Raw genomic sequence first — 134,827 nt, forward strand, 5'->3', positions numbered from 1 at the left:
GTTAAATGTCCATGATTGTCTAAATAAACTAGTAATCATACATATGTACAGTTCTGTATATACAGTACAATGCAAAAGTCCAAGGCACCATATTATTTTTAGTACTAATTCAGTATGATTATTATGTTTGCATGATTATGTACAAAATAATTCACCATTTTCAAACATAAATGAAAAAACTAAATGTAGACTCCTGGGTTTTGCACGGAAACAGAAAGTGACGAGGTTACCAGAAGAACCCATATTCTCCAGCACACACAGTAAAAACTAACAAATGTTTTTCTTACAGTACTGGGCAACATCTTGGGCACATACGAAAAAGAAATCATCAGAAAATTTTGAATGTTTTTGAAAACATTTCTACATAATAGAAACTGCTATAAAGGTCACAAAGGAGTGATAAAATAAACACAGTCAATATTTGGTGTGACCAAACCCTTAAAACCCTTGTTTTGTGAGTAAAACAGCTGGTAGGTGTTACTAAGCATGCTGGAGATTATGCCAGACTTATTCTGGGAACTTTGTCACAGCTTGTTACAGGTTCTGTTTGTTAATTGGTGATTTCTGAGGTTGGTAACTTTAAATAAACTTCTCCTCTGCAGCAGAGGCAAGTTTTGGTCTTGCCTTCCTGGGATGATCTTCATGAGAGCCAGTTTCATCATGGTGCAGTTGGCAATACTCTTCTTGCAAGAACTGTTCCAGAACCCTGACCTTCTGATCTTAAAATAAGAGCTGACTATTGTTGTTGTTATTAAACCTTCAGCATTGGTCTAAAATGTAGAAAGTAAAAAAAAAAAATAGAAGGTGTGTCCAAACTTTTGACTAGTGTATGTGTAATAATCAGGTCATATGTACAGTATGTGTAACTATCTTAACTTGGGGATTAGTTCACCTGGCTGGCTGTTTTATAGTTTCATTGAATACGACAGTAGGTGAAGAACAAAATGCTCACAATTGATTGAATTACAGCAACCCAACTCGGCGTTTAATTGCAATGTGTAATCTGCCTTCAATGTTAACCTAGATGATGCACCAAACTGATTTGATTATTGTGTTAAAATTTACCTATTTAGGTTAACTACATTAATGTACAAACACATGCCCAATAACCACCTTTCAAAGTAAGATTTGCTCTACTAAAAGAATGAAATACGTCCAATTAAACTGATCTTATAGTTGCAGTAAATTCAAAATCTGCATGCGAAGTGTAGTGTGTTTCGCCGCAGCTTTCTTTGCCCACTGGAACCCTGTGTACCAGCTGCACATGCCATCCACAGTGACCAGAATTAACTGAAAAACTTAAACTGCTTTCATCACCCTCTCAAACTAATTATAATTGTGTTATCATTTTCCATATGTGGCAGCTTACACCTCCAGGGTCTTCGTTTCGATTGTACGCTCGAGTGGCTGCATGGATTTCCTACGGGTTCTCCAGCTTCCTCGCACTCCATAAAAAAACATTAGAGTTGCTTTGATAAATTGCCTCTGCATGAGAGTGCCTCTGTAAATGACTATGCGTGATGTCTCATAGTCGGCTGCCATCTAATTATTCAAGATAAACGAAGGGACAAATTTTGAGGCCATGGAAAGCCAAAGCCTAATTCCAGTTCTGGAGACCTGGACATTCGTAGGAAGTTTAATGTAGCATTCGTTTTTATTTGTATCTTGGGAAACCTTTTAAAAAAGGATTTTCCAGGAGAAAAGTGTCTGTGCAGAATCTCTGAAGAAAGGTAAAACTGTTAATCACCCAAGGAACCTTTGATAAGATGTTTTTTAAAAGTTTATTACAACATGGTTTGGTGAGCTATAGAATTAGTTAATTGGATTTGTGTCCATTTAAAACCTTACCTTAAGAGTATTTTGCATTTCATCTCAGTGGGCATTCAAGCTAACCATCTGTAGAAGGTCTTACAAACTCAAGACTCCTGAAGTAGGTCTTTAGGTCAACTTCAACCCTCTACAGGAATACAAATTCTGGATGTAAACTAGTTTGGGGAGCTAGTCCCCAAGGCATCTGGGATGTCAATATTTTATGGGTTGGGTCCTTACGGTATCCCAAATAGGTCTTTAGTTCTGAAGACATCCTGCACTCCTGGGAAAAGGGTCCATATACAGTAGATAGTAGACTCACGGTTCACTTCATTATATACTTGTTCAACTGCATGTTAACCCAAATATCCAATTAACCAATCACAGGGCAGCAACTCGGTGCATTTAGACACATGTAGATATGGTCAAGACGATCTGCTAAAGTTCAAACGGAGCATCAGATCAGGAAAGAAAGGTGATTTAATGTACTTTGAACATTACTTGATTGCTGGTGCCAGATGGGCTGGTCTGATTTTTTTTTTTTTCTTAAAACTACTGATCTACTGGGATTTTTACACATAGAGAATGGTCTGAAAAGTAGAAAATATTAATTGAGCTGCAGGTCTTTGGGTGAAAATGCCATGTTAATGCCAGAGGTCAGAAGAGAATAGCCAGACTGATTTGAGGCAGATGGTAAGTAAGACAGTAAGACAACAGCAAATCAAATAACATTTCGTTACAACCGAGATATGCCAAAGAGCATCTCTGAATGCATGTACATGTCGAACCTTGAGGCAGATGGGCTACAGCAGCAGAAGACCACACCGGATGCTGCTTCTGTCAGCTAAGAACAGGAAACTGAGGCTACAATTCACAGATAGTCACCAATATTGGACAAGAGAAGATTGGAAAAACATTGCCTGGTCTGATGAGTCTTGATGTCTGCTGCAACATTCAGATCGTAGGGTCAGAATTTGGCATAAACACTATGAAAGCATGCATCCAGACTGCCTTGGATCAACACTTCAGGCTTGTGGTGGTATAATGGTGTAGGCGGGATTTTCTTGGCACACTTTGGACCCCTTAGTACCAATTTAGCATCATTTAAATGCCAAGTACTGTTGCTGACCATCCCTTTAAGACCATCCCTTTATGAGGATAATGCACCATATGACATAACTCAAACTGATTTCTTTCTTCTTGTGTACTGAGTTCACTGTACACAAATGGCTTCCACAGTCACCAGCTCTCAATCGAACAAAGCGCCTTTGGGATGTGGTGGAGTGGGAGATTTTTACATTATGGATGTGCGGCCGACAAATCTGTAACAACTGAGTGATGCATTCATAGCAACATGGACCAAAATCTTTAAGAATTGTTTCCAGCACCTTGTTGAATCTATGCCATGAAGAATTTGGGCAGTTCTGAAGGCAAAAATGGGTCCAAGCCAGTACTAGCAAGCTGTACCTAATGAAGTGGGCAGTGTAGTCTCTTAGACTTTTTTTTTTTATCCAATAGTCTCTTAGATTTTTATTGCAAGTTACCCTAATGTGAAAATGATTTCACGAAATATTACAAGACGTGACAGCACCTCTGATGTCTAACATTAAGACATCATAAGAATGTGGACTTCTTCAACTAGCCCTTCCCTAAGAATTTCAGTGACTAAAAATAATCTGTCTCTGGTTCATGAGGATTCTCAGGTGTTTTAAAGCAAACAGTTATAAAACTAACATCTTGTCTCCAGAACCTGGACATGTTTATCAGTCTGGCTGTTCATGACAGACCAGTGCGGTAGTGAGTAGCTCCTTGTCTCATGTTCCTAATCTACGAGTCATGCTTAGAGCACTTGGATCCTCCGCAGAACAAGCTGTACCACCAGAGATGCCCAGATGGCAGGGGGCTGGGCGTGCGTCACGGTGCGCCATCTGATTGGCAATGCGTCCACACGGTTGCGCAAAACAATCACACTTGACTATGATTGCATCTCATCTGTTTGTATCAGACTTCCCTGGATCAAACGGGTGGCCTGCGGCGGCTGGGCTTTGCGTCTTACGCACACTGTATTTGGTAGTGATGTCTGTTTCGGTTTACTGCTAGCGTGGCCAGTGAAGGGTGATTTTGTTTTCTTGTTTATTTAAACACACTTTCCTGCCATCGTTCCCAGGGGCAGATGTGCATATTGTAGTATTCGCTGTTATCCTAATCTTGCCTGTGGGACATCAAAAATCTGTACGGTGTGAGTCATTGGCATTCATATTTCTCCAGTAGGAGAACAGCGAACGAGAGAGAGAAAGAGAGAGAGAGATCTGCACACCCCTGCTTAATGTGGGTCCATGAGCAGCCGCCTACAGACTGTTGAAACGTCATTTACACAGGAGGAGGAACAGGACCGGTGTTCACACACACACACACACACACACACACAGCCAATTAATCTCCCCTGAATGATAAAACACTAGCAGATCACAGAATTCAGATTTGCTACTATATGTCTTTAAAAAGATGACAATGGTAATGTTCAGGCTGAACTCTGTTTTAGTGCCGCCAGTCCTCTTCCATCCTGTCCTCACTTTCTCACTTTCCGCTCACTGCTAATGCAATAAAAAGGTGATACGCATTAAATTGCCACTTATTGTACTCGTGTTACTAGTAAGGCAGAATTGCTCAAGGGTATTTTCTAACTAGGGATTTGTTGTTTTTTTTAAACTGTCTTGTTGGTGCTGTCTGTTCTAAAGAAGCTGTCTATGAACCAGGCTATCAATAAATACATTTTCCCTTGCATATCTATTTCACACATGATCATACTGTATGTTCTTTTCAGAATTTTCTCTGCTTTTGCTGTTATCCCCTAAGGTTTTCCACTATGCTTTAAAGCGTGGCTGTGAGGCTGTGTAATCATTCATCTACCAGAGCTCGGATAAGTAAGGAGAAGTAAGTAAAGAGACCTGGGGTACAGTCGGTGTTCCAAATCTTACCCAAGGTTGTTTAGTGGGGTTGAGGTCAGATCAGGACTCTCTTGAGATCTTCCACTTCAGCCTTGACAAGCCGTCTGCCCAAGGAGCTTGAAAGCAATGATGCTAGCAACATTTTTTTTTTAAACAAAAAAACAAACAAGGTAGGCCAACAAACAATAATACTGTATTTGTGCTATGATGACATTTGTCAAAGACATGCAGATTAAACTAATTGGCGCTCCCAAATTGGCTATAATGTGTAAATGAGCGTATGTTTGTGGGTGTGCGCTCTGTGATGGATTGACACCCCGCCTCGTACCCTAAGTCTCCTTGTAAATAGGTGGCTTAGAGGTTAGCATTGTTGCCTTGCACCTCCAGGGCCTCAAGGTTCTATTTCCACCTCGTGGAGTTTTCATGTTCTTCCTGTGCTTGATAAGTTTTCGCTGGATAAAGACTGTAGGCACATGCTGAGTTGGAGGATAGCAATGTCTCCTTGCAACTTCAGAGCTAGGGGTTTGAATCTCACTTCAGGTGTGTGTGTGTGTATGGAGGTATGTGCATGTTCTCCTTATGCTTAGGTTACCTCCCACAGTCCAAAAACATCCTTTGTAGGCTGACTTGTGTTTGCAAATTGCACGTAGTGTATGATTGTTTGTGTGTGTGAGAGAGTTCCCTGAGGATGGGCACCTTGTGCCCTGAGTTACCTGAGGATGGGCCCCCAGGTATGGAAAAATGGAAAATAAATGGACATTCCCTGGTGATAACTTAATAAAAAGCGTCAGTGTGTGTAAGGCCATACCCACGTGTTGGTGAGAAAAGACGGTGGGTCTTTAGTGCGCAGCTGCGGCTCGCATCTCACTCGTGCACTTGTTGCCGCGCAAAGATCACGTGACCGCGCTGCGCCGCGAAGAGCCGTCATAAATATGCAGAGGGAGAGAGAGCGAGCGCGATAGCGCACGCGGTACACAGCCCCGAAGCCGCACGAGCAGAGCGCGCGCTCCACAGTGCAGTTCTGATTACAGTCAGGCTTTTACACCTACAATGTAAGCGCGCGCTCCTTCATTTTTTAAGTTTATTTTTTTTGTGTTTGTGTGCAACAGTGTGTTTTTTTTTTCCCCACCTGTATTGTTTATTGTGATTGGATTAATCTTTGGAAAAGACAGAAGAAACCGGAGAGCACCCAACGTCTGCGGGAACTATGTGAAGGTACACACACACACACACACACACACACTACACTTTATTTTATATAACCCTGTGATTTAGGGTTAAAACATACTTTTGTTAATGCACTTTTTCTGGTAAAATGTTTTTTAAAGGTAAATACATTTTGTGCATTATTTCTAAACAAGTGCATTATTATTATTATTATTATTATTATTAATAGTTGGAGGAGTAGAAAAAGAGTAGTAGTTTTTGGTCCCCTTTTTACGTAAAGCTATTTAAAAAAATCATATTTGAAAAATATAGTTTTTTTTTTTACATTAAATGTAACCAGTTATAACATAAATATAAATACATATAAAATGTATTTTTAATAGAAATAAATAGCATGAAGCAAATGGTGCATGTCTGATTTATATATTTTTTTAATTTAATCCTTAAAACTGCGAGAAAAACATCTCTTTTTGATTTAGTCCGACTGAGACCTCTTGTGGCCGACCTTCAAACATGACGTATGGGCTGTAAGTCCCTCTAAACAATGCCTTCAATCAACAGTTAATCCGAAGGAATTAACATGAGGTAATCAGCCAAAATGAATCGCCGTGTTCTGATTTGATACTGCAATTAAAGCGAATGAAGTAGCATGTTCCGATAAATCAGAGCCGGGAGGAAGCGTCAAGAGTCGAGTCGCCTGTCTGTTGCTTGTCAGAGACTCATTATTCCCACAGAATGCATCTCATTTCTTTGAGTAGCAGCTGGTTAACGGTGATTCCCTAATGTGAAGACCCGAGAGGTCCCCTCTGCTGCCTTTAAAAAAAAGATTGAGTACTACCTGACATTTAATCAACTTGAACGTATCCGACTATGGGTTTGCTCATAAAATCTGTTAAGGTACTAAAAGCTTTAGAATACTGTTTACCTTAAATGCATTCAAGGGTTATTAGTTTCCATCATAAAGATAATGGTTCATCAGCTCTTTCATTTGATTCTCCAGAGATTGTGCGGTTATTCTCAGTGTGTGTCCACCGGAGATAAGACTCTTAAGTTCTAATTCACTGTCCGCAATATTTTCTCCACCGCATACAATAGATTTCGTGAGACATCCTTGGCCGCAGTGTTCCCTCCTCAGCGGCAGACATGAAGTCTGTTCTGGATGGCGTGGCGGACACCACCTTCAGGACCATCACCTCAGGGCTTCAGTACCTTGGGTCCAATGACGCCAGCTACGATGACCCCGCGATCAATGCTGATTTTGTCAAGGGCAGCTACTCCTTTCAGAAGCCGCCGTCTGCATTCCGCAGCAGCTCCTTCCCGGGTAAAGTTGGCCCGGACGAGGAACTCATCATTAAAGGGCTTCCCTTTTATCCCACCAATGGCACAGATCTGTTTGGGAACCAGAGCCTTGGGGAGGAAGGGGCCAGTGTGCAGTGTGGGGAAAACTTCATGGAAATGGAGTGCTTCATGATCCTGACTCCGAGTCAGCAGTTGGCCGTTGCGGTCATGTCTCTGACACTGGGTACCTTCACGGTTCTGGAGAACCTGTTGGTTCTGTGTGTCATCTTGCACTCACGCACTCTGCGCTGCAGACCTTCTTATCACTTCATTGGTAGCCTGGCCATGGCAGATTTGATAGGCAGTGTCATTTTTGTCTACAGTTTCTTGGAATTCCACATTTTTCAGCACAAAGATACTCCTAACGTTTTTCTGTTTAAGCTCGGAGGTGTCACGGCATCCTTCACTGCTTCTGTTGGGAGTCTCTTTCTCACAGCCATCGATCGATATATCTCAATCCATCGTCCTCTGGCCTATCGGCGTATCGTGACTCGAACCAAGGCAGTGATCGCTTTCTGCATGATGTGGGCCATTTCCATCTTCATTGCAGTGCTTCCACTTCTCGGATGGAACTGCATAACCTTGACCTCCGTGTGTTCAGACATCTTCCCGCTGATTGATGAACATTACCTGATGTTCTGGATTGGCATGACGAGCATCCTTTTGATTTTCATCATCTACGCGTACATGTACATCCTGTGGAGGGCCCACCACCATGCTGTACGAATGCTTAGTCGGACCTCGCAGAAAAGTCTGGTGGTTTACTCCACAGATGGCACCAAGGTTCAGACCACCCGACCCGAGCAAGCCCGAATGGACATTCGCCTTGCCAAGACGCTCGTGCTCATTCTGGTGGTTCTGGTGATCTGCTGGGGCCCCTTGCTGGCCATCATGGTGTACGACCTTTTCTGGAAGATGAACGACGACATCAAGACAGTCTTTGCGTTCTGCTCCTTGCTCTGCTTGCTTAACTCCACCGTGAACCCCATCATTTATGCAATGAGGAGTAAGGACCTGCGCCGGGCCTTTATGGCCATCTGTCAGAGCTGCAGGAGCAGCAGCAGCATCTCACAGCAGCTGGATAACAGCCTGGAGTCGGACTGCCAGAACCGCAACCTGCAGATCCATGCCAAACGAGCGGCTGAGAGCTGTGTCAAGACCACTGTGAAAATAGCCAAAGTGACCATGTCCGTCTCCACCGACACCTCGGCTGAAGCCGTCTAACGCCCTGGGCAGTTCTTGGGACGTGAAAAAAAAAAAATGGAAAAGGAATGATAAAAGCCATGTGCTCAATATTGGCATGAGAGCATGTCCATTTCAAGTTCAACTGTGGATCAATTTGTGACTCGAACAATCCAATATTTAATCGACAAAAGACAATAATGGGACAAGAGGGGGGGGGGGTTCTAACTCAGCACAAAGGGGGCAGGGTCATTCATTTCCATTTTTTGAATGACGTGCGCCACTGTGGCATCTTAGTATTAAAGTGCCAAAATCGTTCTCTGAAGTGAGGGCATCATTCTCAATCATGGCATCAGTTCTTGCATTGGGACTCTTACTGTGTTTGTTGTGCCATATCAATCATGCGTGGATGTCGTGAATGTTCTCATGAAGGCTTACTATATTTTTATACTTTGAAAAATCAGGTTCTTGAACAATTATTATCTTCTCTCATTTGGGACAAGGGGCTATTGATCTTATCTTTTTCGTATGACGACGTTTAAGATGTAATGTATGAAGATATTGTAAATACCTGGTAATACACTGTACTATATGTATAATCTGTTGAGTAGTGCTTTAAGATCAATCGCAAATCTCGCACTTATCCGTGAGGTATGTCTGTTAGTAATGGTAGTGACACTTACAAACGTTGGGGGACTGTCCTCCAGAACAAATATACGGTAACATGTAAAAAAAAAAAAAAAGTGTGAATATTGACTTGAATATTGTTCATTATCGTGTTAAGTCTTAATTTATGTGCCGTTGTTCTGAGCTCTTTAGGACTCCTATCCTATTGTTGCTTTTGGGTCTTCTGACTGTTCCAGAGACAGAATTTTCCTTTATGGATCGACTGTTTAGTAAAATGTGCCGTTTGCTTTGGTACAGTTTGTCGTGTTTAGTGCATGATGTGCTGGTTTCTTGAACCCAGAAGGAAGATAATGGTGAAATCACCAGAAGAAGGAAACCTTCCTGTCCTGGTTAACCAACCACATGGGCTACACTGACCTACAGGAGCAGGGAAAATACATGGACATCTTCGAGTTTAACCAGAAAGTGTAAATCTTGCTATTCATTAATAACAATATTAAACTGTAACGTGGTGTTATTTTGTGGTTTCTGTTACTGGTGTGGTCAAAAAAAAAACGGGTTAGTCCGTGTTATGTCTTCTTTTTTTATTTTGTATTTTTTTTATTATTATTATGCAGAACAGTCTCTGGAATGACGATTACGTTTCAGATTTGTTGGAAATGTTGATAGGTTTAAATGGCAATACTAATAATGATCTCGAGAAAATGTAAAAACCAGAGACTGAAAATCAATCAATCCAGCTATACCATATTTTATGTATTGTGATATTAAAAGTAATGAGATCAATCCAAAACTGTTATGTATAGCATTTTTTTTGCTATACAAAAAAAAAAAAAAGGCAAAACATTTGCAAGGTTGTGTTAAGATGGTGAAAATATGGTGTGCTGGCTACACCTCGGATAAGATAAACGTGTTGGAAAAAAAATCGATCATGGCCGCAGTCGAGTCCTAAAATAGCAGCATAAATATTATCTCATTGCATCCAATGCATCTGGAAGAGCAACCTATTTTTCCCTAACGCTTCCGCTGTATAGATTTGTAATTATACAGTGTATATTCTAAGAACAAGGTGACTCCGCAGAGCATGGCGAATGGGGTCCCTGTGACAGGGCTGAGGTCTAATAGATTAATATTACATATTAAGTCTTGACACAATCTTTAGTAATGATTCGATATTGAATAGCACTTTCCCATCTCTTCTTCTCATTTTAAATAATTATAGGCTAGATTTGCACAAATGTAACCCTGGCATTCGGCTAAATTACGCCATCAAAAGGGAATCCTGGATTTCAGTGCTGATTAGCTGATGTCAGACATGATCCTTAACTTCCTTACTGACTCTCTGCTTTTTCTGCCAATATTGTATGTGAAGTGGAGATTAAACACTGGAAAACCCTTCAAATGACTTCTGTTCCAAAGTGGCACACGGTCTGTACATGTTGATGCTGTGACGACTTGTAAATAAACGCTTTTCAATGTGGTCTGCTTTAAGATTTTCAATAAAGTCACATCTGACCGGATCTGTTTTGGGTGTATTCTTGCTTTTATCCACATTAGGCTGGGATGGGGATCTGCTGGACAAAGTGGATACTGATGATTGAATAAATAAGTTGACTTTCTTTGACAGGTATTGAAATGTGGTATTTAGAATGATCTCTAGGGTTATTGAAAAATGGCAAATCAAGAAAATGACTGAAATGGAACACAAATCAATCACTTTTTAAAAAGTTAAATAGGCAGGGTTATGGTTCCCTCTAGTGGACAGAAATGAACTGCAACCATAAAGCTTAAACTGTACATACACTATATTCTATATAGACCCTTTCCTATTCCAACATGACTATGCCACTATGTGGAAGACCTTCCTCAAACCCCATCGAGCAACTTTGGGATGAACTGAAATGGAGATTACGAGCCAGGCCTTCTCGTCCAACATCCGTGCCTGACCTCATCAATACTCTATAGATTGGGCACTTGTTTTATTTTTGTGTCCCGGGTCATCATGTAGGGATTAAATAAATATCTGCTTTAAACTGCTCCTTAAGTAAAAGTAGAAGTTCCTTAGGGAAAATAGAACTCGGGTGAAAGTAGAGGTCATGAGGTAAAAGTACAGGTTGAACAGGTTGTAAATTTGAAGGATGAACTTACCTTCAAATTTACTTAAGTATCAAAAGTACAGGGTTTGTATTAGCTTATAGTAGTCCTTTTTATAATAATAAAATTTCTCTCTCTAAACTGTAACCATGCTGTTTTCATGCTCTCTGTCTCTTTTTGACATTTGGAATTCCCATCTGCTTGTCTTTTTAATCCGTGTTTGTTTATTTCATTGCATTTTTGGAATGTCTTATGTTTATATGTGTTACCATTGTATGTTCGATGTGTACAAGAACTCCCTGGAAGAAGAGATAATGTATCTCAATGGGACATTTCTGGTAAAATAAAGGATAGATTATGAATTAAAATTAAAAAAAAAACCTCCGCTTCTAATTTTAAACAGACAGAGGTTATGTAACGCAACACGCATGCATAAATGTAATGAAGTAAAAGTACAGATACTTCCTGTATGATGTAGAGAAGTAAAAGTAAAAAGAATCCTGTAATAAAACTTCTCAGGTAATGTACAGATACATGAAATATGCATTTAAATACAGTAATAAAGTAACTGTTCTTAGTTACTTTTCAACTCTGATATTTGTAAATTATAACATCAGGTCATCATTAGTGGTGGAACGCAGTCTTTTGTACATTTTCCTGCTCTCTTGCGCCTGACCTGGGATATAAAACATTTAAATAACGAATGAGTAAATCAAATATGCAGGATTAAAAAAAAGGGATAAAAATATTATGAAGAGCAAAAGATACAGTACTTAAAACTAAGATTTTACATTATTTTACTCCTAATAAGAAATAGTCGAGGCATTATAACAGTAACAGCTCGGGTGAATCTACAGTAGTTTACAGTGATAAACCCCTCAAGCCTAAACCAGGCAGTCACTGTTGGTGCTTTTGGAGTCCTGACTAACAAAATACATCTAGAATTTAGTTCACAAATGCAAGGTATGAAGAAAAATAAATAAAAGAAGTAGAACATAGTCATTGGTGTTAAAGAGGATGTTGTAGTCTTTCGGCTGCTCCCTTCGAGGGGTCATGACTATTCGATCCTCAAAACAGCTTGGCACAGGTTTTACGGCTGGACGCAACGCTCCCATTTTATCCAGGCTTGGGACCGGTATTGCATCCACTGTCCAGGGTTTGGAAATCGGGAATCGAACCTGGGCCCTTCTGGATGGCAGACAAGAAACGTACCACTGAGCCACCAATACTCATTGGTGTTAAACATGATATAAAGATCAAATAATATGCTAAAAACAAGCACCTGCTGCTTCTTGGTGAAATCGTGCTAAAAAAAAAAACATTTAAATGACAACAATGAATCACCACCATCAATAATGCAGCTAATCTTATCGCTGCTAATCTTTAGCCAATATTAAATCAGCAGAAATACTGTGGGATGCCACATTCATCGCGATTTTGGGGAAAATGTCACATACTTGCAAATTAGTCACAGTCCATAACACTCTCCCGAGAAAAACACCAAGAAGCTCATTTATCACACTAAACACACAATTTTTGCATTTCACAGACTAATATCCTGAAAATGTATTTTCCCATCTTGTTTCTTGCACATTTACTGCATTTAAATTGTTTCATATTTTCATAACATATTTTGAGTAAGACAAAGACAAGAGACAAGATAGAATTTTAAATAATCATTATATATTTATTCCAGGAAAACAAGATGTCATGGTGTGAAAAGTAAATGCCCCCCCCTAGTTAGTCAATCAAACAAATTGAATTAATAATTTGGCTGTGTTTGTAAAGACACACACATACACACGGGCCTGATTACCGCCTGCCTGGTTTAATCTAAGCACTTTAATAGAACCTTTCCAGCATTGCGGTATAGGGTAAAAGTTTAGCACACTGAGACGCTATCAAAGGTAATTCAGGAAGAAATGAGAAAGGAAGCTACATGACTCTGGGAAAGGGATAAAAATCATTCCTACTGTATGGCTTTGAGACTTTAGTGAAACACTGACGGTCACGATCTCTCAACAGTGATGGATCCTCACTGAAGTGTCTGGTCTAATCACATTTCTCCACCAGGTCATACAGGAAGTAACAAAAGGACCCTGTGGAACTCGCTCACTTCACATAAAGTCAGTGATTATGATACCAACATTAGAAATAGACAGAGGACAGTGTCGATGAGAGAGCTGAAAAAAGCTGGTTAAAAGACATAAAACGGTTCACACAATTTTCAGGATTTTTTGAGATGATATTCTGTGGACGGAAGAGTCGGAAGTGAAAATGGATCTATTAGGGAAAATGCCTGAATTAAAGCAGTTCTGCAAATTAATGTGTAATAGACATGTATTTGTTAGGGTAGTTAGGGGGCAATTACTTTTTCACATTGGTGATTTACAGTGCCTTGCAAAAGTATTCATACTGTGTGTCATTTAATCTCAGTATAAATACAGCTGTTCTGTGAAGCCCAATTTTATTAAAAAATTTTAAACTGTAGTTGGAATCAACAAAATAATTGTTTTACATAATAAATTCCTGTTTATTCCTATTTGTATTCCTAATATATTTCTATTTGTACTATTGCGCCTTTTAAAATACAATACACATATAATGAAGTTAATAAAGTAAATTAATGAAATGTAAACAAACAACAAAAACAAATCTATCGCGAAACCTAAAGCCGATAAGACAGCGTTATACCTCCCTCTACTGGTCAACTACTGAAGTGCATCCTTGAAGCTTTTACAGTATCACAGACTTACAGTGTCAAATCAAATGTGTGAGGTTACAGAACAGCTTTATGCTTTATTATTTATTAGTTATGAGTAAATGAATAAACTCATCATGTTCCTCGTCCTTCCTGTCCTTAATGTGTACATCAGAAAACACTTGTTTTATTTCTGTTTTAAATAATGTACTGTTGTAAAAAAAGACAAACAAAAAAGAAAAACAATGCTTAAAAATATCATAAATAAAAATATATAAAAAATAATTAAAAAGTAATAAAAATAAATAACAACAATTATAATGATGATAACAACAAAAACAACAATAAAAAAGCAACAACGAATAATAACAATCCTACTACTACTACTACTTACAACAATAACAACAACAACAACAATAATAATAAAAAAAAACACTACTACTATTAATACCACAAAAACTCTACTACTACTATAACCACTATTACTTCTACTACTACTACTACTACTACTACTAACAACAACAACAACAACAACAATAATAATAATAATAATAATAATAATAATATAAAAACACTACTACTACTACTACAACTACTACTTACAACAACAATAACAACAACAACAACAATAATAATAATAATAATAATAATAATAATAATAATAATAATAATAATAATAATAATAATTTAAAATTACAATGATAATAATAAATGAGTGTTGGTGCTCTTGCCAGGCCAGTCTGATTGTATCAAGGACATAAGCATGCCAAATAAAAAAATTATAAAACTGGAATGTATATATTAATGTCAGACAAAATGACCAGATTATTTATTACAACATAAACGAACTGAATTTTTTTTTAATTGTTGGGGGGCTTTTATTTTGAAATCGTGCTACTTCCGTATTATTGTTCCTCGGTCTCGGTAATGCGTTAATCTGCTTGAAAGGTTTGAAGTTTGTCAGCTGACCGGCAGTTACAGTAAAATGTAGAAATGTCCAGTTTCTAAAGGTTTTCAGTGAGTGAATGCGGTGTCGATCGTCCGGAGCGGCTCTGATTCGCAGGAGGAGACTTTTATCAGGTAACTTTATCACCAGCAGCGCTGTGTGGCTGCGCGAGCTCTAGATTGGAGATTCTGGATCAACTGCCATATTCCTGATTTAGTCACAGTTTACTCATCACACATGACACACACACATTTATCACGGGGTGTGAGTTGTTTTCCCCTCCCAGTCTTGTTGTCCAGTGTTAGTGGGATTAGACAGATCAGACTTCCTCAGTCACTATCAGCTGACTTTCCTCTTCTCGAGTTGTTTTCTTTTCAAATGTTCTTTCTCACTGGTTGAAGGTGCAGTAGTTGATTCTATAAATAAACACACACACCCCTAAAAAAAAAAAAAAAAAAAGTATCTGGCCAAGCCTGGTAATTAATCTTAATGCTCAGCGTACCAAGACATCTTGGACCATGCTGTGCTTTCAGCTTTATTTTTCTGGTTGGAGGAGTTCAGTGTGTGGAAGAACCTCCTGAACCCCATCGAGAACCTTGGAGATGAACTGGGACGGAGATTACGAGCCGCTCCTTCTCGTCCAAGATCAGCGCCTCACCTCGTAAATGCTCCACCAGATGAATGGACACGGATTCCCACAGAAACACTGCAACATCTCGTGGACAGTCAGTCCTCCAGATAGAGTGTTGGAGCTGTTATAGCTGCCAAAGTGGGACGGAAGTAGATGTTTCAAACTTATAATACAAATAAATTGAAAGATATTTAGGAAATGATAGGAATTGTTTAGATTGGTTTAATTAATTGTCTCCGCACAATGTGTGTGTGTTACTAAGTAGCTGAGAAAACACATTTTGAAATCCGCCTTCCTTGTCACACCCCCTTTATTCTATTTATTTTTCATTTGTTCAGTCATTTTTCATTTATTGTTCATCATCAGTATCTGCAAATTGAGTGAGCGGTCAACTCGCTGGCGCTCCTCACGCTGTTTAAACATTATGCAGCCCGTACTTCTGTCTCTCTGTAGACGCTTAGCAGTCTAACGCGGGGAATTCAGTAGCTATCAGCTCAGTCTAACGGACCCCTTTTTTGGCGTAGATGATTCTGCCTGCTGTCACAGTCGGTGAGGAATGATATATAACACAAACTGTATGTATGTTTGCATTTGAGGTGGTATGTGTTGTCATTCCTCTACAATCCTACAGGGGGCGTGCTCTAAACTATTCACACATTGGCAGGCAGCACAGAATTATTAGCTTTTTTAGAATAGTAACAAAATACTGTATATTCTATATATCGATGATGGAGCTGCTCTTTATGAAGTAATGTGAGCCGGAAGGCTTATTAAAAGATACCAAAAGAGGCTGTATCTTATGTCACAGGCCGAGCGATTATTTTGTCACAACCTTATAAGAGCGAATTAGGATCGGGTGTGCTAATGCAACCAATGAAACAAGATTTTAGTTTTAAACCAGAGAAAGAGTGTTTACATGCATTAAGGTGGATCATGTTAGTATGTGCATATCATTATTAAAATAGATTAAGATATGGAAATTTCAAATGAACTATATACATTTTTCTTGCATACCTTTAGCAACTCTGTTATAATATATAAATATGTTAGCAGCTCCGGTTACCAGCATTACCCACACTACCGTTGCAGAGCTTTTTGTTCCCATTAACACTGTAAGCTGATACTGATGCAGAACTTACCGATAGCCGTGATGCTGCTTCATGCAGTTATTATACCCAGACTGTGTAATTAAATTTTACTCCTAAAATAGAAGTCAGTTAAAAAAAAGAAAAGTTTTTTTTTTACGAAGGCCAAAGTGTCAGTTTTATTCTTAACGGGTTATTTCGTTTGGTTGTTATGACAAAATGTGGCTTTTAAACTTCATTTTGTGTTTAAATGAAACTCTAAAACATCTGCTCAGTTACTGAGGTTCAATTCAATTCAATTTTATTTGTGTAGCGCTTTTAACAATTGGCATTGTCCCAAAGCAGCTTTACAAAATCGAGGCGAGGGCGATAGTGGCAAGGAAAAACTTCCTGAGATGGTAGTAGGAAGAAACCTTGAGAGGAACCAGACTCAACAAGGGACCCATCCTCATCTGGGTGAAACAGAGAGCAGGAATTGACCTGCATTCATACTGTGTGTTAGTTGGCAGGCAGTTCAGCATAACAGTTGATGTTAATTGATGTTAAAATGGAGTCCAGTTAGTTATTGAAGACTCAGGTAGACTTGTATAAAGTTCCAGTCCTGAACTATCCATGTGAAGAGATCTCCAACCAGAAGCGGGGCACCAGGATGGGTCAGACAGGTCCGAAGGGCAGAGGGAGTCTGGATCACTGGCAGCTCAGGAACGTCATGTGTAGCTTGACAGAGAGAGGGAAGGAGAGAGAGGGGGAGAGAGGGAAGAGAAAGGGAAGAGAAAGAGCGGGAGAGAGATATCAGAAGAGGAGAGATAACAGTTAGGTCTGGTCACAGTCGTATAATGTAAATGTATATTTACTGTAGAGTGCAAGCAGAGACTCCGGCAGGACTAACTATGACAGCATAACTAAAAGGGAGAGCCAGAAGGAAACACAAACATGAGGGCTCCCTGAGATGTAAAGCAAACAATCACCTCACCGTCAGCAAACCTGAGTGATCAATGAGAGTGGGGAGGACAGCATCTAAACATACCAGTTCACCTAATACTCTACGTCCATGAGTCCCCCAGATCTGCTCCTTTACGTAAGGCTAATCTATTTATAAAAAATGCTTGATTAAATAAATAAGTTTTTAGCCTGGTCTTGACACTGAGACTGTGTCTGAATCCCGAACACTATTTGGAAGACTATTCCATAACTTTGGGGCTTTGTAAGAAAAAGCTCTGCCCCCAGCTGTAGTTTTCATAATACGCGGTACTGATAAGCAGCCTGCATCCTTTGATCGAAGTAGGCGTGGCGGATCGTAAGACACTAGCAGTTCACTCAGATACTGCGGCGCGAGACCATTTAATGCTTTATATGTCAAAAGTGGTATTTTAAAATCAATGCGAAATTTCACAGGGAGCCAATGAAGTGAAGCCAGTGAAGATAAGATAGGTGTGATGTGCTCGTATCTTCTGGTTCTAGTGAGGACTAGCTGCTGCATTCTGGACTAGCTGTAGCTTGTTTATGCACCTAGTTGAACAACCAGACAGTAAGGCATTACAATAGTCCAACCTAGAGGTGATAAAAGCATGAACTAGTTTCTAGTTCAACTAGTAGCGACGATATATTTCTTATCTTGGCAATATTTCTGAGGTGAAAGAATGGTAATATATACCATATATATATCCTGGTATATATCCTGGTAATATTATCTACATGAGCTTCAAATTAAAGGCTGGAATCAATAATCACGCCGAGGTCTTTTATTGCACTTGATGGAACAGAAAGGCCATCTAAAGTTACAGAGTGATCTAGAATCTTACTTCTAGCTGCTTGTGGTCCTATGACTAGAACTTCTGTCTTATCTGGATTAAGCAGAAGAAAGTTAATTAGCATCCAATTTTTTATGTCCTGCACACATTGCTCAACTTTAGTAAGCTGGTTTTTCTCATCAGGTTTTTCTGAGACATATAACTGTGTGTTGTCAGCATAACAGTGAAAACTAATACCATGCGTACGGATTATGTTGCCCAGAGAAAGCATGTAAAGGGAAAAAAGCAGTGGACCTAAAACTGAACCCTGTGGAACACCAAACTCCACTAGAGAACATTCAGAATAATCACCATTTAAGTCTACATACTGATACGGGTCGGTCAAATAGGATCTGAGCCAGGAGAGGGCTGTACCCTTAATTCCTATTACATTTTCTAATCTGTGAAGAAGGATACTATGATCAATGGTGTCAAAACAACCCTGATCAAAGGCCAATAGGAGGTCATTTACTACTTTAACGAGTGCTGTCTCTGTGCTGTGATGAGGCCTAAATGCTGACTGATACAGTTTATGTATGCCATTTCTATGCAGATATGAGCATAGCTGCTCCGCTACTTTCTTTTCCAGAATCTTGGGAATAAAGGGGGAGGTTTGATATTGGCCTGTAATTGCACAGCTGACAGGGGTCGAGGTCAGGCTTCTTAATAATCGGTTTAATAACTGCTAATTTAAAAGATTTTGGAACATACTGTACCCAATGCTGAGTGAGGAATTAATTATTCTCAACAGGGGTTTTAGTTATTGCTGGTACTATCTGTTCAAGAAAATGTATCAGTACAGGATCTAATATACAGGTTGATGAATTTGCAGAAGAGATGAGTGAAATTAGTTTATTCTGATCAAGGGGAGTAAAGTATTCTAGGTTCCGATCTGACATGGCTAGTTTAACATCTGCATAACTTACATTGTTTGGTTTCAAAGCCTCAATTTTATGCCTAATATTTACAGTTCTTTTAAGTATTCATCAGGTTGTGGTTGGAAGAATCCCACACTAAAGAAAACACAAAAGTGTTTATGTGTGTGTGTGTGTGTGTAGTTAAATGATGAGGCTGGAGATTATTGTTGAAATCGTGAACAAGCTATAATTTAATATTCTAAAATGATTTTAAAAAATTTAAGAATTCGTTAATTGGTGATGTTTGTTTTGCATCCTATTTCTCCATAGTTCACATATTTACAGTAATAGTTTGTACAACACAAAAAGGTGTACTTGTAGTTAAAGCAGCTGCAATGTTGTACATTTGTATTATGTTTTTTGCCTTTTTAAATAAATAAATAAGCCAAAGAGATGAGATGATTTTGTATTTATTTTATTTTTATTTTTATTTTTTTTATAAATGAAGCATACGAAAGTCATGCAGCTTTTTCCTGTGGGTTGTTGAAGATAACTTCCCATGCTTGGTGGGTTTCCTCCAGGTACTCTGGTTTTCTCCCACAGTTCAAAGACATGTAGATTAGGCTAATTGGCATTGTGAGAATGAGTGTGTGAGTGTGTGCCCTGCGATGGATTGGCACCCTGTCCAGGGTGTACCCCGCCTCGTGCCCTAAGTCTCCTAGGATAGGCTCCAGGTCCTGTGTGACCCTGAACACAGGATAAAGCGGGATAGATGAGTGAGTGAGTGCTGAAAATAAAGGCAGTTGAGCAGAGGAACAATAACAGATAAATGAATACTTAAATATAAATTTACCTCTGTTCCTTTCATTCTGTCTATCCAGAATTTCATATAAAGTATGAGCACATAATAGAGATATTGATTAAATGTTTTCCAATAACTGCAAATGTTTTATTTCTCCTATACTACAGTCGTTTACCAACACAAACTTTTTTAAAATCATAATACATCATACTTTTTTATGCATTTATAGTTATATTTAAAGCTGTGGTAGGTAGGGATGGGAATCAGCAGGGATCGTCTGATACGGTACTCGGTATCCAAGGTGGCAAATTTATTTTGATTATAATTCTGTTAGTATCGCGTTTTTTTTTAACAAATATCTTAATTACGTGTGGGGTTTTTTCTCATTACAATTTGTTACAATTCTAAACAAACTAAGCAAATAGTTTATAGTGCACCACCTGCAGGATGATAGAGGAATGGCAACATATATTACCAACTCAAATGCAAACATGTAGAATTTAGAAATGAATTTTGTCAGTGTCAGTGAGACGAAACATGGATTGCCACACAAAAAAAAATACGATGGGTGGCTAAATAAATTTTTCCATATCTCTAGTGAAATGTCTGTGAATCAGGTCATAATCTACAGTCTTTTTCACAACATCTTTTTGTCCAATGTAGAAAATCTAAAAACATTAAATACTGAGTAACAGTTATTATCATTAGCTCTAGATTTTCTTGCACTCTTAAATCCTGTGTAAGTTGTTACCATAGAAACGGCAACTAATTAGAATTAGAGCATTTATATAAACCTGTGATTTATCTTGCAGTTGGAAATGCTACTGTCATGTCTATAACTTTTTTTCGATTAATCAGAAGGATAAATAAAAAGAAATAAGTCTAAGATTATACATTGTAATGTTTACTGAAGTCATAGTGTTCTTTCGACAGATCCACATGGCAGGTGTTAAAGTCTTCCTCGAGTCCCTTAGGAAGGGCCTGAAGGTGGACTTGATTAGGGAAGTGTGCCGGCAGTACCCGTTCATCTGCTTCGTGCTCATCTCCATGCTCTCCTCAACCATAATCCTCAACAGGTGAGTAATTGAAAATTTTAAGTATTAAAATAATTTGTTAGTAAAAATGTTTATGGTTGAATGCTTAAATCTGATAAAATGTTAGAAAGCAGTTTCTGTTTTAACATAAACAATATTAATACGCTCTTTATAGTTTTTTACAATTTCTACAGTAACAGCTCGTACACCTGTACGGGGACTTGTATGTTGGACACTGGACGTGATCTAAGACTAATAAGAGACACATTTTATAAACATTAAACACGGATCAACATTGATCGGATAAAGACTTTTTTTTTTTTGTACAGTTTTTATTCAACAGTTATAGTCATCTTACGTGGAAGAGCTCTGGGAAAAAAAAGTTTCCCACAACAGGAAAGTCTTCCAGACAGGGAAAAAAGAGATAAGAGAATAAGAGGACGACTGTTTGTCACAGCTGTGACATGAGATCTTGTCTCCTTGGCGGTCCACAACGTTGCGTCTCAACCATTCAGTGTTTAATTCATTACATATAAACATGCATCAGATTGCTGTCTCGTGAACTGAATAACGCACTGTGCTGTTTTATAAAAATAGTCCAATCTGGGGTGACATCATACACCACTGTGCGTTGTTCAGCTTTGTGTTTATGCCCTTTTTTTGTGTTTTTGCTATGGGGATGTTGTACTTTGTAATTTTTTATTAAAGTGACAAGTCGTACTGTATATTTATTGTCTTATAAAGAGATAAAAGCTAACTATTTTATACTGTATTCTATTATAGCTGATTAAAAAGTTTAACACGGCACTAATACAATAGTAGTGCATTGTTAATAAATTTAAATACCGGGCTTAATTTTTCATATTTAATATGAAATATATAAACTATGAATGTTAATGATTAATGATTAATCAATTAAGAATTAAACTAAATAAGTATTGATTAACTGGTAATGTTTGTTTTGCCCCCTATTACTCCGTAGCACACAGATTTACTGATTTGTCCACCACTAGAGGGCAGACTTGCACTACAACCTGTCATGACACATTATCAGTATTTTTATTGGTGCAGCATTGTCGACAACCTTTTTTTTTTTTTTTACTATTTCTCCTTCATTGGTTTAAAACTGTAAATAAATAAAACAGGAAAACAGGATTTTATTAGCATTTAATGCTTAATGATTAATAAATTATTGATTATGAACTATACAGTAAGTGTACATTTAAAACTTTGATATTAATCATACCTAAGGTTTTTATATTCCCCATTTCTTTGTAGGTATCTCCATGTCTTGATGGTATTTTGGTTTTTCCTTGCTGGAGCGATCACCTTCTATTGCTCGCTCAGTCCCAGCAGCCTCGTGCCGAATGTCCTTATTCCCATAAAGACTAAAGAGAAAGTAAGACCATGTGCTTAGAAGTTGTTGTTATTCCTTAATTATGGTAAAACTTTGGGAAAGTTGACCCGGTCCCTACTTTGTGTGTGTGTGTGGTGTAGGAACAGCAGCAGGAGCTCTTCCCACAGGGCCACAGTTGTGCAGTTTGTGGGAAGACCAAGTGCAGGCGACACAGGTAGAGTATTACAGCATTGTCGTTGGAGCACTGCGAAATGCGTCTACAGTGAACTATGAAAAACGCCACACTTTATAAATCTGCTCATGAACTGCCCCTTCCACACTCGCTTGTGTAAAGAACCGCCCCTAGACTGCTATACATGGTAAACAACTTCCTATTAATGAAGCCCAGTGAAAGCCTCTTTGATAATGATAGAACACAGTGCATGTCAAGGTAAGGGGGAGCACACAGGCCGGGAACCAGCAGGCGAAGACCCCAAGTCCACCGACCCAGTCCCCAACCGCCACAGATCCCAATCCAATCAAGCACTCATGGGATGCGCCAGCTAAATACGTCTAATCCATGGAGGCCCCATTGGAACCCACAGCACACAGAGTATCTGCTTCCGATGGCCAGAGCCACTCCAGGGCACAAGGGAACCCAAAACCTAGGTGGTTTTAAGGTTAATAGTGTTAATCAGATCAGATATCTTTTAAAAGGCAACATTGGACATTCTCACGAGACTTGGGGCCCTTTCTTCTGTTACCTCAAGAGGAATTCTGTTCCTTAATACTAAATATTGTAACTTCAAGTTATTTTGTCACTGTATTGTATATGTACAGGCTGGGGTAGGGGTGTTACTTTTCATGTGGATACAATATTAGCGCAATACATACAGATGTTGAACAATGAAACTGAAACGCCTGGTTTTAGATCACCACAATAATTCATTAGCATGGTGTAGGGCCTCTTTTTGCGGCCAATACAGCATCAATTTGTCAGATACAAGTCCTGCACAGCGGACTCTTTTTGTAGAATAGTGTCCAGGTCACTACATGGTGTAGGTGGAGGAAAACGTTTCCTGACTCGCTCCTCCAAAACACCCCAAAGTGGTTCAATAATATTTAGATCTGGTGACTGTGAGGCCATGGGAGATGTTCAACTTCACTATTATGTTCATTAAACCACTCTGTCACCAGTCTTGCTGTGTGTATTGGTGCATTAACATCCTGATACACGGCACCGCCTTCAGGATACAATGTTTGAACCATTGGGTGCACATGGTCCTCATAGAATGGTTCGGTAGTCCTTGGCAGTGACGCGCCCATCTAGCACAAGTATTGGGCCTATGAAATGCAATGATATTGCAGCCCAAACCATCACTGATCCACCCTCATGCTTCACTCTGGGCATACAATAGTCTGGGTGGTACAGTTCTTTGGGGCTTCTCCACACCATAACTCTCCCAGATGTGGGAAAGACAGTAAAGGTGGACTCATCAGAGAACAATACATGTTTCACATTGTCCACAGCCCAAGATTTTCGCTGCTGGCACCATTAAAACTGACGTTTGGCATTGGCACGAGTGACCAAAGGTTTGGCCAAAGCAGCCCGGCCATGTACATTGAGGCCATGTGAGTTGAGGTGCACATTTAATTCTGCAGTGATTTGGGCAGCTGTGGTTTTATGCTTTTTGGATACAATCTGGGTTAGCATCCGGAAATCCCATTGAGACAGCTTCCTCTTGCGTCCACAGTTATTCCTGTTGGATGTGGTTTATCCTTCTTGGTGGTATGCTGACATTACCCTGGATATTGTGGCTCTTGATACATCACAAAGACTTGCGCCAGAGAGATGCACAACAACAATTTGTCCTCTTTTGAACTCTGATATGTCACCCATAATGTTATGTGCATTGCAATATTTTAAGCAAAACTGTGTGCTATTACTCTGCTTATTAAACCTTCACACTCTGCTCTTACTGGTGGAATGTGCAATCAATGAAGACTGGCCGCCAGGCTCGTCAAAATTAGCCATGAAACCTCCAACACTAAATTGGCCAGTGTTTCAGTTTCATTGAATGCTTAATGGAATGCTTAATTTGTGGCCCAAAGTATTACAACATAGTTTATTATATTAATTATTTTGATATTAAAAGGCACCTTGATTGTTCTTAATCATAGACCAGCTCTTCTTCTGGAAAACTACCAGCCGTGGTTGGGATTGAAGGTCTACTCGAAGGTGGACGCTTCCATCGGAGAGGTGTGCACACTAACCACATGTTCACTCAGCACAGTAACGAATCTCGGTAAAGTTATCTCTACTGTATTATCTATAATTCTCTGTGTCTGACTGGTGTCCAGGTGTTGGAGTTGGTCCTAGAGAACTTTGTGTATCCATGGTACAGGTACGGCACGCACAATCAGATATTATGTATCATTACCCTGGAGAGTCAGTCTTTTTCCCACTGGTGGTTTATTTGTGTATGTAGTTAATCCATGTCAGGATTTTGTGCTGTTTAGGGACATTACAGATGACGAAGCCTGCGTGGACGAACTCAGGCAGACGTTTCGGTTTTTCGCCTCCGTTCTGGTTCGGCGAGCACAGAAGGTGAGAAGCGCGTTAAGCATAAACGATGATAAAGCACAATCATGCCTTTCTCTGATTTGTTGCCGCATGGCTACATTTTTACTTTGTCTAGTACCTTTGGTCAGTTTGCTAGTTATTAATGTAATAATAATACTAATACCTTTTACTAATACTAATACTTTTTAAATGAAAGCAAGCAAAAATCGTGTTTGATATGTTACTACATTAACTATCATTAATTTTTTATTTTTGTTGTTTTATGAATATCCTGATTCGATATTACATTTGGTTACACCGTTCACTTTTAAAACAAAAAGTTTAATGATTAATTAAATGTAGCCAATTATGACATATATAACATTATTGTTTTGAGATTGGTGTAAGCGTGATAAAAAGGCATGTTACGTGCTTTTAATGCACACGACCGTAGTAATGTAATACCACACAAACGTGGTTCTGGTTTTTTTTTTCTTTTTTTTATTTATTGATTTTGGAGTCATCACACAAAAGAATCACAATCCATAATTCACTCACTTATTGTCTACACCTGGGGGGCCTGGGGGGCCTGGAGCTTATCCCAGTAACACCCTGGACAGGTAGCCATACATCCAGGTCACATACGCACAAACTCACACGCTCATTCATGCACTATGGGCAATTTGGTAACACCAATCAGCCTAATCTGTATGTCTTTAGACTGACTGTCGGAGAAAACCAGGGTACCCGGAGGAACCCCACCAAGCACTGGGAGAACATACAATCCAGTGTCTTCTTGTGCCAGTCCTAAGTCTGGATAAATGCAGAGGGTTGTGTCAGGAAGGGCATCCGACGTAAAACATTTGCCAAATCAATGATGCGAATCACGAATATAATTCCCATACCGGTTGGAGAAAAGTGTCAGGTGTGTTGTGCGATAAAAGAGTATCAGCGAGAATGAAAGGAAAGGTATACAGGACAGTGGTGAGACCAGCGATGCTCTACGGCTTAGAGACAGTGGCGCTGAAGAAAAGACAGGAGGCAGAGTTGGAGGTAGCAGAGCTGAAGATGTTGAGGTTCTCCTTGGGAGTGACAAGGATAAATAGGATCAAGAATGAGTTTATCAGAGGGACAACCCATGTTAGATGTTTTGGAGATAAAGTCAGAGAGGCCAGATTGAGGTGGTTTGGACATGTTCAGAGGAGAGATGGTGAATATACTGTATCGGTAGAAGGATGCTGAGGTTGGAACTGCCAGGCAGGAGGTCTAGAGGAAGACCAAAGAGGAGATTTATGGATGCAGTGAGAGAGGACATGAAGTTAGTTGGTGTGAGAGAAGAGGATGCAGAGGATAGGGTTAGATGGAGGCAAATGATTCGCTGTGGCGACCCCTGAAAGGGAACAGCCGAAAGACAAAGAAGAAGAAGATAATGATGAAGAAAGATAGTAAGAAAGGATTTTTTTTTAAAATGATGATTATTTGGATTATTTATTATTATACCATTATAACAATGAAGAACATTTCTTACTGCATAATGGAGACAAGGGAAAAAACTATTAAGTTATGTATCTTGATTCTTTTGTGTGGCAATTTGTGTATCTGACCTCAAAATATATATATTTATTTATTTATTTTTAAGTTATAAATGCTTGCATTTGAGAGGGAAAAAACATTGCCATTACTTTATAATCCTACAGGTGGAGCTCTCTAAACTGTTAAATGTCAATTTATAAAATAGTGATACTTATAGACTCGTAGATACAGTAGGTATCGTGATGAAATTAAATCATGTGGTGATTTCCATCCCTACTACATAATGAAAGTCTTTTTTTTTTGTGATTAAGTTCACCATGTGACTTTTTAAAATGTATGTATTTATTTTTTTGTGCATTGCATTTGCATTGCCACTTCCTTTGTCCAGGCGAACGTTCCTTCTGCCATCACAGGCAAAATGTTGAAAGCAGCCATGAAACACATAGAGATTGCTACTAAAGCACAGCAAAAAGGTCAGTCATGTGACTTAAAGTGCAACTCCGAATATATACGATATGATGAACACAGGAAGCTGAGGTTTTCTAATAATAATATTAATGCTCTGAGTTTGGTTTTGTGTGTGTGTGTGTGTGTGTGTGTGTGTGTGTGTGTGTGTGTGTGTGGGCAGTGGATAAAAACCGGCCCTTGCAGCAGGTGGCGTTGGAGGAGTACGGCGCGGATCTGCACGTGGCCCTGCGCAGTCGCCGGGACGAGCTGCTCTACTTACGCAAGCTCACGGAAATGCTCTTTCCTTACGTCATGCCACCTAAAGCTACAGACTGCAGGTGCCGAACACGCACACAATGTCATTGTAATGTCGTTACCACCACCAAGTTCCGATAAAAAAAAGCTCTTACATGTTTCGTTCCTCTTACACTGCGTTTTTTTCCCCCCAATCCTACAAGTACCTTAACGTCCAAGCACTACGTTTTCTGTGTTGTCCTGCTTTCAGATCTCTATCACTGCTGATTCGAGAGGTCATGACTGGCTCTGTGTTTCTCCCAACCATGGACTTCATGGCCGACCCTGTAAGTCAGAAGCACAGATGTATCTCAAGCACAGGCCGAAGCTCACACACAATGAATCTGTTGCTACTGAAAGCCCATGAAACTGGCTTAGATTTGTAATCTGTTCTATAATTATTTGTGTCACTCAAAGTTGAGCCCAACATAAAACACTGTACCATTGTTATAGACTAGACACAGATCAACACTTTACGTAAAGTAAATGTGCATGCTGGTGCAAGTAACCATAGTGTACATCACATATGATAATAAGTGCAAATAGCAGTAATGTACAGTAGGATGTAAGAAGTTTATAAAGACGCATGTTGGTACTTTTATATGACAGATTGCATATAGTCAAGTGCAAAATTTTTATGAGGGTAATGAAAAAAAAATATGCAAATTTCTTTTTTGCATGTACGCACACTAGAAACCCGTGAGAAATAATTAGAATAAAAAAACTCTTTAAAAATGTATTTATGTGCAAGTACTTGTTGTTGCTATAGAAACAATAACGTGTCCACAACCTGTGACTTTTCCTGACTAGCAAGATTTTATAATACAGTAACACTGTTGTGCAAATGTTACTTATATGGAAAAAGGAATGTACAGAATATGTAATATTTTCTAAAAATTGCACAATTAAATTTAAACAACTTACTAACTATTAAAGCTAATATTGCATTTTTTTTTTTTTTACTAGATGAAAAACATTTTTCAACAGCTTTTTTCCCCATGATAATCTTTTTACGTTGCTGTTTCCAGGACACAGTGAACCACATGGTCCTCCTGTTCATCGATGACACTCCTGTAAGCGACTTTACATTAATCTGCTGTTTTTGTACTGATATCACTCAAACAAATGACTAAAACAAACCATCCGTGGCTTATCGACCTGTCAACGCTGGATTTATTTAAATAACAATAAGGGTAGATTAATTTCTTGACAATTTATTAAATATGTCGAAGAGGATGAGGCTGTTTGTTTTAGCCTGGGTGACTGAATTTCGAGGTTGATTTACAGTACCTCATGAGCGATGTAATGCAAACACTATGTTAATGTGCCATAGAAAACCAGAGAATGTTATTATAAAGAATGGGGTACTGGGGAGTGTACTGTTTTTAAAAAGGGCTCAGCAAAGGTGTGGTGTGACTGGGTGGGTTATGAAGTGGAGTTACTGTTACAAGCATGTTTTCCAGTAACAGCAGACACTTCATGTTTTTGGATTGGATTTGGTCATTGTTAAGTCAGGCATATGGGAATGACCATGAAACACGTTCGGAGGACGTTCAAATCAAACTGAGATTCTTGATTGTGCAGAATAACAGAACGCAGTTATGAGCGTGAAAACTCCCTTCGTTTCTCTATATAATCCCAGGAACTCCTATAATGGCTCAAACATGTGGAAATGGCTTGGAGCAAGGTCAGGACTGTAATAACCTGACTGAGTTCCTGTAATGTGCACATGGTGACGAGTAGTGCAAGACAGAACCTCAGATGTAAATTTGCTCTTCTTCTTCAAGTTATCTTCTTCAAGTTATCCATAGGTCCGCAAATGTTCTGCCTCTTTTGAAAACCATTTGAATATTTTTTCAGATTTTTTCTGAGAGTCTCGTCACTGTTTTTTTTTTAGTTCATCAGAAATTTCATCAAAAGTCCCAGTTTTACTTAAACGCTCCTGGTTGTTCCTGTTATTTATGCTGTAAAAACTGTAAAAAGTTATTTTCTCAACAAGTGTTTTTTTCTCTTTTTTTCTTTTAATTTAAATGAACAAAGCATCCTCGACTTGTCATGGCACGGAGAAACGTGCAAAATAATGTGCCTTATTATTAAATGATGATGTTGAGTGCATTAATACATTTACATTTGGGGATTTAGCAGACGGCGTTATTCAGAGCGACTTTTTTTTTTTTTTTTTTTTGAAGACCTTGTTTAAGACCCACAGTGACAACTTGGTGTTGTTGAGGTTTGAACCTGAGAACTTCAGATCAGTAGTCCAATGGCTTAACCACTAAGCTAGCCCTAAACCCTCTAAATTTTGCAGCTGAGACTGCTTTTAAAGAGCTTCTGTTTTAAAAAAAAAACACCTAGAAAACATAGGCCACCTTCAGTAATTTCATAGGCTTTAGTGATTTTTAATGTTGATGTTTATTAGTTATAGAAATTATCTTCTCAGCTATAACAGATTTTCTTTGTTTCTCTGTTAGCCCGAGTCAGCAACTGAGCCTTCGTCTGCACTGGTGCCCTTCCTGCAGAAATATGCAGACCCACGCAACAGAAATCCCTCCGTGAGTCCTAGAAATAAATATCTGGGGTATTTTGTTGAAGAAATTTTTTAAAGAAAATCAAACACACGGCATAACAACAGAATATACTGTACGAGTGTGTGTTTGTATGTATAATTTAGTGTGTAATGACTTTCATCTGTGTTAGGTGCTGAAGCTGGACCTGAAGGAGATTCGCCAGCAGCAGGACCTGTTGTTCCGCTTTATGAGTTTCCTCAAACAAGAAGGAGCCGTGCATGTGCTGCAGTTCTGCCTCGCTATAGGTGAGTGTAGGAGCAATAACCGCAGAAACCAAACGTGCCTGAGAAAAGACATGACAGCTTTGGGATCAAGTACGAGACATGTTAGGACATATGCAGTATTAGTGTGTTTAAATTGTAGACAGTCTCAGCTTCAGATGCACCAAGACGCCAAGACCAAACATAATTGAGATACTGTACTTACTGTACATTTTTCTGGCCACAAGATTCAGAATCCTAAATTTCAACTCGTTATTTTACACGTTTTTAGATTTTAACATGTTTAATTTGGTTTTTAATGTAGCGATACAGATTCTGCTAGAACGTACTAGAATCTGACCATGCTCATAGTGTGTACATGTTTTAATGAAGCGATACGGCCTCTAACCTGTACTAGAATGTACTAGAATCTTCAAGAACATTTTCATAGTGTGTACATGTTTCTATGTAGAGATACGACCTTTAGCTGTACTAGAATGTAACAGAATCTTTAAGCCTATGCTCATAGTGTGTACATGTTTTTATGTAGAGATATGGGCTCTGGCAGTACTAGAATGTACTAGAATCTTCAAGAACATTCTCATAGTGTGTACATGTTTCTATGTAGAGATATGGGCTCTGGCTGTACTAGAATGTACTAGAATCTTCAAGAACATTCTCATAGTGTGTACATGTTTCTATGTAGAGATACGACCTTTAGCTGTACTAGAATGTAACAGAATCTTTAAGCCTATGCTCATAGTGTGTACATGTTTTTATGTAGAGATATGGGCTCTGGCTGTACTAGAATGTACTAGAATCTTCAAGAACATTCTCATAGTGTGTACATGTTTCTATGTAGAGATATGGGCTCTGGCTGTACTAGAATGTACTAGAATCTTCAAGAACATTCTCATAGTGTGTACATGTTTCTATGTAGAGATACTGTACAGCCTCTAGCTGTACTAGAATGTACTAGAATCTTGTTTCTATGTAGAACATGTTTCTATGTAGACATACAACCTCTAACCTGTACTAGAATGTAGTAGAATATACCAGAATCTTCAAGAACATGCTCATAGTGTGTACATGTTTTCATGTAGAGATACAACCTCTAACCTGTACTAGAATGTACTAGAATCTTTAAGACCATGCTCATAGTGTGTAAATGTTTCGATGTAGAGATAGGGCCTCTAACCTGTACTAAAATATACTAGAATCTTCAAGAACGTCCTCATAGTGTGTACATGTTTCTTTGTAGACATACAACCTCTAACCTGTACTAGAATGTAGTAGAATGTACTAGAATCTTTAAGACCATGCTCATAGTGTGTACATGTTTTCATGTAGAGATACGGCCTCTAGCTGTACTAGAATGTACTAGAATCTTCAAGACCATCCTCATAGTGTGTACATGTTTTATGTAGAGATATGGGCTCTGGCTGTACTAGAATGTACTAGAATCTTTAAGACCATCCTCATAGTGTGTACATGTTTCTATGTAGAGGAACGAGCTCTTTAAGATCATGCTCATGGTGTGCACTGCATTTCTTTAAATTTGTTAGCTATCATATTAAGACTCCCAAAAATCTCCGGATGGTGGAAAAATAAATCCTTAAAAGAACAAGAGGGCCCTCACACAATATGACGACATAGGGCTCATGCCATTGAGCTGGGGCCCTAATTTGGTATATGCGTGTGTGTGTGTGTGTAGAGGAATTCAACGATAAGATCTTGTGCCCGGAGCTGAGTGACTCTGAGATGCAGTGCCTGCACGCCGAGATACAGAAGATCTACGTGACGTATTGCCTAGAGGAGAGCATCGACAAGATCAGCTTCGATCCCTTCATCATCGAGGAAATCCGCACCGGTGAGTACATCTCTACTCCTCTGAGATCCGCACTGGAAAGTTTCTTTGTTGTTTGTTTTCATTCAGTGCTCCGATAATGGTGACGGCATTGTAATCAGATTTTCCATGTAACTTAATCACTCGCTGTCAACCTCTCAGCCATAAGAGATAAACAGTATGAAGACTTTCAGCTGCTGAACGATTTGGTTGAAGAGCCAGGCAGAAGTCCAGAGAGATGATTCATTGTTCTTCACCCACACCCTTGATGCGATTGGTCCATTATGTCCAGTTTGCTCCTGCTTCTATGTGGTTGTTTTTGTTGAATGAGAATATACTTTGCAAAGTCTGGAACGTTGTCATATTATAAACGAGAACAGCTCCTGGGTTACAGGCATTCCTGTCTGTTGACATGCTATACGCCGCTTCAAAGGAGCTCGGTTTTTCATCATTCGATTGGAAAGCAGCAAAGGTATGGACCATGTGCCTGGAGATTTACAAACCTACTGTATCTACGTCTACGTGTACAACACTTACGGTTTCGGGTTTGAAGGAATTCTTTTATAGTTACCGCCAACCTGTGGCCTTTCCCTCTTCCAAACAAACAATTAAAGATGATGAAAACTTTATTAGGTTATAAATCACGATTCTTTTGTTTTGTTACACCACCATGATATCACCACACTGATTCCAAATAGATTTTTTTAGAAACTACTTTTACATTTATAACAGAGATGAACCGGATCAGAATTGTCTGTTTTTCAGTTTGATTGGCCGTGACTGGGGATCAGCTGATCAATCTCAGGTATAAGTGATTCTGTACACAGAGCAGAGGCTTCCGAGTGGCGCAACAGAAACTCATTTTTATGGCGTTACATTATTAAAAATCACACGCGGTAAACAGTTAGTCTGCCTTTTTTTTTTTTCAAACTCTGTAAGCGAATTAGTCTCAAACCCACTCATTACACTCTCTCTCACACCAGTCTCAAAACACATCATGCGCAAATTAGCTGAAAAACGTTTGCCGCTTAACCCGCGCAATCAGTTTCACAACTCAATTTTGTTCAGTTGGGAGGCGATAAAACGTCTGTGTTTCTTTATAATCCTACAGGTGGCCCACTCTGAACTATTTACACATTTCCTGTGTGGTAGGAGTGAATTATTTGCTAAGTTTGTTAGAAATAAGGAACAGGCTACATTTAATTAATCATTAAACTTTTTAAAGGGTTAAAATGGTACTAAAAAAATGGAGGAAAAATGCAATATAGAATTGGGATATTTATAAAATCGTGATAATCATACAGTAGAATCACAATTTCAATCGAATAAGCAACGAGGTATTGTGATAATATTGTATCAGGTTGATTCCAGTACCTACAAACTATAGCTATTAATATAGAAGCCACATACAACAAGAACCAGTCCAGAACGCTGATAGCTTTTCTTTTTTTTTATGTTTTAGGACCACATTGAAAATTTATATGTAACATCTTACCAAGGACAAGATCTTTCCAAAGATTTCAATACCTTCATTCTTTTGGTCTCTTGCTTTTTCTCTTTCTCTCCCCGTAGTTGCAGAGGGCCCGTACCCAGACGTGGTAAAGCTGCAAAAGATGACATGTCTCTTCGAGGCTTACGAGCACGTCCTGTCTTTGCTGGAGAATGTCTTTACGCCGATGTTCTGCCACAGTGATGAGGTAATCAGTACAGAGTACCGGTTGCTTCAATGATATCTCTCTTAAGGTTTTAAAACAGGATTAGAACAGTATTTTACTTGAACATGTTCAAAATGATCTGCATTTTATTTACATTATATTGCATTATGTTATATTAAAATATTGTTTAAAAAGTATCAGAAAACATACTGTAGTGCTCTAAATTTTCCCCCCTTTTTTAGTAAAGTGTACACACCACAAGGCTCTGTTCAGGTCACTATCCCTAGGTTTAGACGTGGTAAATCTGTGATGAAGTTTTGATTAAGCAGATTGTAGCTACATAGTGAAAAAAGAAAAGAGAAACGTGTAAAAATCTGTACATTATGCCATCATGCAATGAAACTAGTTTCAACAACCACCCTTATAAATTGCCGTCCCCTGCCAAACACATCACAAACAGGATGAAGAACAAATAACCAGCAGTTGATGATGTCATCCCTGACACTTTTTTTTTCCACTCAGAGAGCAGAGTTAAAAGTTTACATGCATTATTAATTGTACATCTTTCTCTCTTTGTTTTTTTTGTTGCAGTATTTCAGATACCTGCTGTGGGGTGTTGAATCTCCTCCTAGAAATGCCAAGCTAAACAGGTGCGTGTGTGTGCACGTGTGTGTGTGTATGTGTCTTTTGTGCCTTTTATGTGTGTCCCATTTTACTCGTGAAGCCACTATTTATTATTTATATAACCCTCATTTATTATAAAAAGATCCTCAGTGCGTTGGAGAGTACGCCTCACGGCTGTTTCATTACTCGTAACATAGTCCAGATGTTTATGCTTTCCTGCAGTAATCTCGTTGTGCCTGTTATTCCAGGAATTTGAGTTTGGATGATTTAAGGTAAGTGTCTCAGCATGCTTATGGGCCAGTGTCATGTGCGACCCCTTAATCCCACTGCATGCAGGCTGCACTACACTGTATCTGGCACTTTTATATGTTTTTTTTTATCCCCTGTGTGAAATTTGAGCTCAGCCAGTAAAAATCATGGATTTTTGTTGCCAGCGTGTCCCGAATACTACATCCACACGGAGCCATATGTGTAACCAGAGCCTTGCACAAATATTCAGCCCATGCCTCTTTTTCCAGGAGGTGCCTCTAAGCACATCTGGCGCCACATTCATGAAAATTCTGTCAGAAGAATCCTGTCAGAGAGCGTCTAACATGGATTAGAAACTTAAGAGCGATTTAAGACCAGTCCCAGAGCAAAATCTCTTAACTTAGTGAAGGGGCGGGGCTGACCCTGTTACTAGGTGTGACGCATTCTTCTAAAGACTGAGGATGCATGGGTCGACGCATGAGACCTGCAAACATACCGTTGGGTTGGGAAGGTTTGCATAACCTTGCGAGTGGGCAGGTGAAAATAGATTCCGAGAAGTTCTTTCTGTTTCTAACTCTGCCATTACACACACACACCTAGGCAGATTTATTATTCGAGACTTTTTCTCGAATAAATGGAATTTTTCCCCTAAATGGAATCTTAAGCTTTTATTTACACTGCACTTACACCGCCGCCACGTTTTGTGTTTTTGTTCCGAGTCTGGAACAATTTGTTTATTCTTCTTATTTTTTATTTATTTTATTCATTAGATCCTAACTCTTCTGAGAGAGGGGGACAAAGAGTTCTCCCTCGCTCCATCACTGTCCGCTGGCCGTGCTCTCCTCCATCCCATATCCGCTCCTTCCGCTTGCGTGAGTTCACAGACGCCCCTGATTGGCTGTAGAAATGGCTCTGTTTTTTCCCTGTGATTGTCGGGATGGCCATGTGTCCAATTGGTGGGGTTGGTTTGTTTTAAATGAACTATGGAGCAAAAACTTTGTCTTCGTCTCCATTTTTTCTCTCACGCTTAAATTTTCTGAAGAATTCTTCAGAAACGCCCACAATACTTAATATTTTCCAAGAATTTCATCACTAGGAGCAGTTAGGGAATTTCATGAATACGAAAGTTGCTTAAGCCCTCCAGTCAGATCCAGTAAACCAGTTTGTGTTCTACTGTAACACATCTTTGTCGCTTGATTGAGGAAATTTGTTAGACCATTGTTTCAAGATTGTCTCGCAGATTGGAAGTTGATCGACTCGGCCCAACTTGCTCTAAACCCTGCCCAGCTAACCAGTCCATGCTGATAAACATGAGGCTAAAAACCACCATGCTTCTTTGTGATAAGCAGTGCTGCATCCCTGCCAAGTGCATCGCTTTGTGTCGAAGCCCTGAAGTTGAATTTTGGCCCTGTGTAGCCTGAGAGTTCGCCAATTCTCCCACATGCCATTGCCACTTTTAGATTTTTAAAACGCTCAGTTCTGATTCTTGTGGTTGACCTTTAAACAGCTTTTTCCATCTGACCTGTGGATCCCTTTAAAATGTCTCTCACCAACTTTTATAGCTCCTCCACCCAGAGGAGGATGTCAGGATAATTCTGATGATATTGTTTTGATACTGCTCCAGGAGCAGGTCTATTTAAATAGAGACGCCATATTCATACCATATCCATAAGAAGTGAAGTCCATTTCAGTTTCACATGAAAACAACACAAATGTGGAGGCGGTAAGAATGCTTGTGCAGGGTGGGGTACACATTTGGTAAATATATATATTTTTTATACGTACCATGACCATTATGAAATGTGTTTGCTGCTTCTTTGTGGTGGAGTGTCATTAAATGTGAATTCTCACATCCTCAAATCCAGACATGTTCCAGTTCTGCCCCTCCCTTGAGCAGGGCAATAGCGGTTAGGGGTGGGTATAGCAGGCAGGTTATTGTTTTTGATGGTTAACAAAAGCTGAAAGCTGCATATAGACAAAGTGGGACAAAGAGGACCTCCTTTGGTTTTCAGGTCCTTAGACTTTGTTCTTCACAGTCAAGTAAAGCACTCGTGCATGATGTTGGATTTGATGTAAAACCAAACCAGACGCTATTTTGTCTGGCAAACTGTCTGGGGTTTTACAATTCACAACCGTTATTGAGCGCGGCAAAGAATTTTGCTTTACAAGTTTCCGACTGACAACAAGAAGAGAGACATTTGTTCTTTGCTTAACAGGGGCCAGTCCTGGTCAAAGATGATGCTCCACTGGGGGTTGTGTAGTGACCATTTAATCTCAAAGTTAGCACAATTATGAAATAAAGATCCGGTAAATATAACGCAATTATTTTCAATGTACGTGTATGAACGTGTTGTATAAAGAAAAGCAGCGTGCAATGATTCTTTTTTTTTTGTTTTGTTTTTTTTGGTGGTATGAGGATGTACCTGGTGCCGAAACGACTCACGGAATAAACAGAAACGTGTTGATATCTGCAAATAAAAATTATGTTTAAAATTCTAAGGAAGGTAAAAGTTTCTTAAAGTGATGTGGATTTATCATTGCGAGTCTGAGAATAAACAGCAGAGTACGGAACGGAAACATCTTCAATCGCCGACCAAGAAAAAGTTCAATCATCAGATGGAAAAATTGATGCTTACAGTTTTCTGGGATTCTCAAGGGAACATTATCAGAGAAAAAGGTTGAACAATCAGCAGTGCTCGTTACAGTGAGACGCGTATTGAAGAGCTAAAGTCTAAACTTTAGATTTAACACAAGGGACTGATATCCAAGGCGTCGTTATCTCGCACGATGATGCACGTCTGCACGCTTCTGCCCACACTGTCGACACTCTGCAAAAAAAAAAACTCTGTCTATAGACAAAGTCCCTATAGTCCTGATCTCGCCCTCCATCAGACTTTCATCTGGTTGGTCCACTGAAAGCAGCCCTACGAGGATGAAGATTCACTTCTGATGAAGAAATGAAGACAGCGGTGCACTCTTTCCTTGACAATTAACAGATAATTTTTTATACTTTTTGAAAGTATATTTGAAAGTAACTGGAGACAAATGGCTCTGTTTTTTCTTGTGATTGTTGGGATGGCCATGTGTCCATTTGGTGGGGTTGGTTTGTATTTAATGAACAATAGAGCAAATACTTTGTCTTCGTGTCCTTCTTTTCTCTCACGCTTAAATTTTCAGAAGAATTCTTAAGAAACGCCCACAATACTCTAAATTTTCAAGAATTTCGTTACTAGGAGCAGTTAGGGAATTTTTCATGAACGTTGCTTAAGCCCTCCAGTCAGATACAGTAAACCAGTTTGTGTTCTAACACATGGAAATTTGTTATAACATGTTAAATCGTTTCAAGTGTCTCGCAGATTGGAACAGGATTTCTTCCAAAATTGCGCCAAAATCCACTCGGTCTGTCTTGCTTTAAATCCTGCCCAGCTAACCAGTCCATGCTGATAAACATAAGGCCATAAACCACCATGCTTCTTTGTGATAAGCAGTGCTGCATCCCTGCCAAGCGCATCGCTTTGTGTCAAAGCCCTGAAGTTGAATTTTGGCCCTGTGTGGCTTCTCCCACCTGACCTGTGGATCCCTTTAAAATGTCTCTCACCAACTTTTATAGCTCCTCCATCCAGAGGAGGATATCACAATAGTTCTGATGACATTGTTTTGATACTGCTCCAGGAGCAGGTCTATTTAAATGGACACTTTTGCAGTTTTACAGCAGCACACACACACACAAGACGATATCTAAATCAGTGTTAGGTATGCTGATTTAGATAACATGCCGAGGTTTCCTTAAAACTTAAATGATGTCATTTTATCTAGTCTTGTTTTCTAATACATAATAAATAGCTAAAACTTTGGTGTAAGAGCACAAGCAACACTGGTACACTGACCTCGAACATGGTGTGAAGAACAATTGTAGCCTTTGTTATTTGGTCTCGTCATGTGTTCAGTAAAATCCGTGCGGGGTTAGGGGTAGCTCAGTGGTTTAGGCATTGGACTACGGGTTCGGGAGATTGCAGGTTCAAATTCCACGACCACCAAGTTGTCCCTGTTGGGCCCTTGAGCAAGACCCTTAACCCTCAACTGCTCAAGTGTATAAAGAGATAAAAATGTAAGTCGCTCTGGATAAAGACGTCTGGCAAAGAATGTAAATGTAAATCTAGCCAGAGGTTCGTCATCACGGTTTTATCTGTGACGGGCGTGATGGCCAGACAAAACAATTGGAGAATGTTTTGTTTGTGAACCACATGACTTAAACTTTAATTCTCTTCGACTTAAACTTTAATTCTCTTCGACTTAAACTTTAATTCTCTTCGATCACCCACACACATAGTTCTTGTTAACAGGTAAAGTTACAAAGTGTTAGGACTGACTGGTGTCTCTCATATCACCCAATGCTGCCTGGGGCTAACGGATTGCGTTGTACGCTTCCACAACTGACATAGACCGAGCGTCCCCCCCGCACGGCGGGGTAACATTGTCGCCAGCGCGAAATCTTCACCTACGTCACGTCCTCCATCTATCAAAACCATCCTAACACTGCGGCCCCGACTCCCAAAGTCTCACCCCAAAACGCTGAAGTGAGTCAGGCTGTGTGTGTGTGTGTTGTGTGTTGTGGATGTTTAAGAAATCTGATTTGTTCAGCATGCTTCACTCTGCGTGGATGCTCTGCGTGCTTTGCATTTCGCGTGCCGTCGTGCCTGTGTTTGGATTTATATCTGCGTGACTTTGAAGCTGTGTGAGAATTCGGATGCACCTTATAAGCTCTTTATGAATCTTTGAACAAACATCTAATCGATATGCTTAGATTATAGATTTTTTTTCTTCCAGTTTGCAGTGTTGCCTGTTTCAGCATTTTTCTCGCTTTGGTTTCTCACGCGGCTGTAAAATGTGTGTGTCTGTGCAGGAACCCACCCAAACGCGGCGAGTCGTTCGGGATCAGCCGCATCGGCAGCAAGCTGAAGGGCGTGTTTAGGAGCAGCACGCTGGAAGGAGCGATGCCCCCTTCCTACAGCATGGTCGATGGAGAGGAGGACGTGGTGAGCCAATGTAACACACACACGCACACCTGCGCCATTCAGTGCTTGTTTAGACCTTCCTCCATGTGTGTGTGTGTGTGTCAGGTGGAGGAGGCGACCGTGGTAGTGGAGGACGACTGTCCCGTCCCGGTGGAGGTGGTGGCTACTCCAGGAACGCAGCGCAACCTGACGGCGTGGATCATCTCTATCCCCTTCGTAGACTTCTATGACGACGAAGCCAAGAAAGAGCGCGTTCCTGTCTTCTGCATCGACGTCGAGCGACACGACCGCGAGCAAGGTGTGGGGCAAAAGATTCATCTCTAACACCTCTGAGTGACGATGGTTAACACGCCACAGTGTTCCAGGGCGTTAGACAAACGCCAAGACCGGGAGCGGAAATCTGGGGAGTGATAAGCACCTGTTTTTAATTAGACTTATCACTCCACCACACACACTCGCACATGGCTGACTCACGTCCTGGTCCCGGTCCTGCTGAGGGAGGTTTAAAGAACGCACAAACAGAGACAGATGGATTTTAATCTTCATTAAAAGAATTAGACAACATCAGGCTTGAAATGTTTTAAAAAACGATGTGTCTGTCTATTTTGATTCTAACAGTTGCGTTATCTCTCTCTCCATCTCTTTTCACTTTCTTCCTGTCCATCTACTCTCCCTCTACCTCTGTCTTCCTTCCCCTCTTAATTCCTGTTCTGTCTCTCGTCTTACTTTTACATGCATGTCTTTCCTGTTGGTCTGCCTGTCTGTCTGTCTGTCTGTCTTTTTCTCAAACTCCCTCATTTTCTCTTTGTCTCTCTCTCTCTCACTTTCTCCAACCGTTTTGTCCCCTCTGCATTTATATCCATCTCTGTCTCATCCTCACCATGTCTCACTCGTTTTCCCATGGTTTAACCCTTTCCTTTTGGTCTGTCTCTCTCTCGTTCCAGTGGGTCATGAGACAGAACGCTGGTCAGTCTACAGGAGGTACCTGGAGTTCTACGTCCTCGAGTCCAAACTCACAGAGTTCCACGGTGCACACGATTTTCCTCTCTTTGTTTTCTTTAGCCCCCCGACTCTTTGAGCTCATTTCATCTGAAGTATTTTCCTCGTACACAGGTTCATTCCAGGATGCACAGCTCCCTTCTAAACGAATAATCGGACCAAAAAACTATGAGTTTTTATCCTCCAAGCGTGAAGAATTTGAAGAATACTTGCAGGTAAACTTGCTTCTCTTTGCTTTACTAAGTTTACTGAAAAACGAAACTACACACTAATGTTCTTGATATGTCTGTGTGGGCGTTGGACATGTGGTTTAACTGGAAATCATGAGACATCAAACGACTGATTTTCTAGGCATGGCGTTAAATGGTGTGGTCTGGACATGATGCATAAAAAAAAAAGTTGAACTATTGAATAAAAATTGTAGTTATTAAAATGGTAAAGCTTTATAAAGGAGATTTAACATTATTTATGGAAGGTATGTTTAAAGTCAGACAGTCAGATAATTGGACATAACCAGCAGTGGTCTACCGTCCTCTTCACTGATGAGTGTCGGGTCAGCTTGCACAGAAATGATTGTCGTCAGCGTTGCTGGAGAAGGCGAGGTGAGCGATACGCTGAGGTCAACATGGCCCTCAGGGTTTGCTTTGGTGGAGGAGGTGCAACAGTCTGGGCAGGCATCACCAGTCAGCGCAAAACAGATTTGGTTATTGTACATGGCTCAGTCACTGCACGTTCTTACCTCAGAGACATCATAGAACCCATCATCATCCCCCAATTCCGCCAGCACACCCCCAACTTTCTGTTCATGGATGATAATGCTCCACCACATCGTGGCAGAATTGTCACAGCTTGACTTCAGGAAGTTGGAGTGCCTCATATGGAACGGCCATCAATGTCCCCTGACCTGAACCCCATAGAGCACGTCTGGGACCAGTTGAAGCAGAGACTGGATGATCGTACCCCACCCCCACGTGACCTGGCAGAACCGCGTGTAGCACTTGTGGAAGAGTGGAAGGCATTGCCTCAGAACAACATCATGAGGCTAGTGAGGAGCATGAGACGTCGCTGTCAAGCTGTCATTGCAGCAAATGGTGTAAACACCCGCTGCTGACACTGTCAATTTTTGTTATTTGGGGCTATCCCTGTTATAGTCTAAATTTTTGGGGTAATAAATATTAAACTAATGAAAATGGTGTTTCTTTTCATACATTATTAGTAATATCAAAGGGAACTTGTACTTATTTCAGAGCAAATAGGAACAGCACTCATGTAAATAACAGTATCCCTAACTTATTGTGACTAGTGTATCTATATTTAGAGCTTAGCATTTTTGATTCGGTTATAATTTGTTGTGCGTTTTCAGAACCTGTTGCGACACCCCGAGCTGAGCAACAGCCAACTGTTAGCAGACTTCCTCTCCCCTTACAGCATGGAGACGCAGTTCCTCGACAAGATGCTGCCTGACGTCAACCTGGGTGCGATACCGCTTTCACATTCCTACACGTATCTGCTGCACTTACTTGCACTCATACTCACTGACTCATCAGCAAAAGCTCATAATTCATTCCAGAGATTCACTCTAGGACTTTTAGGAAATTTAAATCTTGAATTGGATTTAAATGTGTCGATTGCAGTTGTACAAAATCTTCGCAATTGGTTTTTCGCGTTCTGTTAAGAAACAGAGTCGAGGAGGCCGGTGCAGGCATAATTTTATAATTTATTAAAATATTTAAAATTATCGAACAAACTTAAACTAGTCACAGAAACAGGAACTATAACAGAAACTCCATTTTGACTTGACATGAACAGGAACAGCCAACAGACGATGAGGTAAACGAGAACAGATGAAAGACAATAAACTTAAATACATCGAATAAAAAAAAAAAATAACCAGGCTCGGGTGGATGTCCAATACTGTACAATCAGGAACTCGTTACTGTGGTTTGGTCATTCAGTTTTTCATCTCCATCTATAGCTCTTCTGTACTGTACTGTAACCTTATCATCAACAAGACCTGGAAAGTAAAAATAAACAAGACAAGTGCAGCTCATGCTGTTAAAATACCAGGCATGTGGAGGATAAAATTCCACTAAGTACTTTGATGAAAACAGGTTGAAAGTGTGCGTACCTTTCCTTCTGTAGTAGTAGACACCAGCCAACATAATGAGCATAACACCCACAATAATGAGAATCACGACGCAGAGGGTGTAGGAGGAAGAGTCTGGAGAGAGAGAGAGAGAGAGAGAGAGAGAGATCATCATTATTTTAAGTCAGATATATATTACCTTAACACTGTTTACTGTGTGAGCATAAAATCTCTCCCTAGTAAAGCACAATCAAAACATAATAAAGACCAATCAATAGAAGCCACAGGTTTGAACCTAGCATAGGGTTTGTAGTAATACACACTGATCAGCTATAACATTATGACCACCTGTCTAATATTGAGTGATACACTGTGGCAAAAAAAGAGACAGCCACTAAAACTAGACTCAAATGCCCAGACTTTTAGTCGACTAAAACTTGACTAAAACAAAAATAGGACAAGACTGACTAAAATATGAGAAAAACTAACAGGGACATTCATCCCGGGACTAAGACTAAAATTGAAAATAGCTGACAAAAATAACACTATATAGATGTATGGACTCATAATCTTTATGAAAAGATTCATGCTGATTGTGATAGTAAAGCTGTCAGAAGTTTTCAATTTTAGTCTTATTCCCGGGATGAATGTCCCTGTTAGTTTTTATCATATTTTAGTAAGTCTAAAAGAAAATAGTAAACTATAAAATATAAAATATAAAAATGAAATATAAAACGAAAATATTAACGCGGAGGCTTGCGGACTCTGCAGAACCTCGGGTAGGCAGTTGCGTTTTTTTAACCCCATTCCCCTCCCCCGATTTTCTTCCTAATTTAGTCGTGTCCAATTCCTTCCTGTCACTAGGGGGCTCCACATTAAGCTACAACTAGTCGGGAGGGACGAAGACTATCACGTGTTATACACCTCCATCTTTTCAAACTGAATGCTCATGCACCGTTGGGGAAAGTGGAGTAACATACTCGGAGGACAGTGCTATTGCATGCTGATTTCGTCATTGTCACTGTTTGTTGATACCCGTGACGTCTCGTCATTCTTCCACAAAAAACTCATTGACTTGCTGCCTAATATATCTCACCTATTTCCAGCCACCATTGAAACGAGACATTGAAAATGTGATGTCTAGACAAACTGTGATGTCTCGACAACCTGCTCAGTGCAACTTTAAAACTATAGCAGCTCTTGTGGGATGTTTATGGTTCCGCAGTGGTCAGGACAAACCAAAAGTGAAGGAAGGAAAACCAGTAAAATGGCGACAGGTTCATGGGTGGTCTAGGTTTACTGATGCACATGTAGAGTGAAGGCTGGCCCGTGTAGTCCCGTGTATTAGAAACGCTATTGTAGACCAAATTGATGAATAGATTAATGCTGGAGTCCATCACTGTTTTGGTTGGTAGTATGAGGTGGGTGGTCCTGTTATGGCTGATCAGTGTATGTTTGAAATTTAGATAAAGGCCTGTGCACTCTGATTCTTTATTAGGAATGGCTGCTTTTTTAGGCAGTTATCCAATTAGCCAATTATGTGGCAGGAACACGGTGCATAAAAGCAGGCAAATACAAATGCATCACATCCAACATCAAAAACACCCAAATAGTTTAAGTCAAAACAGTCACAGTCTTTTGTGGCAATGCCACATGCAAAACTGCTGCCCCAGAGGATGTTCATTGTTTGTTCTTGCACCCTGTCGTGTGAAGATCCCACAAGATTGACAGTTTAAAAAAAAAAAAAAACCCAAACAAGCCTGTCTGGCACCAACAAACCGTCCCAGGTCAAAGATCACGTTTCCCTCTATTGTGACGTTCGACAACATATACACAAGCACACGCTGCTTTACCGTGATTGGCAGGTTACAAAACACATGAATGTACATTTCAGTTAACGTAGTGTATATTGCACTTATAAACAGTTCTATCATTCCTACATTGTTACTTTCCAGGAAGGATTTTCAAGTCGGTACCAGGGAAACTCATCAAGGAGGTGAGTGGTGTGGCATCCCCACTTTATTACATTGTTAAATATAAACTGCTACAGTAACCATGTCTGTAAGATCTCTTGTACCCCACCCCCATGTGTACCCCACCCCCATGTGTACCCCACCCCCATGTGTACCCCACCCCATAAGACCCGAGGTATGATGAGGTATGCTTCCTCTTTGCAGAAAGGACAGAACCTGGAGCCGTTCCTTCAGTCCTTCTTCATGTCGTGTGAGCAACCGAGACCCAAACCGTCCCGCCCTGAACTCACTGTACTCAGCCCCACAGCTGGCAGCAATAAAAAGGTACTTTTCCTCATAAAATGATTCACATTTTTATTTGAAGTGGTTGGACCCGAGGAAGCGAGAAGACCACCATGGAATACTGAGCGCGCAGTCATATGTTTGGGAGCAGATACAGTGAGAATTCACTACTCAGTTTCCATGGTTGCAACGTTAAATAATATAAATTGTCAAGTTGTGGAACAAACATCAGTTGTCACACTTGTAACTGTCAAGTCACACAAGCGTATTGGCTTCAAAACCACAGCGAACACCCTCCTCTCAAACCTATATCTAGAGCATGACGCTTGTCGGTTATTAACTAGAACTGGTAAGAATGTGCATGTCACACACACGACCTGCTTCCCCCCCCTTCCTCATACGGTAGCAGCACACAATGCACTCCATACAGAGCTTTTTTTTAAAAAACACTCCTACATTAAAAGTAGGTGGAAAAAATTTACACTTCCTTCATCCATATTCATAAAATTCCCAAAGTTCCCCTATAGTGTGTCTGTTAATGCTCCTGCTGAAATATCCCTGTTTCACTTCTCACTCGAACACGACGTTTCTTTACCTCTGTAAATGAGCTGATGCTTAAATTAAACTTTTGTATTTGTATAACGCTTCAACAGTGGTCATTGTCGCGAAAGAGCTTTGCAGAATCGAAAGAAAATTGGGGAAATGTGAGAGAATGTGTATGAATCAAAATGATCAAACCGTCCCTGATGACATCTGAATGTCTAAACAAGACTACGTCTTTGAGTATAGCTATAAACTTATATAGCTATAGGTGCCATGTGTTCTTTAAACTGGACTGAAATTTCTAGTGAGTGAAGACGTAAAACCGATTGACATTTCCGAAAATACTCCAAGCGCAGTACAGCGACTCCCGACTCCCGGCCAGTGTTGGGTGTAACGCGATTTAAAGCAAGTTAAAGTACTTGCATTACTTTTTTGATGTAACGAGTAATCTAACGCGTTAGGCCCGCCATTTAAGTACTCAGTTATTTAGTTATATTTAAAAAAATTTAATCCGTTATTCAGCAGGCATTCCGTCTGTGTGTGTGTGTGTGTAAAAGTCGTCCTACAAGCCCCGTCCCCCATAACCCGCGTCCCCCTCTGTTATTCCTGCTGTTATACCCTGATCTCACCTATGCGGTTTTCCTATGCAAGGACCGATGCGCGGAAAGATGTAAACGCCAAAACTCGCGGTGAATCATGATGAACCGTACTTCCGGCCACCGCGCGAAACCGCGTAGGTGAGATAGGGGTATTAGTGGTTAACAGATTATGGGCCAAACTTCACTGAGTGATGAGGGTAGAATAATTATAAAGGTCTTGACCAAAACAACATGCATGAGGAATCATAAAGGAGTTTCCATTTCCTGCAATGGAAAAGTACTCGACTAGTTACTTTTATCAGAAAGGAACGCTATGATGAATTACTTTTTAAAGACAGTCATTTTGGAACGAACGCTCTGAGGAATAAACGGCCTAGTCTGACCACCAAAGGTGTTCTGTTTTTGCAAGATCTCATACTTTCCACCATAACACCTGCACATTTCCTGGAACTCAACTGGGCATTATCGGCACATCCCCCGTACGGTCCTGACCTTGCTCCAAGCCATTTCCACATATTTGGGCCAATAAAAAGCTGTCTCTCTGTGCCAACATTTTAGATGTGAAGGACGCATTCTGCTCATGGCTCTTTTTATCTTGATGTTGTCCAAAAACTAGCAAAACACTGGGATGAGTGAATTAGTGCAGCATGGGGTTTTGTGCACTGTAAGGTGAAAAACATTGTTATTCTTTGAAATAATGAATAACAGTGAAAGCAGAATTTATAGTCTGACTTTTATTTTGCGTCAGTACAGTTGAATGTATTTACCTCGTTCACTTATGCGGAATACAATCTGGTCACGACTACACAGCACGTTAACTGCTGGGACCGTGGTGCAATAAAACTCACACACCGAGATTGTGTTAGCATACGTGACTTACACGATTTCTCCTTTTGTTTCTTTTGCTTTTATAGCTTCACAATGTTCTGTATAAGAACAACGCGGCCCAAACGGACAGCACGGACAGGAAGCTGAAGCAGAACTATTTTTTGGAGCAGATGGAGCTGGAGGGAGTTTACGACTACGTGATGTATGTGGGTGAGTACAAGTAACTTGGTATCAGTTGGCAACCAAACCTTATTAAACCGGTACAGTATCTATCCATCTCGTATCACTTTTATTTATAGCAGGTTCGGGAAAAATATGAAATACAGCCAGCGTCAGGCAGGTACCTTAACCAAGCCGTAGGTCTGAGTGTATCAAGAAATATTTGTTGAATTGAGAAACACTATTACAATTAGTACAAGCCTCTTTGTAGTAACACTTCTGCTTTATTAGGAACTGAAAGCAAACAGTTGTTAAGTTCCGTTAGATGTAGATCGCCAGGTCAGGGATCAGAATGGAAATATTCATAATAATCATGCACTTATTAAATCAATGTTGACGAGACACTTTAGAAGTACTTTGAGATTTATTGCAATGTTATAAACAGAAAGCGAAAATGCGCACACACACACACACACGTGCAGCGTTCCATTCCCTCACCTTAACCCACCATACAGTATATGTACATATGTACATATGTGTGTGTGTGTGTGTGTGTGTGTGTGTGTGTGTGTGTATATCCATTAGGATGCCTGAGAGTCTGGGCTCCGGGCGTGGCACGGGGCCCTCAGGGGCCCTCACGCGAGATTTTACTGCACAGCTCATACACACTTGCACATACTGTATGCACACAAAACATTTAGACACATTTAAAAAAAAAAAGAAAAAACATTCTAAAAATGCTCGACTCAGAAAGGAAGTCAGTTATTTTGGCTCGTTGGCAAAAACGCACCCGATGGATTTTGATAAACTCCTCCTAGGGAATTCATACGATCTCCACCAAACCGGGCCGATGTGATCTAAAGACATGGAGGATGCAAAACTGTAGAGGGATTTTCCATATCTCAAAGGGTTAGCCGTGGCGATGCCTTAAACCTGATCAATAACTTTATTTCTGGCATTATAATGAGTGACACGTTCAGTAACATCATAGTGTGATGCTTTTTTCAGCATCTGTGGCCTATTCTACACATGTACACATCACAAATATTAACACACACATGCATCTCTCACATGCACACATACACATACTGTACACACACACACACTGCAAATGTTAACACTTTCACACATACAGGCATTCACAGTGCAAATGTTATCACTTTCTCACTCACACAGACACACACACACACGCACAAACACACTCATACACACATACACACACACACAAAACATGCACAAACTGACAAGTCACATGTCTCACATGCGTCACACACATACTAACACGCATCACGAATGTTAACACACACTTACACACCACACACACAAACATGCACAATTAAAAAAAAAATTATATTTATTCTAAAATGAAATATTAATATAAAATATGATATAGATATTAAGACGTATCTGCTACTTCTGCTCTGTAAATCCTTCATAACGGCTCTAATCTAAGGTGCTGGTTGTTAATTGGTGATTTCTGAGGCTGGCTTGACTTCCTGAGAAGGTCTTCATGAGCGCCAGTTTCAACATGGGTAACATAACAACATAACAAATAACAACTGACTGCTGTTGTTGTTGTTGTTATTGTTGATAAAGATGATGATGTTACTCAATCACCTAATGCCATATGTGTTACTTCATTATTGTGAAATCTCCAGTATTGTCCTAGAATGTAGAAAATATACGCAAACTTGTGTCCCAGCTTTATCCATATAATTATTTTTACGTAACCAGTCGATGATTATTCCACCGTTATGTAGGAAAAAAAACATGCATGTTTATTACTACACTGGCAATAATTGTAGACTGGCACGCTATATCATTCACAGCTGCTTTCACACTCAACTCTGTGTTCATGTGTGTGTTAGGACGCGTGGTGTTCCACATGCCTGACTGGCTGCACCACGTGCTCTCGGCAGGCCGTATACTCTGTAAGCAGACTCTGGAGGCGTACATGGACCAGTACCTCCAGTACAAACTGGACCAGATCCTACAAGAGCATCGCCTCGTCTCATTAATCACTCTCCTGAGAGGTCGGTCATAAAACTCACTAACAACCAAACCACATACTTTAGGAATATCTGTATTCGATATGTGATATTTAGTCAGGCTTTATTAGTTGCGGGTCATCAGTTTTAGGACAGGTGACCAATAAAAATGACTGTATTTGGGAAACAATAGGGCTTTTGCAATGCTGTTTATGAGGAAATGAAATGAGTAACATTCAAACAGAGCGCAGAAAGTCTGGGACGCTCTTTCCACAGTGTCGCAGACTTGTTTATTTTCCGGTAGACTTTTATAGAGGAAGAGGTTAGCTCCTTTTGCTGGGAAGTGAAACCACCTTTAAATAAAAATGAAAAAAAAATGCTCTGGGCAGTGGTTAATTTCGTGTTCCTTCAGGCGTAATTGCTGCCACTGATGTTTTGTCCTGTATGGTTTTATTTTTATTGTTTATTTATAATCCTCCTAGACGTTTGGAATATGGGGACCTTATTTGAGCATTTCACTTGTCAGCATTCACTCTATCCATTGATAATAGGCATTTTCTTCTCTCTCTCTCTCTCTCTCTCTCTCTCTCTCTCTCTCTATCTCTCTCTCTGTCTCTGTCTCTGTCTCGCCCACACACAGATGCGGTGTTCTGTGAGAACAATGAAGAGCGCTCACCGGAAGACAAACAGAGAAGAGCCAAGCAAACATTTGAAGAGATGATGAACTACCTGCCAGGTTGGTAGTCCCATGCGTGAATTGATGGCCTTTGTAGTGTGCACATGAAAATCCGCCCCTGATCTCGACCGCCAACGGACCGGAGTCAAACAGATCGGGACGTTTTATCAGTGTGGGACCGAAACGAGGACATCAAGACATGAGAAAACTAAATACTGTATAAATCCAGCTTAGAACAAGAAAGTCATGGAAATGTCAGTATGAATTATGGGCTTGTGTCGCTGTTTATTCTGCACGTGTGAGGCAGTGGTGCAAACAACACCGACGAAAACACTCACTGCATAATCAAAAATATGCATGTTTACGGCCCACGATCCTCAGCTGTCTGGTTCCAAGACTGCAATTAAGAGACTCTAAGTTTAGAATGTTTCTATTTCAAACTTCAAAGGGAATCTATAACACATTGTAGCCTTTAAATATCTGTAACTGTCGTAACTGACATCGCACAAACACAACAACAGTCAATCCCTCATCTTTCTTTTTATTTGCTACACAATCCTGTATCTTGAAAACTCGAACACTTTTACTGTTACACTCCTTACCTGCAATTAAATTATTAATAATTTAAATTTATTATTAAAATGCAAGCGTAATATATAAATCTTTGCATCAGTGAAAATTTTTTATTATTCAACTATCAGGGTAAAGGGTGAAAATGAAAGAAGGAAGTTATATTTAATTATGTATAATATTACTGAGGCATTAGCTGACATTTAGGCAGGAGCCCGTCCCCTGTTTATGCAGCACTATTTCTTCTTTTGTGAGAACTGAATTTATATGGATGTGCGCTGACTTGGGTTTTAATTTCATTTAGTGTATGCTGTCTGGTCAAAAAAAAACTCCAAGATTTCCAGTCGCCTTTAGCTTTGGTTACTGCACGCAATGTGGTGGTCAGATCATGTGTGGAAATGGTTCCTCATGCTCCCAGAATGCCATGACATCACGGCAAGAAAAACTCCATGAAAAATGTGATAACCTGGTAACTCATTCAGTCCATTCAGATCATCAGCTGCCTTCATTTTCTTGCCACATATTGACCAACTGAAGCAACCCCAGATCATAACACTGTCTCCAGAGGCTTGTACAGTGGTCCTTCTCACACTGAAGCGCCTATCGCCCTGGAATAGGGTCAGTCTGGACTCATCAGACCTCCTGATCTTCTTCCATTGCTCCAAAGTCTTTCAATCTCTCAATCTTTACGCTCCGTAACAAACTCAAGCCTTTTATTCTCTTATGAGTCTCACAAACAATTGGTTTTCTTATTTTACATGGTATGTTTATGGAAATGTTCTTAATAATCATAACTATGGTTATTATTGCTGATTTATTACTTTTTACCGTACTTCACTAAATGTTCACGTGATCTCCATTCATGATTTTTTTTTTTTCTGACCAAATTTCTCCCACAAAAGTGACAGTTCAGCACTATCCTTTCCAGTTTTGAATGGTTTGTAGCCCAGTTCCAGTCATTTGAACTATCTTTAGTCGTTTTCTTGCTTGACGCTGCCCAATGATTTGAATGACTTTTTAAAAGTATTTGTATTTTAAATTTATTAATGACTAATATTATTCCATAAAGGACCACTTAAATTGAAATAATTTAATCCAGAAATAGTTTACGCATCAGTGATTAATAACGTGCGATCCGTCTCGTTTGTTAGATATGGTGGGGAGGTGTGTAGGAGAGGACAACAAGTACGAGGGCATTCAGCTGCTCTTCAACTGCCTCCAGCAGCCTCTCCTTAACAAACAGGTAAAGAGTGAGTGTGAGTGTTTGTGTGACTGTGAATGAGATGTTTACTTGCTGAACCATTCCATGATGTGGGATGTAAATCATTGTGGCCTGTTCTTGTTTTTAGATCACTTACGTGCTGCTTGACATTGCGGTTGAGGAGCTTTTTCCAGAGCTCAGTGCGGTAAACCTCTCCCATTGTATTAAATGAGGATGCTTTCTTTAGTCTTTTTTCACTGCAGACTTCTGATGCTATTATATGATCCAGGCTTAAAACCTGATTTTGTCCTTCTTTTATCTCTTCACATAGAAAGAAAACCCAAGAAAGAGACAGATGTAAATAAAGAATAATCAGAGGCTGGCCGGAAATTTTGACATTCCAGTGTTTATTATTGCAGTGATGAAATAAATATATTTATTATTCATTTTAACACACTGGGTATTCTTTGGGTTTTATTTCAGGATGTTTTCACTCTTAAAGAAAGAACTATAAATCTCACACAAAGTGATGTTTTTAAAGGGCGTTCTTGCTTAAAAGGGCAACTATGATCTATTACAATTTCCCTTTAAGTCATTTTTAGACATTCAGATGGGTCTCTAGTGTGTATTTACGAATGAGCACCAAAAAGTGAGAAAAATACATTGCCTCCTTTTTCCCCCATTTTCAAAAAAACAACAATGGTATTTTCCCTGGAATGTGACCTCATATAAGGTGACGCCCTCCCCCAGCTTAGTTCTGCAGTTCTCAGGCAGGGATGTGGATTGGCAGTAGTTCATTTACGTTGACACTGAAATGGCACATTTGGAGGAGGAGTGAAGACTGCAGCACTAACTGACACATTTCAAGAGAAATCTGTCACCTATGTTATCTTGTTAAAGAAATATGGGTCCTTTAATCATTTGGTGTAAAGGAAGATTTCACTAGACTATTTCTATCCTGCCATCACAGAGACAATACAGTGTTGTCTGCAAAAAAGTGTTTAGTCAGCCACCAATTGTGCAAGTTCTCCCACTTAAAAAGATGAGAGAAGCCTGTAATTTTCATCATAATCCCAAACACACCGCCCGGGCAATCAAGGAGTGGCTTTGTGAGAAGCATTTTAAGGTCCTGGAGTGGCCTAGCCAGTCTCCAGATCTCAACCCCATAGAAAATCTTTGGAGGGAGTTGAAAGTCTGTGTTGCCCAGCGACAGCCCCAAAACATCACTGCTCTAGAGGAGATCTGCATGGAGGAATGGGCCAAAATACCAGCAACAGTGTGTGAAAACCTTGTGAAGACTTACAGAAAACATTTGACCTCTGTCATTGCCAACAAAGGGTATATAACAAAGTATTGAGATTAAATTTTGTTATTGACCAAATACTTATTTTCCACCATAATTTGCAAATAAATTCTTTAAAAATCCTACAATGTGATTTTCCGGATTTTCTTTTCTTATTTTGTCTCTCATAGTTGAGGTGATGATGAAAATTACAGGCGTCTCTCGTCTTTTTAAGTGGGAGAACTTGCACAATTGGTGGCTGACTAAATACTTTTTTGCCCCACTGTAGCTCTGACAAAAAAAACTCTTTATATAATGTAAAAATAAACTCCAAGTCTAATGAAAAAGTTTGTAAACCCTATTGAAATAACCCAGAACCTATTGGACTCATCAGTTACCAAAATGTGCACTATCTTTTACTGTTGTAATAGGACATGTGACTTAAATAATAAAAAGATGAGTGACTTTCTCACGTTTCTATAAAAATGGAGGGGAGACTTAGAAAAGTTATGGCAGGTTCATAATTGTTCTTTTGTGATGAGTTTTAGGGGACCATGTTTCAAAGCCTGGGTGCTTTGACACCACTTTAAGATCCATTTGCCACTGATGAATGAATCTTGTCTCAGGCTGCATTTGGTTAAAACCTTTAACTCTGAATTTCCGAATAGGAACAACAAAGAAAATGAAGATCTTGTCTTCAACTGGACTGTTTAGCAGGGTTGCTTTATAACTTAAGGAGGTTAAGTGGAAATTTGGGAATGTGTACCGAGATGGAGTTCCAGATGAAGACACTTATTTTGAAGATGCTTATGCGTAGCTAGCTACATGGATTATTGGACATCAGGTAGTATTTTGGTTAACCGTCCAAATCGTTCCACAGACGATGCCATCTCTTATCTACTCCACACATCACTTACTCACTTGGACACTAGAAGGGGGAATTATGTTAAAATGCTCTTCATTGACTACAGCTCTGCATTTAATACCATAATTCCCTCCACAATCACCACCAAGCTGGAGCACCTGGGACTAAGCTCATCTTAGGTCAGTGGATCTCCAACTTCCTAACTGGCAGACCACAGGCAGTAAGGATGGGCGGTCATGTCTCAGCCTCCCTTACTCTCAGCACTGGAGCCCCCCAGGGTTGTGTTCTGAGCCCCCTGCTGCACTCTTTGTACACATATGACTGTGTGGCCACTACCAGCTCCACCACCATCATTAAGTTTGCTGACGACACCGTCATGGTGGGCCTGATCTCTGATAACAATGAGACAGCCTACCTGAAGGAGATTAGGAATCTGAAGAACTAGTGCCAGAGGAACAACCTCTATCTAAACGTCAGTAAGACAAAGGTGGATAGTGGACTTCAGCACTAAGCAGGAGAGGAACTACCAGACCCCTGTCATCAATAAGAGCCCAGTGGAGAGAGTGGACAGCTTCAAATACCTCGGTGTTCACATCACGCAGGACCTGTCATGGTCCTGTCACATCAACACCGTGGTGAAAAAGGCCCGACAGCGTCTCTACCACCGCAGATACTTAAAAGACTTCCCTTCAAGGTGCTCAGGAACTTTTACTCCTGCACCATAGAGAGCATCCTGACGGGAAACATCTCAACCTGGTTCGGGAACAGCACCATGCAGGACAGACAAGCTCTACAGAGGGTGGTGCGATCAGCTGAGCGCACCATCCGCACTGAGCTCCCTGACCTGCACTCAATCTACAGCAGGCGGTGCTGGACCAAGGCCAGGAAGATCGTGAAGGACCTCAGCCACCCCAACAATGGACTGTTCTCTCTGTTGAGGTCAGGAAAGCGATTCCGCTCCCTAAAGGCCAACACAGATAGACTGTGGAGGAGCTTCTTCCCGCAGGCGATACGGTCTCTCAATCACACCACCACACAGTACTGACCCACGCATATGGTTTTTACACACACACTGGACATTCTGGACATTCGTTTACACTGCACAACTACACTTTGTGGTCATCATATCATTCATATCACTCTGTCACAAGTCACTTTAAATAAATCACTTTTAAGCATATTTGCACTGCATAAGTCACTTTTAATATGTGGATTGCACAAACGCTGGACATTACCATTTTTTCATTACCATTTATTCTCCATTACACACAAAAATTACATCAATATATACCTACCTGTTTAGCTGCTCTTATTCTTCTATATTTCTTCATACATTCTTCAAATATTTTTCTAATTGTGTATTTTTTTTGTTGTACAGTTATTTTATTTTTTTTACTTTAATTTTTATATTTAATTTTATTCTTTCCTAGTTTTATTTACCTAATTTTCATATTTATTTCCTATTACTATTCATAGTCTTTTATTTTTTTTTAGGTCACGAGCAGTTGTCTAAGCATTTCACTGAATATCGTACTGTGTATGACTGTGTATGTGACAAATAAAATTTGAATTTGAATTTGAACAGTATAAATAATGTAGTACTGTTGCATTGCACCTCCAGTCCTGGGTTTGATTTTCGCATCAGGCCTGTTTGCATGGAGCCTGCATGTTCTCCCCGTGCTTGGTGGGTTTCTTCTGAGTTCTCCGGTTTCCTCAGAGAGTCCAAAAACATGCAGATTAGGGCAGTTGAAGTTTTCAAAATTGCCCGAAAGTGTTGATCGGAGGTACTACCACGGTTGTACAAATGGGAATAAATACAATCGTCACCATTGGCCACAGTCACCACGGCCCCAAGTTAGACTACAGAGCTTCCAAGATGGATGGACAGAATATAAGTAATGGATTTCCCTTTATTATGGCAATACACGTGAACATCTAGTAGACCAGGCCCATGCATGCAGATATACAAACACTGATTAAATGAACAGCTCAATGATGTTCCTACCAGCAAAGATCAGCAGTGCATCCCCAACCTCTTCTAAATCCTGCCAGTTCCTGTCTCAGCTTAAGCTAAATGGCTGCATCCATTCTGCCAAGAAATGTCCTGTAGATATTTTTGGATGAAATTGGATTACTTTCTTGGGATGCTTGTCAATTAGACTTTTGTTCCAGTCCTCGGGTATAATTTCATTCTTCCACATGTTTCCGAAGAGGATCTGTGAGCACTTTGGTTGGGTATTAAAGGCAGCTTGCATAATTTCAGCATGGATTGAATCAATGTCTGCAGCTTTTTTCTGACTCTTGTTTCAGTTGCAGGGCTGAATATTATCTGCTGGTGCAGAGTTGCCAGGGTCATCTTTTTCTGGGTGACCTTGCTGCCCACATTTTTCCATCCTTGCCTTTGACAGGGTCAGAATGGTTCATGTTGTTGCCACAGAGTTGCTTTGTGATTTTGAATGAAGCACTTATCTCGCCTCTTAAAGCTGCATTCATCTGCCAACTTTTTCGACAAAGATTACTTTGTCCCTTTTGGTGTTCTTTGTTACCTCCATATTTTTGATCTTATATGCTTCTTTGAACTGCTTTCGACTTCAACATCTTGGCCTTCTGTTGTTTTCTCTCTTTTATCTCCAGGCCAAGTACAGTACAAGATATTATCCATTCCTTGCTCTTTGCTTTCTTTAGGCCAAGACACTAATGGCCAACCTCTTCCCACATGATGTTAATTTATATATTTTTTTAAATCTGCATTAATTGGATTGTCATGAAGACCATATTTGTTGTGTGAATGTTCATATGAAAGATTTGAATGACAATTTAATCTATTCATATCGCGCTTGGTAAACAAGGCCCAGTCAATGTTGTCATTTAAGCGACTTTGTCAGTATATTTGGTGAGTTTAATCCTGTTTGTGCCGGTGAACCGGACGGAAGGGGAGCCATAAAGGACATAATTACTTCTAGAATGGTTGAGATGGCCTGTTGTGCACATACATTTGGCCATATTGTGTAGTTTTAAAGAAGCAAAACAAAACGTGACCACAAGTGTGGTTTAATTATCCAAATAACTTTTATATCAAGTTACTGTATACTGTATATATAAGGTACAAGCTTGATAGTACTTGCTATGACAACACTGGTAAGTCAACTGACTAAACTACTGAAAGTTAGTTAAGCTACAATAAGATAAAATGTTGACAAATGAAACATTTGGTAGTGTTCTTCTAACATTCTTGCAAGAAATAGGTGTCCTGGAATGATCACACAATGACAGGTTTCTTTAATGTCCTTTCCAAGTCTCCACTTTAAAAACATGCCGAACATAAACAAACAAGAGGAAAGAACCCGGCAAGTATGAAACAAGGTGGTGGAAGCATTGTGGTGTAGTCTATTAATAATAGACTAGAATAAGCACATAGTAATTACAACAATAATAATAATAAAAAAATCAATAAATTCTTATAACCAGTGCAAGAATTCAACAGTACTATAACAGTTTATCTGTTTATAACAGGTTATCTACAATGCCATTACTACTTGTATGAATGTGAAACGTTTAACTGTTTCCCCTTTTGCCCTTTAACCAAATGACCTTGCAGAGCAGGAGAAAAGAAAAAGAATTCGCCATTGAAATTCCACCATAAAAAATGCAGCCAGCTGCTGATGTGCCCCACGCAGTAAAGAACCTTTGATTGAGGTTATTTGCAATTGAAATGATACAGCTCTGTATAATAGACAAAGCTGCTGTTTTCTGCATCTGACTGATGCAATGTCTTCAAAATAGCCTTTTAGCTATAGGAGTTACAGAAACGCGACTTACACAAGAAACGAAGTAAAGCCTTTAAAAAGAATGCTTGGTTCTGTTTAGAGACTTTCTTTTTTTCTTTCTTTGTGAGGTCCCCAACTGTACTTACAGTGACATAGTGTAGGGTATAAAAAGCAAGCAAGCAAGCTCAAGGTCAGTTCGGCGCAAGCAGCGACAGATGAACACAAAGCACATTCTGTTCCACAGCTTGCTCCCTGAGAACTGTTACTGAAGTACAATGACTGCCTTCAGTCAACTTCCTGAAAAGCCTTTTTTTAAAGATAGAAACAGGTGAAACCACTAACAAAAAAAACAAAACAAAGAACGTTAGACTAACGTGACATTCACAAAACCCGCTAAGGAAATGAGGTGGCAGTTTTTTTTTAACGTATTTAGAAAGAGGTTGTGTTGTCTTACGATTTTAATCAGCTACAGTAAAAACTATAAAAATAAACCCGTACAATTTAGCTTTTTTTTTTTTTAAATAAGAAATAAACATAGTAGTTAAGTGCATGTCTAAAAACAGGAAGGCCGAGTATAATATATAATTGTATGATAAATGTATTATAATTACATATAAAATTTGAAAAGGAAGTAAAACAAGACCGTCTAATGTATAAGTCGGGTTAGTTTAATAATAAATACGTAATATTACTGTAAGATATTATTTCAACCTTCCTGTTTTTATTTCCTCATCTGATAACACATTATACGCAGTCTCAGCTTTTACACCTCTATACATCATTTCCCAGAACAACCCGATACAGCTGTGTCGATTTAAAACAATATTCAAAACACACACCAATAGAAAACATGAAAATAAAGGATCTTCTTACCCTACAAGACACCATAATTGTCCCTAGTAAATATTTATAAAATATACATTCTCGTCAGTTGTAAAACAGTGAAGAAATAACCGAGACATTGACGTGTACAGTACAGCGGAAGTACTGGACCAAGCTCACAAGCTTAGACACGAGAGCCAGAGCAGCACAGACAGCAGTAAAGCAGTCAACTGACTTGAGATTTCCACGGCAGAATTTAGGAGACGGATTCGTCCTTCCACGGATGGGTGAACCCTCTGCCTCTCTGTGATGTAGCGAGAAAAGACGGATATGTCGAGGTCACCTGCGAGAAAAATCAAACGTTACATAAACACAAGAACACCTGCGCCGTGTTTATTTTTCCAACGTGTTTTACGACTTCTGTCTGGAACTCACCGTGTTTCGGGTCTGACGATCTGCAATACGTAAACTTAAATACATCTAATTAACACTTTTCTCCCTATTGTTTTTTTATTTATTTATTTTTTAAAGTTGTAGACTTTGAAGTTTAAAAGTCTCCCTGCATGTATGTGTTTTCGTCTTGATGTCTAGACTCCAGAGATCCCATCGTAACTGTTTACATAGACGGTGATCTGATAAAGACATGCTTTTTAAAAGCATTTCATCAGATTAAAAGCCTTTTGATATGTGCAAAGTATCTCTGCTTATTGTGAAGCATTAAATTAGGCTTCACGTTTTTTCCCCCAAAAAATCTCACCTTTTTTATCATCCTGTCCTGTATAAGAATTTCACACCTGACAGATGAAAAGGAATAAATTATAGAGAAGGCCAACATGTGAATCTGAATTCTATACTCAAGGATCTAACTTTAATTTAAAGTAACTATAGGATAAAACACGGTGGGTCCTGGATAATATCGGAAAAAAATTAAAAAACAGCAAAACAGCAAAATGTTTAGTATTAAGACTTAAATAAGCCGGTATTTACTCTGCCAACACTTGAATCCGAGCCTCTGAGGTAAGACAAACCTTTCTCATTCTTTTATCAGGAGGGAAAATCTGTAGCATCGAATACCCAGAGTGTAGCAGCCTCTGAAAGAGAGCATTAGCTTTGTACACAATGACTGAGGGAAAGACTAGCAAAGTGGATGGAGTGTTTTTGAAGATGTAGGCTGAGCATGTGAAAAAAGGATCTGGTTTATCCGCTATATAAATAAATGCATTCTTTCTGGAACATAGTAAATGGGAAAGCAGCAGAATTGCCCAAGATATTTTTTCAAATAAGGGCTAAGAGCGCGGACTAAAATGACATTCACGTTATATTCCTTCTACAGTTTCAAATGCATTTTATGCAAATCCTTCATCTTTGGCACAAAACATTCTTTAATTTTTTTTTTTTTTAAAGCCCCCCCAATTCATTTGATTGTATCCAGATTAATAGAGAACAAGAGACTGATGCCTGTTTTAGTCCTGTTCTCAAAAACAGGCGCTAAAATGCCCCCTTGCAATACATCCCCTATACCTCATCACGCTTAAAGCCGGCACGCTCTTTCATTCAAAATGCAAGAACAATCCTTTTTTTCCCTCTCCCCTGCTCTCGGTAATGCAAATACAGTTGTGTTCAGTAACAAGATGGGATTCATTCCATTAACAGCAACAACAAACATGCTAGTGGCACTTTGTTGAATTTATATTGCTCAAGATTTTAGCTCATTTGTCATCTTTCCGTTGCATTTGTACTTCATCCTGGTCATGTCATGTCTTGCCTGGAAACTAATAATCTAAATAAACAAATTTGTCACTACTCCTTCCTCATACCACACGACTAAAGGAAAAAAAAAAGTCATTAGACCCATCCAGCCATGAGACACCTACCCCCGCTGAGTGGGAAGAAGAAGCAACCGACTGTGTACCATCACTTTCCTAATGCGGCGGAAAATATTTTAAGCTAGGATGAATAGAACAGAACCGGACTCATTCTCATGCTTATAGTTTTTGTTTTAGGCCTAATGTCTTGTTCTTTTATATAATTTTTTTAATTTGCAATATTATTCTGTTCTTTCAAGTCACCTTCACCAAGTGCAATTCCTTGTACATCTGGTACTTGGCCAATATAGAGATTCAAATTCTGTCTGACTCTAGTCAGGAAAACGCTACTTGCACCACTTACTGATATTTTTTTTGTCAGTGCTTATCCTACTGAATTCATCTGGAGCTGAGACACAAAAGGCCATAAAATGCCCCCTGTCTAACTGGTGTGTGTGTGTGTGTGTGTGTGTGTGTATATATCTACAGGGGTTGGACAATGAAACTGAAACGCCTGGTTTTAGATCACCACAATAATTCATTAGTTTAGTGTAGGGCCTCCTTTGTGGCCAATGCAGCATCAATTCCTTCTTGGGAATGACCGATACAAGTCCTGCACAGTGGCCAAGGGGGATTTTGAGCCATTCTTCTTGTAGAATAGTGTCCAGGTCATTACATGGTGCTGGTGGAGGAAAACGTTTCCTGACTCGCTTCTCCAAAACACCCCAAAGTGGCTCAATAATATTTAGATCTGGTGACTGTGAGGCCATGGGAGATGTTCAACTTCACTTTCATGTTCATCAAACCACTCTGTCACCAGTCTTGCTGTGTGTATTGGTGCATTATTATCCTGATACACGGCACCTCCTTCAGGATACAATGTTTGAACCATTGGGTGCACATGGTCCTCATAGAATGGTTCGGTAGTCCTTGGCAGTGACGCGCCGATCTGGCACAAGTATTGGACCTATGGAATGCCATGATATTGCAGCCCAAACCATCACTGATCCACATCCACGCTTCACTTTGCGCATGCAACAGTCTGGGTGGTACACTTTTTTGGGGCTTCTCTACACCGTAACTCCCCCGGATGTGGGAAAGACAGTGAAGGTGGACTCATCAGAGAACAATACATGTTTCACATTGTCCACAGCCCAAGATTTTTACTGCTGGCATCATTGAAACTGACGTTTGGCATTGGCATGAGTGACCAAAGGTTTGACCAAGGTTTTGACCCTGTGGAGCTCAGGACAAACAGTTTTGGTGGAAAAAGGAGAGTTAAGGTGCACAATCAATTCTGCGATTGGGAGTTGGGCAGCTTGGTTTTATCCTTTTTGGATACAATCTGGGTTAGCATCCGGACATCCCTTTCAGACGGTTTCCTCTTGCGCCCACAGTTACTCCTGTTGGATGTGGTTCGTCCTTCTTGGTGGTATGCTGACATTACCCTGGATACCGTGGCTTTGATACATCACAAAGACTTGCTGTTTTGGTCACAGATGCACCAGTGAGACGCGCACCAACAATTTGTCCTCTTTTAAACCCATAATGTTGTGTGCATTGCAGTATTTTAAGCAAAACTGTGCTATTACTCTGCTAATTAATCCTTCCCACTCTGCTCTTACTGGTGGAATGTGCAATCAATGAAGACTGGCCACCAGGCTGGTGTGTGTGTGTGTATATATATATATATATATATAAGCATGTACATATCCAGTACATATACCTACTGTATACAGTAGTGGTCAGAAGTATTAAAACAGCATACTGTATACGATGTAAAGTTCTCTCCATGCACAGATCAGGTGATGTCCCTGATTAGTTCGAGCCTATCTGGATTGAGCGAGTGACACCCGAGTACCATAGACATTTTTGACTTTATGCTCAGCAATGTTCAGCAGATTTTGAAGAATTAAAAACCCAAATCTTGACTTATGTAGTTTCATTGCATAAAACAATTTATTCTTATTAACGTTATTGTCATTATTTAAAAAAATTTGAATGTCATTAAAACACTGACTTTTTCTTTTATCCTAATATTTTTGTCTACCCTTGTACTATACTCACAGGTTTTTCTTTATTACAAACTTGCTACTGTTACATTTATTTTAAGGACTAGAAATTCAGCAAGTAAACACATTTCATCGGCGTGTTTGTTGTTGCTACTGTTTAGCCAATTAATCCCATCTTGTTACTGAATGTGAGTGTACACTACCAGTTGTGTGAGTTGCATTACCAAACTCAGGAGAGGAAAACCATCAGTATCCCGTTCGAAGGAAAGAGTGCACCGGCTCTGTGAAGACTATGCCAAAGGGGCAATTTCTGGCAAGGATGCATTTTGGCGCATGAACCATGTTTTGCTGCCTTTCAATTGCAAATCCGGGCAGTTAATTGCAAGCGCTGCATTCCAATTGGCAGGTAGTTTACTGCACAGGGAGCAGGGAGAAGGGAGCACACTTCAAAGTAGACTGTAGAACAGGAAGACCTGAATTTTTTTCTACTTGAAATTTGTAAAACTCAATTTTCAAGTCAACTTTTTGCCAGCCTGAATTTGTGAGCCTGGAATCTTTAACAACTGAATATTTTTTCAACAGCAATTTAGTGAGGTCAGTATTTTAGCACTAAATTTTCATGCTTGAATTCCATTTTCATTCGAAATATACAACCACAATAAATTGTGGTGCAGAAAATTTTAAGCATTGTAAAAGCTGTAAGGATTTTTTTTTTCTTCAAAATAAATTGCAATGTAGAAAAGTCCAAATATTTTTATTGTGACAAGTTTTGCCAATCCCCTTTTGCGGGATTTTTTCACTGAATTATTTTTTTTAGCAATATGTCCAAACAATAAATAAATATATATCATTATGTTATCTATAGTAATGTTCTTGCTCATTTTCACTTTAAATTCTTTGAGTTTTTGTACTATTGCCGTTTCTCACGGTCTGTATTAACAAGCTAATACTGTACAAAGTTGCATGCATATCGGACCGGTGCTGTAAACGGTGGTTAGAGCCACATGCAGAGCCACTCACCACTATCATGTTTCAGGATCTGCTGCTTGATCATTGAGAAACCGTCTCCTCCGTCCACTAGGTAGGATGGCATCACCACCCTGTAGACTTTTGTAGCGTCCAGGGGCTCGTAGTGTGGCACTCGACACTCGGTACATAACACTCTCGCCTTGATCACACGATGACCAGAGGGCTTGGTGAGGTCGTACTCCAGCTGAAAGCCTGAGCACACACACACACACACACACACACACCATGAAGACTAGGGACACCAGTCTTTCCCACAGTTCAGCTTCTGTTTTCAAGAAGGTCAAAAACATTGATAAGTTTGGGGTTGAACGGAACAATGTCCAGTCATATCTATAGCCGGATAGGGAAAGAAATGATTACTTCCAGGACTAAACCAACAATTAGAAAACATCTCATGTCCCTGGGGGTTATGGACTAGGACTATTACTATTAACGATGATGGGAAGACCCTATTGTGAATTTTTTGGCTTGTAAGTGATAAAAACAGACTCAGTGTTGTAATCTGTTTTCCTTATAAACAGTTTTTTTCCTGTTCGCAATAGATAGCAGCATGCTATTCTTCTTATTCACTCTTGAGCTTCTTTCATTTTATTCTTATTATTATTGATATAGTTTGAATATGATGTACAGACACTATAAAGATTCTATATGAGTAAACCTCCGGTCAAAAGTTTGGACACAAGTTTGGAATTATTTCCTACATGATAAAACAATACTGTATGGAATAACATGTATGTCATATTATGTAATTAAGTAACAATAACAAAAACTAGTCAGTTGTTATTTTAGGATTGAAACTCAGCTGTTCTGGAACAGTTCCTGTAAGAACAGTATTGTAATGTCATGTGCATTTGCGTTATACTGTAAAGCTGGCTCTCATGAAGACCATCCCAGGAAAGCAAGACCAAAACTGACCTCTGCTGTGGAGAAGACGTTTGTTTAGAGTCACCAGAAGCAGAAATCACCAATTAACAACCAGCACCTCAGATTAGAGCCGTTATAAGGGATTTACAGAAACTAAGTATCAGAATATCAACAGTTCAAAGGAGATTGGAGTTCAAAGGAGACGCCTTCAGCATTGTTTTACAGAGTAGACGATGTCCAAACTGTGTCCAAACTTTTATTAATGGGTAGTATAAAAAAATAAAGTTTAATGAGCTTTGTAAAAGTTGAAAACAAAAAGATAAGAGAAATCGAAAAGCGTTTGCAAAAGCTGGTGCGACTTACCATGTTGGACTAGAGATCACATGAGTTACAGGATCAAACCCCAGGACAACCAAGCTACCACTGAAGCGCCCTTGAGCAAAGCCCTTAACCCTCACCTACTAATAAATAATTAGCTCAGGATAAGGGCATTAACCAAGTGCCATGACTGTTATATTGTCACTGCATGTACTGTACTTTGTTATTTGTATTCTGTAAACAAGATTTCAGCATTCTTTAATAACAACTTTTGACCTACATTTAAAAAAAAACATCAAAAGAACATCATGTAACCAGATGTCATCACTAGGATTGTGCTCCCAGGAAGATATCCTTTAGTACATATTAACCCACTGTTCTTTAAACAATTAGTTCCTGATCTCTAAAATGAGATCAGGAAGAAAGCTGGAAAGGAACCCAACTCCAAAGACATGTGGTCACATAAAATACCGCAAATATAATCCTTACAGTAGATAGAGCACTAGTATTGATTGTTTTGGATGATGTTTGGTGTCAGCAGATTGTGAGTCCTGGAATGGGAACAGGGCAGGCTTTATTGTTTTGGGTATTGTTTTTCCCAAAAGTATTCTCTTTCCCCAGACCTTTACCTTGTAAAGTTACAAGACAAATTATTTGTCGCTTCCACCGCAGTGATGAGCGGTACTACAGTCGAGTCAAGAAAACTATTAACCAACCTGAGACCTGTAGGAACTCCCCAGTGTTTCCTCCATATCTGTGGACGCTGTGCTCGAAGGCCTGGAGAAGAGTCGAGCCATTCAGTTGAACCAGATCATATGTTCCTCCAAACGGCAGCACGGTCAACACGTCCTCCATAGTGATGCTACCTGAGATGCAAATACAACCATGAGGTGAATGTCCTGCCACTCCTTGTTTTTTTATGGGAATATAAAAAGCCACTCCCAAGAGAAATGAAAGTTCAAAGATGATGTCTAAGGTATCACCAACACATTGAAAGGCTTCTGGACGTGCCCAGGTGTCATATCCATGTCCTGGGAGAATGGGAATCTATTTACAAGCATACTGTACAAACAAACTCTCAAAACCTTTAGCATTTTAGTTACATTTGCTATTTGAGTATAACTACTACTACTACTACTTGCAAGTCTTTTTGGGGGTACCAGCTTTGTACATCTAGAGAGTGAAATTTTTGCCCATTCTTCTTTACAAAATAGCTCACGCTCAGTCAGATATGAACAGCGTCTGTGAACAGCAATTTTCTTTTTTTGTCTTGCCACAGATTTAGGTCTGGACTTTCTAACACATGAATATGCTGTAAATGAAACCCATTACATTCATTGTCCTCCTGGAAGGCGAACCTTAGCCCAAGTCTCGAATCTTTTGCAGACTCTAACATTTTTCCTTCTATGATCGGCCTGTATTTGGTGCCATCCATCTTCCCACCAAATCTGATCAGCTTCTCTGTCCCTGCTAAAGAAAAGCATAACCACAACATGATGCTGCCACCACCATGCACAGTGTTGGTTTTCCGCCACACATAGCGTTTTGCATTTAGAAGTGGCTAAGCGATGACATAAATATGTCAGACTAACCTTTATCTGCACCTTTACTACATCTAAAAACCAAACCAGACGTTGTTGTTTAAATTGTAATTTGACCTAGCTGATTCTGACTTTACCATGACCAACATCTTTACCAGATGTCATATGGGTGAGAGATTTACATCAGAAGTTTTCCACCACACATAGCGTTTTGCATTTAGGCCGAAAAGTTCAATTTTGTTTCATTTATATGGCTTGTTGCAAGCAGAACTTCTTATGGCTTTTTTTCAACAATGGCTTTTTTCTTGCCACTCTTCCATGAAGGCCAGATTTGTGAAGTGCACCACTTATAGTTGTCCTTTGGACAGACGCTTTCACCTGAGCTGTGGATCTCTGCAGCTCCTCCAGAGTTAAACTTGGCCTTTTGCCCGCTGCTCTGATTATTGCTCTCCTTGCCTAACCCATCAGTTTAGGTGGATGGCCATATCTTGGTAGGTTTGCAGTGCCATATTCATTCTATTTTTGGATAATGGATTGAACAGTGCTCCGTTAAGATGTTTAAAGCTTGGGATATATATATATATATATTTTACCTAACCCTGACTTATACTTCTCCACAACTTTATCCCTGACCTGTCTGGTGTGATCATTGGGCTTAATGATGCTGTTTGTTCACTAATGGTCTCTAAAAAACCTCTGAGGGCTTCACAGAACAGCTGTATTTATACTGAGATTAAATTACATACAGTTGGACTCAATTGGTTCCTCTGGACTTAAGTTAGAGTTATCAGAGTAACGGGGGCTGAATACAAATGCACGCCATACTTTTCACATTTCTATTTGTAAAGCAATTTTAAAAACTATATACCATTTTCCTTCCACTTCACAATTATGTGCCACTTCGTGTTGGTGTATCACACACATACCCAGTAAAATACATTTAAGTTTTTGGTTGTTACATGACAAAATGTGGACAAGTTTAAGGGGTAGAGTGTGAATAGTGTTGTAAGGCACTGGAGAAGGTGATGAAGTTAACGGAAATAGACATACTGTAGGAACATAGCATGTGTCTCTTGTACACAAAGCGCTCATGCATCTCTTGAGTGTTATAGGGTTATCTCTCTTATTAATTGTTTTTGGAAATCATTAATAAATCATGGCTCCCAAATGCAGCAAAACCAGTGCTAATGGTAACAAGAGAGAAAAAAAAGGGACATAGTGATTTGTAAGTGAAACAAAAGGTTACACTACAGCAGGTACGTAGAACTTAGTTTTGTTCAGTTTGCACAACATTGCAAAGTTGCATAATGTCCTGACGCGTTCCTATATGCAATTACCGCTGGAGTAACCACAATGGCAGTAACAGAGTTTAAATATAGCTTTTTTTCACTTCAACATTCTCTAAAAATTCACTGAACACATTTATTTCATAGCAAAATCATTTCCTGTACCAATGAAACTGTTCATTCTGCTAGTCAGGAGCTAGCTTCAACCACACTGTTGTTGCCAAAGTGTAATGTCTTCATAATGAAAAATCCTCTTGTGGTGAAAGTGGATGTCTGTGGGCAACTTCTGTGACATGAGCGGAAATTTGTGTATTATGGCACAAGTGCTGGTCGAGTTCATTACCAAGTGCACCTGGATATTGTGTCAAGATCCGAAACTTTTCACTTTGCAATTACACTTAGTTTACAGGTCAACACACACTGAAAGGAGGAAAAAAAAAACCCAAACATTTCTCTACTATGCATCTGTCATTCTCATTTGCATTTAATGCATTTTATTATAGTTATGGCCATGATGGATACAGATTCAGTGGAACTCATACTGTAAGTGTTTGCTTTTTGCTGTGCAGTGTGCATACACCCACTGAGGAGCAGATAATCCAAAGCGGCTAAGCGATGACGTTAATGTGTCAGACTACATCTGAAAAACAAACCAGGCGTTGTTGTTTAAGTTGTAATTTGACCTAGCTGATTCTGATCATGAGACTTTACCATGACTGTTTCTCTGTACGCATGGCTAGACCTCATATGGGTGAGAGATGTACATCAGAAGGGAAGTTTGAGTTTAAGCAATGCACTTTTTGTGGTGTTCTTTTCTTGTGACGTGCTACCATCCTGTTCCATGGTCACAAGCTAGCTAAAATGTGTGCATTTCCGATGAAGGAAACACGTTTACCTTGGCTCCAACATCATCCAGGAGTAAATATAAGTAAGTATAACATAACTCCATCTTGCCAGCTCCCTGATGGACCTTTCCTGAAGGAATGTGCAGACCAGCTCTCTACGGTCTTTACAAAAATCTACAACCTTTCCCTGTCCACATTCTGCATACCATCCTGCATGAAGCCTGCCTGTCATTCCTCTGCTAAAAACAGACATGCTGACGTGCTGTATCATACGTATGCACTGTATGGTACGCCAGCTGCTCTGCGGAAGAAAGGAGAGTCATTCTGGGGGGCATCGACAACTCCTAAAAAAACTCAACAGCTGCTTATTGCCCTCCCTGGAAGAGCTGTACAGCGCTCAATGACACGCCTGAGCAAACAACATATTGAAAAATCCAACCCACCCTGGACACCATCTGTTTCATGTTCCCTGCTTCATATCTGCAAACAGACTCACGAACTGAACTGAATACTAAGGAACTAAGGAACTATTTGCACTACACAAAAGTGTACGGTTTCTTATTACACACCTGTGTGCATGCATGTAAAGCAAAAGAAAGTCTCATTAGAGGTTAAAAATCCATTTTCTCGTATCGTATAATTTGAGTTTCCATTATTTCTTATGGGAAAATTAAATTTGGTTCACGAGTGTTTTGGAATACGAGTCCGCTTCCATAACGAAATTATGCTCGTAATCCAAGGTTCCACTATATATAATACAGGACACAATAACTATCGACCAGACAAATATTAATACTGTAATGTGCAATATATTATTCTTATCTTGTCTTATTTTGATTGTTATATTTAAAGAGGGTAAGCTTGCTAGATCACACTGTTCCCATGTGAAGAGACAATATCTGAGCTGTTTTAATACCAAAAGAGTGCTGATTACCTATTTTTATATTGCACTCTTTCATTGCACTCATCTAGCTACAGCATCTATCTGACTTATTATGGCTTTTTAATCAATGTGCTCTTGGCAAGGTTTAGAAATAACCTAGAAACACGTCTACATTGTATTGACATAATACAGTACGAATGGGAATGAATGAAAAATGATTCTGTACATTCTTCCCCTTTTTTATGGTCTAACACTGCTAAAAGTTCAAAACCCCTCTGCTTTAAACAAATAATGGTTTTACAGTCTGTTAGACAGTGTTCTGTTCCAAACCCACACATACCATTTCTGCTTCTCTCATCAATGGAGGATCGTATGCCCCCTCCGTTTAAAATACAGGAACTAACATGGTTCCACTGGAGTTCATCCGGATATTTGATGTAGTGATGGACCTGAAAAAAGGGACAGAACAACACAGTGGTTTATTAATACATTATATCTAAAATAATAGTTATACTGATTGACACAATCATTAATCTACAGTATGGGCAGTTCAAATTTCTAAAACAAGAAACAGCTAATGGTGTGAATAATGTCTGATGGCTGACCATGGCATCGCAGATCAAGTTTCCCAGGTTGCATTCCCGAAATCGACACTCTTCAAATGTCCCGTTCAGGTAGACCAGAGTGTTTCCCACAAACTGAGCTGAGTAATTGGCCAATTTGACCTTCCAGGTATCCACATCTGCCTTAATGCTGGGATCTAGAAGAATGAAAACAGGACTTTAGTGGTTACCACTGGTGCAGATGGTGCAAATAGGAGAAAGTGATGGCTCAGAGGTGAAGAAAGGGCGGTGAGGAGCGCAAGAGTGCAGACTATCCGAATCTGAAATCGCATCTGTGTGCAGAATGTTACAGTACACCTTGTTTCGTCCTTGCACCTTGTCTGGTGCGGATATGTGAAAAACAAGCATGCCAGTAGTACGGCAGCATCCAAACTGGAGGGCTGATTAGAAAAAACATCAAGATCCATCATACTGCTGGGGAGGGGAATGGTTGCATCACTTTCTCACACCCAGTGAAGAACATTGCTGCTGCACATCACCTTGACTACAAACTAAAAATGATGGATAAACTCAGTTAGATCAATGCAGTGAAAATTGTTAGGCCACTTCTGATGATAAATGAGCAAATAGTTAGAAAATGTTTCAAGCAAAATAAAACTTTAGGGCATTTTTACATTAGGTACCATTGCTTTGTAATGACTTCTCTCCCCTCTCAGCTTTTTCTCCCTCTCTGACACAGTATGGGGTTGTTATGCACCTCCAGTACAGAAGAGGAGATGGAAGGGCGTTAAGGAATGCTCTTACTGACTGCTGCCCAGATTCATCGACAAGGTGAGGATTAGACCAGACACATCTTTTCTTGGCCATGTTTGAAACAGACAACTGAATAGTTCTAGCGTGACATTTTAAACAGTGGGCCTACATCAATGTTATGGTACATTTATTTCATTTTCACACCTTAATGATCTGTACCTTGGAAGGGAACAGTAAGAGGTGCAGTGCTATTCGTTTAAGTCCAGTAAACAGTACAGTAGAATAAACTAGACTTTAACATACGTTAATCATCTAAAACTCGATCAAACACAATAAAGGGTTCATTTTAGGTATATATTTCATTCTTTTTTGATTATTATTAAGAATATTACACGGTGGTAAGCCGAGCATCTCTCTTGCAGCTAAAAGTGCTGCTCTTTTATGTTTATTAGTTAATGTTGGGTCGAAAGACCCCACTTTGCTACTGGCACCCTTTAAGGAGGAACAGTTTCTTGTGTTACGTGGTGCATGAGCTGATCAAACAACACACCTTTAATTTTACTACAAGTTAAAGGTGTGCCATTTGATCAACCCTTTTTATTTGTTTTCTAACTGACTCTTTTGCATGAAATAGACTTTACTGATGATTGATAACAATGAAGATAAACAACTATTCATTATTACTAATCATCAGTAAAGTCTATTTTGTGCAAAAGAGTCAATCAGAAAACCAATGAAATGGGTTGATCAAGCAGCACATCTTTAATTTGTAGTTAAATTAAAAGGTGTGTTTGATCAACTCATGCGCCAAGTAACATAAGAAACTATTCCTGCGTAAAGGGTTTCTACCCAATATTAACTAATAAACATAGTCCAGTGCAAAGTATCCAGTGCAGTTAAACTGATTACTTGACTCGATTCTCTGTACTGTAAAATAATGTGTATAGTTTCCTAGTTGTGTTAGTATCCTAGTACCTAGACAATTTGTTGGACTTATGAACAAATTTGACTTACGAACGAGCTCTCAGAACGGAACACGTTTATATGTAGGGCACTTACTGTATTTTAATCACCGGCATGATCATCTGTCATCATCTGCACCTGTTCTGACTAGCTCATGCCTTAAACTAGATGGTTTTTATGATGGCTGGAATGATTCGTAGGTCACTGTGTGGCTTAACGAACAAAAAACATTCCTCTGAAACTGCTCAGGTACAGGGACTGAACGAAAAAATTAGGGACAAAAAATGCACAAAACTAAATCTAATTCAAGTAAGCGAGGCTCTTCGGAGGGAAAATATAAATAAAAGAGGGGACTTTTTCCCCTTTAAGACATTCACAATACTATATATAAGGAGGTTTTCATTGCTTCAGCAAGCTAGAATGCACTGTCTGCAGATTCCAATCATTGCACAGCAAGACAAGGTTCCGTTCAGGAGTCTTATATGCAGTGGTGAAGACATTTTTGCTTTTGAAAACATGTTAAAGATAAATCATCAAATAACTGTTTCCCTGTGTCATTTTAAATCAACAAAATACAGTCTTAACATTGTGAATTGCTGATAAGATTTTCTGTTTGGAAACTTTTTTTTAGGAAGAGGGATGGAAGGAGTCTCTAGTTTTAGCACGTTGTACCCTAAATCAGCACTTGACCGTCTTCTGAACTCTTCTCCTTCAAATGCTAAACACTTTCACTTCCCGCTGGCTTCTGGTTTCTGATTTCTGGAACTCTGGTGGACTACAAGCCTATTTCTAGTATCTTTCCATTTTTAAACGAACATAAAAGTATATACAGTATGTCTACACTTGAAATGGGAAAAAATCATTTGTTGTACATCTTCTCCATCTCGCACAACAAGTACACTTTTACCTTATCACTGCATATTTTTTTTAAAATGGGAACGACAAACACTGACTAATATAAGCCTTGTGTATCTGTAAAAGCTTCTTCCGTCCACGGGCACTCACCTTCGGTTACGCTGCTATTTAGGAGGATTGGATTTCCTTCCGCTTTTATCACGTTTCCAGCAGAATCGAAAGTCACTTTGAGATAGCCAAGGTATTTCCCAAAGGCGTACGCCTGGACCACTGGCACTTTGCGACCATCATCGGACTGTACCATTAATGGGTAGGGTCCTGCTGGAACCTCGCTGGATGGGGGAGCCCCTATACACACACAGACATCACTGTCATGTTCTTCACAAATCAAATGAGAAACAGCTTACTCTTATTGAATATAGATAAGTTATCACAACAAACAGTAAAAAAACTTGCGTGCTATTAAGGTTCACAAACTTTCTCAAACTAAAGTGAAACGCACTTTAAACTCTCAGAGGTACCAAGGCGATAATCTTTTTGCTAAAAAATGTCTGGCAGAAAAAGACATGAACTTTCCCAACATTTTCAAGGACGCCAAGTGGTTGGCTTTTCAACAAATCTATTCTCATACAAATAAGTGGATGAAATTAGGCTAGAGTGAACAGTCTGACAAACGCTGCATTATCAGGAAATGAATCAGATAACTGGATTGTGTTGCTGGAAAATGTGAATGCCTCGCAATGAACTGAGGACAAAAACCCGGCATGCAGAGGGTCAGGCCTCTAGGACCTGGATAAAGCACAGAATAAAGAAGTAAATTCATGCAATATTTCACTCAAACTGCGGAAAAGGTCATTTATAAGCTGAAAGATGTGAAAAAGATACAAGACTACACAATCTACTATCAAGGAGCTTATAATTTGCACGATAATATTAATGTCAGATAGTGATGGGAAGTTTGGATCATTTTAGTGACTCGGTTCTTTGAATCTCGTTCATCAAAATAAACAAATCTTTTTTTTTTTTGAGTCATTTAGTTCATTTCGTTCTTTTAATCAGAAATAAAATAAAATGTTACGTTTTCAATAAACAGACCCCCAACATGGTTATAGTTCCAGTAATGAAAATATTACAACGCAGTTAAGAACATGTTATGATGAAAAGAATGAGCAGCTCACCTCTCATATCTTCTAGTCTGATTCTTTTAAATCTATTGCACTACATAGCGTCTATGGGAGTCACGTGACTAAAGAACGAACGATTAGGACTTGAAGACTAATCGATAAGAACCGTTCAAGTTTGTTTTCAAAAGACTCAAATGTAACTACTCATTTCTGTTTCCAGGTTTTGCGACGATTTGCGCATAAGCGCCCAGTAGAAAATAAACGAATCACTCAAAAAATTTTTCAATCGTTCATAAATGACCCATCACTAATGTCAGATTTAACGAACCTTACATATGCAAACTTACATGCGTACATGGAGAGAAAAAACAAATCAATATCTACCTGTGTATAAAAAAGTGTTGGTGTGTCCTCCAATCACCACGTCCACTCCACGGACCTTTTTGGCGATCTCTTTGTCCGTGTCAAATCCAGAATGGCCGAGGGCGATGATCTTGTTAACGCCGAGAGCGATGAGTTTGTCTACCTCCCGCTGCACGGCTACGACCTCGTCCTCAAAATGCAGGTACGGCCCTGGGAACAAAATCAAAAAAACTCAAACTAAACCAAGATTTATAAAGCGAGCTCCGTTTTTATCATTGTTAACACATTTTATATTTAATCCTATCTTTAAGATAAATTCCTAAATAGAGAAATAAAAAGTCTTTAGTATTGTGAATAAAAATAAAAGCTATTCAAGTATAGATGTGTTAACTATACTTTCTACAATCCAAATGATATGGACAGACCCTAAGTGACTGAACATAAATGAGTTGAATGAATCAGTGGAATGCATGATGGAAGAGTAAATCAGTGGAAAAGAATTCTGAATGAGCGAATTACAATAACAAGTGCATCAAAGCTTTATAAAAAAGAATCCAAACATTATGAACAGATGAATCGTGTCAAAGCATTATGAACGAGTAAATCACATTCAAGCATTATGCCTGAGTAAATTCCAATGAAGCATTATGAATGAATGTATAACAATATAACATAATAAACAAGGACATCAAAGCATTATAAATGAGTGAATCACAATAAAGATTTATGAATGGGTTAATCCCTGGAACGTTGTATAAAAGTTATCCATAATATGGTGCTATAAGTGAGTGAATTCTTAAAGCACAATGAACAAGTGAATTACAAAGAAGCATTATATAGGAGGGAAGCATAAGACATTATGAGCATGATGAGCTACTGAATCACAATGAAGCATTATGTAGGGGTTAATCACATTAAATCATTATGAACAAGGCAATTAAAGTCTTGTGAACCAGGAAATCACAATAAAGCATTATGTATAAGTGATTAAAGCATTACGAATGAGTAAATCACAGTGAAGCATTATGATTGAGTGATCTGAAGCGTTATAAACGAGTGAAGCTTCGTGAATACCTAAATCACAATTATGGATGAATGTAAAGTATTATGGAAGAAATGAAATAATAAATAAGAAAACATCTCAAATGATAAAAGAGTGTAAAACATTTTAAAAATGTAAAACAAAATAAGGCATTATTGCAGATTTTACATTAATTTAAGAAATATAATGCAAACCAAAACGACTCGTAAATGCTTGTAAATACAGAACAAGCTGCTCCAGTTTCAGACGTTGCATGTCTGTCTGGAGCTCATTTTATATAAATCACAATAACATGAAATAAATTAAAACCGAAGACCAGTTTAGTTAACTTTTTTTTTTTTTTTTTTTACTTTTTTTTTAGCTAACAATAAATATAGCACCAAGCATGTTGGTAGATCAACGTACCTGGCAATGACAGAGCTGGAGTCTCCTTGGTAGTGTATCCCACTATACCCACTTTCTCAGAGGTTACATTTAAGATTTTATAAGGTGAAAAATATCCGCTAATATTTGACGCAACAGGCTCAACCGCCTTGATGTTAGCGCTGAGTACAGGACACTTCACCTTCTGCAGGAAGGGTATGAGACCTTCCACTCTATTGTCAAACTCGTGGTTTCCCAAAGCCTAGAGGATGAAGTAGAGAGAAAATCCATGAGTCATACATGTGAATCCCACATCTCATTTTGCTTCCCAAAACCAACCTGTTGTATGATTCCTGGAACAGACAGTTTCACTAACACATATATATTTTAAGGTTATGAAACAGAATGGAAACCCCAAATTACATCTGAAGTTTCAAAGAAAAACCTTCCAAAGTGTTAACGTCACTATCCTCCGCAAACAACAAAAACAAACCTCTAGATAATCCGAAAACAGCAACCCACGAGACCTACACGCAGCTGTGCCCAACCTGCTCTTAGAGATAGATCCGGGGCTGGAAATCGCTGAGGTCCACCTGCAAACCTTTTACGCTTATTACAGCCATGAATGCAGGGCCAACTCTAAACCTTCCACGCTTATTACAGCTATTCAAAGGCCTCGCTAAGGATTAGAGGCTTTGCTAAACGTCGGGGCGTCATCAAAACTCTGCGGGACGCCTTAACTCCAGGAACATGACAACACGTCCCTCCGACTCTAGGTAACGTCTATTGGAAAACTGTGAACCGCATGGGAGGAACTTTACTGTTTGCACGCGACCCGTTTCCCAAACCACCAGTCGAAAATGCACTTGGCCAATATAATGACGGCCCTGGTGGTTAGCCGACGAAAGGAGAAACTTATAGGGGTCATACCCGGTCCACTGGCTCATAAGAACCCTGATATTTTCCAAGTCTTCACCCGTAACAACAGAGACAACACTAAGACTCAAGCATGAGCAAGTTCCTCTTCTGGTAATGATTATGGAAACGTCCACAAAAACAATTGGCTTAGTAACCGTTTCCTCAGATGAGAAGTTTCTGGATGAGGTCCATCTCATGACTCGAGGTCTCAAGTGTTTTATTGTTATTTTTTTCCAAACAGAAAAGATAAGCAATAAAGAAGTGGCTGAAAATATGACATTTCTGAAAAAACCTCATTAAAGTTTATCATAGTGCAAGATTTTTTTTTAAACATTTTGGGCGTGGCACGTTCTCAGTTACATAACAAGCTGTATTTTTTCATTCTTGTTGAGGTTTCTTAACAATATATGTTACTCTGAGCCAGTCAGGAAGGTGGTAAACGTCCAGGATATCTAGTTTCACAAAGACCCACTTGGAGCGTATCAAGATTTATGTCCCGTGTCAGTGCTACAAAGGAAGACAGCAATTTAAAATTATATATGGTCTGTAAGGTCAGCTTTTAATGGCATGGTCTTGGTTTCTTGTGTGATGTGAAGGGAGCGTGTTTCACCCAAATGCGCTGCACAGAGCCGACCTGCTTTAGTTTATAATATGATAATAAATGTACACTGCGCGGCCAAAAAAACACTCACGTGAATATTTCATTGGACCGCTTTTTGCTTTGATTACAGCCATGACATCGTTTCGATAAGCTTATGCAATAACACAATATTTATTTCCATCCAGAGCTGCGTTGATTTCTCTCCAAGATCTTTTATTGATGATGTGAGAGTTGCGTTAAGCCTTCTTATGGTCTTGACTGCAGTGGCCTATTCATGTCGGAAAATAATACCTCATGCTCCCTGAACCACTCCTTCACAATTTGAGCCCACGCCATAAGGGAAGGAAAAACGCATTGATGGATAAACCTACTCATTTAGTACGCTCAGCTGACTTTTTTATGTGTTTTTTATTACATTAATCACATCAATTGCTGAACCTACAGTAGACCTGACGCATCCGCAGATCATAACCCTGCTCGCATAGACGTGTATAGTAGGCACTAGGCATGATGGGTGAATCACTTCATCTGCATCACTTTGAAACAAACGTTGTATGTATGGAAATGCACTTATTCTCACTATTAAGCATTTAATTTCTGTAAGTAATTAAGAGGTCTCATTTAAACAGTTCATATTGAGATGTGTGCTACTTATGCTCTGTAAAGCCTTCGTAACTAATTAATTTGTGTTTTCTGCGGCTAAATAAACTTCAATAAGCATATACCTACAGTATATATACAGTATATACACATATAGATGTCAAAACACAACTTTTCCTGCTGTATAAGTAAATGAAAACAAGCACGGTTTTTAACTTTAATTAATTAAATTTTAATAAATAAATTTTAATAAATGACTATGGTTGTGGTTCAGTTACCAGTTGGATATACCCTAAGAAGGAGCATATTTTAGTGCAAATTAGGAAAATGACATGTAAATAATCAGTTCCAACAAAGCAATTACTTTTAAGAAGTATATCATAGTAAAATAAGATCCAGACAGTATTCACGCAATGTGTGAAACTGGATAAAAACTTGCTGGTTGCACTGTATTTGAATGCATTTTTGGTTTGCATTCAATTTCTAAATTACACAATAATCTCCTTTGAACAGTTGATATTGAGATGTATCTGCTACTTAGTCTCTGTAAATCCTTCATAACGCCTCTAATCTGAGGTGCTGTTTGTTAATTGGTGATTTCTGAGGCTGGTGACTCTAAATGAAGTACTCTGCAGCAGAAGTAAGTTTTGGTCCTGCTTCCATGAGAGCCAGTTTCATCATGGTGCCTAATGGGTTTTGTGTCAAAATGACAACTGAATGCTGTTGTTACTTAATAAAAAAAAAATCTAATATTGTTCTAGAATGTGGAAAATAAATCCAAATTTGACATGTGATATGTATTCATATATGTATTGACTCAATGTTGTTGGTTTTTTGTTTAGTGATTTATTAAAACTATGCAATACACATATGGCATTACATAATGCCATATGTAAACTGTCCTGGAACAGTTCCCGCAAGAACAGTATTTGCAATACCCATCAAGCACCATGATGAAACTGGCTCTCATGAAGACTATCCCAGGAACGCAAGACCAAAAAGCTCATTTAGATTTACCAGCTTCAGAAATCACCAATTAACAACGAGCATCTCAGATTAGAGCCGTTATGTCGGCTTTACAGAGAATGGGTAGCAGATACATCTTAACATTAACTGTTCAAAGGAGAGGAGATTATTGCGTGCATACTGTATGCGTACAAATGCTCATAAATCAAAAATGCTTGCGATGTTGATACTACTGTATCTGAATTTCATTTTACTGTGACATGTAACTGATTCTCAAAAGTTACTGCTTCACTGCAACTAAGTACTTATATATAATCTTCCTAATTTGCACTACTTTATAAGTTAATATGCACCTTCTTCTTATGATGTATCCACCTTTGACTGGCAATGGAGCACAACCACAGTCATTTAATTTTTATTAAGGTAATTAAAATTAAAGGCTGTGCTTATTTTAATTCCCTGATACAGCAGTAAAAGTTGTGTTTTGACGACCATATATATACAACCAACACCCACATACACTCATGACCACACTCCAGCAGTGTTCTTCATAAACAGTAGATTGAGAAGTACACATCGTGCCAGAGAAACAGATGCTTCACCTCTCACACACACACACTCAACTAATGACAAACTTCACTGTTTATCTTCTAAGTTTTTATACAGGATTTGTTTAAAAAACAACAAAAACTATCAACATGCATAAGGCAGGGGTTCCCCGCACGTGTCCAGATGTTGACGGAATGCACTGACGTCAGTACCAGCTGTGCAGGCTGTCTGCGCGCACTGTCCCCCACACGTGCATTCACTTACCATGGCATCGTATTGGAGTTTGTTCATGAAGTGCGCCGCCTCATCGCCTTTGTAGACGTTGAACCAGACGGTGCCCTGAAACTGATCCCCTGCGTCCAGCAGCAGCACGTTCTTCTCCTTGCTCCGGATCTCTTTGATCTTCGTGGAACGCCGCGCGACACCGGCGAAGCACTCTCCCTTCGTGCACTTGCCCGAGTCCTTGTTGGTCTCCTCGACCCGCGCGTGCACGTCGTTGGTGTGCAAGAGCGTCAGCTCCCAGTCTGCCGCCGCGAGCCGCAAGCTCGCGCACACTACCAGCAAAGGGAGCAGCGCGCGCGCCGCTGTCGAGTAGCGCATCCCGTTGCGTGTGTGTGTTTGTGAGTGTGAGCGTGAGGACTCCAGCAAGGCACGAGCGCAACGCACTGCGTAACACCACGCGACGCCGAGACTAAATGTAGCGCGCGAGTAGGCGGAGGGAGAGAGAGAGAGAGAATTAGAGAGACAGAGTGTGAGAACATATATACATATAATAATAATAATAATATATGCTTTTTTCCTTTTTAATAATGTTCACTTTTTCTTTTTGACTAAATGTCTGTACTCCTTTTTTGTATATAAATGTCTTTATTATTAGTATGTCTATACTAGTCTGCTTTTTTGTTTGTTTGTTTGTTTGTTTACTATCTACCTCTGTTATTTTTTGTGCCTTATTTCTAAGCTTTTGGCAATGCCAATGTAAATAATATAATTTTGACAATGAATAAAGTACCTTTGAATCTTGAATCTTGAGTATAAGAGAAAGTGAAAGATAAATAGAGAGAGAGAGAGAGAGAGAGAGAAAAAGAGAGATAAAAGAGGGAGAGAGTGTGGGATAAAGAAAGAAATTAAGAGATACTTTTACAATCCTTAATTTTTATTTAGGCACATTAAACAATAAAATTGGTGTGCCTCAATAAATAATCAAATAGTCTTTATATAACATATAAAATATACATTAAGATAGATAAATAAATAAGTCAATGAAAAGAGCATGGTTGTGGTTATAACATGAGGGATGAGGGCGTGAGGGATATAAGGCGAACAGTTAGTTTCCAAAGTTGATGTGTTGGAAGTGGACACGTGTAAGGATCTAAGCTACTTTAAATAAAAAAAAAAAAATGTGATGGCTAGACAATTGCCTATGCTGACTCCTGTTTCCTGAGCCTACTGAAAATGTTAGGATAAAACTAAACCATGGAGCAATTATGAAATGTATCCTGGAATAATGAACCACGTTTCTTTTAAATGATGTGTCATGATGATAAGAAAGGAAATGTTTTGCTGGGAAACTTCCTGGCATTTATGTGGAAGTTACTTTGACATGTACCACCTCTACTACCTCCACGGAAATGATATTTCCTGATGACAGTAGGGCCTCTTAGATAGTTACCAGATCGATAAGAGTGGTATATAGCTGATAAGCATTGGAATTTGACCTCATGGACGTGTTTGTCATCTGGCTGTCATTCTTTTGGCTCATTAATTCAGGCAAAGTCCAGCTCTGATCATCAAAGTTGTTTTTCTTGTTGTCAGAAAAGGCCGAATTTTCTTTAGGATCCACCTCCCGGATTTCTTAGTCTTGGTGAAGCTGAGGTGGATGTGATAGATGAGGAGCGTGCATCTCCGGACTGTATGGGGCAGAACATCTGGACCAGGATGTGCATCAGGTGTGTTGCTGTGATTAAACAAGAAGTACTAGATTATACTTCCCACTGTCACAAATGTCAATGGTATCTCAAAAATGCTGCATTTGTTACAGATGTGATTTCATATAAGAAGTTAAATTATTTCTATGAAGTACTGCATGTTCCTAAGTCCACTACACTGCATGCTCCAGGTATTAAAAAAAAAAAAAATTAATCTAATATGGTCAGAAATAGAGCGTTTTCCCCCCCTTAATATGCATTCCAATGATTATAATAATGGCTAAAATGTTTATACTGTATATATATCTACTATGCTTTTCTTTACCCTTTTTGTGTACTACAGATTAGGGTCTACTGTGGCAGCCAAACTGCTAAACGACTTACAGGAAGGAAATAATGAAATGTATGCATAACCACACTCAAGCACAGAGTTTTTTATTAAAAAAAACATTTCCTCTTGGACATTAAAACTATTTGTTCTTCTCACATTTGACAAATTGGTATCTTTAACATATATACTGTATGTTTATGAATTACAAAATTCTCCAGCTTAAAAAAAACCCCAGAAACCTCACTAATAAGCAATTTAATGGCCAGTTGTGGCCTCTTTCTTAGTTGTTAGTAGTAACGAACTCCTTTACAACATCTAGCCATGTCAAGATCACTCTGGAGGAATATCATTGGTAAAGTCTAAAAATCAAGAGACGCCCTTATAAATGTAAATACAGATGGTTTACCACAAGATACAACCCACTGATAACATTCTAGAACAGAAACTACAGATGAGAAGTTGCTCAGTTGAAAACATTTGCCCAGTTCTGATACAAAAATTAACATGTACTGTACCAGATAAATTGAAAAAGAAGAATGAAGCAAAGGATAGGAGGCGATCATATTCCAAAGCATATCATATCATCTGTCAAACCTGGTTGAGGCAGTGTGTGGCTGCCAAAGGAACCAAGTCCCTGGTGTTTATTGATGATGTGACTGTTAATAGAAGTAGCTGTATGAATTCTAAAGTCATAGAGCTCAACTTTCTGCTTAAATTAAGTTAAATGCTGCAAAACTGATTGGACGGTGCTTCATGACACAGATGGTTATTGACCCAAAATGTACCATAAAAGTACAACAAGGGAAATAAATGGACCACACTTGAAGCGGCAAATCAGTCACTGACCCGAACCCAACTGAGCTTTTTTCACTTAGTGAGGACAACTTAAGCAGAAAGACACATCGCAAACAAGGAGGCTGCAATAACATCAAAATATGCCTGTGTCATCAGGGAAGAAAAAATTCATAGATGTGATAACCTGTTCATTCATTACATTCAGGTCATTAGCTGAATTTCATTGCTACATAATGTTGCTAAGTCTAGACCTGACCAACTAAAAGATCACAACACTGCCTCCAGAAGTTTGCACATTGGCCAAATTTGATGATGGATGCATATCTTCATGCGCTTTTACCCTAACATGCACATCGCTCTGGAATAGGGTCACTCTGAACTCATCAGACCACATGACCTTTTTCCATTGCTCCAAAATCCAACCTTTGTGCTCTCTAGCAAGCTGATGCCTGACTATGTAGCTCAGCGTGTAATACAAATATTTAAGCCTAAGGAAAACCCAAGTAAACCTAAGTGCTTTAGTGATAACATTTGCTTTTACACTGTATTCTTTGGCTGTAGGATTTACATCTTCGAAAAATCTCATGGTAACTTTTTAAGCGATAGTACTGAAGACTTTTGGTGTAGGATAGGGCTCATGCTTTAAGGGCTGGTTAGCAGATGTGTTTCCTGTCATATCTGAAAACTTTTTTTTATTTTTTTTATTGTAAAGCCCAGGAAAGCTATTTAAAGAGAGAAATGTCCTGAGCAAGATCTGCTCTTCATGAACATTATTCAACAGTTCAGCTTAGCTTAAATACTATTAAATACTACTATACACGACAGATTTTTCGTGAAGACACAATGAATGACACAGTGTGGCAACAAATGTTAAAAAAGCTGCATGCTAACATCATTAAATGCTGAACATTGTTCTAAAACTAACAAATGCGCGTTTAATTTGACTTTGTTGCACATATTAATAAAAGATCTGCACTATCTAAAGTTGTAGCAAATGACTGTTAGAATTTTAATTAAATTAAATTACATTTTATTTGTATAGATTTTTTAGCAATTGTCATTGTCGCAAGGCAGCTTTACACAATCAAAAGAAATTATGGAAGTTTGTATGAAATGTGAATGTGTATAAATCAAAATGATAAGACTGTCCCTGATGAGCAAGCCGAGGGCGATGGTGGGAAGAAAAAACTCCCTGAGATGGCAATAGGAAGAAACCTTGAGAGGAACCAGACAGTGCAGGGACGAAGTTTTGCCTAATTGAAGTTTTATTGTTGCGTCGCAAAAGCATTGAGTTCTTGTTTTAGCCTCTCAGTGGTGTTTGGTAACTACTGAGTAGCCGCTACATATAAAGTGAATGCATATTTACTGTAGAGTGCAAGCAGGGACTCCGGCAGGACTAACTATGACAGCAAAACTAAAAGGGAGAGCCCGAAGGAAACACAGACATGACGGTTTCCTGAGCTGTGAAGCAAACAATCACCTCACCGTCAGCAAACCTGAGTAATCAATGAGAGTGGAGAGGACAGCATCTAAACATACCAGTTCATTATAATACTATACGCCCATGTCAATAGTGGTATTTAAAAATCGATGCAAAATTTCACAGGGAGCCAAAGCAGTGTGAATAAGATAGGTGTGATGTGCTCATATCTTCTGGTTGTAGTGAGGACTCTCGCTGCTGCAATCTGGACTAACTGAAGCTTGTTTTTGCACCTAGTTGAACAACCAGACAGTAAGGCATTAGAAAAGTCCAATCTAGAAGTGAAAAAAAACAACAACTAGTTTTTCTGCACTGTTTAGTGACAATATATTTCTTATCTTGTCAATATTTCTAAGGTGAAGGAATGCTATCCTGGTAATATTATCTACACGTGCATCAAATGAAGAACTGGGATCTATAATCACACCAAGGCCTTTTACTGTTGCACTTGATGGATCAGAAAGGCTATTTAAAGTTACAGTGTGATCAGAAAGCTGGCTTCTAGCTGCATTTAGTCCTGTGACTAAAACTTATGTCTTATCAGGTGTTACAGTATGTGGTTGTGATCTGATTAGTCTTTGTTTTTCAATTAGCTGTTGATTGATGGCACCTGAAAGTAGCCATTTTAAATCTCAGGACTGGCTCCCACTCCCTCTCTCTCACACTCTCTCTGGCTGTGCTACTACAGTAGCTGTTTTCCACTAGTGGTGCTCTTTTTTATTTTTTCATTATAAGTTAATAAATTATTGATTGGCAAACCCTTGTTTTGTCCTTGATGTTGCTTCCCAGAGCCAGGGTTATAACACAGGATTAAGAAGGAAGGAAGTTAATTAACATCCATTAACATTAATGTCTCTTATGCCCTTCACACTTTCCTCAACTTTATCAAACTGTTTTTTTCTATCTGGTTTAGCTGAGATGTATAACTGTGTGTCATGAGCATAACAGTGAAAACTAATATTATGCTCACAAATTACATTGCCCAGAGGAAGCATGAAAAGAGAAAAAAGCAGTGGGCCTAAAACCGAACCCTGTGGAACATCAAACTCCACTTGAGAAAATGCAGAATAGTCACCATTTAAATCTACAAACTGATAACAATCATTTAAATATGATCTAAGCCAAGAGAGGGCCATTCCCTTAATTTCCACTACATTTTCTAATCTGTGAAGGAGAATGCTATGATCAATGGTGTTTAAAGCTGCACTGAGGTTGAGTAACACAAGCATAGTGACACAACCCTGATCAGAGGACCAGGTCATTTACTACTTTAACAAGTACTGTCTCTGTGCAGTGATGAGGCATAAATCCTGACTGATGCAGTTTGTTTAGTGGCTAAACTAACTAGTTTAGTTGCTGCTGAGTGAAATTAGTTCATTCTCTTCAAGAGGAGTAAAGCATTTTAGGTTCTGATGTGATGTGATTAATTTATGATCTGTACCATTTACTGTAAATATTCTAGTTTCAAAGCCGGATTTTTTTCGCCTAATATTTACAATTTTGTTATTAAAAAGGTTTATGAGGTCCTCACTATTGTATGCTGAAATTATTGCAGTGATCTTATTTCTAGTTAATTTTGCTACAGTATTAAATAAAAATCTAGGATTATTTTTGTTAGTTTCTATAAGAGAGGAGAGATACATCAATCTAGCAGCACTAAAAGCTTTTTTATAGTTCAGGATGCTCTCCTTCCATGCTATTTGAAATACTAACAATTTAGTTTGAAACCATTTGCATTCTAATTTTCGAATTGTCTGTTTTAAAGTCATTAGGGAGCAAGTTTCTTATCTCTAATCATCCTTTTAACTGGAGCTACATTATCTAAGGTGTAACGGACAGTTGACTCTAATTATTCAGTCACCTGATAAAGTTCTGTGGAATCAAACAGCAATCCAATGAAAGTTGATACTGTAACTCTGGAAGATTACTGATAAAACTCTGTGAGGTATTTGATGTGAATGTACATTTAACATGGTAGCCAGGTGCTGTGTGTACATTATTACTATGACACACTTTAATTGAGACAAGACAGTGATCTGAGATAACTTCCGACTGTGGAACTGTGGTTATATTTTTTATACTTAATCCGAAAGATAATATTAGAACTAAAGTGTGACCTGCTTTATGAGTGGGTCCTACTACACACTGATTTACTCCTAGTCAGTCCAGTATGGACATAAATGCTGTTCACAGGGGGTCTTCTGGATTCTCAAAATGAATATTAAACTAGTGAATATTTGCAGCAATTAATGCTTTGTCTACAGAAATTACCAGGTTTGAGAGGAAATCTGGAAATTGACAGAGAAATTCAGAGTACGGCCCTGGAGGTCTGTAAATGATAATTAATGGGATCGACTGAGCTGACTTAATATTTGTAGCCACACTTTTTGTTACTATAGAGAACTTTATATGCATTAAATATGTCCATATTTTTTTATGGTAGTCAGGTTGTCATTGTAAATAACTGCGACGTCTCCTCCTCAACCAGTTATCCAGGAGGACTAGCTTCATTTAGAGCTACATACTCGTTCTCTTTAATCCAGGTTTCTGTTAAACACAATAAATTACTAAAACAGACTTTCTGAGTCTTTCTACATTTATGTTTAGCTCTGGGAACCAACACAGTCTCAACATGATAAACCCTGAGTGACGACTGTTTGTCTGCTCGCTGGCCTGGACTCTTCTGAGACTATGTGCCATACTACAAGAATTGAGAGCAGCACGTTCCTGAGTGGGATGGACACCGTCCCGCCCAAACAGGCCAGCTTTGCCCTCAAAGTGTACTCCATATTTAAAGCCCACATTATTTTCAGATCACCACCTGGACATCCAGCGGTTGAGCGACCATAACCTGCTGTAAGCTATGTTGCCACGTCTCATTGGGATGGGATCAGAGCATACTCCTTCATTGGACATCGCCTTCACTAGTTTAAACACCTCTGTAAAGTTACTCTTACTAACCCCTGACTGACGAAGGCATATATCATTAGTCTCAGTATGTACCACTATCTTAGAGAACCTATGCTGTCCTAAAGCCCTGAGATGACCTGCCATGTCTAGTGCTACTGGCTCCCGGGATACACCTAACCGCTGCTTTCACGTGCCTCAGTATAGAGTCTCAAAGGATGAATCACTGAGGAGAGCAAACCTGTTGGACACGTGAAAATGCGAAGGAGGTGTGCTCTTGTGGGTTAGCCTTAACTTTGGCTGAATGAGTACGTCGGCAAGTCATCACCCACTCGCCGCGCTGTGAGGGCTCTAATGCTGAAGTCCGGGGCTGGCTGTGGTACACAGACTTTCCACTACGGGAATAACACTGCTTTCGCACTCTCTAACCCTCTCTGAAGATAAATGTCTAAACATCCTGCATTTCACACACTGAATGAGCTACATGTTAGCCATGTTTAGTCCTATTGTATAGGGATGGATTTCTTAGACAAAGAGAAGACAGGCAGGCAAAAACAGAAAAAAAGGCAAAAGTCCAATAGTATTAAAACGTAAAAACTGGTTATTATTATTAATATTATTTAATAATTAACAGTAGTAGTCCAGTAAGTAGTGCAGGAAGTAGTGACTGGGGAAAGCTGGCTAATAGGCAGGAATTGGCAAATAAAAATGTGGGGAAATCAATTTAAATTAAAATTGGGCTCAGCAATTAAATCCAAAGAATAGCAAGACTTGGCAAGACATATTTGTTTTTAGACTGTCTTGACAAGACAGAATTTTTTAGTATAAATTTAGTATTACATGGAAGTAAAATATAATAAAAATGTCCCTGGAGGGACTAAAGCAGAAAATCTACCTTTCCATTACATCTCAACTGCCTAATTTCAAATCGTTTGTGTCCACCGCGGTGGTGAAAAAATGCAAAAACTTGAGAAAACTTGGTTTTACTGTCCAAATACTTTTGGACCTAACTATATAGTCAAACAAACAAATACAACATTCATGTCCCACATCCTTTCTCCTTGTGTAAAATAGATATGTGTGATATAAATAAAGCAGGTTGTCAATTAACACTATGCCTAGAGTGAAGCGTGGTGGTGGCAGCATCAGGCTCTGGAGACAGTTTTCATCCTTGGTTTTATCAAATTCAGAGGAAGAAATTATACTGTAAGAGCACATCCACCACACTCGGGGGAAAAAAAAAACTGAGTCAGCACCAAAACAATGGTCATAAATGTATGGCCAAACCACTAAAACTTAGTGGCGCTGAATGTTCTACAGTGTCCGGATTTGAACACATGTAAGAATCTTTGGCACAGTTTGAAAACTGACATTAACAAACAATACACTTAACTCTGAAGAATGTACTAGGCAGAACGGGTGAAAAACACTTCAGTGTGCTGAGATGGAAAGAACTCACCACTAAGTGCTTTCACAGTGCTCCCCCCCCTCCCCCCCCCCCAAAAAAAAAAAGCTCAAGTAATGAAATTTGATTTAATTTCAAGACAAATCTGTTTTAAAATGGGCTAAATACTTTTGCAAGAAAAAAAACCCAGATGTGTATATAGGCAGGCAGAAATCCTAGTGTCATCCTAGTGCTTTGGCATTACTGTCCTCAGACTGAGACATTACTGGTGTAGTTCTGCTATTAGAGTATTTTGCCTAGGACTGGATGAGAAGAACAGGAAGTTTCTTTTCTAGGCAAACATATTACTAAACTGATGAAACAATCTGCTTCTTTATTTGGCACATATACATTACTTCACAGTGAAATTCTTTATGTTGCATATCCCAGCTTAGGACATTGCGGTCACATGCTGCTGCTGGAGCAGATACTGTAGCGTCAAGAGCATTGCTCAAGGGCACATAGTGGTGGAGCTTGAACTGCAGACCTTATGATCAAGTAACCAAGTTTGGTAATATTTCCTGTATTTATTTACAGTAGAATTATAAGTTAATAGTAAATTTAATTAAAAAAAAAAATTAATTGACCATAAAAAAAAAACAAAGATAAATGCATGATTAATAAACCTTGAGAGGAACCAGAATTATAAGGGAACCCATCCTCATTTTGGTGATAGTAAGTCAAAATTACAGTATAACAAGATGTCCTTCTTTGATAAGTACAGTAGCTTGAGCTAATGTGTTGTGAGTTAGTGCCCTATAACTCACTATACTGCTTATCCTGAAGGGGTGCCAGTCCACTGCAGAGTACACACTCATCACTCACTCAAACTCTTGACAGGCAATTTAGAGTCAACAATTTGCCTGGATTGTGGGAGGAAACCGGACGTACCTGGAGGAAACCCACCAAGCACTGGGAGTTGAACCACAGGGCCCTCAATCACACGAGGTGTGCGACCACAGTGCTAACCACTATGCCGTGTTGGAGTGCCATTTAGTCTTTACAACTCTTTATTTTAAATGAATGTTTAAAAACTTTTTTGAGGACTTTCATAATGTAAGCAATCATCTTAACCAACCAGCTCAATCTTTACAAGGTTACTTTGCTGACAAAGTCTATTAAATTAAAAATGATAATTCTATTAAATTTATGAAGTAGAGTTTTTTCTTTTATTTAAGCACTGGTCTTTCTAATGATTACATCCACTTTTATTAAACAAAAAAACAATTTACTATTTGTTTATTATTGATACACTCAATATCACAGAAAAAAAGAGAGAATATACTTGCAATTATCTTCAGAAAATCTGGATTGTGCAACATCCTGTTAAACATACAGTATGACTTGAAGAATATTGCGACGTGAAAGTGTTTAGGTCAATATTTTTTTATGAATAACCAGTACATTTTAAAGTAAACTATAGCAATAGGTTATGACGGACATGTTTCAGGTCAATTGCAACTTGACACGAATGGGGCCTACTAGTGCAATCGCACAGCACAGTAGCCTAATTCTCTCTTTCCTCCTTGTGTATTTCGCTGTTTTGTTAACAATGTAAATATTTGCATACAGAATGCATTCTGTATACACCAACGTCAGAAAGTTTAATCAGGACTTCTTGTCTAGGGTCCAAGCCTTCAGAGCATTTTTAAACATTTTCCATTTGATTTCCTGAACGGAAATGCAATACTGTAATAATAATAATAATAATAATAAGCCTTATAATAGTCAGGTGGTTATAATATACAGATAATGTTAGTTTTTGTATATTAGGACTAAATGCTGACTATCCTCCCCCCCCCTTATGATTTGCTTATCTGTAGATCTTTATCATATTACTAGTACCTAAAATTCTGCAATGATTTTAGTCCTGCTAAACTGATATGAGACTTTACAGCCATGCTTGTTTTCTATTTCCTGACATACAGTAGGAAAGGGCTGCTGAGATAATCTGACTGCACCTTTATCCTCACAGTTATGACAGTTGGCTGTACACAGAGTCAATGCATTTTGACCTCCTGTTATCACTCAATACAGCCTTAAAGAGCAGACGCATATCAGACTGCACAAGTACAAGTGTTCAAGGGCTCAATAGAACTTTGTATTGAAGAAATGATCACTTTTTTTCAATACAAAGACTTCAGGACAGAGGGTTTGAAGGTTTGTACAACATGTACTGTATGTCTTGGCTTCAGTAGAGACTGTAAAGGAGGCTGGTGAGAGGGCAACTGCTGTCACAGCTGTTACAACATTCAGTTCTGCAGCAGAGTCTTAAGCCACACCTTAGTTGCTTCCAAAGAGTCAGACTGTCTTGTGTATTTTAAATGTCATTTTGAGCAAGCCTTTGAGTTCTCCAGGCTTCCTGGAGGACATTTTCGGCTGTTATTCTTTTTTTTTTTTTTTTTTTTACATCAGTCACTGTACCCTGTACACTGTCACTGTTTTTGATTGTTAAAATACAAATCATTCAAGCTTAAAAAACCTCTAACTTAAAGGCTTGATCCAGTGAGAAACAGGTGCAGATGGTGACAGATGATCAGGCTTATCTTAGTATAGTGGTGATGCTGAGTGATGAGAGGTGGGAACGGATGAGAGGGGAAATGATGATGCTCACATAAACAACCTGTTTTTAGATTGTATCTTTGGGCACTTTGCAGCCTGTCTCAGTAAAACACTTGTTCCTTTGATCTATATCATTTAATTTAATTTAATATGAAGAAATTCAGGTGGTGCTTCAAGACTTTTGCGCATTTCTATACATGATACATGTGTTTCTTAGAAATTACACAACCTCCAATACCACCCTGTTTTTTTTTTTCTAGAAAGGTTTTCCTACAGCCTGGTCCAATTTTCTCTCCTTCGTGTCTGGCATTCAGTCCCCTGTGGAGAGAGAGAGAGAGAGAGAGATGTTCAGTGATCCTCCAGGTGCAAGTTCTCCCAGAGAGAAGACTCAATATCTTTGCATGAGCTAGAAAAGCTACAGTTAACACAGATACCATCATATGCACTTTTCACATGCTTTATGGTGCATGTGCAGATTCAACTGATACAGCATGAAAAGACAACGGGAAATGGTTTTCAAATATGCTTTGCATTAGTCAAGCTGATTTAGGCGTGTTTATCTTTCAAATTGCTTCTCTTGAAATAATCATAAGAAAAAAATATATTAAGCTCATACCATAAGGCTTTTACCTACTTACCATTTTCAGAACGATTGTTGCAACTTCTTGCACTTGATGCAGTTTTGAGCATCTGGCTTGTGTTACTGCACACTGAGTCCATAGTTCCTGACATATTTTCCGTTAAAAAAAAACCTACTTTCATTAGGGTAAAATTAGCAGTGAAAGGAAAAGTGTCAGTTTTGATTTCCTGAACAAAGTCAGTATCTGTTTCTGGAGAACACGGCTGGAAATGAAACAAGAAGTTGAATCATCTGCGCATTAATACCAATCAACCAAGATAATAAAAAAAATAAATAAACTAAGTCACTGTTTTGCAAGTCACGAATATGTCCTTAACTTGAAAAAAGGTTCCCATATATTATTACTTTACTGGCAATACTGAGACAACTTTCTACCTTAATAGTCTCTAGGCACTAGTGAAACACTGGGATCAGTGCATTAGAGTAGCAGGGGACTATATAGAGAATGAAAGGGAGTTTTAACACTCATATCCGTTCTCTACACAATCAAAAGTCCCGGTTTGACTTGTTCATTGGTTTGCCTTGAGTTGATGTGTCACCATTTCTTGTTGTTCTCTTTGGGTTCAGTTGAACCTTTTTCCAAGTTTATTTAATCTTGGGAGGTTGTGTGATGTTCACATTAGACTTAACAAACTTTTCATTTAGTCTTGATGGTTAGATTCTGGGGTTTTTTTTTCAGCCCAGGTTTGGTGTCCTGACGTACATCTCCAGAACATCTGGATGCAGGTCAGCACTGAAACTAAAACACTACGCAGAGGTGTAGATGAACCTTCCAACGTTCAGTACAGTACAGGGTTGAACTTAGACGTCACTGTCTGTCAAACCAGACTTTAGCCCTTAGCACTTTTGCTTCCTACGGTAGAAACCAAACGATAGCAATAAAGCTGCACTTTTCACCTTTCTGTCTGTTCGATTTTTTTTTCCTCACATAATGGTTTGTACGGTGTTCAGCTACTGTACCTAGCTAATTTTTTTTGGTTCAAACATAAAATATTGCTAGTCAGCTTGTAGCTCAATAACTACAGTAGTTCTAAATCAGCACTACTTTGAACAATGATCACTTAATATGCAGATCTCTATGTCTGACTCCCAAGAAAATATATATTTATTTATTGCATTAACTTATTTACACATTTATGTATGTATATGTACAGTATGTATGTATGTATGTATGTATGTATTTCAAGTCCTAAATTTGAAAGTTTATTTGCACTGTAATGTCTTCTCTAATTTTGCTTTACTTACACAATACAGTGACAATATAGAAATTTGAATCTTGAACAATATTTACAATATATAGTACAATATTTGTTACTGTACGTACATGGCCTTGGCACTGTGATAGTGTGACTTCCTCTGTAGCCATGAGCTTCCTCTACTGAGTAAGTTCCCTTTTCTTCTATTTTGATTAGTTCCATTTTAGTGTTTGTCTTCTCAGCACTTCTCACCCATAAGCAGAACTTACATTCAAGACTTTTACTCTGAGTATACCTTTTTTTTTTTTTTAATCTATGTCCAATTAACTCCTCACCACTCTTTGAAACTTGAGTTGTCATTGAAATGGCCCTGGATTTGTGTTCATTCATGTTTTTTTTTTTTTTTTTCCCAAAAAATTGCACAACAAGCTTGTAACGCCCTGGAAGAATTGAGCTTATTCCTTTGCTTCTCTTTAAATTTACTAAAAGTTCTCAAAGAAAGTGTTCAACCAATAAAATGGGATTTCTAATAAGGTTTTTTATACCGCTTATCCTAATGTCTTTCTGGGATTTGGGAGGAAACTCAAGAATTATGGGAGAACATGCAACACAGACCCAAGGTGGAAATCAAACCCTTGACCTTGATGTGAGGCACAGTGTAACTAACCACCATGTTGCTACCCTAGAGCTGAACTGATTTATTCAAGTCATGATGTTCAAGTACTACTGTACTATATGTATTTTTTTATTAGTAATAACTTGGCCAGAATTTCTATTCCTTCCAGAAAACAGAGTCTAATTATTACCATGGAGGGCACTGTAAAGGCTTGGCCATGAGAAGGACTGATGGTTTTCAGTCTTGATTTTCAGACCCAGCCTTTCATTCATTTGATCCATTGAGTGCTGACTTGTTCTTGTTTAAGACCTTGACTTAACTATTGTGTTCTTTACTTCAACAGTACTGTAGATTTCATCTATTGCCACACCTAATGACCGATTAGAGTCACTAAGGATTTTATGGATTTATGGATTTATGGATTTACTCTGCTGTCGGAAGTTATACAGCAGTTATAGTTTATGGTTAAACGATTTATCGTCTTAGGAACCTTTAAAGAATGTATTTTCTGTGTGCTCTGTGGTGGGTCTCTCTACATTAGTAATGTTTACATTACTTTAATAATTATTTATTGGATCTGTTAGTGATTTTATTGCTTATACTGTATCTATGATTATTTTTCTAAGAGTGGTACATTGATCCCAGAGGGCTGTGTAGGCAAAATAGTGTGGTTCCTTAAGTGTTTATTTATTTATTTATTTATTTATTTTTTATACTGCCTGGACAAAATAAATTGTGTATGCACATATTTTGCTCAACCGTCTTTAGTTTTGATTACAGTGTGCAATCTGGTCTCCAGTTCACGTGAAATAAAAATATTCTACAGTACATTCTCCCCGGACCACTTTTACGCATTCCCAGTCCTGGAATACTGTATACCCCCATTTAAATAGGAAAGAAAAAAAAAAACACCAATTGATTAGGAATAACCTGGTCATTCATTACATCCTGCTAGTCATTACTTGAAACATTTATTTATTTATTTATTTATTTATTTATTTATCATGGCAGTAACCCTGAAATGCACATCTGGACAGGAATGATGAGGGAATTAGTCAAGCACAGAAGAAGCTGAAGAAGTCATGGATAAACACTTTTAGGTGGCTGCAAACATTTTCTTACAAACTGTTTAGGCCTGCCCATGCACTCTCTAAAATTAGCTAAGCAAGTGCTGGGGAGTGTTGACCTTTCCCGGAAATAGTGTCAAGAAATGAAACGTTGCCGCTGTTGGGTCCTTGAGCGATGCCCTTAACCCTTAACTGCTCCGAAGTAAAATGAGATGAACCGTGCAAACAAGTGGAAACAAGTGGAGATGCTCTCTGTTTTTGGATCCTAGGTATTTAAAATCCATCTCTGTGGCTGAGTTCACTACCGCACAGAAAAGGGTTAATAGTGGACGGGATTCAGCCAGAAGGGATTGTGCAGTTGACATGCATCCATGTGCCATGGAGATCTGGAGCAGTGCTTTTGGACTTGTAAACATGATACTGGTCCCTAACCAAAAACAAAACAACAAAAAAGGATTCAAACAAATTAGATTCTTTATTTAATAGGATTCAGAAGGAACTGTGTGTGTGTGTGTGTGTGTGGACACACCTCTGAGACACAGGCACAGGGCTCATCCAGTCTACATGTGTTTTGTGGTTTTGGAGAAGGCCCATGTGCATAAACAACCACTGGAGGAGGTTCTGTTAAATATGGTGTTTCTGAGTCACTACAAGCATTAGTTTAAAACCTTCAAATCTTGGTGGCTCAGTCAAGGGTGTGTCTCGTCTCCACTGCTGTTCATGGACAGCATTATCATTAAAAAGCCCCAAAAGTTGAGGAGGCTCTCAGTATGCAGAACTATAGGTAATATTCTTTCTGTTTTAGATGATATTTTCAAAGTGATCGGCAACAATCAAATGTTGCTGGTCAGAACTGAGAAACCTTACCCCTGGTGTGGGAGGTTAATTATCTCTCCATTTATTAGAAAAAAAAAGAGACAAACGGATAAGGGCAGCATCAGCATTTGCTTATTGGTCTGTGGTATCTGCTCGGTTCTTGGTGAAACTGGATCAGGCACTTCCCACTAGATGGAGCCCTTGGAACAAACCCTGGACTTGCTGGAAATATATCATTCAACTCGTGGCCTTAAAAGATCTGGGCTCCCCAAGGAGGAGGGGAAATCATTGGCCAGGGGTAGTAAAGTCTGGGCTGATCTTACTTGCCTGTAGTCACCATGTGCCAAACCGGGAATGGTGAAGGAAATAGTGTGAATAAAAACATATGATAGTTGTAATAATACTGAGCTTGTGTTTTTTTTCCCCTGACTTTTATCTGAACAGTCGTCACAAGCTTTTGCACAGGGTTTTATGCGTAAGCTCCTTCCTGTGGCAACCCTCTCTTTTTTTTTTTCAGCTTAAGACCAGCAGCCCAGCGACTCAACCACCAACAATTTCCCAATAAGCCTAAGAGTTTCTTTCTTTCTTTCTTTCTTTCTTTCTTTCTTACTTTTTTTGGCGTTTATTTTAAACTTAATTTGAAAGTCTTTGGACTGTGAATGCCTAATGTTTTAATGTATTTAAAAAAAAAATCTGTTATATTGCCTCTGGCTATAAGAACTTTACAAAATGCCACTAAGTTCATTTCTATGTACTACTTGTTACATATAAATAGGTTTTGCTTGTAATTAGCCCATCGCCCATTGGCTCAGCACTCTCTCCATGCTTGGTGGGTTATCTCCGAGTATGCCAATTTCCTCCCACAGTCCTAAGACCAGAACTGGTCTGGTGTGGGCTGATTGGCGTTTACAAATCGCCTGTAGTTGTGGAAGTACCGTAGGTGAATGAGTTTGTGAGCTTGTGTCATGCGATGAGTTGGCACCTCACCCAGGGTACACCATCACAGCCCATTTTGTGCCCTAGGGTTAGTTTCCTGAAACAGGCTTCTTCAGGCTCCTGGTAATCCTATACAACATAATGTTTTTTAATTATTTTCAAATACTTATATAGTCTTGCACATGTTAATCAAAATTTACGCATGAGTCATATTTACACTATATGGCACATTTTCCACATGCATGAACATCTGTCCCGTGTGTGTCAGGGACTGAACCTAATGAACACTAGAGGGCAGAAGATGTTCAGAGATGAGGTGATGAAATATTTCTGCTTGGATGAGACGCAAACCTGCCTCAAATGTCAAACGATAATGTGGAACTGATCCGTGTCTCAGATGGCATCAAAACTGAATTTATCTTTGGGTTCCTTTCCCACACACACACACACACACACACATCTTCGTTTTGATGTGATGTGTGATGGTGCCCTTGAAAAACATACAACTATTACGGGGTTATAAAGAAACACAATAAAATCTCTAATGGAAATCCAAATCTAAAGAGTTCTTGAACTTCCATCAGTCTCCAAAAATAAGTGAATAAATTAGTTTAATTAACACCTACAATACTGTTCCTATGACAGACATGAAGGAAAAGTCTAATGAGGCGTCTTTTTTGATGCATTTTGCAAGTATTTTGCAATAAAACAGTCATTTAGCTATAAATGAGAGAGAGATTAGAGGCTAATTTACCTCCATCTAGGCCAATAATGGTCCCGTTGTATTTATTCTCATTCCCACTACTGGCAATTTGGGAATGCCAATTAGCCTAGTCTTTGAAAACTGGAGGAAACCCACCAAGCACGGGGAGAACATGCAAACTCTATGCACACAGACCCTGAGGCAGGATTCGAACCCGCACCCTGGAGGTGCAAGGCGACAGTGTTAACCACTACATCACCATGCCGCATAATACGCCCGAATTAAGCGATATTTCCATTGATTTCCACTAATTCAACTTGAAAATGTATCTGCTGATGTTGTTCTAACTGCCAGGGCAGAAACAAATTCCATCCTTCACACCTCAAAGACAGGGACACGATTACAGTCAGGTGGACTCCTGACCGGAACGATCAACTATGGCATTGTGAGGACGCCTGATATACATTAAAACTGATCACTATGAAATGAAAATTGATGACCTGCAATAACGAGGCAGAATTTGCCAAGTAAATGGAATATGAAGGTTAATCCTGTCAGCCAGTTTGTTAAAAAAAAAAAAAAAAGAAATATAACTATCGTGTAGCAATGTATGATGGAACTTTCATAAAAACAGAGAGAGAGAGAGAGAGAGAGAGAAGTAAACTCACTGAAGCACACTGAGTGGAGTAGACACTTAATGTTGTAAACTATAATAAAAGATGAGAACAGAGAGGAAATGCGGAGGTAGAGGTGGCAGTTCAAGACTGAGTCACCTTCAACAAACTCTTGGATTAGAAACCAAACAGGAATGTGTGAGAGAGAGAGAGAGAGAGAGAGAGAGAGCATAGTGTTAATAGGGTTTGTGCACTGCCATCTGCAACAAACAGATAGGAAACAATAGAGTCATTTAAAGACGGAGTGGAAGAGAGACGGAGAGAGGTCAATTGGGGTAATAAAGAGTGATATCCTGTATCGTTAATGTATAGAGTCTCACCCACCACTTTAATAGAAACATCTGCTCATTCATGGAGTTGGAGGAAAATATATTCTCGGTGACCTCAGAGCAGAACATCTACACAGTTTCAGCCTGACAGGAAGGCAAATGCTTCTTGCAGCCTCGGTGAGCAGAAAAGCATGCCATAAGGTACAAATCATCAGACCTGAACCAGCCGAGGACAGGAACATGATGCCACAGTGGGCAGAAACTGGATCGATGATGATGGGGGTGGGTATGGTGTGTAAGATTTGGTGTGCATGCTAGATTTGTTCAGATGCCTTTCTGCTCATTATGGTTACAAAGAGTAGCTGTTTCGTATTTTCCAAACTGTCCGGTCATACTCGTCTGATCTTTCATATCAACAAAGTGCATGGGTGTTCCTATTAAAGTGACCAGTGAGAACAAACAACATGCACACAGAGACCTCAAGGCAGGCATCGGACCAGGACCCTGGAGGTGCAAGGCGACAGTGCTAACTATTGAACCTTCGTATAATAGGCTATAATAATATTTCTTAATAATACTGTATGTATGAGTGGCTTGGCTTGCTGGATGATTCCAATATTGTCTGGCATGAACAGACGCTTGTGCTTTATTATCTTTTAAAAAAAAAAAAAAAAACAACAACAACATAAAATGAACTAGACAAAACATTGCCTTACGTCCATGTTGAATTCTACATATGCAGATTTGTATCTTTTCTCGGTAAACCAGCCAAAGGCAGATGGGATAATCAAATTAAGGCCTAATTAAGGCAACCAGATAGACACCCCATAGGCCACAACCCTGTGCAGATTGGATAACAGCAGTAAACATATGGTCTTGCTCATGTCTATAAACTGATTTAGCTTTGGCAAAGGCAGTTCATGTCTCAATGTATTAAAGCGTCAAAGGCTGCTTAAGTTTTCTGTACCAGCAGCTCAAAATATTTACTTGAACCTAAAAGGTGTCATATTTTACTTTACTATTCCTTTAACAAGTTAATACAAGGACTAGAGCTCCCCAAAGTGTGTGTGTGCCTCAAACTGCCTTTATTTTACTCCTCCTGCAAATGCACTGCTTCACTGTCTATGTACAAGGGGCTTGCAAGTCAAATCAAGAGTTGTAATGAAATGAATAGTGTACGAAGGTGTAAAACCGATTGACGTTCAAAGGAGACTTGAATCAAGGTACGATGATGAGACATTTAAAGGGTGCAGCTGTTTTAATGACACTGTGAATGATGATCTCGGGGGAGGTGGTTCGGAGCCCACTGCAGTCGTTCCCGTGAACGTTTAGTAAGTGAAACGCCTGATCCTTGAAAATCTATTGATTTTTTTACTTTTCACCAACTTGTGGAGAAGTCGCATCTGTTCGTGGGAACTGAACACACAATCATTGTCCATCATCACTTGCACGTTACAGAACCTCGGCTGGGAGTTATTGCCACACCCACCGTACGGTCCCGATCTCACTCCAAGTCATTTCCACATCTTTGGGCCATTAAAGGAACTCCTGGGAGGCCAGTGTTTTTAGACATGAAGCATCTGATCAGGGCTTTGGTATACTGAGAACAATTTCTACCTTGATGGTATCCAAGCACTCGTGAAACACTGGGATGAGTGCATTAGTGTAGCAGGGGATTATATAGAAAAATAAGAGGGGTTTTTACTCTTATAACTGGTTTTCTGTTAAGTCAAAAGTTTGAGATTGACTTGACCACCTCTTGGACTGTAAATGACGAGCCAGGACAATGAGAGAAAACTGCAGAGCTGAGCAACAAGGTGGGGGATGGGATCTTCCTATATGAGGTCACAGTGGTGTAAATCAAAGCGGCTTGTTTAATCCAATACGAAAAAAGTAATAAGGACAAAGCAGAAAATGTTTTTCCCCCCTCAAAGTTTTGTTTGTACATGCACACTAGAGCTCCATCTGAATGTCTACAAATGAAAGTGAATTTTGTATAATATGTCCCCTTAAAAACTTTCCGATGAACAAGCTTTGGATCTCAAGATCGCATCGGTTCAGGATTAAATTCTTAAATGTAGGAAAGCCCCTTAAACTGGTTTAAAAGAGCTCTTCAGTAGCTGAAATAGGAAAGGTCTATTCAGCCATCATTTTACATTCAAATTGTGTATAAAATTGACTGAGGTAGTCAGGAACATGAATTGGATCGTGACAGGGGTGTATCATTAAGCCCCGTGATTAAAGACAACCCAAGGAACAGAACAGTTTCAATAATTTATTTCACATATCATTTTTAATATCCGTCATTCTCACTGTAGAAACAGTGGTATAATTATCATGATCATCTCTGAACCCTGATTTCTTTCAGTATCATAAATGAATAATCACTGCCTTACACATTCTCTACACTGCTTCCCATGTACAGAGTCATCCATCCCAGTGGACTCCGGTGCTGACGTAGGGTAGACTAATGTGGGCTAGGAAACCGGAATACCTGGAGGAAACCCGGGAGAACATGCACACTCCACACACAGAGCTGAGGGGGGAATCGAACCTTTGACCCTGGAGTTGTGAGACCAAACGCCAAAAACCTGTACACACTCTATTCATTCCATCATTTCCACCATTCACTTTGTGCTTAGGTCAGGGTCAGGGTAGATTCGGAGCCAATCCTGGGAACAGTGTGTGCACAAGGGAACGCAAGAACCTGTAGGAGACCCATATGACAACCAGGAGGACATGCAAAACTTGACAAAGACATCCTGGACACATTTTATCTTAAAATGTTGTCCGTGTATTTGTTTACGATCATGTCTTAAGTGTCAGAAGAATATATTTCGTATATGCTGTTAAGACTACACAGCGCTTTTTTCAGAAGTTTCAGATGTCCCTTACTTCTAGGGACACAGGTGCTATAGAGGTTCTGCAAAAAAAATAAAAAATCAGGGAATGAGGGATAAATAGACAGTGTGCTTCGCTCCGTCTCCATCAATCACAGTGTGTTTCTCTGTCATCTTTTGTGTTCATGAGAACAAAGTGCATCTATAAATCATAAATAGTTAATAAAAGTTGAATGATCCCCCCCCCACCTTACTCATCTTCACTCATGACATAAAACAGACCAACCGGCTTATATCAGAGCTAATACATCACACCTCCATGAGTCCATGAATCATCGCTCCGACAAACGTGTTCAGCATCTGGCTACTTTTATGCATGCTTAATTTGACAAAATGGGAAAAGTGTGAGCAAAATTTCACACTAGATTGACCTCATTTCCTTGGAACGCCTGGGAAGTTATTTAGCTACTAGATATAATGTAAAAAAACTAAAAAAAAACAAAAAAAACCCTAAGTCTGTTCAAGCCTTGAGCAGGTTGCGGTAATCGACAGCCCGAACACCTGGAGGGAAACGTCTAAGCGGGGGTTAAGATGATCCTCGGACCTGTTCAGACTGTTCAGGAGATGTATGCAAATCACGTTTGCATATTCTAAAAAACTAGAGAATATGGTTTAAAAAATTGAGCAAGTGCAGCAAATAAATGCGTGAACAAAATGAAGAATGAGGAAAAATGCTTCGAAAGGAGAACGGTGCTTAAGCATGTTTTTTTTTTGTTTTGTTTTAAAGCGACCGGTTGTGACAAACAAGCATACTAATGCACTTAAAAAAAAAAAAATTATGCACACTGCCTGGTCAATTATAGCAAAAAAAAAAAAAAAAACAGCAACAAAATGTCAAGAGTGGGAGAGCAGTAAAACTCGAATCTGCTTTACTTAAATGCCAGCTTCTGAGTGGCTTGTTTAATTAGGACTTCTGTCAGAAATTCACATATGGTTGTTAGAATGATAGCTTTAAAAAAAAAAAAAGAAAGACAAACCTAACCTCATAATAAAACTGTACATTTATTCACAAAAGTGATTGTTTACTACGGGGTTGCATTAAGTGTCAGAATTTAATGAACAGGCTTTTTCATTTATTTCCTGTTTCCATAAGTGTTTATTGGATTTTAGCTCCCAGTGCACAAAACACTGGGTGGATTTCCTCAGTGATGATGGTAATTACTGATTGACTAATTAACGCCACTGGAGAGCTTGCCTATTTTTTGATCCGAGCATCCTGTCGTTATTCTAGTTCGGGTTTTGTTTTTTCTTCGCTCAGAGAAGATATTAATGCTACAAAGATATTGTGGACATCCAGCTCTATAAAGAAAAAAAAAAAACAATGAATAAAAAATCCCGGTATAGGTCTAAATCTGAGTTTATTCCCAGAGATCACCTTGAGAGGAAGCTCCAAAAGCTCAAAAAAATAAATAAATAAATTAACATCATGGCATTTGGCAGACACCTTTATCCCGAGCGACTCATATTGGTTGTGTTCAGGTTTGAACATAGTCAGGTTCCTTCTGATCAGAAGTCCAATGCTTTAAGCACTGACCCAGTATGAGTGTGTTGTGAATATATACGTACACTATACTGGGACAAGCATTTATGATGAAACAAGAATAGCAGTTTTCATGCATACAGTAAGTTTACAGCATCCGGATATCAGACTTTTAATTGGAGCTGAATCTTCACTACTGAGCAACCTACTAGTAGAATCTGAGCATCAAAAGAACAATATAAAAAAAAAAACCCAGACTAAAAGTAAACCTCTTTCCTATTTATACTCAGCCTTCTTTTTTCATACCATCTGTGCATCATTCCCAAATGATGCTCGTAATGAAATGAAACCACACTGCGGTTTCCAAATGGACTGACACCATTTCAATTCCATCAGATGAAAAGCGATGTTTGTGTTTTAGATCAGTAGAAACACGTACATAATGCATACAACGTTGGCCATATGTTAACTAAGGAAGGCGTGTCTGTGCTCATTTACAGTACGTACACCATCACTCATTATCAGTTGTGCATTATCTCAGGAGATCTGCTACACTGGCAACAGCAGTAATGGAAAAGATGGCTCCTGTTTTGGAGACGTCTGTAATCCTTCTGGTAAAGTTTCTTAAACAGACATTAATTAGAAGTTGTTTTGACAGTGATAATATTTGCTCAATTTTATAATTTATAAAATACACATTATATATTCAGATGGAACAAATTGTTTAACTGAGGTTTCTGGCCACCAGAAGTCACCTGTCTCTGGAGCAATGGTCAACACGCTTTCTTAAAGATGTTCCCCTTATCCGTATTGTGGTGATGGTCATGCCGATATCACTCCAGAATCTCGCACATGTTTAATCGGCCATTCAGTGTGCTGGAAAGAAACTTTCATACAGTATTTCACTGTCAGCTTCAAGTCCAAAACGCTGGCCTCCAAGGAACTCCAATGTCCAAATAGGTTGAAATAGCTCTGAGCGAGGACTTGGAGGATGTTGCAATAACTCCTCACCAGGTTCCTGGATCGCAAGTTCCTGCAAGTTGGTGAGCCACCTCGGCCGTGACCATCATTCACAGACATACTGTACGACCTTCCTTAAAATATCTTACTGCGGCTGAGAGTCTCATCAGCAGGATGTGCTTGAAGTCTTCTGTACTTGTAAATGTCAATCGGTTTTACATCTTTATTGGCAAGAAATTTCACCACGATTGAAGTCAAAATAAAGTCCTTATTATTTAACACATTTATTAAAGTCATCTCTAATACGTACACATCAACAAGACAATGTGTCCCTTTGGGAGTATTTCCTTTAGAAGTCGCTGTACTGAACATTTCCCCTCCCAGAGGTTATTGCTTTGTGACATTTTCATAAATTCATTCAATCAGCCTGAAAAACGCTCTCAGTGCTCAGGACCCCAGACAATTTCCTTCCTTTCCTCCCCTGTAGCTGGACAAAATATGTAAATACACTGAAGCAGCTGCTCTGGACACAACTCTTATTATTGAGCCGTATTCCCAATGTATGAATGTATTTTTGGGAAAAATCAGTTTTCTGGTGCTATAATCAAAGTATGGTAATTATATTTAAGATTTTAAGTAAACTCCGATATGCTGTGCCGGTAACTGTCTAGACCGTCACTTTTATGCACAAAAAGTTGACTTAAAGCCTGTAAAAAAAAAATTCAGACTGAAGGAAAAACTGCAACCAATAATAATTTGATTATAGTTTTAAAAGCAAGCAACAATAATAAAAAAAAAGATTATAATTATGTATAAATAAAAATAGATGGGTCTATTGTATTGCCAGTAGAAATCTAGTCGCAATCACCACAGCAGCACACACGACTATTTTGCATTTACTTATTTATTTAGTTATTTTTTATATTTTGTACCGTGACAACGCAACATGCTTAGTATTTATTAAAGCCAAATGAGATGCTAAATTGATGTTGTTAAATAATAATGCGTGCTTGCAGGCTATATTTAAAATTTATCAATAAAGTCATTAATGATCGACTAATGCAAATGTCCTTCTGCAAGAAAATAAACCTTTCCACTGACTGTACAGTCTAACACTAAAAGTTTTTTTTTTCTTACAAAGCCCCATAGTTCTGGAACAGCCTTCCTATTAGTGTCCAGGACTCAGACATAGTCTCGTTGTTTATATCTAGGCTGCGATTTGTTCTTCGATAAAGGACCAGTTTTATTGTGAACTGATATGTTTCTATGCTTTCGCTCTCTCACTCCTATGAGATCACATTTTTTTTTTAACAGGAAGTGACTGGTTGCCTTACATCCTGTCTGTGTTTGGTTCAGGTTCTCAGGTTCATTTATAGTCCTGCCAGAACCCTATACTGACCCGAACTATTGGGTGGCAGTGAGAATACCCAATTATGTCTCTATTTCTCTGTTTGTCGAGCAAAATATGGCACTCCTGAGATATCAATGACGGTGACCTCCCATGCCCTCCAGACCTGCCTGATCCATTCTGATGCCCTAGTTCTGGTTAAAGTTCTCATCACATCACACACAGAGCACTAACGGCTGCTGAGGGTGGCCCCATATGGTCATGTAACCACTGAGAAGCCATGAAGATTGCTCCTTACTGCATTTGATACAAACAGTTTTACCACGTCCTGAATTCATTTCTGCATGAGTGGAGTCTGGGTTAGTCCTGTAATGAGTAAGTGAGTGTGTTCATGCTTGCTCTGCAATAAACTGAGCGTATTACGCCTAGTATCCTGAGTTTCCTGGGATAAGCTCCAGGCTCCCGTGATCTTATACAGGATAGGATCACTATCAGCTACTACCTGTAGTTACCCTGATTTTCTCCCTAATTTAGTCCACCCATCATTAAGAAACTTCCCCGTCAAGTCTATAATTACCAGTCAAGAAGGTCCAAAGACTATCAGATGTTTCCTCCAAGCCACTTGACACCAGCCACCCGCATCTTTTCAAACTGATGAACTGGTTTAGAGCTGCAATTGACATGAGAGAGCTTGGCCAATCAGCTCTGGCTGTGAGAGGCCAGAGCATCATTCAAACTCACAATCTCCGGATGATAGGGTGAACTCATTACTACTGCACCAGTTGGGGGCCCGTTATAATAGGTCCAAATTTTTGCACCCAAGTCTCGATCAGTCAACAGGTCGAAAGTTTAATAGAGTAAAAGGGATTTGTTTATAGTTGCGCTATCCATTATCGCTCAATTGAGGATGGGCCGCTTTTGAGTCTGGTTCCTTTGAAGGTTTCATCCTCATGACTTCTCAGGGAGTTTTGCCTTACCTTGCCACCATTGCCTCCGCCTTGCACATCAGGGACAAATTCATAAAGCTTTATAGGTTCCATTTTTTATATGGAATTTTCGTTTATGTAACGCTGCTTTGTGATACGGTAATGTCCATGGAACTAACACTATTCATTAATTACTGTTTAATACTGATCTCAAATGAAATGCATTGATAGCACAAATGTACTTAGAGAGTTACCAAACCAGAGTAAACTAGTCTGATATGTAGCAATCAAATGCATGGTAGTCCAAACCAACACTGATGATCTTTATTTATGTTAGTCAGCATTTATTAATATTTTTGGTGTATTTTTAACAAAACAAAAACACAGCTAGTCAAATGATGCTGATTGTTGCAAGACTGTTCCACATCTCCAATGCGATTAGACAGTTAGATTCCAGCTAAAGAGATCCGAGCTCTGGAGGATGCGTTGATGGGTTCAAGGGGGGTCTGACTCCCGATGAACCTCTAAAGACTGCCCAGCTGCAGCAATATGAACAACTGCCATCGGGGGAGAAGAGAAATCAAACGCTTTTCTCTCCATTGTGGACTCATCTTAGCTGCCAGATAGCCACTTGGGACTGAGCTGCATAATTCACATCCTGCTCAGCTCATTCCGTGGCCTCCTTGGCTCTGTTTGAAGCGAGCTCCGGGTCACCCATCCAATTACCTACGGGAAGCCGCAACAGATGTTTCATTTCTGAGGTTTTTGTTTCCCTCCGATTTTCTAAAAGCCCTGAAGTGTCTTAAATGAAGAAGTTTTCATGCTCATCATGTAATGTGGAGGATTTGTAACATAGGTGGGTCTGTAAAGCAAAATTGTGTTACTGGGTTTCAAGATAAAAAAATAAACATTGACATATTTAAAAAAGAATGTCATTAGTTCTTCTCATACTGTATATAGCTTATCTATTAGTTACATACTCTCAGTTACTCACTCACCTTCTATACCGCTTTATTCTGTATTCAGGGTCGCGGGGACCTGGAGCCTATCACAGGAGGCTTAGAGCACAAGGCAGGGTACAGCCTGGACAGGGTGCCAATCCATAGCAGGGCACACACACACACTCATTCACACACTACTAAGAATTTTGGGAGCGCCAATTAGCCTAACCTGCATATCTTTGGACTGTGGGAGGAAACCAGAATACCCGGAGGGAACCCACCAAGCACGGGGAGAACATGCAAACTCCATGCACACAGAGATGGGAATCGAGCCGGGACCCTGGAAGTGCAAGGCGCCAGTGCTAACCACTACACCACCGTGCCACCTATAGTTACATTCTGTGATATTTTGTAATTTAATTGAATCCATCCCTTCCGCTACCTGTGAAATGTTCCCAGTTTTATTGGCTGCATTACAACCCCAAACCATGATCAATACACCCCTGCTCCTAACGATGGCTGTGAACAAGCCATAACCCTAGCAGGCTAATTAAGGTCTGATACCTTGGTCAAAGTTATCTGAGAACTCAAGTCTCCTGTTCTTTTGCAGAACGCTGCATTCTCTTTTTTTACTCTAGAATTGTAAAAAAAAAACAAGCAAGAAACTGAAATTGCTTAAAACATTGCACAAGAGTGTTCTATGTTTAACGTTATGGCTTTTCAAGATCACTTCATCTTCCACTTGCTTAACTGTTCACAATAACAGAAATTTGGACTAGGGGTGCCCAAAGTTTCGCATGCCACTGTATATACTGTGTGTATATATATATATATATATATATATATATATATATATATATATACAATACATTCCTTACCCAAAAAGCTGCTTTTGTGCTATTTCCATGCTTTGATTTATATTCATCAAAGGTCAATGTTTACAAGCCTTTAACATTTGAAGGCAGAATGTGTCGAGTCTAACAAACTAGGGTACTTTTGGTGGCTTTCATTTGAATAAAGAGAGTTTAAAAAACCTGCAATGAATAAATCTGCCCTTTAAGATAACCTTTAAGCATTTATCACTTTTAAACAAGTTGGCTCTCAGGAAACTCGAGACATTACTTTATAATGATCTCATTTACACTTTCAGGAGCCTTTTCAGAACATCCTTTTTTTTTCATTTTGACCAAAAAAGTTAGAGTAAAGAGAATGGGTCACTGATCACTAGATTTCTTTGACTCTCATCTTAAATCCAAGAGCATGGAGATTTGATACCGGCAGATGGTGACCTTTCGATTCAGTAGAGATTTGGGAGATTTTGAGAGTCTAGCACAGCATTATAGAGAGAGAGAAAGACCGCGAGCACAACATCCCATAGAACCTTCTCGTTTGTTTCATTTGGGACATGGCCCAGATAAGAATATGAAGATGTTGGCAAGGAGGCAAGGGCAGCCTGTAGCACATCTCTGATCTTTAGCTTGGTATGGTCTCTATGGTCTCTTACAGCGCTTATTAGTCAGAGGTATAAAAGTTTTTAAAGGATGAGAGATGCTTTACCGTTATGCTTTGTTCAAGTCAAAGTGACCTATTTGGGGGGGGGGGGGGGGGGGGGTATATTCCTGGTGTTATGTGTATCATTGCATAATCCATCAACCACTTTAGATGTTTATCTCTCCAAATTGGCCATAGTGTGTGAATGCGTGCATAAATGTTGACCGGACGTTGTGAAATTGAGAGTAAATACAATTGGCCACCGAAGTCACCATTGGCATCCGAAGTCATTAGTTTGTGGTAATTAGCGGTTCCTATACAGATGGATATGGCCAAAAGTTTGACTTTCACAGCCCTCTTGTGGATGTTCATCCCAATCCCAGAAACCTACTGTATACCACTGTTTTATACAGTACACTTCTGTAAATGCTTTCCACTAGATGCTGGAAAATGGATGTGAAGATTTCTGATTGACATCTGCATCATTGATGCTAGGTTTGAAGGTCTGGTCTGCAATAAGGCTTCCAGTTTATTGGATTGTATTTTGTATTGATTGAATCAGACTTCCAGGTCATTGGATTGTGTTTTGTAGGGTTAAGGTCAGGGCTCTGTTCAGACCACGAAAGTTCTTAGACTCTTACCTTGGATGAATAACGTCTTCATGGAGTGTGCTTATACTAAAGCAGGTTCGTTCGAGTAAATTGAAATTGATGAGACATTTTGGACAGTTGGTTGTTTCCAACATTGGGAAAGCAGTTTAAGCAAGACTGATATATAATCTGGAATGGTCAGGTGTTTTCAAACCTTTGGACATGTGCTAAATATGGGTGAGTTTGCACTGAAGTTCAAATCTACTATGATAAATGAGAACGTTGTGGCTTGCTGAACCTTGTATCAATCTGTTACTGCCCTGAACATAAAAAGCATGTTTCCCATGGAAGATCTTCAGCAGCCTGCTCAGAGCTCTGACCTCAACCTTGCGAGATGAATTGGAGTGGCTGTGTGTGTTACTTGTAGCCTTCCTCTCAGTGTGAAGTTAGCTTGTTAGACCTTTTGTCCTCTGTTATAAAATAGGCTTTTCCACCATTCTGTGTAGAGTCTTTTGAAAATCCCGGGTGATCATCAGTTTCTGAAATACTCAACCCAGACCATCTGGCAACAGAAACCATTCCATGATGAAAGTCAAAAATCATATCCCCATTGTAATGAAGTGAAGCTCTTGACCTGTGTCAGCATTGTTTTATGCATGGTTCTGCTCCCAGGTGATTGGCTGCCCGGTGGCATATTCATGAGCAGAGTATCCTGAAGTGGCTGTTAAGTGTATATCCCTACTGGTCCATAGTGATTAAAACCAAGCTGTTCTGAAAGCAAATCTAAGCTCTACTGACGCAAAGCCCACACTTGGATACCCTTTTGGATAGACAGATGCATAGAAAAATTAGATTTTCTTCTGAATGTCATTCTGTTCAGGCTACTCCATGTCATCCTGCTCTCCTTTTTATTCTCTCTCCCTCCCCTGATTGTCCCCCCTTCCCCTGTGATTTCTTCTTTCTTTCTCACTCTCACCCTTCTTTTTTAATTTTCAAACCATACTTCCCCCCCTATTTCCCAGAGTACTTTTTTTGGGTACAGACACTTTTACTAGTTCAGATTCATTCCTATGTAGGTGGCACGGTGGTGTAGGTGGCTTCCAGGGTACGGGTTCGATTCCTGACCAGGTTCGATTCCCGTCTATTTGTGCATGGAGTTAACATGTTCTCCCCATGCTTGGTGGGTTTCCTCCGGGTAATCCGGTTTCCTCCCACAGTCCAAAGACCTGCAGATTAAGATAAATGGCATTTCCAAATTGCCCGTAGTGTGTAAGTGTGTATGCCCTGCAATGGATTAGTCCCCTGTCCAGGGTGTACCCTTCCTCGTGTCCTAAGTCTCTAGGTCTCCCGCAACCCTGAATACAGGATAAAGAGGTATAGACGATGAGTGTGTGTATTAGTTGATTAAAAGAACAGATTTGCCTCAATGGTTTCACTCCATTGTGACAAGGTTGTTTTACATGAAGACATTTATTATTATATATTTAAACTGAATAAACCTGTGATTATCAGCTTTCTACTGTACAATCTCTCACTGTAGTAAGATGCATCAGGTGATCTTAAGGGAATCAAAAGTGGAACAAACTGATTGTGTAATTATATTTCAGCTTTTCCAAAAAAGTAAACGATGAAGATTGCTTGCTTACAATAAACCTTGATTCAAGACTTAAAACTCTCAAAAAACTTTTGGAAAGTTTGTTGGCCTGCTCAGTCACTGAACTGACCCTGAAGCTCTGAACCACATCATATTCCATTAAAGTCATTAAGTTTATCCTGTAAATATGTCAAGATGTTATTGACTGATCTAAAACTTAATTAAAGGTGAGAGGTATTACTTTGTTTATCGTTGATTTGTGAGCAGCCTAGTTGACGATTTGATGTCACATGCTGAGTTTACCCGGGTTATGAGGTCCATGCCAGGATCCTGAGTAGGGGGTCACTGAAGCCTTGCTGGAAAATGTGGGAGCAAGGAAGACATGCATCCAGACACCTAAATGGACCTAAATGGTGGAATTAAATTGCTCATATAGCCGAGGCATGGGCAAGTTTTAAATGGTGACTAAAGACCTTCACTATCGGTAGGTCATACACTATAACAGCTTCCACTATTCTTGAAAGGCTGCACACAAGATTTTGGAGTGTTTTTCTGGGAATTCATGTGCAATCATTCTGTAGAGCATTTACAGTATGAGGTCAGGTGCTGATGTTGGATGATAGAGTCTGACTCGTGATCTTCATTCCAGTTCATCATCCCAAAGGTGCTCGATGGGGTTGAGGACAGGGAACTCATCAACCAAACCGAACTCATCAAACCATGTCTTTATAGTGCTTGCTTTGTGCCCTGGGGCACGGTTATGTTGGAATGGAGAAGGGCCTTCCCCAAACTGTTGCCACAAAGTTGGAAGCATAGAATTGTACGAGATGTCTTGGTATGATGAAGCATTAAGATTGCTTTTTACTGGAAATAAGGGGACTAATTGAAACACCTAAATTCACCAATTACCAGGTTTGGACAAATCCTTTACATACATACTTGTCCGTATCTGTTTCTTAAGTATCCTTTCCAATAGTGTTTGACCGATGGTACTTCTAGTGAACATTTAATGTGATGTAAATGTGGTCCAGAATCCCAAGACCCAAGTTCTCCTACTGTATATTGTCTCATTGCATGTACACCATGGTACTCTTAGCTTGTATCACATTTAAAACAAATACTTGCCTACAAAACCTAAATAATGTACCAGCAATGTATCATCCGTTCTTTTTTTTTTTTTTTTTTACTATCTTTTCGTACTACCTGCTGGCCAAGTTACTTAAACTAACTGTCTTTTATCGTACTCACTTTTCTTGTGATGCCTGATTATACTCTTAATTAATTTATTCCTTTACAGATAATACCAAGCAGTAGGTAAGAGTTCTGCTAAACCCTACTTACATAAATGTAATACACACAAGGTACACACAGTACAGTACAACCTCTGCTGATAAACACAAAGGTAATAGGAGTACTCTTGTCTCTCATATTCTCCTAAACTCAAGGACACAAATGAAACTAGGATTTTTTTTTGTCATATCGTCGTATTGAACAGCACACACACACACACACACACACACACACAGAAAAATCTAATTCCAGTAAAAGTGACATCCTCGCTGAGATTCGCCCCATTACCTCTGCCGGTCCTCATTTCTTACCTCCTGTAGTTCCATGGTAATTTTTCTTTTTTTCACATTTTATTACACTTTATAAAAATGATAGAGTAGGCTGCTGCATAAATCGAAACAGAATAAGACTTGGGATATCTGTCAAACCAAAGAGTATTAGTGGTCCATTTAATTAAAATCTGAACTTTAGTACTTTTTGAGAACACAACACATTAGTCTAAAGTTTGTGCTGGTTCAAGCATTGTTTAAATAAATGCTATTTAAATAGTAAATCTTTTTTCTTTTTTTTTTTATAAAAATGATTTGTGAAAGTTGAACATTTATCAACTTTTCTTTTTAAGTTGGGTATAAATGTTTTTTACAGGCCAAACTAAACAAATTTTTTTGTTCTTTTATTCTTTTCATACCCACACAATGTTTGTTTCTAAACATTAATTACTAAGCACGCTGATTTACATTGGCCTGCTTGCATAAAAACCCTGCAAAAGGCATAAAAGCTCACAGAGATGCGAACAAAATGATGACAAAAAGGGAAAATAACTTTAATTAATAAATATTATCATTGTTGACAAATTGGATAAATCATTTCAAGACTTTCTGTTATAGAATAATACACCATGTCATGTTTTATTCCTTACACAATGGGTCTCTCTCTCTCTATTCTCTATATGCTGTACGGTTGGCGGAGGCGGACCAATCCCAGGGCACTTGTACAACTAGGACCGGGTGCCAGTCCATCATGGGGCACAAGCCCAAACACACCTATATATACATATATATATATATATATATATATATACAGATATATACAGTGCTCTAGTAAATGTGACATTTTTTACATGATGTACATTTACAGTACATCTGCCATCTACTGGTGTGTGTGTGTGTGTGGTGGGGGGCAATGTTTACTTATAGAATAAAGCCGATCATTAAAAGCAATTCGGTATCTGAAAGTGAGGAGGATGGGCGTGCGTATGCAAACACTGCATAGATGACCGTTATTTCTAAAATACTAAACACAACAAAAAATGTGTTCTCTCCTGAGTCATGGGTGACCCTCAGGGTGTGTACGTGAGAGTTTTAAGTGAGCGAGGCACACCGCGCAATAGCCGGAGATAAATAAAGAGACAAAGAGTTTATAAGCACAATCTCACACCCTTGCATTCAGATGAGATTTCTTTTACAGCTGAATGAACAATTTTAGAAATCTGACAGCAAGATTGTACGGTTGTAATGATTCTGACTGCATGTTGTTGCATCATGGACCACCAGGGGGCCTAGTTTTGGAGTCAGGAATTAAACAGGAATTCACTGTAAATAACATTACACGAAAGATAAAAGGACCTGAAATGCCAAGCTCTTGAAGTAGGTTTATATATTTCCGGTCCGTCCTTGATTTTTACACGGCCTGTAACTTCCCTGTAACTCCAGTCCAGCTTGTTTGCTTGTGAACTTGAATTACACATTTGCGTTAGTGGGCATTGCTAGCTCTGGGGTCATTAGCCTCGACCCCGACGGAATATTGCCGATATGCAAAAGACCTTATTTGTATTTCTGCCCCCGGATATGTTTCCATCACTCTCCATGGCTGCTTCGATTTACATTCTTGTTTGTTAGGATTGTGCAGCTTTACCAAAGTGTTTGCATTTTTCATCCATATTCATTACAGGATTAAACCTGGAAATAAAGAATGCTTACGCTATTTTTATCTCGAGGCTTCATTTCAGAAAGATGTAATCTAATAAGTATGACAATGTTTTTGTGATTTATTGAACAATTTGGGGAAAAATTAATAAAAGTAATCATTTTTTCTTTCTCATTGTTTATGATTGCGTTGGATTTTTTAATTGTGATTTAATGAACTATAATGCACCGTAGATTAGTCTACATGCCCATGATAACCTCTTGTTTTTACTGCGGTCGTGTCCTCCTTAAGGTTTAATGTGTTGTGGAATGCTTTCTTTTTGCTTGCTCAACACAGTTGTAGAGAACGCTTTTCAAGATCACTACAGACATCCTGTCAGCTCAGAACAGCCTGGGTCCGGGTTCAGTTTCCACGTCGGGGTCTGTGTGCATGGAGTTTACATGTTCTCCCCGTGCTAGGTGGGTTGCCTTGGTGTGTGTGTGTGTGTGTGTGTGTGCCCTGCGACGGATTGGCATCCATGTACCCCGCCTTGTGCCCTAAGTCCTCTGGGATAGGCTCCAGAGCCAAAGCGGTATAAATGACGATGAGGGAATGTTTGCATCTCCATGACTGTATAAAAATGTGCTGGTGTCACATGATGGAATAACCGGCTTCCAGCACAGAAATATGGTTGTTGGTCTTTCAAGCTTCCAGTATAAATGTGTTCCTAATAAAGTAGTGTATCTTCATGTACTAATTTGGCACATGACAGCTAACTCTTAAAAACTATAGATAATATGGAAGAGTTGAAAATAGATGTGCAGGCCATTCCAGGTTATTCTTCCACCCTCCTCATGTGTATAAATCCTAATATAATACAGACTACACATCACTTGGTGTCATGTCTGGGTACGATCACTGAAGATGAAATGATTAAGCCTGTTGCAGGTGATTGGGGTTGTTCTGGAGCTAATCTGACTCGCTCCTTTAGGTTCCTTATTTAAATCAGAAGGAGCAGGACACTTCTTTCCCCAGGGGACATACAGGTGCTTGTTCATTCTCTGGTCGTCTGGAGATTAATCAACTGCAAGACGCTCCTGGCAGGTTTTCCCCTGCGTCCCATCAGACCACTGCAGCAGCTGGTGCTTTGTTTCTTTAAATACATTCACACCACACCACACCGCACACTCCACACTCACTCCTGCTTACCGAAAATCCCAAACTGGACCAGCGCCTCCCCCTAACAACAACCCTCCCCTCAACCCTCACCCTCAAAATAGATGTAAAGGCACTTTAAAAAGTTTCTTTCGAGGCTTGATTTGACCCACCATCCCTCAAGACAGAAGAGAGGCATGCGTCAGACTTCTCCTGGCTGTCTGAACCGCTGAGTCACTGGCTGCCTTCACATGAAGACTGAAGACCTAACTCTTGACGAAACACTTAACAGAGCACTAGACCCATTCTAGAGGCAAAATAAAAACAACCTACGGATGCCATGCGGATGCTTTCTTCCAGGGAGGACATCACTCAAAAAAGCCTTGTTCTTGATCACTGAAATAATAATGCTAAACTAGCTAATAATATAGTGCCCAGGGACTATGACATCACCCCTATGTCATTATAGTGTGTAAAGGCCCCCTGTTCTTCTAAAGAGTACTATTTTCCCAGCATTTTGGGGGGTTTAACTTGCTCAAAATTCATGAAACTCATGTCATGTTATGTACTGTATGTCATGATATGTTTTTGACAGCATCTCTGAACCTCAAAGAGACTAATCCGACAATAATGATTAAGAGGCTTATTAAGAGAAAAGTTATAAACAGTCCTAAAATGCTACAGTTACAAAAGCTAAATTTAAATGAACATAAACGTTCATCTGTGTTTTTTTACTTGGAGATCTTTACCTGTTACGCCATAAAAAGAGACACTTGGAATGCCTCAAAATGTGGACCGACTATAGTGTAGAACAAAAGCAGATATTTTCTTTCACCATAACACACATGTATCTGAAATCAATAAAGTGGACTAATCTACCAATGGCAAGTTTTAACACAAGATTTGCCTATAAGTGAACAAAGACCCAAACAACTTAAAATATATCTTAAAATATTATCTAAATTGTTCGTGTACCCATACTACAGAACACAAACAATTTAGATCATATTTTAAGAATTAGGATTTTATACGTTTTCATGATCTTTATATCCAAACAGTCTGAAATCTTCCTCATAAATTTTGTATAAATTCCTCCTCCCCTTCCTTTGGGGATGTTGGCATACCATTTCTTCACCCAACCTACATCCGTACTTCCAGTCAAGGTTTTAAATCTGACAAGGTTATCAACATTAAGCATTCGTAGTAAGTGAGCAACGTCTTCTTCCATGGTTTCCATTTTCCCAATAAAGTCATAATTAATCAAGCAGGGATGGCACATTTGAAATGTTTCTCGCCAGTGTTATTCAATGTCTGCGTCATCTGGAAATGGAAGGCTTATTATATAGTCAATGAAGTTGTAGACAGAAGGAACAATACCAGCAGCGTGTGCTTCCTCCACCGATGCTGGTGGATTGGACACATTTGTGAATTTGTTTAATATTTTCACCCCAACTGCTTTATAAATGTCTTGATTTGGATTTTCTATCTTATCTTTGTATGCTTAAATTAGTCTGACAAATAGATCTCTTACAAATATAAACTTCTTGTACGTCTTAAGATTTTTTCCCATCACTTCCTTGGGGTACTTGTTAAGGTGCTGTAGAGAGGATCCATGAACGTCTTCAGTGGGGACGTCAATAGGGTTCCTGTAAGGTACCCCATACACCTTCAGACTCTCACTCAAAACAATTATAATCCGTTTTAATACAGTTCAGCCAACGTTTGGAACGTTGCAATATGTGATTCCATGCTGGTCATCAACAAGCAGGGTGTTCAACTCTGACTGGGTAATTCAATCCATTTGTTCCTGATCTTCATGGTATTGCACTGGTTACGGAGAAGGTCCTTACTGGTATGCTGTCTGAGTTTTAACTTCAGCGGGATCGGGATTGTGTGAATCTTCCCCTGACATCTCCCATTCTCTTCAGGGTCCAGCTGTCGTTCAATATCTAGGTTAAAAGTATGAATCTTGGGACAGAGATCTTCTTCTTTGGTCTTCACTTTATATCTGTAAATAAAAAACAAGACAGCACAAGAAAAAATGCTCATGATTGAAAACAAAGCCATTACCTTTAACCTGCCCATTTCATCTGGTAGGTAAGAGACTCTGAGCTTTGTGAACAGTTCCAAACTCAAGTAATTATGAGTGAAGTTCTTTGTTTCCTGACTGTTTTTAGTGCCCAAGCACTATGACATCAGCACTTTCAGTACCTTCAGCACCTGCTGGTGGCAATAGCTCAAAGTGCTTGGGCCCGCTCGATGTTGCTTGCAACTATATTCTTACTTTTATAGTTTCAGGATTAAATGCTATTTTTTTAAAGATAGCATAGCTGCAAATTTGGGGCAACTGCTGTATTAATGCATGCATGTACTTTACATATATGTCAGTGTGTTTTTATACTTCTTTTTTACCATGGTCCGTTTGCAGGGAATGTCATAAAGGAAACTTCCCTTAACAAATCTCTGAGAAGTCACTTCCACCGTGTTATTGATAGGATTATTGTACAGATTACCAGCCTAAAGTTTAAGTTAATGTCATATCAATATGATGTTGGCATCGATAATAATGATGATAAACATATTAATCTTTTTTCGATCTCCATTGTTTTTGGTTGACAGCTGACTGCACGCGTGATAAAAGGATGATGTCACACAAAAGCAGATGGCATTTTTGGTTTGCTGCAGGTGGATAATTTAAGTTGGGTTTTTATTTCATAAATACAAGAAGAACCTAAATAGACATTGAGTATTTTATTTGAAAGTAATCTTTAACCCACTTTCTTTTTTTTCGGCGTTTAAAAATGTTTTTGTTGCATGCAGAAATAAAATTTCATTTTCTCAGTAGCACTTCATAAATTTCATTAAATGCAACACACTAAAGTTATATATATATATATATATATCATAAAGGTAAAAAAGATATACAGTATGCAGTGCTCTCTACATTTTAGATAAATAATATAAAAAAAAAATCTAATCTTTCTGGTCTGGAAACACACACATGTACCCCCCCCCCCACACACACACACACACACACACACACAGCCAGACTGACATTAGCCCTATACAGTATAGTGTGTTGTGTGCGTTGAAGTTGACGGACGGCAATGGCACAAGGTGCTTGGGCCCACAATTTTTTTTTTTTTTTGGGGGTGTACCTGGTGACAAAACACCTCATAGAAGAGCATAAGCAAAAGCTTTTGGATATCTGCAAACAAAATGTGAAGCTATATTCTAAGAAAGGTGAAAGTTTCTTAAAGGGAATCATTACTGGTGACTCACTTCTGATGAAGAACTGAAGACAGCAGAGCAGTTGTGGCTCGCAGCTCAGCCTAAAACATTTTTAATGATTAAAAGAAAGCTTGTTCACAGATGGACAGAATGTATTAAATAACAAGGAGATTATGTAAAAAAGTATGTATATGTCTTTTCTAAAAGTGAAATAAAATAAATCCTACTGTCAGAATGCAGATCATTTTTGACTCACCCTCATATATACCCTAGGTGTACATAATTTCTGATACTATATGATTACAGTTACACATTATACTCTCTTTTTTAAACTTCTTTTTGTTTCACCAATTGCATTTTTTCCTAGCAATTAGGAATCCAGAGACCAGAAGTGTCCATATTTGGGACCTTGTCTTAACTATGTTTAAATGTACTTATGACAAACAAAATAGGGCAGAAAAAGACAAACAGTCAGGATTTTTCCCTGCTATTTTTGTGTGATCAGCCAAACCATTTGAATGTCTCAAAAATAATTAAAAAGTGAATTACGCATAATAAATCCCCTTTAGATGTCCCCTTGGGGAGGAAAAGGAATCAGATTGAACCCCGGATCCAATATACAAAGTACATTTTCAAATACTTTTGTTATATTATAATTTACAGCACTCCTTTTTTATTCTGAAGTTTTTTTCAAAAAAAGAAGAAGAAGAAGAAAAAGAAGATAAAGAAGGAACATTAATATACCCCAACCTCTTCTGATTTCAAAGTAGCATTTTATCAGTCCTGAGCCTATATTTACAAAGCTACTTAAGCCTAAAAGTTGGTCCTAGTGACGAAATGAGAAAATTCTTAGAATTATGACAGTTTCTTAGAATGTCCCCTTAAATTTAGGATCAAATCTTAAATAAAATAAAAATAAATAAAAATGACTCACGAAACATCTTAGCCGTAAAAACAGCTCCTAAGGTAAAAATCGTTAAGAGTAGAGAGGAGGACTTTTAAGATGCCTTAGAGTTTCTATAGCAGAGGACAAAATGGTACACTAAGCAGAAAACTAAAAGAAAACACTGCTCTTCTGTCCAATTTGGATTTCTTGTTGTTTTACCTCCTTTCAGAAGATTGTTGGCTACATACCATCCAAAACTTAAATCCACGGTCCTACAATCATGTAAATCGGTAAAACTGAGCCATTTTGCTCCCATCAATCACAAGTAATAAAATTAGTATGATAACTAAATGTAAGAACTTAACTACTGTGTGGAAATTGGTTGCTTCAAAAGTAGACAACATTTGGCTGTTTTAATTAACTTTAAGATATTCAGCCTATAACAGAAACTTTGCATGAAGTAGCCTATAGTCATGATTATACAATTTCTTCATATGCAAACATTATAATTTTACTCTCTATTCTATTATCACATATTCGACAAATCACAGTCCTTGAATTGCTGCATCATTTCTAGCAACACGGTCAACCACGCCTCCACACTAATATAAAAGTTTTTGTACTTTCCTTTTGCTCTAAAAAGTTTTCTAAATCACTTTTATTCTAAGACTCCCAGCTACGACTTTTTTGGGCTAAGATAGGAGCTCTCTAAAAGAATTCCAAAAAACGTTGTGAATACGGGCCCTGGTCTCCAAGAGTACCCTTAGAGAAAGGTCAGCATTAAAAAAGAGCCCCATGGACTTGCACTGCCTTATGTAATTCATGCAGCAAAAAACTCTGACAGCCAAAACTTGTAAAGAGGACACTACTGTATAATCATGGGTGCTTTATCCGCTGCCGTTTCCCCATCAAAAGAATCGTTATGATTTAAGAACACGCATGAGAATCCGAACCGTCAATTTAGCGACGGCTTCCTTGACATTGAACCTTCTGACCTGCTGAGACAGAAATCCTTAAACAGGAGATTAAACTGTCGACACGCTCAGGCTATCAATACGCTTTGCCAGGTTTTATTGCCAGGCTTGATTTTAAAAAAAAATTGACACCAATATGGAGCAATAAACCTACACATCATAAAGCACATTAAAAAAAGAAAGGTGAGGTCAGTAGATCAACTCACCTTCCTTCGTCACACACATTTTTCATTTGCAGACTGCTTAGTGAATGAGAAAAAACAATCACGTCTTAGAAAATAAATCATTCATTCCATTTACATTTTAATTACAGTTGCGTTCACATTACCGTTTATCATTAGCATGGAACTGGCTCAAGGTTGTTCTTGATACCTGGTCTGAGAGGAGGCAACGGAGGCAGAACTGCTCATGAACTTGCATTAATTGCTGCCAGACCCGAGGCTGTAAATAAATTACAGTAAGTGCATAAATGTTGCCACCGAAGACAGTTGTTATTTTTGCGCATGCTTCTGTTCTTAATATTGACCTGTGAAGGGCATCATTCATTGTTATTATTATTATTATTATTATTAATCATGGTCCATTAAACAAACAAAAACAAACAAAAACAAACAAAAAACAAACTTGAACTTCCTTGAAAAGCATGACGATTTTGTACAAGAGATATATACCCAAATATCCCCCCGAAGCCCTGCCTCACAATCCGTTACACCCGTCTTTATCTTTATCAGCAGTGTTAAACAGAGTCCTCCAAAGTTGCCAGAGGACTCAGGTATGCTGAGACAGGTCCCAGACGACAGCAGTTTGTTTGATGGAAGTTAAGATCAATATAGCCCGACTCTCTTCTGAAACCCACTTCCTTTCTGCTTTACACCTTATCATGATTGTGCATCTTCTTTGTTCTCCCTCAGGGTTTGGTTTCTTTCCAGGTCACAATCAAAAATCGTCCTGTGCGTCATTGACTTTTTCATTTGATTCGAACCACGTTTATTTGCCCATCTTTCAACAACCAATAATTTGAAATATTATTTTTTCAGTGACATTTCGCTGCTTGATTGTGGAGGAGGGAACAGTACAGGAATGGAAAGTCAAACACTGAAGTTCTCAGATTTTCGATGACTTATTGAAAAGTTTGCTAAACTGAAGGTGGAACTGTAGCACTACTAAGCTAAGACTCTTGAAAGGGAAAAGGACAAAAAAAAATGCTTGTTCAGCTATTTAAAAGAGGTCAAAGAAACCTTGTTCAGCAACACTGCATGAAAAGAGCTGTATCCGGACAAATATGGTATGGGAAATCCCCGCTAAACTTTAAGTTTGCCAGATGTATGAGGCAGAGTGCTTGGAAATGAAGAATGCAAAGGAAATTTTGTGAAATGACCAGATATCTCATGTATGTGGATGTAGGGCGCATAACGTGGGCAGTGCGGTAAGTCGACCTTTATGTTACCTGACAATACAGTAGTAAATTATACCTTGCCACGTTAGCCTAAGCATTTGGCTACACATCTACTTTTTGTTACTTGCATTATTGTGTCCATAAAAGTTTGTCATGCCGAATTAGTTTACAAATGTTTGTATTAAAGCGGTTTAAATTCAACGTTACGGGAAGCTGTAAGGAGCCTCCATAAATCAGAAAACAACCAACATACAGTAAATAAAGTTCACACACTGGGTAAGAATGTTGTTTCTTTACTTGCAATGTTTGGGGTTTTACATAATTTTAAATGTAATTAATGATACTACTCCCTTTCCACACAGAATAAGTCATGATCAGGAGGTGATGATCCGCTGGAGGAATTAAAGATGACGTGCAGATGCAGACCCTGAGTGTATAAAGGGTAATTAGAAATTGTTATTATAATTATTTTCATGGGCCTTTATTCTTGTCCCTCTAATAATTTAAATAGTTTCTGTCACTTATCTGTTTTTTTTTTTTTACCAACAGGTTAAACATTGCAGAGAAAATACTTTTTGTCTCGGCCAGGAAAGTCTCAGATAAAACACTCCATTAGGACGGGCTAAAAACCGACAAAGACAGGTAAGTGTACAAATTCATCTATGTATTCAGTTCAGTACATCTCAGAGTGTTTTTAGGGGTTAACGTATGGTGTGTTTTGCAGTTGCTGGAGTCCAGGTGTAGAGTCGTTCAAACAGATGCAGAGAGAGAACTGTGGCAGACTGCAATACTGGAACTGATGTCCGATGAGGAGGATGCCATTGCGTGCCATGCCATCAGCGTGTAATATCTAATGGGACCGAGCTAGAAAGACATTTATTTTGGACATCTAACAAGCACTGGTGTATGTTTGTTTTGGTATTGCTTTTAATTTAATAGCACCTTCATGAATGCACATTTGTAATTTTTTTCCATATTTTATGTTTTTTTGTTCCTTATTCTTACTTTGCTTTGTATATTTATTAATGTTTGGTTTGATTTAAATTAAAAAAAAATCTGAATCAATTCTATTGTAATTTTTTAAAGGATGTGGGGGATGTATAGTATTGTGGGGGGCGGGGTGGCGATAGGGTCTATCTACATACCTGCCCAATGACCAATCAAGTCACTAAGTTATGAGGGCTTGGGTTGGGCTAAATAAAAATGTTCCAATAGATGTCAGGGTTTTGGGAGTGTTTTTTTTTTTTTTTAAAACAATCAATCAATTTGGAGATAAAAAACCAATAGGGAAGAGCAGAGTTGGGCAAAGGTGTAAAATGCAAATGGAGCTTGAGGTGTGAATGTCTCCTGACGAAGTCCTTGAGTGTACAGTATTATTTGCCATGGCAACAAATGGCTGTACCATGGAAGGATTCCTCAGCAAGATACATCTGAATTGGTAACAATCCGGAAGTATCCTAGCTTGGTGGAATTTGATGTATACGCTCAGTGGTACTTGTAGATACTTTCGAAAATCAGTGATGTATTTAGATCGTGAGTGCTTGAACATCTGGCAAAAACCTAAAATCTTGCACTGCATGAAAAGAGGTGTATCTGTACTAGGAAACTCCTGTATACAAGCTCTCATCCAAACATGAGTTGCTTAAACATGAGTTGCTTAATTTTAATTTAAAAAAATCACAAAAATTCCAGTGATTAGACTGGATAAGATCTCATGGCCAAAAAAAATCCAAAATGCTAGAAAACTCCAGAGAAAGTACCAGGCCCACAGAGATGTTTAAGTTCCTGACCAAGAAAAAGTTCAAATTTCAATCATTAGCTGGAAAATTCATCAATGTTCCCATTCTTCTGGAAATCTCAAGGACCTACTGTATATTGGAACATTATCAGGAAAAAAGGTTTAACAATCAACAGTGCTCATTACAGTAAGACGTTTATTGAAGAGCTGAAGTCTAAACTTCAGATTAAACACAGAGGACTGATATCCAAGGGCAATGTGATCTTGCATAATGATGCACAACCGCATACTTCTGCACGCAGTGTCGAGACTCTTCAAAAACTGTTTTGAGGTGTTAAAGAATCCTCTCTATAGTCCTGGTCCCCTGAAAGCAGCCGTATGAGGATGAAAATTTACTCCTGATGAAGAAGAGAAGATGGCGGTGCATTCGTGCCTCACAGTTTAGCCTAAAACATGACAAAAGAAGGAATATGAAAGCTTATTGACAGATAGCGGGTTCGATTCTTGCCACGTGGTCTGTGTGCATAGAGTTTGCATGTTCTCCCTGTACTTGGTGGGTTCCTCTGGGTACTCCGGCTTCCTCCCATAGTCGGCTAAAAGACATACAGATTAGGCTAATTGGTGTTCCCAAATTGCCCTTAGTGTGTGAATGCGCGTGTGAATGTTAACCTGTGAGGTCCTACCATGGTCGTAAAAATCAGAATACACAGTGGTCACCATTGGCCTCCACAGTCCCTAGACGGATAGATGGATGTAAAAATAATTCTACAGCCAGATAATTTACTCATTCTCATATATACACAGAGGAAACTTGTATTGCTTGCTTGTATATCAAAACACTCGTATATTAAAGTGAATTTTCCCCCATAAGAAATAATGGTCACAGTGTTATTAGTAAACAGTACACGTGCGCCTGATTGTTGACTATATGAGTGACGAACGCACACTAACTGAGACCAAGCATGGGAGATGATTACCCACAATTCCACAACACAAGAGAGAGAGAGAGAGAAGAACAATTGGCTCGGTTGTTATCACGTGACATTCAGCATAAAAAAAGCAGCGCATGTGAGCTACATGATACTCAATGATATTTGGTACTCATATATCAAGACTTGCTCGTTTACAAGGCAAAATGTATAAAACATTTGCCTTGCAAACAGAGTTACTCGCAATTCGAGGTTTCACTATATAAAGGTGCATCACGGATAAAGATAAAAGTCCAAGGCGAATATGCTAACCTGGTTGAAGCCGACTATAAGGAAAAGTATAGAAACTTTAATAACCACTCTTTAAAAACATAGTGAGCAAAAAAGCAACTTGGATTGCACAACACCAGCCAGCCGAAAAAAAGAATCTGAAGATATACAATGGGCACCAAGGTGAATAGACATTTTAATCAAATTAGAATATAATCAAGTTATTGTAGATGTTCCTGATGACTTCCTTTAGACACGTGTGTGTATATATTCAATATTTGCCATTTTCATAAGATTCTACAATAAATCAAGTGGCATATACTGTAATATAACCCTGGGTTGCCAGTTCAACAAAATCATATGAAAACAGTGGTTAAAAACCCTCGATTCTGGTTGTTTGAATATTTACGGGAAAAAAATTACTTTGTAGTAACTTGACATATTTCATTGATTTTTCTCGCGCTCCCTCTCCCACACATACTCACATACAGTTTTTGCTGTTACATTTACAGCATTTGGCAGATGCCTTCATTCAGAGCGACTTGCAAGTTCATAAGTCTTTATCAATAAATACATCCTTACACTGGTTCACTAGGGTACTGACTAGACGTTCTATCAGTCAAACTCTACTGTTTGAAAAACTCAGAGTGGATAAAATCAAGCCTGGAACTGCACTGAAACTTCACCAGACCCCCTGAATTTTTTTTTACTATTTAGTGGCAATCACTAAACACAGAGACATGTTATGGGGATTATCTTGTATGGCATTTGACAGCAATGTTGTTGACAGCATTAATAGAGTGTTACATATGGATATGTCCTTATTTTAGGTCATTTTTGATTCAACAGGTTAACTCACCCAATCTGGCAACATTAGAAACTACACACCAGGATATTACACAATCATTCATACACCATGGAAAATTTGGGAATACCAATTGGCCTAATCTGCATGCCTTTGGACTGTGGAAGGAAACTGGAGCACCCGAAGAAGAACCAACCAAGCATGGGGAGAACATGCAAACTCTACGCATACAGACCCAAGTCGGGAATAAAACCCTCGACCCTGGAGTTGTGATGCCATTGTGCTAACCACTACGCCACAGTGCGACGTGTGGCTTTACTGCATTGTTTTCTAGATTGCCGTAATTGGTTCGTTCACATTTAAAAAGACATGCAGGAAAGTAATTAAAAGTTACTAGTGGTAACTTAGTACGTTTTCCGAGTCGGTCTTTGCGTGTTGAGTGCAATTGAACAATTTGCTATAAACTAATAAAGGAAAAAAAAAAAAAGAAAGACAAATCATAATAATAATAATAAGAATTACTTGAAAAAAAAACTCCAGACAGCATGTGTCACCACAATGTGTGTCAGTTACTGGGATCTTAACGATGTCACATGCGGTAACCGTCATGCTCTGTCAGTCCTGTTATTGCCAATTTCAGCTCCTGCCTGTTTCGGGGCCATTTCGTCTTTAGTGGAATGCTCAATTGGGTTCAGGATAGGTGACTGACCTGCTCCGGCTAGTACATTCCACATGTTTGCCCTCAATGACTCAACACTTGTTCTACTTGTTCACGGTCCTGCTGCAAGTAATGAACCCAGCTTTTGATTTACTGTAATAAGGACGGGTGCTGTTAAAGAGAATAAAATCAATCGCATTAATTTAATCAATATAAGACAAGTGAGTTGTTTTTAAATAAAAAAAGGAAGTGACGTTCATCCACCACTAATCAAATCCTCCTTTGATGTTGGGGCAATTTCCAAGCTAATAAATACGGCTTTTATAATGAGGACTTTTAACAAACAGATGAATCATAGAGCCTGCAATCGGAGGTTTTATAATAAAAAAACATATTGTTTTGCCGTGACAGGCTTTAAAACCAGGCTCTTCGTCAAGGCTCTTCAATAAGCTGCTCATGATCAAACGAATGCACTGGCTGCTCTTATTAATGCTGGACTTCTATATTTTCGCACTTAAAGGTCAGGAGTGGACATGCAGAATTGTTCACAAGATTTACTCTGGGGTCCTGACTAATTTTAAGAAACTGCACGCTCTAAAAAAAGAAAAAAGAGAAAGAAAAAAATTTCTTAACTGTAGATTCATATTCTCAAAATTTTTGTATAAAACTAAGCTTGTGCAACAAAATCTCATCTTTTAAAAATACAGCTGTGTAATTTAATTGATTATGATTATGCAATTTAATTGAGCTTTTGTTGGTCAGTTTTGCATTCAGAATCAATTTACACTTTTTAAATCAGATAACCTTCCTACGGTTTTAATGGTCAAAAATTTGTGAATTCCTTAAAAAAATGTAATACAGCTTTTGCAATAAACCACTCACATCTTTCTCAAACATACTTGCATTTTATGAGAGTATCTTAAGTATTTTAAGTTTTTTGGGCAGTTGATGCAATACAGCCACCTAGTGGACGAGCAGAAAATGACATTTAAACAATAATAAAAGAGCAGCATTTTATTGTTATTTATACAACAGTTAGTTTCGACCAAGTAATCTGACTGGACGAGAAGCATTTCATGAGTGATAATAGACCATAGCAGCACTGGGATGTTTAACTATTCATTTCACTCTGCATCACAGGTGTTCAATCATTAATCCCGCCAGTTGTGGAAGGACATGTTTTGGTGGAGTAAACTACCTGTTTAAATAAACAAACAAATAATTATCTGTTGATGATAAATGTTTTTTTTTTAACCGTAGTATAAAAGCAATATCACACCTGAAAATTGTGCTGTTGTGCTGGATATCAGCACAGTTTTAGTAGTTTTTACTTCAGTTTACAGTAAGCTGAAAATTGAATTAAGAATTAATAAAATAAATCACGGTGCTCAAAAATCTAATCGAATTAACAATCTTTTTCAGCTGTGATTCACTGCTCTACTTAAAAAGTTAGGCTGCACTGCGATACTGCAGCTAATCTTAGAATATGTTGCCGTACACATCCCTACGCGTGAGGTCTTAATAAAGGAAAATTAGCATACTTGAAAAAGCACATTAATTAAATGTTACAGTCAGAACTAATGCGGTGGGCTAAACAAGGCTCTTAACCCCCAAGTGCTCAGTTGTATAAATAAGATAAATGTAAGGCCATCTGCCAAATGCCATAAATGCAAATGAGCTGCTGTTATTAATTAATGAATCTACACCGCTCTGTGGCATCGATATGAATAAAACATACTGGTAATATTAATAGGCTTCAACAATTAAAATAAACAAGGAACCATGAAAAATAATTATCAAATGTTTCAGCTGATGCTGTCTGGCTATGTTGAGCAATTTATTAAGCGAAGCTCTTTTTACACACCGCTCACCACGGGTACGCACACCAGCACTGCCTGTCTGCGGCTTCGGGGTGAATAACTAAGGTTTTCGACAAATTATAAAATGTAAAACAGTTTTATCATTATAAACCAACAAGCTGGAAAATTACATGCTGTGTGTTTAAGATTAAGTTCTGATCCTTTTAAAAAAAAAAAAAAAATTTTTTTTTTTTTTTTGCTTGAATGGTGCAGTTCCTGGAATATGAAACGGTGATGCAAAAAGTGCTCAACGCGGTATTCATACAGTACGAATGAAAAGCCGATGTTTAATAAAAGATGGCTCTAGCTTTATGAAAGGTTTATGCTGTTAGTCAACGTCAATGCTGAAGGCATAAACAGAGGGATATTACAAGAATAGCTGCTTTAGTCTGTTTAAATCATAATCTGAATGCCGTTAAGGATCTGCGGCACTGCATGAAAATCACAGTCAACAAATATCATCCAAATATACTGATAAACATGACACGCGCCCCCGTGCTTTCTTCATAGACTTCAGACAGTATGAGGAGCAAAAATCCGTACAATAATTCCTTTACTTATGGCACAATTTATTGTCAGGTCAATAAGGTAAACATATCCAACAATAAAAAAGCTTTGTGAAAGTTTTATTAAAAAAACATTTATGACGTTCCACCACCAGAACTTACATTCTATTACTTCTCTAGAACATTACCAAATTTCACCAGGTGTAACTTCTTGCAAACAGCTACAGAGGAGACCAGGGAGAAAGTTTGGGGGTTGGAATGGGATGGTTTAAGTCAAACTGGGACTTGTGATTACATTTCTCATAAATGATTAACATTTACAGAGGACAGGATGAGGCTCTTGGCTGCAGTAAAACATTTGAACGATGCAAAGGTTTTAAAGAAGGACGTAAGTCTGTGGATGACGATCCAGTCTGAGATGGCTTCGAGCCCACTGTAATCTGCTCCTTCCTGTGACATTTAACAAGTGGACCGCCTGATCCTTGAAAATCGACAGATGACTTGTTGCCAACCTGCAGAAAAGATGCATCTCTCTGTGGAAACTAGACACACATGAACATTACTTGCAACACACATGAACTCGGCTGGAAGTTATTGCCACATCCCCTGTGGCCATATGTTTTGAGAATGACACAAATATTAATTTTCATCAAAATGTAACTACTTCAGTATCCTATAGTAACATCTCACAAAAAGATCTAAAAACACACTGACTCTGTGAAAATTAATATTTGTGTCATCCTCAAAACTTTTGGCCTGACCTCTCTCCAAGCCATGTTCAAATTTTTGGGCCATTAAAGGGATTCCTATGAGGCCAGTGAAATAAGGGTAGACTTTGCTCTTATAAATGTGTTCTGTTGTTGTGCACAATAAAAAGTCCCAGTTTGACCTAAAGATTCCTAATTTATTTATTTATTTAAAGATATGGCACATTGTAAAGTTATCCTCCCTTAGGCTCTCCTACTGTACTTGTCATTGCTGCTCTTTTATTGTGTCACACGCTTAATGCCATACAACTAAATCAACACACCGATAACTTACCTTGCATTTATATTTTATGTTGGGATCAGACTTCAGCCAAACGGGTACTCTGAGCCTCCTGCTGTCTGTGACATTTCGATTGGCGGACAGGAAAACATGGATATATATTCTCCGCCTTTACATTAATTCTCCTTTTCCATCAATCTGTTTACTGTCCCTCTCCATCCCCCACCACTTTGCACTAACACAGCAGTAATAATTCACATAAATCTTGCCAGCTGCCATGGATGTAAACTCGTTATCTGTTTAACACTCAAAACCGCCGCAAATTAAGACAAACGAGGAGAGTTCAAGCTCAATTTTTCAGCACAAATTCTATCAAATGAATGACAACAAAGAGGATGAGAAAGAATAGTAAGGAAGTCCTAAAACTTATAAAACTTGTTGGATTCAGAAGTCAGACGAAGACTTCCCATGTTTCTCACGTAGCCACAGGGGTTCCGGCACTGTTAACACGCCAGCTGATGAGGTGACTCAACTAAGCGGAACTGGGATCAGCCCAAGTTGAAGAACATGAGGCACAAGACTGGGGTTATGAACTGCTTTAACAAGCGCCGGTTCCCTTGAGTAGTAGAACCGAAATCTAGGTTGGAAAATGAACCTGTGGAACATTTTAATATAAAAGATATAGACTGATTTTTGCACTTCAATCGTTCCACAATGAAAAACTATAAGAGTTGTTGATAACTTGGATTCTCTGTTGAGGAGGAATAAAGCATTTTGGTGTTCAAATGTTTTGGTTCATACACAGTTTCTCTAAGTAACAATCAAATGATAAAATGGTCATGGACATGGTCTGCGGCAGTGTAGATGGAAGGGGCTTAATTAGGATTCCCGATCCCCTGTTCAACCAGTCAGCAATCAGGAGGCAGGATCAACAAAGGAGAGCAGGAGATCATCCAATCAATCGCAGGAAGCAACCGGCACACTGAAGTAGGCGGGACCTAAAACATAAGAAACCTACCCTGGCACTAGCAGAGACACATCTATGGCACAAAATATAGATACATATACAGTATATACATATGCAAATGTGAAAAACTGGGCAAGTGATCCATCCTTGTCCTTCATGTAGAGGATCATTACCAGTGACAGAACATGGGCAAATAGGTATGACCCTGAGACAAAACAACGGTCTTCACAGTGGAAGACCCTATCATCTCCTCGACTGAAAAAGGCGAGGCAAAGTGCATGCTCATTGTATTTTTCAACATTCGTGGCATTTTGCATCAATAACTCGTCTCCAGGGGCCAGACCGTCAATAGCAAATTCTACTGACTGTTTTTAAAACACTTTTGCTTGATGTTGCTAACTGGAGTCTCTAGTGTCACCATGGCGGGAGACATTTTTTAAATCACATAATTATATATAACTTTTATATATAATTCTCAATACCGTTACCCTTCACAGGCTCACAAGAGGCCTGGGGGTTATCCTAGGGTACTGAGTAGGCACTAAGCAGGGTGCACCCTGGATGGGGTGCCAATCCATCGCACGGCATAAGCATGAACACACTCACTCAGAACCCAGAGAAACCCACCAAAAATTATATAGAAGTATAAAAACCAAACAATACAATGTGTTATTCTTAAATAAATTAACACTGTTTTCAAATCTATAGTGTGAATGGTACTGTAGGTAAATATGTGAATAAACATTTCTGTTATAGGAACAACCACCACAAAAATCATTATGTAGTCATTTCAGGTTCAAATCAGATTGGCATAATTCATGGCGTCCAAGAATGTGTCAGTCACAATGATGCTAGTAATGAAGAATCAGAATGAGAATCGGGCGATGTAAATCACATGATGTGCAATGAAAGGTCAGTTGCCAGTATGCTGAATGGCTTGCCTGATAAATCTTCCAAAACTACATGAGAAAAAAAGAAGACAAACATGCCCAACAGTCTGGGCATGAGCAATAAAAGCTGTTGCAAAACCCCAACAATGCAGTCTTTTCTTTTTGCTTGTGATGCTAATTGGATGTCGGTGCACACTTTAATTTATTTCTGTGAACGAACCTTCATTTATTATTCCAAACACGTAAACCAATCAGTTCACCTGTTCATTTCTGAGCTCCTATTTCGTTTGGTAATGAGCTATCTGGAAATGGGAAGAAGAAGAGAGGAGAGGTCCATAATATATGCTTGATCTGGGAGGCTTGGATAGAAAATGATATGCGCTCAGCAGACACTGTATCAGGAACACCACGGTAATAGTGAGTAGGACTGCATTTTTTATTACACCCCCACCACAAGCCTGAATTGTTAAGACAAGGCAGGTTGGCTCCATGGATTCATGCTGCTGAAATCAAATTGTGTCCACTATCTTGTTCTTTTTTTCCCCTCTTAAGCTTTAGTGGAAGCTCAAATATCTGTGGGATACTGGGTTACTGATTGGAAGGTAGGGGGTTCAAGCCCCAGCACTGCCAAGTTGCCACTTGAAGGCCCTTAACCATATCTGCTCCAGGGGCGCTGTATCCTGACTGACCCTGCGCTCCGACCCCAGCTTCCTAATTGGGATATGCGAAAAAAATTATTTTGCTGTGGTGCAAGGTACATGTGACAAATAACTAAACGATAACTTGTTCTGCGGTGCCCACTCCAGGGTCACAAGTTCCTAACAGGAGCACAACCCAATGAGAGGCAATCCACCTCAAAATATAAATGTGCACTGGAAAAGCTTTTTTGTTCACCGTGGTTGCAAAAAGTGGTTATTTCAGTTATAGCCTTCCTGTCCCCTCAGACCAATCTGTCCAGTCTTCTCCTCTTGACCTGCATCTGCATCCAAAAACATGTTTTTCTTTCTTCTCATGTACATTCAAATAAGGAGCATGTTTGTGGGCTTTCTATCAACACCGATCAGTGCGCCTCTGAGTGGCGCAATGGTAAAGTGCTCACCCTATCATCCGGAGATCTCGAGTTCAATTCCCGGGTGATGCTATAACATCTCATGGCCGGAGGTCTAGAGAGAGCTGATTGGCCATGCTCTTTTAGAGGGGAGGGATGAGAGGTACTTAGTGCTTCCACATAAATCATGGCTCTACAATCAATAAGGGACATCTGTGAACTTATGCAAGCAGAAGGAGCGGATAGCGCCGTCCCCCCGAGTGTGTTATGCCGCCTCCAATAGTGCGTAAGCGAGCAGTTCAAAAAGATGCAGTTGGTGAAGTCACTTGGTTTGGAGGAAACACGTGATAGTCTTCGACCATCCCGACTGAGTGGTAGCAGTAGCCTTTAATGTTCTGTGGGATTGAGATCCAGGGAATTTTTACAGCCGGATAAAAATCTGCCGGATGAAACTCTTTACCGGCTAAGTCCCATTTGTAAAAGGGTGAGATGGTGTTCTGGTGCCTCTGTCAGTCATAGGCAGCATTGACCTTTTTCAGTGGTTTGTGTTGCATTGGCTTTTCTGTGGGATTGGACCAAACAGGCTGGCTTTTGGGTGTAGATGAGCCTTGGGTGCCTCTGATCCTGTTGGCTGGTTTACTGGTATATCATTGATAATCAGTGTTAGTCCATTCAACTGGCAGTGGTGTAGTGTTATACAGTATCTGATCGTCTGATGCGTATACCATTCTCTACATTTGCTTTTAATGCATTTATTGGTATTTTTTTTTATCTTGACCTTCCTCAAGAATACTTGGAAGCCGCCCCAATTCCAAATTCCCAATATCACATACAACGCTTTGGACACTGTGGCTAGACAGAATGACCTAGCATGAAATTAGGGTCAAGCAATTCTGTGACTTCAGGAGAAGTAAATAAAAGTTGGCTGTAAGAACCATGAACCATGTCTGACACCCAACAATGAATTATTAACTCTTGCAGAAAATTCCTTTAAAAAATAATCAGCACTAATACATTTTTTAAATCTTATAAGTCAGAAGTCGCTGATAGTTTGTAACAGCTACTCTGACAGCTGTTAGAAACTTGTGCTAATGTTTAATCACAGTCATCATTTTCTCTAGTAGAAACTCGCATGTTCAACTTAACTGATTGATGAGAGTATCAGGAATTGAGGAAGGAATCCGGTCATAAGGTATATTAGCATTCAATATGTAAAATATCCTTCTCATCTAAAGCCACAAGTGATAATATTATCAGATAGAAATACAAGGGGCAGTCAAGACAAATTGGGACTTAACGGCTTACATTAATGCACTTATCCCAGCGATTGTGTGTACATTTCCACAGACAGTTATATGTTGATTTTCAAGAATTAGACGTCCTACTTGCTGAATATTCATGGGAATGACTGCAGTGGAAGACAGTGTTCTTTAAAACATTTGCACCACTTAAATGTTTTACTGCGGCTAAGAGTCTCATCACCGTACTGTGCTTTAAGTCTTCTAAAAACGTCAATCGGTTTTACTCTTTTATTCACAAGAAATTTTATCATAAGTCACTCTTAGTTAGAAGATGAAATTGAATGATGGTGTAGAACATTTCTACTTTGTAGAAATATTTTTTTATTATGATATATTTATGTATCATTTTTGGTTTCATCAGTTTTTTTTTTACAGGCAGAGGTAAAGGTGGCTTTATGTTATTTAATATTGGAAAATCTTCCAAGGCCTTTGTCTGATTTACCTAAGGAGTGACAAAAATAAAGAGGCTGCTGCAAAACTAATAACAGAAAATCATATTTTAAAAATGTTCTAGGGGAAAATGTTTTGAGTATATGATTTAGTCTGACACATGAAACTTTGATCAGATTCCCTCTTATCTGATCTGCACAGACTGACACTGACAGCCCACTGTGTTAATATTTTACAACACTGACAGCCATCCTAAATTTTGCTCCTGCCTAAAAACCAGCAGTTATTCCATCAGCACTAAATCAGGTATGCGTATTATTACTTCGTATCAACGGTACGGGAAGGGCTCCCACTGCAGCCTCATAAATAAATAACATGTATGCTAACAACATAGTTAGACCGGCTTCTCTGTCCTCGAGGTCACCTTCATGTCGGGATTATATCCATAAGTACCTTAAAAGCTGACATTGTCATTGTTTAGAGAAGAACTTGAGGGTCATATCAGTCTTTTTTCATAAACAGTTGTAAAGATTTGAACTGAAGGTATTCTAACAATTAAAACCAATAAGCTTGTTAAGCTCAGAAAGAAAGACCAATTTATTCTTCAAACCTTAAAGACTAGTTAAAGATATTAGGGATTATACAGACTAATCAAATAGACCAATAAACTCACTAGTTACTGACCAACTAAAGCAACCCCAGATCATAACACTGCCTTATGCGCTTCCCTTCTTACCCATCACTCTGGAATAGGGTCTATCTGAACTCATCAGACCACATGAGCTCTTCCCATTGCTCCAAAGTTCAACCTTTATGCTCCCTAACAAATCCAAGCATTTTATTTCTGATTAGTCGCACTAACAAGTTGTTACACAGCTCTTTAGACCCAATCTTGTGGGTTCTTACGACGTTTTGTGCCTTCACATAAAGCAGCTCATTAATTTGACTCTTTCGAAATTATGATTTTTTTGGGCCAGGCAGTGTGTAAATGTAAATGAAATTTAGAGTAGATGAGCCCAATTCTACAGTCAACTGATATTTTTTTTATTGCTTTATTAGACCATTTTCACTTTCTCACTTTTCATTAACTGAATCATGTCTATGGAAATGTTTTTTTTTCCAGTTTTTCTTTATTTTTTGTTTATTAGTTTTTTTAAGATTCAAGGCAAGATGTTAACACTTAACCAACAGCTTCAAATTATAGTTTGGAATTGTTTTACAGATATTTGACTTATTTCAGAATATTTTACTTACACTTGCGGTGCCCATAATGTTTCCAAGCTTCTTATCAAATGTAAAGATTTTCTAAACCCCAACCATGCCCCTATGGTGATGTCCAAAAAAAGAAGAAGGCAGTGGGGTCTGTAATGGAATGATCGACCCAGTTATCTGACTTAAACCCAGACAAACTGCTCTGGGGAAAGTGGGAACCGGTTGACTCAGTTACGGTCTGATATGGTAAAAAATCGGTAAAAATCCTAAAAGACGGAAGGCTGCATGTTGCCTTGTTGCATCCCATCCCACTGGGATACTGGCAGAACTTTGTATTTAAATTCTACAAAACCAATAGATTTTCAAAAGCATTTGTAGTAAAACACGTCACAACCTAAAGGGTTTACGCAAGCCACCACACAATTATCAAATGCAATGCGTCTATTATAGATGTTTAATGCAGCAGGGAAGCTAAAAGTCCACTAGGTTCAGCATAAACGCTAAACATTAACCTACAGAGTTATGAAAATATAAGTAATCAAAACGAGCATGTCACGGCCATGATGCTCCACTACGCTCTGTGGGGTTCTGCCTCCTGTGGAGACGCTCATATTTCTGCCAACGACGATCAACAGTCGCCTCGGCAAAGGAAGAAGAGAGGAGAGATGGAGGGAAAAGGGAGAGAGTGTTCATGCTGTTGTCATTTCCCCTTCACCGCCCTCCGTCTGTCTCTCCTTCATCAATTCAAGCTGCAATTTACTGTCAGGCCCCCGGTTTTGTGAATGCAGCTCATGTCTAATTGTAACGAGTTATCAAGTTTAATGAGCTTTTAATGTTTTCACACACACGGAAAATTGCTCTGCGGTAATTAAGGAGTCATCATACTATGATGGAGTACTTAGACGGAGAGATAAATATGGTTTTGATGCAATATTTTGTATACATATATCCAAGGAAGCAGCTTTTTTGTTTATTTAGGTTTCTCCTGGATTTTTAAACTCAAAAGGCATCCTGATAGCTTTTCACTTTTTTTTTCAGATCTCTTATTATGTTTAAAGGTTATAACCTTGGGCAGGACATTATACTGTAAGCACCATAAAATCCCTGAACTCGAAATAGCTTTTGATGTTTAAAGGATGACTAGCAGACTTCTATAACAAAGTCAGGTGCCTCTAAATCAAAAAACGTCCACTTGTGAGTGGTCAAATATCCAAGGGGCATCTTTAAAGCAATCTCTAGTGAAGATCAAATGCTTGGTATACATATAAATGCAGCTGACATTTTTCGACAGTAACCCTCGTCTGTTTTGTTAAAGGTGACAGTTGGTAAACCTTAACGATAATGGTTTTCAAATGGCGAAGGTTGGAATTCAAATGAAAACATCTATATTTCATAATTTTAGTTTAAAGATCATGTTACATCGCACTCACACTGGTTCATGTCCCAATTACCTGTAAAAATACCATCAGTAGGCTCTAAAATGCTGTCAGGTTTCAGCCCAACCTTTTACACCTTTGTAATGCATGAGCCGATTATAAAGGAACAAGACCAAACAATAAGTCGCGCTTCAGTAGTTTAAATTTTACGCAAAGTCCAACTTGGCTTGTATGAGC

General features: G+C 39.0%; 3 protein-coding genes and 1 pseudogene across 4 annotated transcripts; 2 read left to right on the forward strand and 2 right to left on the reverse strand.

The window, feature by feature from the left end:
- Positions 1-5,727: 5,727 nt before the first annotated feature.
- Positions 5,728-10,581, forward strand: cnr1 (cannabinoid receptor 1). Its single transcript, XM_053514052.1, has 2 exons — positions 5,728-5,972; positions 7,020-10,581. The coding sequence occupies exon 2, from the start codon at positions 7,068-7,070 to the stop codon at positions 8,484-8,486; it is 1,419 nt and encodes a 472-aa protein (XP_053370027.1). The 5' UTR covers positions 5,728-5,972; positions 7,020-7,067; the 3' UTR covers positions 8,487-10,581.
- Positions 10,582-14,785: 4,204 nt separating this feature from the next.
- On the forward strand, positions 14,786-51,696 carry snx14 (sorting nexin 14). Of its 2 annotated transcripts, XM_053484181.1 has the most exons (30): positions 14,786-14,946; positions 20,911-21,053; positions 22,290-22,410; positions 22,509-22,582; positions 24,529-24,607; positions 24,709-24,752; positions 24,868-24,955; positions 26,832-26,916; positions 27,072-27,228; positions 27,396-27,471; positions 28,213-28,257; positions 29,656-29,736; positions 29,882-29,996; positions 31,666-31,821; positions 33,370-33,494; positions 34,044-34,102; positions 34,325-34,348; positions 39,229-39,361; positions 39,446-39,638; positions 40,285-40,368; positions 40,454-40,554; positions 41,703-41,814; positions 44,381-44,421; positions 44,603-44,722; positions 46,737-46,860; positions 48,678-48,842; positions 49,438-49,533; positions 51,195-51,286; positions 51,393-51,449; positions 51,576-51,696. In XM_053484181.1, the coding sequence occupies exons 2-30, from the start codon at positions 20,917-20,919 to the stop codon at positions 51,603-51,605; spliced, it is 2,814 nt and encodes a 937-aa protein (XP_053340156.1). In that variant the 5' UTR covers positions 14,786-14,946; positions 20,911-20,916; the 3' UTR covers positions 51,606-51,696. The 2 variants fall into 2 exon arrangements, with proteins under 2 accessions (XP_053340156.1, XP_053340164.1); XM_053484189.1 differs by lacking the exon at positions 34,325-34,348.
- On the reverse strand, positions 42,220-78,893 carry nt5e (5'-nucleotidase, ecto (CD73)). The gene is made up of 11 exons (XM_053484202.1): positions 78,488-78,893; positions 74,632-74,851; positions 73,206-73,394; positions 71,848-72,045; positions 69,169-69,323; positions 68,904-69,012; positions 64,725-64,874; positions 62,818-63,018; positions 58,216-58,323; positions 42,468-42,560; positions 42,220-42,353 (listed from the first exon to the last, which is right to left on the reverse strand). The coding sequence occupies exons 1-11, from the start codon at positions 78,821-78,823 to the stop codon at positions 42,262-42,264; spliced, it is 1,851 nt and encodes a 616-aa protein (XP_053340177.1). The 5' UTR covers positions 78,824-78,893; the 3' UTR covers positions 42,220-42,261.
- A 35,272-nt stretch (positions 78,894-114,165) lies between these two features.
- LOC128514965 (carbohydrate sulfotransferase 12-like) lies at positions 114,166-117,605 on the reverse strand (annotated as a pseudogene).
- Between the last annotated feature and the right edge of the window lie 17,222 nt (positions 117,606-134,827).

The sequence above is a fragment of the Clarias gariepinus genome, chromosome 2 (assembly GCF_024256425.1).
Source record: "Clarias gariepinus isolate MV-2021 ecotype Netherlands chromosome 2, CGAR_prim_01v2, whole genome shotgun sequence".
In the NCBI taxonomy this organism is placed as follows: Eukaryota; Metazoa; Chordata; class Actinopteri; order Siluriformes; family Clariidae; genus Clarias; species Clarias gariepinus.

Excerpts from the sequence above, each read along its gene's own strand:
- cnr1 (XM_053514052.1), top strand. The coding sequence starts at position 7,068 with ATGAAGTCTGTTCTGGATGGCGTGGCGGACACCACCTTCAGGACCATC.
- snx14 (XM_053484181.1), top strand. The coding sequence starts at position 20,917 with ATGGCAGGTGTTAAAGTCTTCCTCGAGTCCCTTAGGAAGGGCCTGAAG. Across the intron at positions 31,822-33,369 it reads CATCGAGGAAATCCGCACCG|TTGCAGAGGGCCCGTACCCA; the intron begins GTGAGTACATCT and ends CTCTCCCCGTAG. Across the intron at positions 44,723-46,736 it reads CAGCTGGCAGCAATAAAAAG|CTTCACAATGTTCTGTATAA; the intron begins GTACTTTTCCTC and ends TTGCTTTTATAG.
- nt5e (XM_053484202.1), bottom strand. The coding sequence starts at position 78,823 with ATGCGCTACTCGACAGCGGCGCGCGCGCTGCTCCCTTTGCTGGTAGTG. Across the intron at positions 69,013-69,168 it reads ACTTGATCTGCGATGCCATG|GTCCATCACTACATCAAATA; the intron begins GTCAGCCATCAG and ends CCCTTTTTTCAG. Across the intron at positions 64,875-68,903 it reads TGATGAGAGAAGCAGAAATG|GTAGCATCACTATGGAGGAC; the intron begins GTATGTGTGGGT and ends TTTGCATCTCAG.